Below are 135,765 nucleotides of genomic sequence, written 5' to 3'. Positions count from 1 at the left end.
TCCCCCTCCCCCAATCAGATCCCCCTCCCTCGTCAGCCCAAAGAGCCATCAGGGTTCCCTGCCCTGTGGGAAGTCCAAGGACCACCCACCTCCATCCAGGTCTAGTAAGGTGAGCATGCCTAGGCTCCCACTGTTGAAATAGGATGCGGTGGGGCTGCGTCCCCAACACCCCAGCCGCTTGGCTAGCTCATGCCTGAAATAACAACACACAAACTGTATTCATTTAACTGCTTGGCCCATGAACTCTAGCCCTTAAAGGCTAATTCTCGCACCTGGACTAGCTCATTTCTAGTAATGTTTGTAAGCACCCCAAAGTGCGCTTACCAGGAAGATTCTAGCTTATGTCCATCTTCATCGCGTGTGCCTCAGAGAGCAGAGCTATCGCGTCTACCCGGGAGAGCTGAGCATGGCGTCTCTTCTGAAGCAGAGCAGAGTCTGACCTCACTTCCTCTTCCGCCCAGAATTCTATTCTGTTTACTCCTCCCATCTATGTTCCAAGCCATGAGGCCAAGCAGCTGGTTTATTATAACTTAACCAATGAAATCAACAGATTGATATATGACACTCCTACATCATCCCACAAAGCCAATACGTGCAGTAGGATCAAAAACCCATTGCCATTGTTCTTGAGTTCTCAGTAGTCCTCATTGTTGCTACTTCATAACTGTAATTTTGTCACTGTTATTATTGTAATGTAAATATCTATAGGCAGACAGTCTTAGGTGACCCCATCAAAGGATCGTTCAACCCAGAAAGTGGTTGTGACTCACAGGTTGAGAACCACTGGTTTAGACTGACATAGAACCAGGGCCAGTTTTACAGCTTAAATGAGAGGAGAAATAAATGGGAGGTTGAAGCTAATCTGAGCAATAGCAAGATCCACCATCAACACTATGGTGAGTGATTGTAAAGGCTAAGGTACACTTGGATGCTTAAAGTTGGATGTAAACATAGTCAAAAGAAGAAATATACATGATGTGCTAATTTAGATCTAAGAACAAAATGAGTATTTATCTAAAAAAGGCCATAGCATTCAATCTATTACACAACAAACAGTCAAACCTCCACCTCACATCTAGGAAAGAAAAACATCTGCATACCTCACGTAAGTAGAGTAGAAATCCTTTCTGTGTTATTTGTTTTTGCTGTTTTCTGTATCAGCAGAAATAATCTCAGCTCACTGGAGAACTTTTTGGGTGAGCACTAATTACAGACATTTAAAGAAAATATAGTCCTGGAGGCTTGTTTTGAAAATGTCGCAGAGTGTTCCTGAAAAGAGTTGGGCCTTGACCCACTGTAAACTAGTCACTATGGTTAGGTGGCAACGAGTTTGCAGGGAGTGTGTGCCGGGGGAGACATGTGTGCATGTGTGTGTGTATGTGTGTGTATGTCTGTGACGTTTCAAGTTAACTATTCAGTACCAGAATTAATAAAAATCAAACTCACCTACCTATTTAGCCTTTAAAAACTTAACATTGAATAACATCTCTGACTGACACTACATCTTTGTGGTTTCCATGTTTATTGGTTAACTTTTAACCAATGGAAATCTTTTTTTTTTAATTTTTTATTTATTTGTTAAAGATTTCTGACTCTTCCCCGCCACCGCCTCCCATTTCCCTCCCCCTCCCCCAATTAAGTCCCCCTCTCTCTTTAGCCCAAAGAGCAATCAAGTTTCCCTGCCCTGTGGGAAGTCCAAGGACCACCCACCTCCATCCAGGTCTAGTAAGGTGAGCATCCAAACTGCCCTAGGCTCCCACAAAGCCAGTTCATACAGTAGGATCAAAAACGCATTGCCAATGTTCTTGAGTTCTCAGTAGTCCTCATTGTCCACTATGTTCAGCGAGTCCGGTTTTATCCCAGGCTTTTTCAGACCCAGGCCAGCTGGCCTTGGTGAGTTCCTGATAGAACATCCCCATTGTCTCAGTGTGTGGGTGCACCCTTCGCGGTCCTGAGTTCCTTGCTCGTGCTCTCTCTCCTTCTGCTCCTGATTTGGACCTGAGATTACCAATGGAAATCTTAAGAAAGGATGATGTGGGGAGCTGGAAGTCACAGCTTTGGTAAAGGTCAATGACCTTGAACAGTTGTTGCGTCTCTTTCAAAGCACTGACATCAAGAAACTTAATACACTGAACTGTCTCCAAGGAGAATTTTTCTGCTTCTTGGAAAATTCTTTTTCATTTTCCTTTCATACAAAATAAAGAGTTTGATTATTATACTTTCATACACATTCTGTTCTTTTTCTACAATAAAGAGCTAGTTTAATAAAGAATTCCATCAACTGTTTTTCATTAAGTGATATTGATGGCCCAAAATAAAATTCTTTTCTTTGAAAATATCCTAAGGTTCTAAGTGAAAATTAGCTCAAGCACAAAGGGTTAAAACAAAGGGTTAGAGTTTATTAATCAGTCCTTACTGTGCACATGTGTGAACGAACACACAGTGTACCCAGCATCCTTTAGGACAAGGTGGTATCACCAAAGCACATCCTTGCTTAGTGAGTCTGCTGCACGCTTGCTCAATGGGTCTTAGCAACAGGACGTCTAGGTTGCGTGTTTGCTGACATTTGAAGATTCCCGCTGCTGCCTATAGTTCATCCACTTGTCTAAATCATTGCTTGATTTCCTGTTATACTCCCTTGAGCTGTCTAAGTATGTCCTAAGACATTTTAGGTATAAACATGTATGCAAACATGTTACAGTAATTGGAGTTACATAGTATTGAAACATTTGTCATCTTATTGGCTAGTATATATCCCGGGGCTAATGCCACATTCCCAAATTCTTTCAGCAGTGATTCTCAAAAGGAGTGGCTTAGGACAGTGCTTCTCAAATGATGATGTATATGCAAACCACTCGGGAGGTCTGGTTAAAATGCACTGATCACTGGGACTTGGAGGTGAAACATTTTTGTTTTTTCTTTTTACATTTTAACAAGCTCCCAGGAGGTATCCTACTTGTTTGAGGAGCATGCATTGTGCAGCAAGGAGTTACACACCCTGGTGATTCCCTACATTAAACTGAAGTTAAATCTTCAACATTCACACAAAGATTCCATTTTTACAAATATTATCTCCATTACTGACCAGAGTGATATGTATTTATGAAGGACTTGACTTAACGTAGATAATATGACAAGCCCTGTACATGTAGTTAAGTAATTTTTTAAGTAGTGTGATAAATATCATGGTTTCCAATTTATCAACAAGGAAATTCAGCTAGAGAGATTCTAAATGCCTTGGTCTGAGGATAATGAATCTTTCTGTTTAAATGACATGTTGGTAGGTAGCTTTTATTTTGCAAACATTCATGGGTGATATAGCAATCTACCATGGTTGGAAAATGAAGAATAATCTGGAAATCAATCCTTTTAAAATTATTTATTTTGTATTTTTTGAGAAAAGAGCTCATGTGTCTCATGCTAGTTTCCTCAGTATAGCTAAGACAACCTTGAACTTCTGATCCTGGTCGTCACATGCTAAGTGACTGAATTACAGGTATGGATGTTTATGTGGTGCCAAGGACTGAAACCATCATGGAAACACTAGAAGAAAACGTAAGAAAAACCCTTCAGGACCTTGGAATGTACAGAACATTTTAGACGAGACTCCAACAGAGAGCAAAACTTGACAATTCAGTTTTCAGAAACCTGAAGATTTTGCAAAGGAATCAGTAAATGAAGTGACAAGACAATGCCCAGAGTTGGAGAAAATATCAACAAACTGTACCAGCGACAATGGGTTAATCCCAGAGTATATAAGGAACTGTAAAAGCTCAATTGTGAAACAAAACAAAATACAACAATTACTTGGTTAGGAGAGAGCAACAACCCAGGCAGACATTTCTCTAAGGAAGAACACAGATGGGCAATGAGGGCAAGGAAGAAATGCGCCACAGTGGTGATCATCATGGAAGTTCAAATGAACCTCAAGCCGCTGAGTTCTTCTCCTGTCACTGAGGTGTGGAGAAGGGGAACGCTTGGACAGTGGTGATGGGGATGCAAATTAGTGAAGTTGTCATGTAAAATAGCACGGTATTTTTTTCAAACACAGGAAAATAGAACCCTTCCATCACCCCAAAATCTCTCTTCTGAGTATATCTTTAAAGGAAATGTAATTAATGTGTTGAAGAAGCATCTACATTCATGTTTATTGCAGCATTAATGACTAAGAAACAACCTAAGTGCCCGCTAAATGATGAACAGATTAAAAAAAAGCTACATATGTGCATAATGACTCAGTCATAAACACACTGAAGTTCTGTCACTATGCTAAATAAACAAGCCATGGAAACCAAGAGAAATTATCTAATTCATATGTGAACTCTAAGAATGTTGGTTTCACAAAATTCAAAGAGGGTAGAGACTGAAGAGACTATGGGGGAGGGAAGAATGGAGAGTTTGGTTAATGACTACTAAGCTATAGTTATGAGAAAAATGTTCTTGTGTTCTATTGTATGGTAGGATAACCACAAATAAAAGGAATATTGTCCATTTCAAGCACCTATAAGAAAGTATTTATAAGATAGAATAAATATTTAAAGACATATCTTTAATTTGATCTGAATATTTTATAATTATGTATATATCTATAAATATATTACATATTACTGTAGCATATAATTTTTAAAGTTTTTATATATTTTCTAAAATAAGCTTAATAAAACAGCATAAAAGAAAATAAAGTTCTGTTGTATACTCTCAATTATGGCTAACACAAAAGTATCGTTATGGGGGGCTGGAGAGATGGCTCAGTGCTTAAGAGCATTGCCTGCTCTTCCAAAGGTCCTGAGTTCAATTCCCGGCAACCACATGGTGGCTCACAACTATCTGTAATGAGGTCTGGTGCCCTTTTCTGGCCTGCAGGCATGCACACAGACAGAATATTGTATACATAATAAATAAATATTAAAAAATGTATCATTATGTAAATTATTTCTATCTGATATGTGATTATTTGCCGTGGAGTTATGAATATGCTTATGTAGAAAAACAAATGAGCTCCAAAAGAACATGAAGGGCAGACTACACAAAGGTGCAGACTGGAGTAACTGGCTTTGTAGTAAGAATAATCTCATTGACAGAAAGGATCACCACACATAAGTGTATTAAAACAAATGTAAGAACTTAGACATAATATATTAGCCAGAAAACCCAAGGACCCTCACAAATCCAAAAAAAATCTTTGTTTCTGATGGACAGAATCTAGGCAAGCTTTTCTTTCATCCAAAACTGAGTGAACTCTAGTACAGTTTCAGGGCAAACTGTGGCATGATATCATCACTGAGGCCAAGAATAGCTTTAGAGACAGAAGACTGCGATCCAAAGAGGGATGAACCTATAATTAATTGATGTAATAAGAGGATAATCAGTCTGTGTGTGTGTGTGTGTGTGTGTGTGTGTGTGTGTGAGAGAGTGTGTGTGTGTGTGTGTGTGTGTGTGTGTGTGAGAGAGAGAGAGAGAGAGAGAGAGAGAGAGAGATTGAGAGAGAGATTGAGAGAGAGAGAGAGAGAGAGAGAGAGAGAGAGAGAAAGAGAGAGAGACAGGGAGACAGACAGAAATACAGTGATAGAAGGAGGCAGAGAGACAGACAGATAGGCAGAGGAAGACACACACACAGAGAGAAATGGAGAGACAAAGAGAGATAGACGGACACAGAGAAAACACAAATAACAATAAAATGAAGGTTTTGAGAGAAGAAAATATTGGTCTGTGTTATCTGAAGAAAGAGGCTAGAGTTCTCGAAATAAGAATAGAATAGCCCAAGCAGCTGCACATCACTCCTTAAGGGATGTCCTCCAGAGCAGCTGAAAATCCCCATGGAATCATGTTGGGCGTAGACATCCACAGAGGTCTGAGTCATCTTCATAAATATGTTGCATTCTATTCTCAGGGACGACAGAAGAGAAAATAATTCAGAACTGGAGCACATGGACTGACATAGGTAGGAAAAGTCTTATTTGTTATGTCTTCTACATAGTCAAATTGTATAGAAGATACTTTGGGGGTATTTTAAAAATAGAATCCTCAGAGGATTAAGACTGAAGAGAATAGTATAGAGAGTCATGCTATGATGTAATGCTAAAGGGAAATAAGATATGTAACATAAATGCTTTTATTAGGAATAAAAGAAGCATATGGAATGAAAGGAAATAGTTCATGGAGAAGTTAAAGACAAAATTGAGGAGGTAGGCTGCTGGGTAAATGAACAGGAACTACAGAGGCAGGCATAACAAACAGAATATAAGAGATGGAAGAAAGAATCTCAGGTGTTGAAGATATAATAGAAGAAACAGATTTATTGGTCAAAGAAAACAATAAATCCAACAAATTCTTAACCCAAAACATCCAGGAAATCTGGGACGTCATGAAAAGACTAAACCTAAGAATAATAGCGATAGAAGAAGGAGAATTCCAGCTCAAAGGCACAGAAAATATATTCAACAAAATCATAGAAGAAAACTTTCTCAACGTAAAGAAGGATATTACCATGATGGCACAAGAACTTACAGAACACCAAATAGACTGAAACAACAACAAACAGTCCCCTCACCATATAATAATCAAAACACAAAGCATTCAGAATGATGCTGCAAAGAAAAAAGGTCAAGTAACATATAAAGGCAGACCCATCAGAATTATACCTGACTTCTCATTGGAAACAATGAAAGCCAGAAGGTCTTGGAAAGATATGCTGTTAACACTAAAAGATCACGGACACAAGTCCAGACTACTATATCCAGCAAAGCTTTCAATCACCATTGATGGAGAAAACAAGATATTCCATGACAAAACCAGATTTAAACATTACCTATCCACAAATCCAACCTTGTAGAAAGTACTAGAAGGAAAACTCCAACACAAGAAAGCTAACTGCACCCACAAAAATAGAGGCAACAGATAACCTCACACCAGCAAGTTCCAAAGAAAGGAAACACATAAACACTACCATCTAAAATAACAGGAATTAACAATCATTATTTGGTCATGAATATCTCTCAATATCAACAGACTCAATTCGTCCATAAAAAGACACAGGCTAAGAGAATGGATATGAAAGGAGGATCCATCCTTCTATTGTATACAAGAAACGTGCCTCAACCTCAAAGACAGACATTACCTCAGAGTAAAGGGTTGCGAAAAGATTTCCCAGTCAAATGGACATAAGAAACAAGCAGGTGTAGCTATCATAATATCTAAAAAAATTAGACTTCAAACCAAAATCAGTCAGAAGAGATGGAAAAAAAAACTTTATACTCATTACAGGAACCATCCATCAAGATGAAGTCTCTATCCTGAACATCTATGGCCAAAATAAAGGGCACTCTCATATGTAAAAGAAATATTACTAAAGCTTAAATCACACACTAATAGTAGAAGACTTCAACACCCCCCTCTCCACAATGGACAGGTCAATCAGACAGAAACTTAAGAAAGAACTAAGAGAACTAACAGATGTCATGACTGAAATGGACTTAACAGACATCTACAGAACATTTCACCCAAACACAAAAGAATATACTTTCTTCTGAGCACCTCATGGAACCTTCTCTAAAACTGACCTTATACTTGGGAACAAAGAAAACCTCAACAGATTACAGAAAAATTGGAACAACCCCCTGTATCTTATTGGATCACCATGTTAGAATTTAACTGACAGCACTAATTGCAGAAAGCTTACAAACTTGTGGAAATTGAACAGTGCTCAATCGAATCTTCCCTGGGTCAAGGATGAAATAAAGAAAGAAATTAACGACTTCCTAAAATTCAATGAAAATGAAGGCACAATCTACCCAAACCTATGGAACACTAAGAAAGCAGTGCTAAGAGATGCTCCTCTGATAATTAAGGGGGCGTCCGAATTGCCTGGAAGGAGGGACCAACAGCCTCCGAGAAGTGAAGGACCGCTATAGATCACGTGAAGTCTCACAGAGCCCCATGCTCAGAATATAGGACTAAGACAGACACTATAAGGTTCTTCCGTAGAGGTCACCATCGACTTGGAGAGAAGCCTGGGATCTGGTTACAAGGCAGCACGGTTTTGTAATGGACATGGACTCTACCTTTCAAGGATTCCAAGAGATCCCAGTCTGAAAACTAGCTTATTTGTGATCATGGATCCCATGTAACAATTACTCATCCCCTAACAGAAACGGGACAGAAGGAGCAAGGGCACCACCCCTCCTCCACTAGATTTCACAGAGCAGCTCTTTGGATTGCATTTTTCTCTCTGACTCTCTCTCAAATATGTATGTGAGCAAAGTTCACTATTCCTTACCTCAAAAGTGTCCCATGCATTTTCTGTGACCTTGAGAAGAAACTCCCCCTCCTTGGTTGACAATTTCAATCCACAGAAAGAAGATAATGGAGGTATTTGATAGTTTTCAAAAATCCTTGAGATAGCCTAATATGTAATCATCTACTTTCATTCATTTGTTGTTTTCTTCCTTCACTGAACAATATGAAAATGCTTGTATATTCTTCATGTATGCTTTATGAAGTAATGAATAATGAAACATTTTCTCCTTCATGTTTAACTTTCAATACTTATGCAATGTTTAATTAACTCATGCATATATAAAAAATGATTGCAGCATGTGAAAGGAGTTTGCCAAAGAGTTTTAAACTCCTGCTGGCATTTGGAAAAGGGTTGGTTGAGATGGATAGACTGCCAGACAAAGAGAAGCAGATGTGGGGGAGACAAGATAAGGAAATTGGAAAAGGCATTTTCTAGAAACTTGGTCTCAGGAAGTATTTTAATGAGACCCAGGGATGCAAATTTAGCTGAAGGAACCAAATGAAAGAGTAACTGGTGTAAGTTGCTAGAGATGTAAGTGTAGGTAGGTGTTGTATCCTACTGTGAGGGTTCTGACAGTGGAAGTTATGACTCTCCTCTAAGTACATCAAAGTCCGTAAAGAAAATTTTGTTTGTGATTGGTAACTCAGATTTCTAGAACAAATTTTATCCTACCTTCAGAATGAAAAAATGTGCTGAAAGAGGTGTGGATGTGATGAAAACAACCTAGGGAGCCTGAAATAAGAGAGCCACACTATTTATTAGCTATAAAACTAGCGAGAAAGGAAGCTGAACATGGTGGTACATGTGCATTCATGAGGCCAAGGCAGGGCCACAAGTTCAAGACCAAACCCAGATACATAGTGAGACTTTGTTTCAAATCTTTTCCTCCACCAAAAAAGAATGGGAAGGAATGATAAACTTTTCTTATATTTTAGAGGTAAATTTGAAAAGGAGTTAAATGTTGCTTGAATAAATAGAGTTTCCAATATTGGTTCCTAGATGTCTGGTGTGTTAAGAGAATCTGAAAATAAACAGCATAAATTTTTATATATCTTATTTTTTGTTTTTTGCTTCCTTAAAGTTAAAATGATAAAAATTATATATTTTTGACATTTGTGAGCATTAAATACTAAATGATGTATATGTAGTGAACAAGAGTATCCACAAACATGTCTATCATGACATATAGTTCATGGTTCATTATAAACACAGTGGGTTAAGGGCATAGTAAAGTATATATATATATAGATACACACATATGCATACGTAAGTATATATGTATATATGCATACATACATACATACTTAAGAACACAAGGTACCTAGGTACTATTTGCTAACCTGATTCTTTTCTCTGTTCTTGTCTATTATTTATAAAACTATTTGTTTATCTCATGTAAAACTATATTTTTAGTTTAGGAGCTGTGAGCTAAGTTGGAGAGACCAGCTTTATCCACTGGTGATATCACCAAGATGAACTCAAATGCTTCCCATAAATATCATTTTGCCAGAGGTTTCTGTTCCTCCAGGTCCTGCAGCCATTAGTCCCAAAGAAATACACAGAGGTCTACATTAATTATAAACTGGTTGGCCTATTAGATCAGGCTTCTTATTAACTCGTACGTCCTACATTAAACCATAATTCTTGTCTGATTTAGCCACATGTCTTGCTACCTTTTATCAGTGAGGCATTCTCATTTTGCTTCCTCTGTGTCTGGGTGATGACTGTAGACTTAGCCTTTCTTATTCCCAGAATTCCCCTGTTCTTGTTGCCCCACCTATACTTCCTGCTTGGTTACTGGCCAGTGTTTTATTAAAATGATACAAGCAACAAATCTTTATAAAGTACAAGACCATTGTCCCACAGCAAATCACCATAGTTTCATTCTGACAGGCATCCCAGGGATGTCAGACAAGAACCCACGGATGGCCTTTCCCCTATGATTTCTCTACATACCATCCTGGTAAATGGCACCATCCTAGTGGTTGTCAAGGGGGAGCAGAGTCTCCATGAGCCTATGTAGTACTTCCTCTGTATCTTTGCTCTGACTGATGTTAGTCTCTCCGTATCTACTTTGCCCTCTATGATCAGCATCTTCTGGTTCAAAGCCCCTGAGATTTTCTTTGATGCATGTGTAACACAGATGTTCTTCATTCATGGATTTGGAGTGGTAGGATCTGGAGTCCTAGTGTTCATGGCCTTCGGCAGATTTGTGGACATCTGAGAACCTCTGCATTATGTGTCAATCCTCACTCATGGTGTTATTGGAAAGATTGGACTAGTTGTCTTTGCCCGGGCAGTCTGTGTGGTCTTCCTGTGCCTTTTCTTACAAAGAGGCTATCATTCTGTCATTCCAATGTCTTATCATTCATACTGTTTGCACCAAGATATGATGCGCCTAGCCTGTGCCAGCACCATGTCCACAGCCTCTATGGCTTCATTGTTGTCATCCTCATGTTAGGGCTCGATGTTCCCATCATTCTCTTCTCCTACATACTCGTCCTGAAGACAGTGCTGGGCATTGCCTCAGAGCCCAGAGGCTCAAAGCCCTCAACACCAGTCTCTCTCGCATCTGTGCTGAGCTTCTCTTTTATATTCCTCTCATCAGTGCCACCATGATCTACAGATTTGGGAAACACTTACCATCAATTGTGCACATGCTCATGGCCAATATCTACCTTCTCCCCACTGTGCTAAACCCCATTGTCTACAGTGTGAAGAACAAGCAGATACATAGACAGATCATCCAAGTGTTTCAGGGGAAAAAGACCAGTGCCTAGTGGGGCAGAGTCAAATCCCGGATACAGAATAAGTAGACAGTGGAAAAACTGTGAGCTTCGCATTTAGCAGTTATGGTGAAATCAGTTATTCATATACATTAAAATAAAAGATCAAGAAAGATTTTTGCAGATAAAATATGGTGATTCTTGTTCTTTACTATATTTTGGAAAATAGGTATTTGATATGTGGTATCATAAAATCCAATTTGATTAAGTAACATACTTTTTCTTCTTTGAAAGTGAAGATGAATATAAGCTATGGCAAATTGTTTAGCTACAAAATATAAACATTCATTCATATAACGTTAAGAATTATTTTAATTGTGCAGTTGTCTATCAGTTGTCAGTATTCTTGAAAGTAAACTTTATTAAACTGATTGGTTCTCTAACTAATTCAAAATTATTTAATTTAGTTATCAATTAACTAATAATTACATCAATGAAGATCCATTAAGTCCTATAGTAATTCTGAAGAATTGGGCATGTAAAATACTCTTTTGTCCTGGGACCAGCCCCCAAGAAAAGGCTAGCCAATTTCAAGTTGTCAGCCCTAAACACATAGAAGAGAATCACCTCAGCATCCTGTATTTATAAATGTATATATATATACGCATTTAATAATTGCAATTAAAGAATAAGAGGCTATACATGTTGGAAGAAGTGGGATGAACACAACAGGAATTAGGGGGAGAAGAGGAACAAGGAAAATGATGTAAATACAGTGATCATATATGAATTACCCCCAAACAAAGTAAACAAAATTTAAAAATGCTTTTAAGTAGAGAAAAGAAAAACTGTTATATGATCAAACTACATTTCTCTCTGTCCAGGTGTCTATGATATAACTAAACCAGATACAGGTATTGTTCTTTATATATGCCTTCTTCTACTGTTATCACTTCCTTTTATATTTAATATATTTCTAGATTCTCTTTCACACAATTAGGGCAGTAATAAATGTCCCACCATTTCTCTCTTGACCAAATGAAAATGGACAATTTTTTTCTGTATACTGGGTGATCCCTGGTCTTTGTATGGGGCAAGCAATTCTCAGTGGAAGTTTTTTTATTTTCTAAGAATTTCATACATGCATATAATATGTTTTGAAAAAGATCTTTACTTCATCTTCTTCCTTAAAATATTCCCTCTACCCATTACCACTTTTCCCTCCCAATTTCGTGTGGTCATTTTTAAAACCACTGAATCTGCTTAATATTGCTAGCATATACATTGGTGTAGGGACATATACTGGAGCATGTGTATCCAATAAGAGGCTGTATCTCTGAAGAAAACCAACTCTCTCTCTCTTATAGCCACAAGATTGCCAAGGTTCTTCAGCTAAGGAGAAAGGGACGCTATGCGCTCTTCTCCCATCCATGCTTGAATTATGCTAGTTTGCTCTTGTGTAGATCTTATGCATGCAGTCACGACAACTGCAAGTTGTAGTCAGTAGTCCTGTCTTATCTGGAAAACACTGTGTTGAAGCAGTCATCCAATGCTTTCGGCTCTTATAGGCTTTCTGTCACTTCTGAGATAGTCCCGAGTCTTGAGGGGAATGGGGATGATATGTGTGTCCCATTTATGACCAACCACTCCACGACTCTTGTTCCCTGCACACTGAGCAGTTGTGAGTCTCTGCATTAAACACCATCCACTATAAAAAGAAACTTCTTTGATGAGGGTTGAGAGATGCACCAATCTATTGGCATAAAGATAAGTACATAGGAATGTAGCACTATGTCCACTTAGCAGAATAATAATAATTTATTCTCCCATAGAGCCTATGAACTATTCTGTCACTGGTTTTTGGCCTGTTTAACAGTACTAGAAACGAGTTCTGTTTTGTGGAGCAGGCCTTCTAAACCAATCAGAAAGTGGTTTGTTACTCCTATAACATTTGTGCCACTACTACACCAGAGGATCTGCCTTGCCAGGTCTGTTGTTATTACAGCTTGTATTCGCATCTGAGTCAGGTTGTTGATCACTGTTCTCCAAGAGTTTCCAGTACCATGAAAGTCAGCCGGTAGGGAAAAGCTTCTGGGTCAGTGTCAGTCTGATTTTCTGTGTCCTATAATTCAAGTATGTAGTATCTCCAACAATAGGGTCTAACTCTCAAGCTCTGGAAGGTAACCAAGAACAATAGCAATACTTTGTAATGTTCTGGATATCTGTGGGGCTCCAACAACTCAAAAGCAAGATAAGCACTAGTTGGTACTAGGCTTTTAGTTTGATAGTCTCTGGTGTCTGGGAAAGGCATCACTCCTTCAATTCATTATAAGATAATTCCATTCAAATTATTGTTATATTAATACACATTTTATGAAGTTTCTGATATTAATAAACATTTTATGAAGTTTCTAAAGTACTAGGTTTCTCTGTGGTTTTTTCAAGGGTCTTCAATGTTAGTTATCCCTTCTTAGTCCCTTCCTCTATCTTGCCTTCTTATCCCTCACCCCCTTAACTTATCTGGCTCAATTATTATTCCTTCTCACCTAATACCATTTGTGATGCATCTCTTTCCTCCCTTTTAATCACTTTCTTAGACTTTTACTTGGTCCCTGATGTTTATGGGCATTCCAGTTAAAACATACAAATCTAAAGGTTCAGTGCTTAGATACATGAGAGATACCATGTAGCATTTATATTTCTGAGTCTGTGTTACCTCAGTATAATGCTCCGTCTACATACAAATTTCAAAATTTAATTTTTCTTTATAACTGAATGAATTTCCATTATACATATTGTTATTCCTTGGAAACTACAGCTCCCAGACTTCTCCTGGATTACCGTCACCTGTGCGCGCTGGCGCGCCCAGGTGAAGACCATTACTCCCAGATAACCTTGCGCCCCCAGTTAAAAGCGAGCGCTCCACGAGGTTTCGCTCTCTTGCTCCCTTGGTCCTTTCCCCCCCCCCCCCCTTGTGTGTCTTGCACGTCCCACCCCTTACCGTGTTTCCCTCTCCCCATTAAAGCGCACCCACGTGGGAGCAGCGTGTCCGTCTCTTCCTTTGCGTCCGTCTATCCTGTGTTTGTCCACACACCCACGCCGCCCCGCCGCCGTTTTAAAAGGAATAATACATATGTATCACATTTCCATCATCCATTCATCAATTGGCGAACATCTAGGCTGCTCCATTTTCTGGCGTTGGGTGAGCTAGCTGAGGCAGTACTGGAGAGCTCATCTGGGTAGTAATGACGAGGGAAGTCTAGCAAGCTGACCAACCCTGGTACCACCCAGGCTCAGAACTAGGGCTGTGAGTTAGCTCACCCCAGCACTCACTGAATCTATCAACTGATGGAGCTTTCGAAGGGGACAAACCTACAAATACCAAACAGCAGGATCTCCACGACACAGGACAACAGGATATCCAAGAGGAGCACCAGTGAGAGCCAGTATTGGTGGTGTAGTAGAAGCCAGAGGCCTTGAGCCAAACCAATGACTCATAGCATTGATCACTTATAAGTAAACACGCACAGACTAAAGGGCAATCTGTGTGGCTCACCAGGCCACACAACAGATCCCACGCCAAGATTTCTTTTTTGTTTTTGTTTTTATTTTTGTTTTGGTTCTTTGTTAGTGAAAGGCCCTACAGACCACCCCCCCTCATAACCCACAGCTAGCCGGCTCTCATGAGAACATCCTGTTTGCTTGAGACCCTCAGGACCCTCTCAGGACCTGCAGCTAGCTGGCTCTCATGAGAACATCCTGTTTGCTTGAGACCCTCAGGACCCTCTCAGGACCTGCAGCTAGCCACTCTCATGAGAACATCCCGTGCTGGCCTAGGGAAACAGGATACATGTGCCAAACCTAAAATACCAGCAGTTTACAAAAGAAACAATTCCCCCTATATAGGACCCCAGCTTAACTGCTGTAACATCATTTTACAAGGCTCTTGACAAACAAATGTAAGTGCAGAGTGAGGTCAGGGCCTCTGGCTGCAAAGCAGGATATTTATGACAGGATGTCTGTCGCCATACCATTTATGCCCCCTGCCCCATTCTAATCAGACCAATAACCATGCATCTACTTCTGTAATTTCTTGGCCGCCCTCTTTCCTATAAAAAGACCTTCCCCCAGTCTGCAGGCGCACAAGTCCTCCGAAAGACTTTGTCGCCCCCAGGTACCTGTGTTTACCCAATAAACCTCTTGCTATTGGCTTCGAGGGAAGTCCTCTCCGAGGGTCTTTCAGTTAGGTTTTTGGTTTTTCTTTTATATTAGGTTTTGTTTTGGGGGAGGTTGCAAGGGCAGAGGGCGGTTGCGAGGGGACAGGGAGATGAGTAGGACAGGAGTGCGTGATGTGAAATCCACAAAGAATCAATGAGGTAAAACAAGTCAGCTAGCTTTCTCATTTTTCACAATTTATTAGACTGCACGCTAAGCAGGTGCTGCAGCTCTCGGCTAGGTGGTCAGACTGTCACATAACACTTCTTTGATTGTGAGAGAGTGTCTACACAGTGAACTCACTTCTTGGATTGTGAGAGGGTGTCTACACTGTGAACTCACTTCTTCGATTGTGAGAGAGTGTCTACACGGTGAACTCACTTCTTTGATTGTGAGAGAGTGTCTACACGGTGAACTCACTTCTTGGATTGTGAGAGGGTGTCTACACAGTGAACTCACTTCTTCGATTGTGAGAGAGTGTCTACACGGTGAACTCACTTCTTCGATTGTGAGAGAGTGTCTACACAGTGAACTCACAGATCCTCTTCTGTTTAAAGATAACTTTACAATGTCATGAGAAATACTTAACGGATAAAGGCCACCATGAATCTCTCGGAGAAACTGAGAGACACTGCAGTGAATTTGAGAGATCAGGTATACCATTAGTCTGGATAAATGTTGAGCAATGCTAGAAGCACTGATGTCTAGACTTTAAATTTGGATTCTCTGGCTTCCTAGCTCTACGATTTCTGTCATACGTCATCTACAACATGCAGACATCATGATGCCAGCAAAATCAGAGGATTGAGAACGCAATGAGAAAACACCTTGAAAAGAATCTCCCTGGAAAAAAAAAATTAAAAAAAAAAAAAAAGAATCTCCCTGGGAGCCAGGCTCATACAGGCTTTCCGTGGAAAGCTTCTTTTCTTTCAGGATGAACTTGATTTTATTGAATTGGTATTTAGGTATTCCCTGAGACCTGAAGAAACAAAGCCAGTTAACTCACTAGGCATCAGACTCATCCTGCCGTCTGGGGAGCTCCAAATGGAACACAGAGAAAAGCCAGTACTCTGGAGGAATTACCGTGTTTAGCTGCTGGGCAGAGGCCAAGGGACCCTGGGTATCCAGGGAAAAGGCAGGCAGAAGGAGCACTGGGGAGGAGGGATCCCAGTGGGAGGTCTTTGACAAGGACAATTCTCATCTTGACTTTCCATTGTTTCCTTTGGTCCCCTGTGGTGCTCACTGCTTCTGGGAAGGGTCATGAATAAATCTTATTTCTTTTCGGTGAAAAAATGTGTATCATCACACATAGATAATTAGAGAAAGGTAAATAAACAAAACTCAGGCACATAGGCAACTGAAACAGGAAGTTGGGCTGATGCAGTCTCTAGGGCAAGGCCACCCTAGAAAGGAGGAACCAAGTCCTCTGCCAAAGTGTAGAGGTTGGCCAGGTTTGCAAGCTGCCTCTAACACCAAGGGCTTCTGCAGCAAGGGAGAGTGGAGGAAAAGGGAGCATGAACAGGAATGGAAACCTACTTGTATTTAGCAGAAAGAAGGGAGAGGTCCAGCTCTGGGGAAATGGAGGGATAGTTTCAGGACAAAGAGGAACTATGTGAAAAGTCTATGCCATCTAGGCCTAGAGACAGCGCGTCTGGTGCTGGGGAGCGGCCATGCGGCAGGCACACGGTTAACGCTGGCAGCTCAGCTACATTCAGATGAGAATCGCAGTTTACTTTCACCCTCGGTGAAATTTAAAATCTAAAACTCAAGGAGTTACTGATGCCAAAAGGAGCCACAAGGGTGGCAACCGATCTCCGATGGAGCCTATTGTTGATCTTCACGAGAAAAAAAACCTTCATAAATGAGATTAAAATTTTGAAAAAAAAATGACCAAAACAAATGTTTGTAAAACATGCAACCCTCTGTGAGTCCTGACTAATAGGAAAGTAAGTAACTTTAGAAGGTCATAGTGTGATGAGGTGAGGTTGTCAGGGCTGGAGAGAGAACGGTAGGGCATAAGTACATAAGCCCTCTGCTAAAGGCGGGTTTCTGTCAGGCAGCCATGAGAGGAAGTGGGAATTCTGGATCTTTGGGCTTTTCCTCAAATTTCTAGGCAGTGACGCTGAGCCCTGACTCTGTGGCACTCAGGGCAGATACAGCAGCTAGCGTATCCTGAGCTGTTTTCACTTTTCAAGCCGTTCTGCTTTCTGTGTCCACCTGCCCTCACCTGTTCTTTACTGAGGTTGTCACACACAGCCAGGTTCCTGTGCTCCATCATGTGGAGCTTATCATGACCTCAGTCCCTGTCATTAGACAGCCTTTTCCCCTTTGTGATTTGTTTGTTTCAAAGTTTTGTAATTTGAACTGAGATTTCACACATTTGGTTTTGCAGATAATTCCTGAAAACTCTGCTCAAGGTGGCTGCAGACACCTGGATGTCATGTCAATTAGTGCTTGGCTGTCCGGGACTGACAGTGGAATGGCAGGTGTATGTCCTACAGTTGGCATGAGAACGGGTGAGTGCTCTCCTAGTCGTTAGATAACAGAGAAGATGTCTAATGTAGCAATGGGATTCGGAGAGATGCCCATAGGTCTCAGCTATACAGTTACCCAGGGAGGTAATTGACACACAGACACACAGAAGAGAAGCTGAGGAGGGCATGGATAGTCAAGACATTATCCAAGGGTAAGAACTTGTCAGCTTAGCCTGGAAGCCCATTACTGACTAGAGGTCACAGGATTTAGTGGCTAGTCAGCCTGCTCTCAAAGCTTGTCAAATAACTCTTCATTTGAAGATTGTTGGAAACGTAAGGAATTAGCTCCTTGGGCGTATTTGTCTATTGTTAAGTGAGCACAGGCAATTGATGTGGTAACCTACTAGGTTGAGCCTAAGCTGCCTGTCCATTTCCCCTGGGTGCGGAGTGCTCTTGAGAGCAACAGGATAAACTGTGGAAGCCCCAATCTGCCTGCTGTGCAGAGTCTCATCACACCCACTCCAAACATCCTTTCATCCCGGAAGGACTTTTAGACAGCAGCAGCCCCCAATAACAGTTCTTACACTTTGTTATCAGAAAAGAGTTGTTAGTAGTTGGACAAGTACTCTTGCCATGATTAAATGATTAAACAGACCCCACCCCTGAGGGAAAAAAAAACAGAGCAAATTTCAGGTCATTAGAAGCTCACTGCTCACTGTGCATCTCTGGGGGGATATCTTGTACTGGCAGATGGGAGTGTGTACGGGTGATAGGAGGAACGTGTCAGGCATTGTGTGCTTTTTAAAAAATTTGGTCTCCAAGTTATACTTACCCATTTGAGTATGTGATTTAGAGCAACTTCTTGGATTAACCCATGAAAACAGTCTTTTCAAAATTAGTTACTTTATTGAGCACACCGAGTACCAAGCACCCTGTTGTACACCAAACATCTTCCGTTATAGAGGCCTGTGCAGTACGGTCAGTGAAGGGCAAGGAGGAAGCCTCAGAAATACTTGTTTTGCTGATTGGGTTTTGGTTGTTATTTTGCCTTTAATTCAATTATACTCATTTAAGTATGCTAGCTAGAGTAATCTGGACACACTGGATTAGGCAGGATAAACAAAGCCGACTTTTACTTTCTATACTTTACAGAACATATTGTAGAATCAGCATAGTAAGCTCTTTGTTTAGCTTTTAATTTAAGTTCAAAATAGCTCTTTGATACAGGGGCGGCAATTTTCTTTCCTACCAGTGTGGAAGTTAGGGTTGGAAGGGGTACAGGATGTGATCAAGGAAAAAGGGCTAGCAAGCGACAAACTGGGGTTTTTATTCTGTGCAACATGATTTTAGAGCCACTGCTGTTCGCCACTGTTTTTCTGTCTCTAAATGACATAACTCTAACGACACATTTTGCATGAGACAACAGAAAGGATTTTAGTTTGTGCTTCTGAAAGATCCATCAGCATTTCCAGGTCTGAGAGAAATCACCAAATCAAAGGGGGCTTGTGTGATGTGTTCTCAGAGTATTCTGGGGCTGTACACACATTCAAGTACCATGTAAAACCACAGGAAATGAGAAATTAAAGGGCAGGGAAGCAAAGGCTCACAGCACAGGACACTGGGAAAGTCACTGCACACCCAGTGACCTTGAAATACCTGAACGAGGGCAAAGCAAGCCCTGCCAAGGTTGACACGCGGCTCCCAGACTGGCAGAGGAGAACTGTCAAGGCAAATCTGTAAGACTCTCTAGGGTGAGTGTCCATAGCTGTTCTCTTGACTTCAGTGCTGTGTTAAATCTACTGCTAGGAGTCAGTGCTGGGAAGATCTAGTTGGGAACCCAAAACTGACTACATGGCGTTGCACGATGTTGGATGAAGTATTCTCTCACTTAAGTCAATTGTTTTACATGAATCCCTGCTGTGGATTATCAATGTAGAAATCCTCTTGTTATAAATAATGTTTCTTCTCTTATATGACCATATGTTTTGTTTAAAACATGCTTCACTTTCACAAAGATAAAGTTTCCTTGGTCTCTGGAGTACCTTGGTAGATATCATGAGAAGGGGTAAACCATATTGAAGACGCAGAAAAGCTACGGGAAGGTTCATCTTGATGTGCATCTGAAGGGTTAATGTGCAAGTATTTAGTGTAGTAATTAAAACTACAAGGAAATTGAGCGCCAAAGTGAGAAATTAAAAGTATTTAAAAACCATTTGTTTATATGGAAAGCGATTATGTCATTTTCTAAAGGCCTTATTTCCTGAACCTACACTTTCTATATAATGCATTTCTGACCGACAAGAACGTTTTTTCATTTCTCTAGGTACGATCTTAAGCAGCTATGATACGATGTTTGATCTCAATAAGTTTGTATAATTTAGCAGTCATGAGAAAAAAGGCAAATTCTGTGATTATTCTTCATGTTGAAGTAGCTGTCTATAAGGAATATATGAAATGTATCTCCTAATTTTGTTCCATAGGCTAGGGTTACACAAAGTTACAAATAAATGATACATACTTGACTGTATATCATCATCCATAGACAGACCATTTGAATCATCAATTTGAAATCATTAAGGATCAACATGAAAGATTTCATGAGCTCCTGAAATAAAAATAAACATGCAATATCTACATGGAAATAGGTATGGAGAGAGAGAGAGAGCGTGAGAGAGAGAGAGAGAGAGAGAGAGAGAGAGAGAGAGAGNAGAGAGAGAGAGAGAGAGAGAGAGAGAGAGAGAGAGAGAGAGAGAGAGAGAGAGAGAGAGACTGAGACCGAGAAAGAGAGAACACTGCCTGTAGAAAAACTAAGAATTGATCCTTGAGATGTGAATAGAAATTGGCTAGGTGCAAAATTTTTATAGGATGAAAGGTTACTTTTAAAATATGTTAATTATTTTAGGTCATGCAAATACCACCAAGAAGAAAATACCCCAACAATTTGTGACCATCACACAGAAGAATCAACTTTGTAAGAAAATTACCTCTCTCATAGTACCTTATAAATGAACAGGAAAGCAGTCTGACCAGTGATGCTGGCTACATCCTACAATCACTCAATGGAGTCCCCTGCCACCTTCTTCCTCGTTGGCATTCCAGGCTTGCAGTCTTCCTATCTTTGGCTGGCCATCTCATTGAGCTCCATGTACAGCATAGCCCTCCTAGGAAACACCCTCATTATCACTGTGATCTGCATGGACTCCACTCTTCAAGAGCCCATGTGCTTCTTTCTCTGTGTTCTGGCTGCTGTGGACATTGTTATGGCTTCCTCTGTGGTACCTAAGATGCTGAGCATCTTCAGCTTAGGAGGCAGCTCCATCAGCTTTAATGCCTGTTTCACTCAGATGTACTTTGTCCACGCAGCCACAGCGGTGGAGACAGAGCTGCTACTGGCCATGGCTTTTGATCGCTATGTGGCCATCTGCAAGCCCCTACATTATATGAGAATCCTCACTCCTAACGTGATGCTGGGGATTAGTGTGACCATCACCACTAGAGCTGTGATGTTTATGACTCCATTGAGTTGGATGTTGAGTCATTTGCCTTTCTGTGGCTCCAATGTAGTTCCACATTCCTACTGTGAACACATGGCTGTGGCCAAGTTAGCATGTGCTGACCCCATGCCCACCAGTCTCTACAGTTTGGTTTTTTCCTCCATCATTGTGGGCTCAGATGTGGCCTTCATTTCTGCCTCCTATACTTTGATCCTCAGGGCAGTGTTTGGTTTGTCATCAAAGCATGCCCAGCGGAAGGCGCTGAGTACATGCGGCTCTCATGTTGCGGTTATGGCTCTGTACTATCTCCCTGGGATGGCGTCCATCTATGTAGCCTGGCTAGGGCAGGACAAAGTTCCGCTGCACACCCAAGTGTTGCTGGCTGACTTGTACCTGATCATTCCGCCCACCCTGAACCCTGTCATTTATGGTATCAGGACCAAGCAGATCCGGGAGCGGATATGGAGTCTGCTGATACAGGGCTTCTCTCACCAGGCCACTCACGGTTCATGAGCACAAAGCTTCCCAAACCTTAAGTTCCAGCCAACGGCTGTGAAAACTCTGAGATTTATGGACATGGACTGGTTTACAGATGCAGAGCCTCCTTGAATAACACTTCAACTTCTCACTAGAGTTTGACAGAAGTGATTATATTTCCTGGTGTCTTTATTTAGCATGCTACTATATTGAAATTTGGGCAGAGCATGAGTTTGTTATTTTGTTTCTTTATTTTATTTTAAATCTCTATTCCTATCTAAAATCATTCCCTCTGTTGATGAAAGTTAGTTTGTCCCCTTTCCCCTTGCTACAACTTTCTTGTTCTGTCCCCTGTGTGATGTTGTGCTACAAACTAGCTATTCCTCTCTGGCTCACCAGTGAATCCATTTTATTTGATGCCTGTGTTTATTCTTGGAGCACAAACCTCCTTCACCTAAAATAGATTTTAGTTTATCTTATGTAAACTTAAGGTCAATGGTGTTGGCCCCTTTCTAATGAATGAGCTGGAAAAAGAAACACAGTAATAAAAAAAAAAATCCCGAATCTGGGAGGAAATTCCCTTCTGATAGCCACACAATTTAATAGGACAGAGACACATATATTTGATTCTTAATGAAATTGAAAATCTTAATAAGACTAATTATCTGATACTAAAAATCAAAGTGCTAGGAAAAACTGCAGTAGCAGGTTGGCTAACTGTTCCCTTGATTAGAATGAACTGTCTTCCACTTCTTCCGATTAGTTTTAAGTCTATTGGAAATATAATCAGTATAGTACTGACGTAAGGATGGAAAAATAATTACTAGGGAGCTCAGACCTGAACTTAGAGGTATATTTGGTTAACACATCTGACATTGCTCATGGTTTTATCACTACTGGACTTTCAAATGTAAAACTGTTAGATGAGACTGTAAAGGACATGTACAAGTGACCAGCTAACATATGCAAAGATGCTCTTTGTCACTAATAATTACAGAGATTAAAAATAAAACTACAGTGAGATAATCCATTTGACCCTAGGCGTAAGCACAGAAACTCAAACTAGCCCACCCCCTGCCATGTAAAAACCAACTTTGGGTGAAAGTGCGAACAAACTGAAATCTCTTTGTACTGTTAGTGGAGACTGTAACAATAAAACTATGTTAGTGGGATGGGTAATCTATGAAATATGAAACGCAGGTATAACCTGAGGTAGCAAGCCCACTTCAGGTAATTCATAAACAATGGAATCGGGGTCTCCAAGCTTAGTTCTTGGCCCTCACGCTCATGGCATCACACAGATGTGCAAAGCGTATGAGACCAGTGAAGCATGTTCTGATTTAGAATCTGCAACTTCATCCTTGGTCTTAGAAGCTTTGCACATCTTTCTGTATCTCAAGTTCAGAGATGAAATGTGGGTATAATGACAGCAGGTCCTTCAGAGGACTGAGAAACCAAATGTGGAAATCTTAAGAAAACACCTACTAGAGCAGTGTTTCTCAATCTCTCGGTCACATCCTCTATGGGGTTCAATGACCCATTCACAGGGGTCACCTAAGGCCATTGGAAATATGAGCTATTTATACTATGTTTCATAAAAGTAACAAAATTATAATTATGAAGTAGCAATAAAAATGACGTTGTGTTTGGGGGTCATCACAACATGGGGAACTGTATAAAGGATTGCAGCATTAGGAAGGTTGAGAACCACTGACTTAGAGGTTCTGGAGTATTGAAGAATTAAAAAAGTAACCAGGGCTAGTATAACACCAGGGCTGGTACAATGGATCAGTGGGTACAGGCACTTGCTGCTGCGCCTGACAACCTGAGTTCAGTTCCCAGGAGCTACATGACAGAAGAAGAGGAATGACTAGTTCGAGCTGCTATCTGACCTTCCTATGTATACCGTGGTATGGGCATCCCCACATACATATGCACAATAAATAAATAGATAAGTAAACAAATACATGAATGAAAAAAATGTACTAAGAGAAAAAATGAAACTTGGACCATTTGATTTTTTTTTTTTAGATGTATACTGCATCATTAGTCGAATGTTTAGGTCTCCTCTGGAGACGAGAAGACACAAACACTTCGCTCTCCAGGCTCCTGACTCCTCTCAGTCTGAAATGCCCAAGAGACTGCAGAGAAGAGAGGCAGTCTCTGGAGGAGTCGCAGTGTTTGGCTGCTGGGCAGAGGCCAAGAGCAGTGGTGTTCTGGGAAGACAGACGCCAGAGTATCTCATGGGAAAGGGAGTCTCCCAGTGGGAGGTGTTTGGAAAGGACCACACTCAAAGTAACCCCATTGTCTTTGATCTCCTGTGGTTCCTGTGATGTTACTGCTTCTCGTGAATCTACATATTATTTGGTGTGAGACATGTGTAATAGGAGGCATTCTTAACCAGAGAACGAATGACACAAGAGGAAATCTATTATGTGATAACTGAATTAGGAAAGCATTTGAACTTAAAAAGTCTTGAGGTTAGGGTTACGTCAGAACTGAGGATTCTAGTTCCCTATCCAAGTATATAAGTATAATGTGGCCGGCCAGGTCTGGAGGCATTATGGACACCTGCACTTCCTCTGGAAAGGATGAGAGGGATGGCAGATGTATATTATATACCTATATAATAGGTATATAGGGTTACTTGTGTCCAAAGCAGAGAAATGAAAAGGTAAGTGCAACCCTGGACTGGTAAATATGTATTTTTAGGGGTCAAGATTTGCTTTGAGAAAACAGATGCCCTAGGGCAGAGTGAGATTGTTTTTGGGTGTCGACGGAGGCCCTTAGGTAGGGCCATGAGGTTGTCACAGGCTGCAATGCTGTATTCAAGTGAATATGCATGCAGTACTGCTTTCATCCGGACAGCAAGTTAATTCTGCATCCCTCCATCCTTTTATTTGGAATAAAATATCCTTTCACATCCCGTGATTTACTTATTGATGTTAAATGACTTGCCTAGGTCACTTTTCAGGGATGAACCCTGCAGACACGTGCACCTTCAGGGATTAAGGACCAGTGTGAGGCTGGAAAGGTGTCTCAGGAGATTTGGGCATAGGCTTTCTGAAAGAATTCACCCCAACAAGCAGCATGTTCCCGTGTGTGGAGAGTGTAACCTCTACACCTAAGATTTCTGTATCTTACAGCATGCGCTTTGGGTGGCCCAACAAGCTAATCGTAAAATAAGCATACAGGAAATGATGCTTAAGAAGTTACTGTATTCACAACAGATCTTTAATGGAAGTCATTATTGATATTCTCAAGAAAATATTTAAATATTTTAAAGAAGAAGCAATTAAAACAAATGCTCTTTATTTTGAAAAGACTAAACACACACACACACAACACCAACTAAGAAGAAAAGCAAATAAAACCAAGTAAAAAATGTTTAAAAGAAATGAGGACTATCACTAACTCCAAACCACTGTGAGAATCTGGGAGGAGATGAGGTTTCCAGTGCTGCAGACAGGAAGGTGGAGCAGGGCATAAGGACACCCTCAGGTGAAAGGTGAGTTTATAGAGAGCAGCTTCTGGGTCAGAGGTGAATGGGTGTGGGCATTCTGAATCTTTCAATTTTCTTCAAATCCATAGACACCAAAGCTCAGCCCCAAATCTGTAGCATCCAAAACACAGACTGCGGCTGCAGGGATACCCAGGCTTCATTTTCACGATTCTTCTCAATTCCACTGTGAAGTCCTCAGTGTGACCTCATCTGTCAGCGATGTGATTATATACAACATGGATTTTATTTGACCGTGACATGGAACTTGTTCTGTAGTTCAGCCAGTCTCAGTATACAGCCTTTACTATTCTGAAGGTTTGTCTTTCATTTTTTTTCCTCAAAAAGACCATATTTGAATATCAAGTCCTAGAAAACTGGGTCTTTAGAAAACTCTGGAAGATTCTGCACCAGTGTGGAGTCAGTCATCTCTCTAGGAGTCAAGTGGACACCATGTGGTGAGGATGGAGACCCAGCTTATCTTATGTTTGGGTAACACAGAAGATGTCTTTTCCTGCACATGGGACCCTAACACCGACTTTCACCATCTGATCTACTCAATCATTCAGGAGATTTGAGAGCTAAGAAGAGTCAGGACTCAATGATAAGGATGAGACAACTTCTTAGGCTGCAAAACCTTTATTAATCAGGGGTTACGGGACTTGAGAGCTTACGCAAACTAACCAGTCTCAAGGCTTGGCAAATAAGCTCTTTTCCTGGAGGGCTGAAAGAAAATATTAGAAACACTTCTTGGGCTGCATCTGAATATTAAGTCAATACCTTTCTTGTCGGGTGATATGGCCACGCCAGGCTAAGACCTCCGATGATGCAATGTTAAGGCTCTGTGGGCTTAAGGAAAGGGTGGGGGACTTAACGTGGTCTACTCCATAGTTTCCTAGGTCAAATTATCTGTGCACATCCCAAGAGAGAGGAATGGTCTGGTAGTGGTCAGAAAATGTGCTGAGGCAGGAATGGCATCTACTCAGAGTGCACTTGTCATATCCACTCTGATCCCTAATCCAATTACATTTTGGTGTCAATATTTTGTATGACATCAGAGCCATAGACACACACTCTAAGGCTTCATAATTAGAAGCAGAGTTTTACATAGTACAAGAAAGGCTCTTTTGTTCAGAATGGATGATAACAGAAAAATATTAAATGAACAGACAAAAGGCTTAGTTTTGGAACCACTTTGTAAAAGAACAGAGAGTGAGTTCCTCATTGTATTTTAAAACTATCTTGGCATTAATGCCAACTCTATGGGCAAAACCTCAGTGTCTGATCATGGTAGGACAACTGAAACCCTTAAGAGAATGGGTGTTGTGTTGGTGGATTTATGATTTTTGTTGTTGTTTTGCTTTGTTCTTTTTTGAGACAGGGTTTTCCTGTGTAGCTCTGGCTAACTTGGAAGTTTCGTCTTTCCATCCGTGTCTGTGGTGCCAAGACTGTAATTAGCACTGATCTTTTTGGTGTAAGGTTCATGTGGGATGGAGGACACTCATGTGTGGGAACACACACACTCTGGAAATGACTTGGTATGACCATTTACTGGGTGCCACGGAGGCAAAGACTAACGACCCAATCTTCCTCTCTTCCTTACGCCTCATAGTCTCAAGGGCTTGGTTTTTGTACTTTGCACAGGTAGAGTATTTTCTTACATATAATGTGTGGGACCAGAGTATTTCAGACTTAGCATTTTCCTGGACTTGTGACTATATATACATAAAAAGACATTTTGGCAGTGAGATCTAAGTCTGAGCATGAATTTCATTTATGTTTCCCATATATCTTGTACAGATAGCCTGAAGGTAATTTCATAAAATAATTTTAGTGTTATTGCATTCTGAATGTGACCAATCATTATGCGAACTTTCTTCCACTTTTTACTATGTTGATTATAAGACATTTTGAATTTTGAAGCATTTTGCATTTCACACTTTTGAATGAGTGACATTTAATCTGTTCTACTCTTATCAGCCACCATAGGATCTAGTGTACTTCCTTTCTTTTTTCTTGAAACGGGGTTCCAGTATATAGCCCTACTGGACTGCCATTTACTATGTAGACTATGTAGGACTTAAAGTTGTAGCAATTCTCTGCCTCTGCCTCTCAAGGGCATGTCTATAGGCAGGCCCCACCATCCTGGTACAGCATATTATCTTGGTATAATAAGATGTGGACTACCTTCCATTTCAGAATAAGAACTGGAGGTTGTACATCAGTATATTACTAAGTATATTACTAAGGATGTTAACTAGACTGTTGGGTACTTTTTCTTCTTGGTGATGTTTCTATGTTTATTGTATGTTTTTATGTTTATTGTACTGTCTCTTCACCAAAAGTTCGGAGAATTTCATGACTGTTGGTTTCAAATATATTTCAGAAGTAGTTTCCTACTATTTAGGTAACCGAAGTCTTAGCAGCTCTGCCATCACTAGGCAAAGCAAAACAAAAGCTGTTCTCCAGTGCCTGCCTCTCTACAAGCCACACCCCCATGAGCTCATGTGTGTGTGTGTGCGTGCACTGGTCTTTCCCCATACATGGAGATGTGAGACAAGAGGCAAGTGCTACCTCACAACCACAAGCTGGACTTGAGAAGCTATGTAGTGTTGGGTAAAGGGAAAGCCGGAGGCTCGCATTCTGCTTCACAGCTACGAGGAAGCCCCCACCATCAGCTCTGGAGGAGGAGGATGGCGTGAGTCCCTTTCTCAAGCATAACCTGCCTTCCAGCTGGCAGTTCGTTCCTTCTCGTTGGCTTCCAGCTTCCAGAGTTTGTCCTGTTCTTTCCTCAGAAGTTACAGAGTCTCCTGGAGTTTGCACTGCAAGAGACAGGAAGTTCGTGAGTATGACAATGTTCCTCAGACAAAAAGCTGCATAAATGGAAGAGAAAAGGGAGGCACAGAAGGCACAGACTGCCCATGTGACATCCAGGGAAGCTCTTTCGGTTGAGAATCATTTTTTTTTTTTTTAATTTTTCGAGACAGGGTTTCTCCATAGCTTTTTGGTTCCTGTCCTGGAACTAGCTCTTGTAGACCAGGTTGGCCTTGAACTCACAGAGATCTGCCTGCCTCTGCCTCCGCGTGCTGGGATTAAAGGCGTGCGCCACCTTTCTAGCTAGACTTTCTAGGAAACAATAACTTAGGGCTTTCCTGCTCATGGCTATTTTTATTCTCATTACTTTTCTTCCCTGTTGTTTCCCAGAACCTTGCTACTGAGAGTGTGCTCCAAAGCCAGGAGCAACGGCATAGCAGAATCTGGAGTCTTACCCTACACTTAGAAAAAGAGAACCTGAATTTAGGAAGCTCCTTGTGTAGTCCAGACACACAGTAACGGTAAGATGCTTTCCCAGGAGAATAAAGATTCTTACGGGAAAGCCAAAAGCATTTAGTTACTGCCTTCCATTCTGATAACAGCAAGTTTTCTGTGAGGGAATTATAAAGTGATAGGAGGACCAAAGGAACTGAATCGAAGACCCAGATATCAATCCACACACCTATGAACACGTGATTTTTGACAAAAAGTAAAAAAATATAAAATGGAAAAAAGAAAGCATATTCAACAAATGGTGCTGGCATAACTGGATATCGACATGTAGAAGAATGAAAATAGATTCACATCTATCACCATGCACAAAACTCAAGTCCAAATGGATCAAAGACCTCAACATAAAGCCAATCACACTGAACCTTATAAAAGAGAAAGTAGAAAGTACACTTGAACACATTGGCACAGGGAACCACTTCCTAAATATAACCCCAGCAACACAGACACTGAGAGAAACAATTAATAAACGGGACCTCCTGAAACTGAGAAGCTTCTGTAAAGCAAAGGACACGATCAACAAAACAAAACGACAGCCTACAGAATGGGAAAAGATTTTTACCAAATCCACATCAGACAGAGGGCTGATCTCCAAAATATACAAAGAACTCAAGACATTGGTCATCAAAAGAACACATAATCCAATAAAAGAATGGGGTACAGACCTAAACAGAGAGAACTCTCAACAGAGGAATCTAAAATGGCTGAAAGACACTTAAGGAAATGATCAACATCCTTAGCCATCAGAGAAATGCAAATCAAAACAACTCTGAGATTCCATCTTACACCTGTAAGAATGACCAAGATCAAAAACACTGATGACAACTTATGCTGGAGAGGATGTGGGTAACGGGAACACTCCTCCATTGCTGGTGGGAATGCAAGCTGGTACAGCCCCTTTGGATGGCAGTGTGGTGATTTCTCATAAAATTAGGAAACAACTTATCTGAAGACCTAGCAATACCATTTTGAGTATATACCCAAAGGATGCTCAATTGTACCACAACACATGTGCTCAACTGTGTTCAATGTAGCATTATTTGTCATAGCCAGAACCTGATAACAACCTAAATGCCCCATCAACTGAAAAATGAATAAAGAAGATGTGGGACTTTTACACAATGGAGTACTATAAAATGGGAAAAAATAATGACATCTTGAAATTTGTGGGCAAATGGATAGAGCTAGAAAACATCATATTGAGTGAGGTAATCCAGACTCAGAAATACAAATATAATATGTACTCATGCATAAGAGGCTTTTAGACATAAAGCAAAGGAAACCAGCCTACAAATCCCAATCCCAGAGAACCTAGACAAAAAAGAGGAGCCTAAGAGAGACATACTTGGATCTAATCTACATGGGAAGTAGAAAAAGATAAGATCTCCTTAGTAAATTGGGAGTGTGGGGATCATGGGAGAGGGCAGAAGGGCAACGGGGAGGAAGAGAGGAGAGCAGAGGAAAATATATGACTCAATAAAAGCAATAAAAATAAAACCATGAAAAATAAAATTAAAAAAATTATAAAGTACAGACACGGTTCAAGCATTTGTAACACAGTAATACTGCTGGGATCTGGATGTGAAGCACCCTCCAAAGGCCATGTGTTTGAAGCCCTGATTCTTGGCTGGGGATGGCTGTGGGAAGCTGTAGGGAACGTTAGGAGGTCTAGCCTGCATGGAAAAAGCAGATCAGTGTGGGGCAGCCCTTGAGGGCTTATGGCCCAGTCTCACTTCCTGTTTATTCTTCCTAACTACAGATGTCATGTGACCAGATATCATGTGCTCCTGTCACTGTGATTTTCCCACTGCAATGCCCTGTATCCCTTTGAACGCTAAATCAAAATGAACCTCTTCTCCCTTACTGTGGCTTCTTGTCTGGGATTTGATGACAACAACAAGAAAAACGACTAATAAAAGTACAGTCCCCAGATGTTGGTGTCATCACCATTTTATAAATAAAACTGAGGCTCAGAAAGTGACCTATCCAGAGTTAGTAAATGACAGGGCTGGGAACTAGCCAAGATCTTAGCCTCTGTGCCAGAATGTTAAATTATTCCCTTGTCCTAAAACTCTCAAAATGAAACGAAATAGCCACACTTTTAATGTTTTACATATTTGTCCCATAGAGAAAAATGTTTATTCAGAGGATTTGCCATAATGTCCTTACATTTTAATCTTAACTTGAAGAAAGAGAATTAAAATAGAACAAGATTATTTCTCATGTACATCTGAGAAAGAGCACGGTGGGGCCTATAATCTGATCACAGAGGTTAGGACAAACCAGCAAGGCATGTGACAGAGAGCTTATCCCCAAGTGTGGGAAACGGAGCCCTCGACAAAGAACAAGCTCTCTAGTCTAGCCTTTCATCTGTCTTTAATTTAAACTGAAGTCAGAAAGACCTGATAATATGGATCCTGTGAGTATTATATGCATGTTTAGCACATCAGCATGTCTGGCAATTGGAGAATCAATCCTAAAGGATTCATCTACAGTCCTTTCCAGTTCCAAAATAATGTGTCATGATCCAAAATTACTAAGTCTGAGTTGAATTTATAAAATAAGGCGGTTAAAATGGTTCAGCTAATGTCAAGTAACTCATGTGGCCCTAGTAGGGGGAAGTTAGCAAGTTCTTAACTACTAAATAGCTGTCATTATGTAAATTCATTCAAGTCACGTAGAAACCAACGGAAACCAAAGATTTGCTTCAAGTTCTCAACACTAAACTCATCCTCTGGTTAGACATCCCCAAGTTAAGGCTTGAGATGGGATGCAGAGGAAACGGGAGAGAAGAAAATCAAAGATGGTCATGAATGAAGGAAAAGACGTAGCTCAGAATATTAGATGCAATGATTTGTAGCCACCAGGGGCAAGGGGATCAGCTCTCCAAGACAGACTTCTGATATAGAGAAGACCAGATGAAGGGCAGAGAAAAGACTGGTGTAGCCAGCTTCTATTCTACCTCATATTCCCAGGCAACATCCTCTATGGGCATGACACTGTGTGCTTAATGCTCTGGGGACTGATGACAGGCCTTGCAGGTTACCGCATCAGCCTCTTTGCAGAACACATCAGAGGTTTCTAATGGAGATCACACACATCAGTCTTTAGTCCCATTTCCATTCAGAACCTTAGTAGACGGACCTCATCTACAACACTGGCCAGTTGCCAATTGGGACATAGTGTCCTTGGCTGCACAGGAGCTTGACAAAGGGGACAGGTGTGGTCCAAGTCCTGGGACTCTCCAGAGAGCTTCCAGAGAGATAGCTGTGGCAGAAAGTGTGGCCACAGTTGATGCCCACTGGCTCCCTGAGGAAGGGCATACAGATAGGATAGCTCATTTCTTCCACCAATGTTGCAGGACCTACGGTTCCATCTAACAACAGTCCCAGAACAGGAATGAAGACTGCAAAGAATAAAAGAAAAAAGAGAAAATAAGAGGAAAAAGTAACAACAGTAATCTCTGCCCCCCATAACAAAACTAGTGATTGATAAAAATGCACTTGTTTTAGAACCTTCATTGGCTGCCATTTATAATGAACACTGGCCACCACTGAAACTATCATTGGGCACAACAGAAGACACAAGAAGGGTAGGGATGGCTAAGAAAGTGGATTTAGAGAATTATTTTTTATTTGTTTGTTCAATTCTGATTCTTCTGAGTTTATTCTACCCTACCATTCCTATCATGTTATAGAAACCAACATATTCTCACTTGGACTATGACAAGTTAGTTCAAAATGTGATATTCCTGCATCCAGAAGAAGGACACAAAATATTGTCCGCTTCTCTCTGTGACACCTTTTGTGTACAGTTATGTTCTTCAAGGTGAAAAACCACAGGAGCTCTGTCTGTCTGCTCAGGTTTTCAGGGCTTGTACACTCAAGTGTAAAATGTCATTTCACTGTGTCCTGTTGTCACTAACGGCCTCTCCTGCGTCTCGTCATTCACCAAGAGAACGAGACACTCTCCTCAGCAGGTAGTGAGGCATGTTAGAAGCTGAGGGAAAAAGCACCCCTTGGAAAACAAGAATCACCTCAGGATATAGATGTATACAGATGACTTTGCGCAGGCCACACGTGTATGGAGTGTGAATGGTCAGTGGCAGGCTTTCTTGGTATATTTGTTAACTTACATTGTAAGTTGTGCTCCTGAACAGGCCATGTAAAGGAAGGCTTCATATTGGCTTTAAATACTGCTATATCTCCAGGATCTAATAGTGTCTACCAGGCAAAGAACTGCTGAATACATGCCTGTCAAGTGATTACATCAGGGTTAGGGAACACTTCCTAGACCCAAATGCTCTTACCAGTTTATTAGGAAATATAAGAAATTATAGGGACCACTCTTGAATATCTACCATGTGCCAGGTATGGCTCTCTGTACTTTTCACGGATAATGTTTGTTTATCTCACCATCATTTCTAGGATAGAAACCATTGTTCTCATTTTGCAGGTGCTTGTGCCAGGTTCCTAGTATTCTACTTTGGGAAAAGTCTTCTTCAGCCCAGGATATGAGACAAATTCAAAATCAGAGAGGAAGAACTCACTGTTGATTCTTGCAGAAGGGCATTTTGGAGGAACCAGGACAGAAAATCTGTGGGGCTTGGATCCAGGCCACCAGCCGGTCTTTCCTTCTCACCGTTTCCCTGCTCCACTCTCACCACCAGACCGCGGGATCTGGAATCCTAAGATCCAGTCTGCAAATACCGAAGTCCCACATGGTTCATTGCAAGCCCCGTTGGAGGGATCCTCGACCCACGTCTACTCATTTGACCCCCTTTGGGGTCGTGCTGTTCTAACTGGGACTGTTCCCAGGATCCTACTGTTGACATCACTTACCACAAGTTTGTTTGCCTTAATTCTCACACCAAAGATTGACCAAGCATATTTTGTTTTTATCATAATATTCCTAATGCCACAATAAATTTAAATTACCAGAGATGGTTTATTTTAGTTACATTGTTTTCTCAGTGCCAAGAACAATTCCTCAGTATTTGTTAAATTTATGAGAATTAAATATAAATGTAGATGGTAGCTGATAGTGGAGTTGTTAATATTTTCATCTAAGGTAGTATGTGTGCATGCACACTTTGATATAATATATTCATCTAAGGTAGTTGTGTGTGTGCACACTTTGATATCAAAAACATAAAGAGAAACATTAGAACCAAAACCAGCAGTTGAAAATTTGGAAGATACTGGCTGTAGCAAACTGAGGCAAAGAAACAGAAATGATAAATCATGAAAAGTGGTGGAAGCATGTTATTTTTACATATGGCCTCAAAAAGATGTAGCCATGGGGAGCTGTCAAAGATCTGGGGATAAGCCGGGCGGTGGTGGCGCACGCCTTTAATCCCAGCACTCGGGAGGCAGAGGCAGGCGGATCTCTGTGAGTTCGAGACCAGCCTGGTCTACAGAGCTAGTGCCAGGACAGGCTCCAAAGCCACAGAGAAACCCTGTCTCGAAAAAAACCAAANNNNAAAAAAAAAAAAAAAAAAAAAAAAAAAAGATCTGGGGATAAATAGAAGTAGTTCTCAAACAGAAAATCTGCTTTAATGCTCTTTCTCACACATAAATTACTTGATCAAGTCTTAAAATTATTAACCTTTGTAGTGATAGGAGCGGTGGGGCTGTGTCCCGGCACCCGGCTTCCCGCATGGCTAGCTTATGCCCCAAAACAATTACACGGAAACTGTATTCTTTTAAACACTGCCTGGCCCATTATCTATAGCCTCTTATTGGCTAGCTCTTACATATTAATCTAACCCATTTCTAATAATCTGTGTAGCCCACGAGCTGGCTTACCAGGAAGATCTTAACCTGTGTCTGCCTGGAGTGGGAGAATCATGGCCACTCCCTGACTCAGCTTCTTTCTCCCAGCATTCTGTTCTGTTTACTCCACCTACCTAAGGGTTGGCCTATCAAATGGGCCTAGACAGTTTCTTTATTAATAAGAAATCACTCCCACATCAAACCTTTCATGCGTGCTCAATTTGTAGCCGAGAACAGCTATATTCAGCTACATGGCCCAACACAAAACTGTAAACTTAATTTTCTTTATGAAACTCTTCTGGTTAGCCCGGTTCTCCAGCATGGTCTTTGTAGATGACAAGTCATCTGACGACTTTAGAATGTAGCACCCAGCCCGACGCTTCCACAGTGCCTTCAGGAGAGCGAGAGAGGGAGGGCGGAACCTGGTGGTAACCTGAACCCGAAGGCCGAGGAAGACCGCACCTTCCTGACCTTCAACTCTAAGCACGTCCACCTGGAGGTGGGCTAGTGGGTTGGGTAAGGAGGGCAGGACCAGTGTCTTCCAAAGATCCCCGGCTGCTGCCTCCCTTCTCTATGTTCAGCATAACCCGAAGTGGCAATGCAGGGTTCCAGCGGCTCAGTCTGCAGCATTAGAAGCGGCAGGGATCTTAACCTGTCACCCAGGTCCGGAAAGCCCCGGACCACAAGCCGGACGGCCACGGCACTGGCAGAACCCGGTGGCTTCCGCAGAGCTCCAGGACCCTTCCTCAGCTTCGGAACCCACGAACCTCAGGCCCGGGTCTGGTCCAGTCCACTTCTGCACTATGAGTGGCCTGATTGGCTGTTAACCTGTCATTTTTCCTTGTTGACATCAGCAGTCTGGGTCCCAGCTTGAGTGTGTGGTGGCACATTTACACGCAGGAATCGCGTTTTCCTGGAAGATGTGCAGCTAGTCATGACTCCAGATTTCAAACAATTAAAGTTATCAATAAATGTTTCTGTTTTTCCTGGCTTACTCGACACTTCCATACTTCCCCTGCAACAACCTAGTTTCAAAGTTAGAAACGATATTGAATGGATGAAGCAGAAGAATCTTGATCATAAGCAGTCGTCAAAACCATTCTTTTCTTTTTTAAAACAATAATTTACTTATTTTACATCTCTGCTACAGCTTTCCCTCCCTCCTCTCCTTCCAGTGCTCCCCCCCCCAGTTCGCATCCTCTCCTCTCAGTGCTCCCCCCCACAGTTCCCATCCTCCTATCCACTCCTCCATTTTTGCTTAGGAAGGGGTCGGTCTCCCATGAATGTCAACAAAACATGGCATGCCAAGTTTCTTTAAGACCAAGTACCTCCCCATGTATTAAGGGTAGGCAAGGAGTATGAGGAGTTGGGTCCCAAAGGTCAGTAAAGGAGTCAGAGACAGCCCCTGTTACCACTGTTAGGCGTCCCATAAGAGGACGCAGCTGTAATATGTATGCAGAGTGCCTAGCTCAGCCCCTGTGCAGGCTCCCTGGTTGTTGGTTCAGTCTGTGAGTCCCTATGAGCCCAGGTTTGATGGAGGAAGGACATTGGTTAATTATAATAAAGAAACTGCCTTGGCCCATTTTATTGGTTAGAACATAGGTGGGTGGAGTAAACAGAGAGAATGCTGGGAGAAAGAAGCTGAGTCAGGAAGTCGCCATGGTTCTCCCACTCCAGACAGACGCAGGTTAAGATCCTCCCTGGTAAGCCACCTCATGGGCTACACAGAATATTAGAAATGGGTTAGAACAATATGTAATAGCTAACCAATAAGAGGCTGGAACTAGCTGGGCCAGGCAGTGTTTAAAAGAATACAGTTTCCGTGTAATTATTTCGGGCATAAGCTAGCCATGCAGGCGGCTGGGTGCCGGGGACGCAGCCCCGCCGCTCCTATTAATGCAACACAGGTTAGTTGATTCTGTGAGTTTTCTTGTGTCCTTGACCACTCTGGTTCTTTCAGTCCTTTGTCCTTCTGTTCTGTAGGATTCCCCAAGCTCTGCCTATGGCTGTGGGTCCACATCTGTTTGCATCAATTGCCAGATGAAGCCACTCTGATGATAACTGGACAAGGCACCAAGCTACGAAGATAGCAAACTATTGTTAGGTATCATTACACTGGCATTTCTTTCCCTCTCCAGTCGTGTTTAGGACTATCTGGGTCATCCAGCCTGTGGGTTCTGGTGCTCCAGACAGCAACAGGGGTGGGCTTACTCTCTTGGCATGGGTTTTAGGCTAGTCGGGTCATTGGTTGACCACTCCCTCAATCTCTAGGAAACTTTTACTCCAGCACATCTCATAGGACAGGCAGATTATAGGTCGAAGGTTGGCTTCCCACTCCATCCACTTGACGTCTTGCCTGGTCACAATTCATTTAAAAATGGGGTACAGATCTAAACATAGAATTCTCAACAAAAGAATCTCAAATGGCCAAGAAATACTTCAGTAAATGTTTAATGTCCTTAGCCATCAGGGAAATACAAATCAAAATGTCTCTGAGATTCCATCTTACATCTGTCAGAACGGCTAAGATAAAAAATACAAATGACAGATCAAGCTGGAGAGGATGCGGAGCAAGGGAAGTACTCCTCCATTGCTGGTGGGACTGCAAACTTGTACAGCCACTTTGGAAATCAGTGTGGTAGTTTCTCAGAAAACGGGGAATCAGTTTAGCACAAGACCCAGCTACACCACTCTTGAGCATAAGCCCAAATGATGCTCAACCATGCCATAAGGACACTTGCTCAACTATGTCCATAGCAGCTTTATTTGTAATATCCAGAACCTGGAAGCAACCTAGATGTCCCTCAACTGAGGAATGGATAAGCATGGAGTGTGGTACATTTACAGAAAATTCCATCGTCCAGGCTGAGTTTTCCTTTGTACCCATAGGGCCTTGCTCTTTTTCTAATACTTGGTCTTTTACTGAGTAAGCAAGAGATGGCACTCATTGACTGCATGGGAAGTAACTGAAAATCGTCAATGAATCCAAGTTCCAGTGACATATTTATTTTCAGGGCTCTTTGGATTCCACACCAATGTCAGAACCTAGGTTTTGGTTGAAATTCTTCTGTGTGGTCTAGAAAAGTCCTGAAGAAGTTGGACCGTCTGAAAAGTGGGAAGTGAAGCAGGTACCGAGATCTGAATGGAACCTGTGCTCTTTGGTAGAGCAGTGACTCTCAGCCCTCCTAACACTGTGACCCTTTCGTACAGTTCCTTATGTGGTGGCGACCTCCAACCATAAAATCACTTTGTTGCTACTTCATAATGGTAGTTTTGCTACTGTTATGAACTGTAAAAGTAAATATCTTATATGTAATCTCAAAGGGGTAGTGGCTCACCTCTTGAGAGTCATTTCGGTAGAGAGCAACGGCTGTCTTTATATCACAGTTGAACAGATTAGTTCAAATTAGACTTTTTTTTTTTTTGGTTTTTCAAGATAGGATTTCTCTGTAGCTTTTTTTTTGATCTTTTTTTTCTTTTTTTTAATTTTTATTTATTTAATAAAGATTTCTGATTCTTCCCCGCCACTGCCTCCCATTTCCCTCCCCCCCCCCCAATCAAGTCCCCCTCCCTCATCAGCCCAAACAACAATCAAGTTTCCCTGCCCTGTGGGAAGTCCAAGGACCACCCACCTCCATCCAGGTCTAGTAAGGTGAGCATCCAAACTGCCTAGGCTCCCACAAAGCCAGTTCGTTCAGTAGGAACAAAAACCCATTGCCATTGTTCTTGAGTTCTCAGTAGTCCTCAGTGTCCACTATGTTCAGCGAGTCCGGTTTGGAACCTGTCCTGGAACTCACAGAGATCCGCCTGCCTCTGTCTCTGGAGTGCTGGGATTAAAGGTGTGCGCCACCACCTGCCTGGCTCAAATTAGACATTTTTAACATCAATGAGCATGAATACAAAGAGATGTGGTTTGCAAGTATGGGTCATATATTCTCTGTCTTTAAGTCACTCAAGTTCAGGGGAATTTAACACAGTTAATGGCAACACCTTTTCTATGTGCAGCTTGAATGTGTCTGTAACTATGGTTGACTCTCAAAGGCCTGATAACAGAAATGCCATGGAGATGCTGGGGGAAGAGGCTTGTGTTTTTGAGGGGCAGGCTAGACTTAAAGCTTTTTGAAGACAAGACCGAATCACCTTATTGGTTGATGAACTTGTACAGAATAAAATTGAACAAAGGGTTTTCTACATTATTTACATTTGTAGGGTTTCTCTCAGCTTGGATGTGTTCAAGGATCTGAAAAGAACCAAATTTACAAAGACTTTCCCATAAAACTTACACTTATGTGATGCTTTAGGTAGAAGAACAGAATGAGAAGAATGTATATGCAGACACATATGCACAAGAACACATGCAAGCACGCACACACACATGCATGCACCTGCACACACATGCACATATGTGCACACACACACAGAGGATTTATTTGGACTGGCTTGTATGAGTTGTATGATAGGCACATAGATGCTGGGTATTAATAAACAGCCATCAGTAACCTTCGAAGGCAAAGAACTCAATGGCTACTCAGTCCATGAAGTTGGATGTCTCAGCACTGAAGACACAGGACTTCCCTCAGTCTCCCCCCCAAGAGTCTCTGGTCTTTCTATTGAGACCATATTGGAAGGCTGAGGATGCTGGAGTCTAATGTAGGTGGAGCATGACAAAGGAATGACAGATGCACCCAGGAAGAAGGGAAGGCGGGTTTTCCTGGAACCTTCTTCATAGGGCCACCTGTTAGAAGGGGCCGCCCAATTTGAGGGTGGATGTTCATCCCTTAGCTCATCTTCTCTGGAAGCATTCTCATAAACACAATCAGAGGCATGTCTCTTACGTCACTCTAAATCCCATCAAGTGGCTATTCAAGACCAACCATCACATTTCATCCTTTTAAATCTGGTATCTTTTCAATAAAGGCAATCAAAGTGTAGAGTGCTTGTCCAGCATGTATGAACATGGGTTTGAGTTCCAACCTCACAGAAGTTGAACATGACAGTACATGGATGTAATCATTGAATCTGGGATGTTTGTAAGATCAGAAGGTCAAGGTCATTCTGAGCTACATAGCCATTGATCCCTGTCTTAAATAAAGTAAAATAGATATTTATGAGAACATGTCTTAAAACAAAAAGACACTGATATCATAGCTTCACCTAATATGATGTAACTATCCTCATACAACTCAAAGCACACTAATTATTCTCAAAGACTAGACAGTGAAGTCCCTTGTGGGATATTTATCATTTAAAATATGCTGCTTCACTCTAGAGGGGCTCACAGGTGTCCAGGGAGATGTCCCAAGTTAGTTCCTTGGGCAACTGAGGAGAGGGAACCTGAAATGGCCCTATCCTATAGCCATACTGATGAATATCTTGCATATCACCATAGAACCTTCATCTGGCGATGGATGGAGATAGAGACAGAGACCCACATTGGAGCACCGGACTGAGCTCCCAAGGTCCCAATGAGGAGCAGAAGGAGGGAGAACATAAGCAAGGAAGTCAGGACCGCGAGGGGTGCACCCACCCACTGTGACAGTGGGGCTGATCTAGTGGGAGTTCACCAAGGCCAGCTGGACTGTGACTGAAAAAGCATGAGATAAAACCGGACTCTCTGAACATGGCAGACAATGAGGGCTGATGAGAAGCCAAGGACAATGGCACTGGGTTTTGATCCTACTGCATCAATGGCTTTGTGGGAGCCTAGTCTGTTTGGATGCTCACCTTCCTAGACCTGGATGGAGCGGGGAGGATCTTGAACTTCCCACAGGGCAGGGAACCCTGTCTGCTCTTCAGATTGGAGAGGGAGGGGGAAAGGAGTGGGGGGAGGGGAAGGGAAATGGGAGGTGGGGAGGAGGCAGAAATTTTTTTCAATAAAAAAATATGCTGCTGGCCTCTGCCTCCGTGGCCAGGTGACAGCTGGGCCCGGCCTCCGCGTGCCGCCGCCCCCCCTGGCCCTGCGGGTGCCGCCTGCGGGGCTCGATGCCAGTTTTTGAGTCCCCGGCCCGGACCGCGACTGTCCCTTCCTGCCCCATCGCTGCTCCAGCTCCAGGATGCAGAGATGTGATCAACACGGTGAAGGGAAAGGCTCTGTAAGTGGCCTAGTACCTGACACCGGTCCTCAAGGAATCAAAATTTAAGGAGACAGGTGTACTCACCCCAGAAGAGTTTGTGGCAGCTGGAGATCACTTAGTCCACCACTGTCCGACGTGGCAATGGGCTCCAGGGGAAGAATGGAAAGTGAAGGCATATCTACCAACAGGGAAACAATTTTTGGTAACCAAAAATGTTCCATGCTACAAACGGTGTAAACAGATGGAGTATTCAGGTGAATTGGAGGCTATCATTGAAGAGGATGATGGCGATGGGGGATGGGTAGACACATATCACAACACAGGCATTACAGGAGTTAATGAAGCAGTTAAGGAGATTACTCTGGAAAGCAAGGACAGTATAAAACTCCAAGACTGCTTAGCACTATGCGGTGAGGAAGAAGAGGAAGATGAAGGGGAAGCTGCAGACATGGAAGCATATGAAGAGAGTGGATTGTTGGAAACAGATGAGGCTACCCTGGACACAAGGAAAGTAGTGGAAGCTTGTAAAGCCAAAGCTGATGCTGGAGGGGAAGATGCTATTCTGCAAACGAGAATTTATGACCTGTACATCACTTATGACAAATATTACCAGACACCACGGCTATGGTTGTTCGGCTATGATGAGCAATGGCAGCCTTTAACAGTTGAGCACATGTATGAAGACATCAGTCAAGATCATGTGAAGAAAACAGTGACCACTGAAAACCATCCTTATCTTCCACCACCTCCTGTGTGTTCAGTTCACCCGTGCAGGCATGCTGAAGTGATGAAGAAAATTATTGAGACAGTTGCAGAAGGTGGGGGAGAGCTTGGTGTTTATATGTATCTTCTAATTTTTTTGTAATTTGTACAAGCTGTCATTCCAACAATAGAATATGACTACACGAGACACTTCACGATGTAGTGAAGAGGACATAGGGTGTGTCCTAATTACTGCTTCTAATTTTTAAAGAATTAATACATAGATGTGACCATTGACCATATTTGCCAATAGGTATAATTTCTCTAATAAAGGGACTTATATGTTTATGCATTAAATAAAAACTGTTCCACTACCAGCCTTATTTGTTTAATAAAAATGAGTGTGAAAAAAAGATGCTGCTTCAAAACTTAAGTACTGATAATCAATTCACTGCTATTACATAATAAAAGAATAGGAGAGGAAGGAAAACTTGGTTTTCATATATATATGTATATATACACATATATACGCACACACACATATACCTGTATACACATGTATCATGTAAACATGTAAAAACATAGCCTTAACAAAATAGGGCTAAAACATGCAATTGCACTCCTCATTTCTGTAACTGATCATGTGACACAGTTGGTATTATCTACCAGTCAATCATCTCTCTGTCTTTTTGTGAATGTGTATGGGGCAGAGACACACATGTGTCATGACACACATGGTAGACAGAGGACAACCTTGGGTGTCCATCTCATCTTCTGCTTTGTTTCTTGTCATTGCTGCTGTGTGTGCCAGGCCAGCTGCCCATAAACTTTCAGGGACTCTTCCGTCTCTGCCCTGCTGGAGTTGCAGATGTTGACGACCACATCCAAGGAGTGGGTTTTGGGGATCGGAGCTCAAGTCCTCATGTTTGTATCCAGTCCCCTTCCCTCTCATTCATTTCCTCATTCCTTTCATCTCTCATCTATTTGCACCAACTCCACTGCTTTGCAATGGTCCACTCGTTTGTGTCCTTTTTGCAAATCTGAACAGTCCCTTAGATTATGCTTAGGTGTGACTTAGACACTGTTGACTTTCCTATAACAGTCCCTTATTTCCGTGATAATCTGGACTTAATCTGCAGATGATCAAAGTGCCTGGAACTGAGAACAGCCATAGTTTTAAGTGTTGAACCTGAGGTGTTTGAGGGACTTCTACATCCAATAGACAGTGCCGAGTTTTAAATGTAGGAGAAAAACCTAGCCTGTTTAGGCGACGGAAGCTATAGGGGTGAGTAAAAGTATCCAGGTTAACGCAGAGAGAGAGAGAAGACAGAGGAACCTGGGCCCCAGCAGCACGAGAAACTCAGGACAGGAAGCCCCTTTACTGTTCCATCCTGTTAGCACTTGTTTATGTCCAACCTTTGCTTGCTCTGAAATTCAGATTAAATAAACTCTGGGAGCTACCAATTCATTCTACCCTGTTCACGTGTGAGCATTTTAAGAGCTGTGACTAGCCACTTGCCCAATTTTTCTGTGCCTTCTCCACCACCTCTCAAAATAACCCAGTCCTTGTACCTTTAGCCTTTACAAATTTAGTTTTCAATTTATATTCTTTCTCTGATAGTTGCGATGCGGTCTAAATAAGGTTTCTTCTTGTTTAGTTGATGCTTTCAGTTGTTTAGAAACAAACACTCCTGGGAGGATTGTTAGTGTATTATTTATTTTTCACTACACGCAAAAGGAGCCCCAGTCTGTTTCATTGAAAGCTCACTCTACACTGAGTAAGAGTTATAACTGACCACACAAGGAGGAAAGAGGACAGCAAGAGAACTGACCGGAAGTGATATGCTGTGGAAAGACATCAGAAGAAACCCAGAATTAACGTTTTGGTCTTTGAGGTATCTTTCTAGAAGCTACTAGGTTACAACTCTTCCATATGGCCACAAGGGAGCAGCATCAAAAAGCAGAAACAGCTCCTTGACCACTGTTAGTACAAGTGTGCTTCCTTGCCTTGTGTTTTCTGGTGTTGGTCTATCCCTGTGGTCCAGGATTTACAATTTTCCACTCGTCCATTTCTTTTCTCTCTTCCACAGCAAGAATTCCCCTGCACAACTCTGCTAAAAAGCTCTCAGGAGAATTGGGTAGGAGTCAGGGCTCAGTTTTCCTTGGAGGTTTGAGTGGACTTTGGGTCCCAGATCACAGATCCCTGCTGGCACTTCAAAAGGCCACCAGACGATCTATATTTAGGTAGCAGAACTGATGATGTATGTGCTCTGGCTCAGACCTGAGAGAGGCAGTGCAGGGGAGGTTTGTCTTGGCTTTAGGAAATCCACAGAGATTGTGCAGGGCACGTAGGGCACATTTGGACAGCCTGGCTGCTTCGAGACCTCTGTCCTTAAGCAGCCCTTCCAATTACAGTAGCCTGGATGGGAGGCTATGGTCAGTGACTGGTTCAGAGAGGAATTTCTTTCAGCCTCTGTGAGGCCTGTTCCAATTATTACCAACCTCTTCAAGAGGACTCTCCAGCTCTAGCCTTCTGGCCTTAAGAAGCAAGGCAAGGGAAATTAATTTATCAGGAAAACTGTAAAATGGAAAGTGTGTGTGTGTGTGTGTGTGTGTGTGTGTGTGGTGTGTTGGTGGTACACGTAGTGCCTGGTTTTGACAAGGAAACAGGATGGAAGCTGAGCTTGAAAGCAAAGTTTGAGCCTCACTGTGAAATGTTGGCTTAACAGTAGATGGGGTCTGACTTTAAAGGCTAGGGAGATCACCCCTAACTCTGTAATCAGAAGCCATGTGTGCACGGGGATGGACATAGGTTTGGGAGGGATCTTATTTGGGGCAAGGCAAGCCCAAGCTCAGGGCAGAGGGATACAGCAGAGTGATGTGTGTATAGAGTTGAGTCAGGAATGATATCAGCTTACCAGGAGAGGCAGAAGAGGCTCACCCATGGCCACCTGATTGTGGCAGCAGCTGCACTCACCGTGTCCCCACTGCATGTGGTTTCAGTAACACACCCCAGCAAAGTGCAGTTTGGGATCAACTCTCACACTGAGCTGGAGATATCCTGATGGGTGATTCCACTCTGTTTTTTGTTGGTCACTTGGAATGATAGTTTTTCTTCAGCCTCATCTCCCCACTCCCTAGAACACCAGAACAGGTTTCCATAGTTCTCGCAGATGAAAAAGACCAATCACTTTGGGGGAAAGGAATAATTTTTAAAAACAGCCTGACTTGGAAATCCTGGCTGTCTGTGTGTGGTTGAACAGGTTCTGGTGGACGCTGTTTGCATCCAACTCAGATAATCAAGGAATTACTTTATTTGGGAATGTCATACAAGGGTACAATGCATTTTGATCATATTCATCCTCCTTCTTCTCTTCAACTTCTTCAAAGCCTCTTCATCCCAGCTTCATATCAGATAATTTTACTAAGGGAGTTTAGTAAATACTGTATAAACTTAGAAAAAGAAATCTGTCTTGCAAATAGATTCTGGGATGAGTTCCCATTTCTTACCATAAACCAGATTATGATAGGCCAGAGGCAGTCAGATAGCAAGCCTCTGGTTCTAGACCTAACCCCGCCCAAGCCCAGATTACACCTGAAGTGGCCGAGTCAGAATGGAAGGTCTGTGAAGACCTGCAGGGTTGTAGCTAAGAGTCATAGCCAGGCCAGCACTATCAGCTCTGAAAAGAAAGAAAGATTGTTCTGAGTGTTTGAGGAGGAGGCAATCACTCATCAAGATTAATAGAATGTTTTCTTATGTAGTTCTGGGACCTCAGAGGGTCAGGATGAAGACTGGCATGTTCAGAGGAGGTGTATAAAACATGACTTTGAATCTGGTTAACTTTGGTGTGTGATGTTTTCATTTATTTACATTTTTAATAATAAAGTTTATAAATTAAAAATAGGAAGAATGAGAACAGAAAGCGGTGGGGGCTCAAGATACTTGATGACTTTTTAAATTAAATCCTTTTTTTACTATTACTACTCCAACATCTTTTCCTTGTTAGTTCTTTCTCTTCTCTGGACCGTAACCGAATACTGTTTGTCCTTTTCTCTTTCCCAGTCTCTGGATCTGGCATGCAGACACTACAGCCCCTGGTCACTCTCACCACCACTTCAAATGGAAGTTTGGCCCATCCAGCCCATTTCCTACTGGTAGGCATCCCTGGCCTGGGACCTAATGTCCACTTTTGGCTGGCTTTCCCCTTATGCTTCATGTATGCAGTGGCCACACTGGGCAACCTGGCCATCATCCTCATCATTCGTGTGGAGAGACGCTTGCATGAACCCATGTACCTCTTCCTGGCCATGCTTTCTACCATTGACCTGGTCCTTTCCTCTGTCACCATGCCCAAAATGGCCAGCTTGTTTCTGACAGGCATTCAGGAGATCAAGTTCAACATTTGCTTGACCCAAATGTTTCTTATTCATGCTCTATCAGCCATGGAGTCTGCTGTCCTGCTGGCCATGGCTTTTGACCGCTTCGTGGCCATCTGCTACCCATTACACCATGCTTCTGTGCTCACAGGGCATATGGTGGCCAAGATAGGGCTAGCTTCCCTGACCAGAGGATTTGTTTTCTTCTTCCCACTGCCCTTCCTTTTGAAGCGGTTGTCATACTGCCGAACACATACGGTCACACACTCCTTCTGTCTTCATCAAGATATTATGAAGCTATCCTGTACCGACACCAAAGTCAATGTAGTTTATGGACTCTTCATCATCCTCTCAGTTATGGGTGTGGACTCCCTCTTCATTGGCTTCTCCTATATCCTCATCCTGAGGGCTGTGTTGGAGTTGTCAACTCGAGGGGCAGCACTCAAGGCTTTCAACACCTGTATCTCCCATCTCTGTGCTGTCCTGGTCTTCTATGTGCCCCTCATCGGGCTATCAGTGGTACACAGGCTGGGTGGTCCCACATCCCTGGTCCATGTGGTTATGGCTAATATCTACCTCCTGCTACCACCTGTGGTCAACCCCATTGTCTATGGAGTGAAGACCAAGGAGATCCGTTCAAGAATTACCCATATTTTCTCACAAGATGGCAGGTGAGGATATGCAGAACGACTTGATTATTACAGCATGCAGCTCACTGGGCTGTCTGCTTCTAGTTACGGCAACAGATAGAGTTTGCATCCTTGTTTCCTGGAATATACGTCAATACAGAGCTTATGAGAGGTCTGGACAGACCATTATGGATAACAGCTGTGTTATGGTCTCTGGTGTAATAGCTGTGCCATCTCCCTTTCTCTTAACTAGGAAATATACGTAGTTTTGAAATGGGAAGGCTGTACACAGCACATCTCATGATTCTTTAGTTTTGATATATAATTTTTTATGGTGCTTTCTCCCCTGTGTACAGTCAGTGAATCTGTGTTGATTATATAACATATTACTCATACCTCAAAGTAGTTGCGTAATTATAATTGAAGGTTAGTGAAGGCATTTGGAGGAGATGTAACTGGAGAGGAGGCGATTGATATGAAATGTTGAAGTTTCTCTATACATTTGCATGCATTTATGTGGAATCTGTAAGTGTCCACCTGGGGACTTCATGACTGTTACTCCTATAAGGATGTTTTCTATTTTGGTTTTGGATATTTGTGAATATGTTTATATAGAAAAGGAAAGGGAGTGAAAGAGGGAGAGAGAAACACGAATGTGTGCTAGCTATGTCCTGGTGAATGTGTTAGTTATGTCCTGATGTGTGTACGTTATGACTGATGTCGTTGGCTGTACCTTTACCTTGTTCAGGAGATATGCGTCAGCTGCTGTGTTGATTTGTATCTGTGTAAGGCTGCTGTTTTGTGCACCTCTACGGTGGGAAGTATATTTGTGGATGCCTGGTGCCTGTCTTCCTTTGCTCGTATCTGTAGAATGCGATACAGCTATCTCTGGGTGTGTAGTCCTGGGATGACTTGTTCTTCAGCACGTGTGCTCTTTGTCTTCTGGCATATGTCTATAGTGCATTGCATTTTTGATACGAGTGTGATTATCAACATGTGCGTGTATGTGTATGTATCTGTCCTTTGCTGTGATAATTAATTTTGGGATATATTCCCAGCACATATGTCTTAGATACATTTTCCTTTTGTGTCAAGTATGGTTTATGTGACTCAAGACTCAGTGCAGACTTGGAAGTTCTGGATTGGTAAGTGCTTTCAGTGTGGAGCTGTAGGTAGAAGTAGAAGGTTGAGGAAGCCTGGTTATGAGCAGCAGGAATAATTTTCAATCTTGAGACACAAATCTCTAAGATATCTGGGTCCTCTGTCAAGCTCCGGCTTTGGTTATGACTCTGGGAGCATAAATAATCATGCTGCTTTTTCCTTATCTCTCAAGGCCAGTTTATACCTTTTCTATCTTTCTCACGGCATCTTTTCGTCTTCCTGCCTTTTCATATGGGCACTGGCTTCTTGAAGTCCTTATCTCAGCCTTCCTTCCTCAGTGGTAGGTATAGCTTCCTTATCTCTCCCTTTCATTCACTGGTGGTTTACCAAGCATGTTCAAAAGTCCTTGACTGTAGATCTGTTAATCTTGCTGGGGGAGCAAGGAGCAGAAGAAGATGTACGTGTGTGATGTCTGTGAGCGTATGGTACACCTTACTGATGGCACACTCTATCTGCTTACAGATCTTGACATTAGGTACAAAAAGATTTACATGGGAAGAAGTATAGATAGAAACTAATGAAGATTATGACAGAGGAAAAAATACTGAAATACAATGTAAAAGGTAAAAATTTGGAAATCCCATGACAAGGTATATTTTATAATCTCTCTTTATCTAATTTCTTCATGAGTACAATGACCAACTACAAAGTCAGCAATGAAATAGATACTTTTGACATCTTTTTAAAGTGTTAATTAAGTGTTATCAGCATTCAGTAGATGATCATATATATCCTGTTTTATGATATGAGTTTAGAAAGCACCATTTATGTTATGGTCTATGTGAACAGCCCTCTGGAATTTTTGTAAAATTGCAGAATTGTGTCAGTGGTTGTTATTCTGATATATTGTTATGCCCAATTTAAAAACCAATCAATCAACCCCCTTTATCATAAAAGATTATTTTGCAAATTTTAAGAGAAGTTGAAATTTATATTTTTGTGTTGTGATATGATGTAGAAATGGAATGCAAAAATGCACAACTCTCTTCCCGCAGATGTGGCCTTTGTCATCATCAGAAAGGGACGCATTGTGGGGCTGGAATCATATGGGGTTCAGATTAAGATTAATGACTTTTATTTGGAGACTAGTTCTTTAACCTGTGGAAACAGCAATTTTACAGACTATTACCACTATGAAATGTAAATGCAACATAGGACTTATTGAATGACTGTGGGATTAAGTGAGATAATGAATATGAACATAGGAAAAATCAAAAGCGATTAATAAATATTGATGATAATGGTTTTAAATAATAAAAATGACAACCATATATGTTATACTTCTGGAATATAGGTTTCTAAGAACATCAATTCCCAGTTTTAATAACTGAGTTCCATGCCAGGTCTGAAAGCTGCTCCCTTGCCTAGATTATTGCTTGACTGTCTTCTCAGGAGGGTTTGGGAATCTCTGAATTCTCTGAATCTCCTTGGTTGCATGACTGGTGATGACTAGGGTCACTGTGACTCTGCTGGGGAATCTGGTGAGACAAAGTTCTTCCCTTAAACTCCCATAGTCTCTGTGCTCCCTCTGTCATGGAGCACCAGCCTCTATAATTCATCTGGATGCGTCTTCCTCTGTTATGGATCATGGAGTTTATACAGCAACTTTCTGCTTGTTCTCTACAATGAAATTTAAATACCCTATGATACTTTCCTGTCCCCTTGTCAATCTCCATACTTCTACACCTGGCAATAAGGAGCTCTGTGCTTATGTGACTCTGTTGCTTAGCAATATGAAGAAGGAGAGCACGTTTTATTTTATCTTAAAAATTTACTCTTGTTCCCTTATCCAACCTCACCTCTTACTTCTTCCTCTTAACTGTGTTTCTTGACTATTCTTGCAGTATCCTATGAAGTCCCCCAAATGCTTTCTCAACTATTATGGTCAGGCTATATAAAACTATAATATAGCAGCATTATATTTTAGGTATTGTTTTCCCCCATTTCATAGATGAGGAAATCAAGGCTCTGGCAGGTTTATGACTGTTCTAAGGTCATGTAACTGTGGCTCAACTCTACCTCCCTCCTTCCAATGTTACAAACTTGCACTTCAGATCTGACTGTGAGATTAATACACAGTAAAGGGTCCAAAAGAAGAGTAATGAATGATCAAGGAATGATCTCAAGTGTGTGTTGCATGCTGGAGGAATCATTGGATAGTTATTCCATGCCAACAATCTCTTGTGTGGAAGACAAGCAATATATTTCTTGATAAGCCCCTTTATCTACTGAACCATCTCAGCAGCCACGCTAAGAGTTTCAAACATGCTTTGTGTACAAATCCTTTATCAGTATGCACTTTGCATCTTTCCCCACCGTGTGACTAACCTTGAACTTGCTGTCTTTCATGTGTTGTAAAAGTTAGACTTTTAATTTGATGAAGTTTGATTTGTCAAGTTTATACTTTTGTTGGTTGCATCTAAAAACTCATTTGCAAACTGGAAGTCACAGAAGACACTTTTCTGTAGAAGATTTGCAGTTTTAGGTCTATGATCCATTTTGAGTTGTTTGAGTGTAAAATGCAGATCAAAGTTAACTTGTTCCCACAGTGACATCTGCTCATCTTAGTAACACTGGCTTATCTATGCATAACTATATATAGCTAGTAACATTGTATTACTATGTTTGATTATGCTGCCTATGCACAAATTGATTATATTGGGTTTTATGGTCTTAATTGATGAGGATGGCTGACCAGGTCTCCTCCTCAAGAGGGCGCCAGATCTCATTACAGATGATGGTGAGCCATCATGTGGTTGCTGGGAATTGAACTCAGGACGTTTGGAAGAGAAGGCAGTGCTCTTAACTGCTGAGCCATCTGAAGGAGCATAGTCTCAATTCAGCACTTAAAGTATTTTTTCCAGAGTTATCTCTAAATATTTTTACAGTTTTGATGCTGATATAAGTGATACTGTCTATTCAGTTAAAATGAAAACTTACATATTTTTTTTTTGTTTTTTGTTTTTTTTCAAGACCAGGTTTCTCTGTGGTTTTGGAGCCTGTCCTGGAACTAGCTCTTGTAGACCAGGCTGGTCTCGAACTCACAGAGATCCGCCTGCCTCTGCCTCCCGAGTGTTGGGATTAAAGGCGTGCGCCACCACCGCCCGGCTATTTCCAAAACTTACATATTGTTAGTACAGAGAACTAGGACTTCTCTTTATTCATCCTGAATCGTAAACGTTACCACACTCAAATGTTATTTCTAGGATTTCTTGACAAATGTTCATGTTGTCTAGGAATGAAGACAGTTTTACTTTTTGCTTTCCAAAATGGAGTCATTTGTAACAAAAGGACAGGATGAACTTGCTATACCATCTTAAAGGGATAAGACCCAGTCTTTCATTATTAAGTATGTTTTAATCGATTCATTTAAAACTTTTTTATTGAATTTTTGGGAATTTTACATCATACTCCTCAATCCAACTATTTCCCCGTCCCTCTGTATCTGTCCTTTACCCTTATAGCATCCTCCCCAACGAAAAACTTAAAAATCAATAATAAAAATGAAATAGATAAAAGTAAATAAACACATAAAAGTTCACATAAGAATAATTAAAAAGACATAAACACCCCCTCAATCCAAAAACAAATAAAAAAGGAAACGAAAGAAACACGTTGCTCCTCTATCTTTCCTGCCTTCCCGCCACATCTCCACTCACTTTGCTCCTCCATCTTTCCTTCCTCTTGTCGCATCCCTACTTCTCACAGCGGCACTGGGAGCTCCTGCGTGTTATGCAGTAGACCCTTTTGTCCACACAACTTTATTTGCAAACTTTCATTGTGTAGTTTGTGACTGGTTAGGTTTCAGATCTCGGGCTTCTGGTACAACATCAATGCTGGACACTTAATGAATCCCCTCTTGGATATCCTGCTATTGCCCGGAGTCATGGAGATCCTGACTGTGGTTCTGCAGGGACAGTCTCTTCACCTGTTCTAGCAGGCTATAGATGGGGTACATGTTGGGGAGTACCAACTGAAAGTCCTAGATGTGTTCCTGGAAGGTAGCTAAGAGTTGGTCAGTCCAGGACTCGGGGACCACCCCTGTCAGGTGATGGGTGAAGCCAGCTTTCCCAAGTGCTGGGCCAGCTCTCCTATAAGGAGCAGGGCCAGTTCTCCCATGCTGGGGTAATGGATTCCAGAATCCTGGGGCCACTGAGGGGGTCAGCTCTCTGGTGAGGGCATTGGGTGCTTCTCCGAGGCCAGTGAGAGGCAGGGCCAGATCAGCATGGCCCTTGTACTTAACTCATGGACATCAACACAGACCCTGGCTATGGTAGGGTCAGGACCCAGATATGGCCTTCAGCAGCAGTCTGGGCCTAGATGTCACCATGGCCCTGCAAGTCACTCAGATTGTCATCACCCCAGCTGCAGGTGGCCTTCAGACAGTAACATGGCTCTAGGTGGTGGCCCAGACCCCAGGCATCCCCATGGCCTTCAGTGGTAACAGCAGCCATGGATATCAACACAGACCCTGGCTGTGGCAGGCCATGTTCATCAATTCTTGGGACATTTGACCACAATTCTAGATACCTTTTTTTTCTGTATTTTTATCACTTTTCTGTGTTTACAGAAATTTGTTTTGCTATGAAATGTGTGTTTTCTAATAGGAGTAGAGCTACTTTATTATTCTTATGATTAACGTAATCATGAAACATTGCTTTTTGTTATTGGCTTTCTCTTTTGTCAATTTTGTACATGTGTGTACAACACATTGTGGTGATGTTCATCCCCATGACCTTCTCTTAGCTCCTTCCACTTCCACAGCTTCTTCTTCCCAACTACTTCTCCTTCTACATTCATTGTTTTTCATTATTTTATTTGTGCAAAGCTGTTGTGACTAGTCATAACTGCTGTCTATCTGCTGTAACAGCCAGAAGACAGTTGTTCACAGGACCCCTATTCCTCCAGTTTGTCCAGCCTTTCTGCCTCCTCTCCTACGATGTCGCCTCACCAGAGAAATTCTTATGCTTCATTCCCAGGAGGCATTGCAATAACTCAGAACTAGTCTCATCATTTGTTTGGGTTATGCTTTGAAGTTAACTTGCTTAGGGGTGGACTTCTGCACCACCATAAAGAGGTGAACTGTGAAAGCCTTCCGTCTGATTGTCTGGAAGCCACCAGTCTTTGTCCTGCGTGGTCACTGCAGAGTGTTATTTCTAACATAGTTTTAGTTAGCTTGCTCACATAATTAGCATTCTTAGGAAGAATCTTCACCCTCAAGGGCTGTCTTTATGCATCTCCAATTCTTTGCCTTTGCATTTTGACTGACTTGGTCATTCTGAACCCTCAGTCCAACTCCACAACCAAGGGAAGCCTCTAGACTCTGCCTGGATTCTCTTTCCCATGATGCAGCATGGGAAAGGGGATGGTGAGGCACAAGCTGGAAGCTGCAGATATTTCCCAGTTCATTTAGTCTCACGCTGTTCTGCCCTCCATCGCCTGAAGTCAGTGCTGCACAAATCGTTGCTTTATGGCCTTTGCTCATGTCCTCACTGTTCCACGTGGTTATTGCTTCATGCTACCACCCTAGATGGAAATAATTGCGTGTGTGTGAATAGTCTTTGTGTCATGCATGCCTATGGGCCAATGGAGGCAGTCACAGTGTCTCTAGGGTGGTGACAGAGCATCAGGCTGAAAGTTCTGCAGATACCAGAAGCTTTTTTATTTAGTAGTTTTGATGTGAGTTATAATAATACAGCTTGCATTGTCTATTTCTGCACAGCTTGGGTTAATGTGCCCTGCGTTTTGACATAAGACTTCTAACTGTAATAATGAATAGTGAAACAAAGTGAGTTAATTAAAAACCATATTTGTTCAAATACAAATGTAGTTTTTAACTTATTTTGAAAGTTAGGTCACTTAGTTTCACATGGAAATTATTCTCTCTCTTTATAAATGTTCTCTTACTCTTTTATCCTTAACAGGAGCCAGATGACAGATCTCATGTGGCTGGTCAGGGGTATAGAGAGGGTTAAAGAAACCGCATAGCATGCTCTTTCCTTGGCCTAGATTTCAGTTCACCATGGAGTAGCGGGCAGATTATCCCCGGGGATCCGTGTTTTGTGTTAGCTAGCCATAGCAGCCAGAGCTGAGAGAGAAGGAGGTCCTTAGGGCTTTAGAGGACGGGACCACTGGGTTCTAGGCTCAGCAAGGACCTAACAGCACCCACAAAAGGAAAGTTGGGGGATAAAGATCATGTCAGGCTAGAGATAGGAGTCTCTGAAAATTAACTCTGCCTTCCCCTGGCTGTTTGACAGCTTCCTGAAGAGACTGTGAAAGAATCTCACATGACCACAGGTACAAAACCGAGTTTTATCTGGCTCTTTCTTACTCTAGCTTCACGTTTGGGATTGGTCTAACTATCCCAGCATGCAGCGGTCCATTTTCAAAGGACTCTGGAGACCATCTACCCAATGCCTTCCTGCCTACTTTCCCACAGCCAGGCTCATCCTTTTAGGGTGTGGAAACTTAGAAGGGAACCAGAACCACAGGAGGCTTGTGGGCATATCTGCTGATGGACCCCCTGGACACAGACTGCCTTCCCAAAGAGGAGGGGAGAAAAGAGGGAGGTGGGAAGTCCAAGAGTAAAGAGCCCTAAGAAGACCCATAGGGAGGTGGAGATTGAAGGGGCTGGGCTTCTTTGCAGCCTGTCAGATCTCCTTCAGAAAGAGTGCAGCGGAGAAGGGACACAGGATCCTCCAGGACAGCTGGGGTGAGTATAGGAGAAGGCATGTATTGTGCTGGGGTCATTTGTAGCTGAGGACCTTCCATGATACCTCTTTGGAGGATGAGTAGCCTGGCTGTGGAAACCTAGGTGTATTGGTCAGTGTTGGTGGTGTGGAGAAGCCACTCACCTAAAAAGAACAGGAAACCTTAGTACAATGTGGGAAAAGGAGTAAGGATGTTAAATGTTGCCTAGAAGGAGGTTTTAGTATCTGTTTTCCAGTGGCTGGTTTACTGGGGACTATGGAGTGATTGGCAGGAGATCTGAGCCGGTATGAATGGAGAGAGAACAGACTGGGTTGGAGTTGAACTGGGGTAGATTGGGATTGGACTGGGTTTCAGTGTACGGACAGAGATGGCCTGGGTAACAACTGTGACTGAAGCCCTGACTGAGATGGGGTGCTCTGGGTGGGGTCAGGGCTCAATTAAGTCTCTATCAAGAGTCCAATTGGTCCTCTTGCCAAGGCTGCAGTTCTGAGTTGACTCAGATCTCGACTCAATCCTAGGATTTAGGTTCAGTCTTTAGCTCATTTAAAAATTGGCTTAATGTCCATGCTGTCGATTCCTTTGTCTATAGATGCACCAAAGCCATTGTAGCTTTCCAAATGAGGTCTTTTTTCTCTCATTTTGGGTCTCTACCTTTTCCAGAATGCACTTGACACACACACACACACACACACACACACACACACACACACACCCGTCTATTGTTATGACAAAGCTCTCAGGCATAGTCAAAATGGTGCTACACGGCCTGGCCCTTAGCCCCACCTGATTTTCTCTCTAAGCCTCCCTTGCTTTCAGTTTTGGTACTTTGAGATCATGAACTCATAGTTTCATTCCTGCCTTAAGATCTTTTCCTCTTGTGGTCTCCCAGGGTTGAAGTGCTCTTCCTCTAGGTCTCAGACCAGCTGGTCTGTTCTCACCGCAGGCTGCTGAGCTTGCTTGCCATCTCCTCTGACCCCTTTGTGGACTGGATCTACATCTTATGACTCCAACTATTTTCAGTGCTCTTATATTTACCTGCAATTTTCTTGTCATTGCCAACTGAATGTATGGGCTGCAAGAAAGTCGCAATATTGTCTGTTAACCCACTGCTGATATCCAGTGTGTCTACCTGTCTAATTAAATATTTCTGTCTCTACCTCACTGAATCCCCTGATTAACAGCACTGGTCCTGCAAGCCTTAACTTGATAACAGCATTGCAGAGAACCCTCTGAGCCCAAAGAATGTGGGGAGCTAGTGTTACCTTTGCTTCTGAAGGCTGCAGCTAGGCCTTGCCCTTGCGCTCATCACAGCACACAGTGATGGCTGCATGCGTGTCTCCGGCTCTCCGCACACCAGATGGTCTGAGCTGTGCCTTGCTTACTCTGCATGTCAGTATCTCTGCTGCTTAGTTCAGAGCTCAGCAGGCCGGAGCCAGCCAGGCAGTAACTGTTGGGTTAAAGTGAGCGCCTGAACAAAGTCCCCTCAGGCATTTATGGCCTCCACACTTGCAGGCAGCAGTCACATGCCAGGCTAGCCTCTCAGGCTACCCATAACCACTTCCAGCACTGCCAGTTCGTGAGTTCTGACCTGGCCCTTTGCAGGAAGTGGAGGGGTAGGGACCTAAGCCCTACCAAGGTAATCTTTCTGGGGTGACTTTAAGGGACCAGACTGACATGAGTGAGTGGGATAGGATGAGAAACTTCACTATACTTCTTGAAAAATTCCATCTTTCAAGTATTATCTTGTGCATTAAAGTCAAGAATGACCGACATCCTTCAAGGTTCACCTGCTTCTCCAAATCTCAGCAGATTTTAAGGCACAATGGGTGTTGATGATTTGGGTAAATGTAGTTCTGAGGATACTCCTCATATGAAGCACTAAGAAAAGTTCAGCTTCCTCAAGGATCGAGCTCCTCCTGGCTGCAGCCAGAGTGTTGCCCACGAAGTCACCCTCCCTCTCTGGACCTGGAATTAGAAAACAGAGGCTCCCAGCTTCATTTGGGTTCTACTTTAAGACATTCTCTTCCAAATATTCTAACAAAGGCCAGAAGTACATCAGAGGCTCTCATCACTGCTCTGGGCATGAGACACTCCATTTTTACCTGGATAAGGACAAAGACCACAAATTCCCAGCCTCATTTCCTCTTGCCCTGCCCTTCAGAGACGCTTAGGTGTCCTGGTCCCTAAAGAGGTCTCTGGACTCAGCCCCTTTACTTTGCATCCCTTAGATGTAACATGGAAATTGCTCCTATAAAGCATCCATTACTCAGGGGATTGTGAGAAGGACAGGATAGGTTTGACATATTGGAAACATAGATTGGTCACTCAGAGCTTTTTACTCTTAACATTGTTACCTGTCAAAAGGTATCACTACCTGTCTAACAAGTTGGTGAAGGCTTCCATTAGACTAGGAGTGAGTAGGTGGAGAACAGAACCCTTCTCCACGTCTCTACCTTGGGACCCGACCATGGCACAACCAGGAGATTTGACCTAAAAGAAAAGAGTGGCCCAGAGCCTCATCTAGGAGAAACCTCTTTATTATTCTGTTACTTTCTTATCTAGGTTTATACCCGGGCAAGTGTCCCGTTTGTCAGACCCTCATCTTGCCTTACCTCCGGCCAGACTTTGTCAGTTTCTAGAAGGTGTAGCACAACCAAAGGCATCCTAAGGTAAGCGGACAGGTGGTGACCTTGGCTGTTTCTACTGTACTCATTGATTGTTAAGTCCCAGAAATGTCATTTAACCTCTCGAAGTCCTAGTTTTCTCATCTGTCACGAGGAAAGGTTTCAGAGAACTCCATCTATCCTGCAGAGTTGTTCTCAGCTGAGAGATAATATTTATGTCTGGTGTTTTGTAGGCATCCAGTAAGCTCTATTAATATCACAAAACAGCAGTCGGGGTTGGGAGATTGTTTTGTTGTTCTCGGGTCAGAAGAGCGGGCACTTAGCCGTTGTTTTCCTTTCTGCCAACTTTCCCATGGGACTACACGGATGGCAGCAGTTCTGGCAAGGAATGTGGGGTGGGCTGGTGAGAACTGAGCTGGTATCAGAGGGAGCACTTTAAAGGCTGAGACCCCAGAGTGGACTTAGACTGCATAGTGGGGTCCGCTGCTCTCTGAGTCCTGAGAAAAGGTAAGATGCCCAAATAGTTCCCTGACAAACATCCCCATGACTCACTAAGCTAATTTGATATTAGCTTGAGAGAGAGAGAGAGAGAGAGAGAGAGAGAGAGAGAGAGAGAGAGAGAATCTTTGTTTATTTTTCCTTAGTTTTATTCCATTTTCTAAATTTGTTCTAACTTGCTTGGAAGCTCCTGAGTGGGTGTAATGTGGACCAGTGCTGGGTCCACAGGGCTTCCTGAATTGCCCCTTCTGTTCTTCTTTGGAGAACTGTGGGGATAGGCAGGACTGTGCAGTCTGAAGGGTCCCCTGGACTGCCAGGGTCCCTTTCCATTCCTTCGTTTCTCATCTCCACAGATTCTGAGGTCCAGATTTTATTTTGAGCTGCCTCCCTTCCAGGCCAACTGACTCTTTCCTCTTTTGATTTCTGGCATCTCTCTATCAGGATCCACTCTTACCCCTGTGAGAAATTGAGTATATTCATACATGTGTGTATGGGTATATGCTATGCATAGAATGAGCACATAAATATATTGAGTGAAGATTAAAGCAAGCTGGTAAAAAGAAAATTTTATTTGGTATATTTTCAATGTTATAAGCTCTTTGATAGTTTTATAAGGCACAGCTGATCTCACATAAATTCACATTAGTGCAAGGAAGTTATTATTATTCTTATCTGAGATAATAATCATAATAATAATTTAATAATTTACTACTCTAAGAGTTGAACTTGAGACCCCTGTTTCTCCCCCAAAGGAGCCTACTCACAGTGTCAGCCTGCTTGCAGAGGCCGTAACGTTTCCCATGTGGACACATGGCTTTTCCCCGATTTGCTTCCAAATGCAGTATATTTTAATCTTGGCAGCCTGCCACCTTTCCCATGTCTGTTCATGTGAATTGCTGGGTGGCATGGATAGCTAGCTGGCCCTCTGGAGTACTGCAGTCTCTTCTGGTTAGTGCCTCCAGGTGAGGAATCCTAGGTAATGCCTGTCCTCAGGCACAGACGGTGCTGCATCCTCTTTGTACTTCTCAGAGCTGAGACATCGCAGATGCTTTGAAAGCTTTTGCTTCTTTCTCTTACTTCCTTTCTTCCCCACCCCCTTATTCTATTTTTTTCTTATTTTCTCACATGACCTTTGAATCCCTGTGGGTTTTGTTTGTTCCTAAAGATTTCTGTTCTTCCCTTTAAGACTACCTGGAACTGACATTGTGTATGTTCTTTCCTGCCTCTCCAATCTCTGAAGTGCAGGTATCTGACAGTCCTACCTATCCCTTGCCTGTGTGATCTTCATCAGATGTTCTCCAAGGGATGCTGCTATTACCAAAACTCATTTAATTATGAATGAGTATAATTGGATGCTAATTAATAAATGTAGTAATATTCTTGATATTAAGGGATTTAGGATTGGGGAGAAATGTGGTTCTTATTACCAGGAGAGTCAGTGCATAAAAAGAGACCCAAGCGAAGTTATTTGGGAATGCAGACAGGAAATGGTTGATTATCCAGGGAGAGAAGCTTAGGGAAAGTAACATAGAAAAAATAAGCAAGGGCTTGAAGAATAAACGTGGGACCAAACCCGGGTTTCCTGCATGCTAGGCAAGCACGCTGTCAGTGGAGCCATGCCTCCAGCCCTTCCCTGAGTATTTTACTACAGGCAGTATTATCTGGTCAGGACTGGTGTTGTGCAGATGAGCAAGCTTAGAGCACAGCAGCTAGCATCATGGGATCTAGCTTGTGTGACCCGTGATCAACATCAAGGAATAAAGGAGCAACATTGTAATTATTGTACCCACTATACGAGAGTATCATCTAAACACTTAACATCCACCATCTCATTTCATCCTCACGGTGTTCTCATTGGACAGGAGCTGGTACTGATATGATTTCAGTGATAAGGAGACTGAGGCATGGGAGTAGCAGATGACTTTCCCTAGTTGACACTGCTCACAACTTTTTTTATTTATTTATGCAGGACCGATTCTGAAGCTCAGTGCCTTCACAATGATACGGTATTGACTCTGAGATTTTAGTTATTGTCAAGAAGAATTTATGTGCTTGAGAGACAACCAGGTAGTCTCTTTTAGATTATATATGGGCTCTGAAAGGAACTCAGACATCAATATACGTGGGGTCATGAGTTTATAGAGAGAAAAGTAGATTTACTATTAAAGAGATTGATGTAGTCTGGAAAGAAAGTATAGACAAAGAACACCGAAGGAAAATTTTTGTATAGGATTGCCATTTTAAGGTATTGCTAAGAGTCAAGCAGAGGAAGGTGGAGGTGGAGGAGGGATAACAGGAACTGGTGAACAGAGAGATGAGGAGCAACAGGCAGGAGAGGAGCAGGATTAAGAAGCAGGGAGCTGTGCCACTACAAATACAATTCAGAGGAGTGAGAGGTACTAATGGCTTTGTCTCTTTGCCTGTAGCAGATTGACGGCGGTTCTCTGCTTGAACTACTTTTCTCCTAACAGATTGAATCATCTCTCTCATAACCCCCTCCCATTTCTCATAGGTCAAGCAGGTGTTGTACCACTGTTGCATTTGTATGATAATCACCTTAGAATGGACTGATGAAATTGCTCGTAATTACAGTGATTTATTTAATGTTCCTCCATCCATAGTTTCATTTCCTAGTGTCTGACAATGGCTTATATGAGTAATATGATCAATATTAAGCATGGGTAGTATGAGTATAAGATACTACAGAGGATGTAATTTTTTTTTTTAGTTTGAGGATTAAATGATTAATAATATCAGAAGGTTGTCTTATTATTTCACTATATTATATATAGGGAGGATTAACAAGTAGAATTAAGTGATTTTCATCTTGGACTTGATTCATGGTTAGATGAAATTTAGTGTAGCTTCAGAGTTTGGAAAGGCAATGGGATTAGGGTTTTGTGAGAGAATAGGACACTAGGATCAAGGACTGTATGGCACTGAGAGTCTAGAGAACCTGACAATGACTGTCTTTGTCTTTCAGCTTCAACCTGCAGGGTGCTGGCTACACCTCAGTTCCTTCAGTATGGTGGCCATCAACAGCAGTGAACCCAGTGCCACGTATTTCATCTTAATAGGACTCCCAGGATTAGAAGAGGCTCAGTTCTGGTTGGCTTTCCCACTGTGCTCCCTCTACCTTATTGCTGTGCTAGGTAACTTGACAATCATCTACATTGTGAGGACAGAGCACAGCCTCCATGAGCCCATGTATGTCTTTCTCTGCATGCTTTCTGGCCTAGACATCCTCATTTCCACCTCATCTATGCCAAAAATGATGGCCATTTTCTGGTTCAATTCCACTACCATCCAGTTTGATGCTTGTCTGGTACAGATGTTTGCCATCCATTCCCTGTCTGGCATGGAGTCCACGGTGCTGCTGGCCATGGCCTTTGATCGCTATGTGGCCATCTGCCACCCTCTACGTCATGCCACTGTGCTTACATTGCCTCGTGTTGCCAAGATCGGCATGGCTGCTGTGGTCAGGGGTGCTGCATTAATGGCACCCTTACCTGTCTTCATCAAAAGATTGCCTTTCTGCCGTTCCAATATCCTTTCTCACTCCTACTGCCTACACCAAGATGTCATGAAGTTGGCCTGCGCTGACATCCGTGTCAATGTCATCTATGGGCTCATTGTTATTATCTCTGCCATTGGCTTGGACTCACTTCTCATCTCCTTATCGTATTTGCTCATCCTTAAGACTGTGCTGGGCTTGACACGTGAAGCCCAGGCAAAAGCGTTTGGTACTTGTGTCTCTCATGTGTGCGCTGTTTTCATATTCTATGTGCCTTTCATTGGTCTGTCAATGGTGCACCGTTTTAGCAAGAGGCGTGACTCTCTCCTTCCTGTCATTATGGCTAATGTCTATTTGCTCATTCCTCCTGTGCTCAACCCCATCGTCTATGGAGTGAAGACAAAGGAGATCCGGCAGCGCATCCTGCGTCTTTTTCTCACAACCACACACTCTTCAGATCACTAGGAATCCGTGAGGAAACCCACTCCATCCAAACTTCTCTAATCCATACTTTAATATCAGCATCTTGGAAGACAGTATTAAGAAAACAAATCTTTCTTAATCAAAGCACAACTCAGATCTTTAAGAGATGAAACTGGCTGTGGAATTTCCATGGGAAACCTGAAATCTCCATACTCCAACATCAAATTCCATTTTGGTTTTTCTTGATATGATTATTGAGATCAAGGCTTGTGATTTGAAGGTTATTGCCTCCCATTTTATCACCACTTACTCAGTTCATTTTACTGGTGATGGTTCATAGCATTCGGAGATGGGGCAACACATCTAAAACGCTCATCACAGGCATGACAAAAGGAAAAGAAACACAAGACTATAATAAAATTATATAAGTTAGATTAAACCTCTGATTTCCTCATCAGAATTCACAATGACTTAGGATTTTTAAGAAGTTATAACTGGATTTCTTCTTTAAAACAATTTCCAAAGAAGTTATTGTTTTTCTTCTGTGTCCCAGGCCAGAGAAAAAAAATCTACATTTGCCTACATCATGAAATGACACACTTCGTTATGACAATTGTCACAGCCGTGATAACATTTTTTATCTATTTAAGTTTATCAACTTTTTATTTGTACCTGATAGCACCAATAGAAAAACTGATACTTCCTGGGAACCAGTGGGTTACATAGAATTGTGGAAGCTCAAAAACAGAAGAAAACAATGAACTTTTTATGTCCAATTCTATGTTATGTCGAAGAATTGTTAGACAGCCTTGCGGGATGTTGAGTTGGGAATCTCCAGAGCTTACACTGCTTTGGGAGGGGGCATTTGGTCCTTTATTTTCCCTTGCCTAGTGCTGCTCTGAGGAACTTTCTGTCAATAGAGCCCAAGGCTCTAATCATCCCAGTAGAGCTGCTCTGCATCCTTGCCCAATAAAACTGTGCCTGTGAGTGTTCGCAGATGGGTTTATCTGAGAAACAGTCTGATTAGCTACAGATTCCCTGGGTCTTTTTTTGGTGGGGGCAGTTTTGAGACAGGTTTTTTTTTTTTTTTTTTTTTTTTTTTTTGTAGCTTTGGAGCCTGTCCTGGAACTAGCTCTTGTAGACCAGGCTGGCCTCAAACTCAGAGAGATCCGCCTGCCTCTGCCTCCCAAGTGCTGGGATTAAAGGTGTGTGCCACCACCACCAGGTTTACCTGAGTGTCTTATGGATGTTTTAGGAGAAGCAGTTGAGAATACCCAGCAGCTTGTGATATAAAGAGAGGAGGGATGGTCACCACAGAAGTTAAGAACAAGAGACATAATACTGAGTAGGGTCATAAGCTCACATGGCTGACCGGGAAGTAAGACTAGGGGAAGCGTGGGTCTATAGAAAAAGAGGAGCACATAATAAGCAAACACCACATACAGGAAATAAGGACGGCATTTCTACCAGTGGTACATAGCACAGATATAGCCTTGAGGCACACCTAGGAATCCTACAGCCTAGTCAGAGGATTTCCAGGAGTGGGCTGCCTGCTGTAGGAATTGTAGTAGTGGGGGTGGAGTGGGCAGATCAAGGACTGGGAACATCACACACAGAAAAGCCATAGTCAGATCTATTGTGTAGTTGGTGAATATGAGAGGCAGGCAGCAAAGTAGGAGCAGGGTAGAACTTCCTGCCATGGTTAGCAGCACAGAGACCCACTTGCACATAGAACTTTTGAACTATACTCCAGAATATAAGAACCGTGTGTGATAGAACCGGCTAGGCAAAGGGAAGTGGAGGTCAAAGGAAACAGCATGAAATGTACTCAGTGCAAGATCTGGTCACTCTGAACGGAGGGGTGGAAAATTGTCCATTGCCCAGAGGAGCTCTGACATGGCCGTCGAGAGTGAGACAATGAAGAGGATTAGAAAGACACGAGTTCCTTACCTGAAAAGTGAATGTGATCACTAAAAGCAAAAACCACAGACATTCTGAAAATGTAAAAGAAATTAAAGCATAATAAAAATATTCAATCTGTTATTCAAAAGAATTTTTAAAAATTGCTATTTATTCTTCCAGGGTTTTAGTATGTACTTCCATGTATGCTTTTTTGGACATATGATAAGTTTGTGTGTGTGTATGTCCATGTGAACACATGTTTGTGGTTATGGTTAGAGGACATTTGTGTATGAGTGTGTGTGTGTGTGTGTGTGTGTATGCTTTAACTTTGGTGATTTTTTTTTTGAGACAGAATCTCACATACCCAAAGTGGCCTCAAAGTCACTGTGTAGCTAGGATGACCTTGAATCGATGATTCTCTTGTGTTCAGCTCTCCAGTGCTGGAACTCCAGGTGCATGCCTCCATTCAATCCCATTGCATGTCTGCTTTCTGTTTGCAGTCCCCTTGGAGGCACTCATATTCAATGCTTGATGAATGGTTAGTTACACAGCCCAATTAAGTTTTTCTTATGGAGACAGAGTTAGTGCCTTAGATTTCAGAAAGTTTTGAGTTTCCTCCAGTCTGGCACATGTACCCAGCTCAACTCCTATCTGTAGCTCATACTGGTAGCTACTGGAAAGACATCATGAAATTAGCAGGCAAATGGATGACCTAGAAAAACTCATCCTGAGGGAGGTAACTGAGATCCAGGAAGACAGAGTAAGTACTCACGTATGAGTGATATTAGCTATAAAGGAAAAGTATATCATGCTATGGTCCACAGGCCAGGGAGGCTATGTGAGGAGGATGTAAGGTGAGTGCAAGGATCTCCCCGGGAAGGGGAATTAGAATAGAAAATGTTTTGCGTATTTATCAGTCTTTAATCCTCATCATTGCATCTTTACAATGTAAACAATGAGCAGCTTTGTCACAGGAATAAGGCAGATGATCTTCTCCTAACTCAGCATAGCTATAGATTTCCAGTGCTTAATATGGCTTTCCTTTATTTTACCCAGTTGTAATGTATTTTAAGTTCATTAGCCTTGGCACTTCCCACTTAACACCCTGAACATGGCCCCTCTGATGGGCTTGGACTTGACACTGTAGATGATGGGATTGAGCACAGGAGGCACCACAAGGTACACATAGGCAACAAGGGCATGAACAATGTGGGGCAGGTGCTTACCAAATCGATGAATCATGGACACACCTACGACTGGAATGTAAAAGACCAGGACAGCAAAGATATGGGAAACACATGTGTTGAGGGTCCGAACACGCTCCCTGGGGGAGGCTAGACCCATCACTGTGTGAAGAATCAAGGAATAAGACATAACAATAAACAAGGAATCTATACCCACTGTGGACAGAACCACAAAGAGTCCATATAGGATGTTGACAGTAATGTCAGCACAGGCCAGTTTCATGACATCAGCATGGAAGCAGAAAGAGTGAGAGAGGAGAATCTTGCCAGGGCAATAGTTCAGTCGCTTCAACAAGAAAGGCAATGGTAAGAGGGACAGCGTAGCTCGGGTCATAATGGCCACACCAATCCTGGTGATGACATTATTACTGAGGACAGATGCATAGCGCAGGGGACTGGAGATAGCCACAAAGCGGTCAAATGACATGGCCAAGAGTACTGAAGACTCTACCACGGAGAAGAAATGCAGAAAGAACATCTGGAGCAGACAGGCATGAAAGTCAATGAAACGGTAGTCAAACCAGAGCACAGCCAGGGTAGAAGGCAGTGTGGACAAACTGAGGCCCACATCACTTAGGGCCAGCATGGACAGGAAGTAGTACATGGGCTGGTGTAGGGTGTGGGTCCTCTTCACAGCCAGGAGGATGAGGCAGTTTCCAGTGAGAGCCACAGCATACATGGAGGAGAAGGGGATGGAGATCCAGCCATGGGCAGCCTCTAGTCCTGGGATGCCAGTCATGAGGAAAAACTGTGGCTGGAAGAAGGAGATGTTGATGAAGGCCTGGGAAGGGAGCATGGTTCCACAGAGATGTGATGTCCTTAATCTTGACAAACACTGAACGTGTCTAGGATGAGAGGAGATAGTGAGGTAGTGTTGATCTGAAAGTTTCGATCAAGTTTCATTAGTTAACCATTTACTTCTAGGTATAAAGGAATGATATTGATGATAATATCAATGCAGACTATGTGGGTAATATTCTAATTAACATCATAGTATATCTTGCCTATAATTTTCAAGAAAACTACAGGTACTTTTGAAGATCTGGCTTTTTTTTTAAATACAGGGTTGGGCAGTTGGAGTTATGAATTCTACACAAGTTGTTGAAAAGTGTCTTATCTCTAATGCTGACACCTGGTCCACCTGGTGGTCTAAATTCCAAATGCTGGGGAACAGCTTACTGGTCATACCACTATCTACATTTTGTACACATCGAGGACATGCTATATCTCCATGCCTAGGCAGAAGTGCGAAGTCGCGTTTGGTAAGAGACAATGAAACTAATCCAGGCATATGGAACAAAGGAAGTTTACTTTTATAGAGTTCAATGAACTCTCCAAGAGTTTAATTGCATGAGAAATTTGTGTTTCCCCACAATTTTGCACTTTTAACTGAGTTTCCCCAATGCCCATCTGTTTATGTTGCCTTTGGCTTTTCTATGAAATATTTTTGACATATGTAAAAACTGACAATTCATATTTAACATTTTAGGCTGAATTTATTCATACATAGAATCAAGAAACTTTTTGAAAAGGCCAAATTTTTCTCACCCATTGTACAGAAGAGAAACCCAAGGGTGGAGAGCTCAATGGCCAGCCCATGCATCGTTGTCTTGGAGTTTGAATTCTTGTACATCTCTCGATTCCGTGCATGGTAGATTACAAATTTCATGGATAGGTCAATCATAAGGTTTTGTCTGTTAGCAGATAACTCTTACCTAGTGCAGTTCCTCGTACAGAATAAAGTCACAGTCAACATTTATTTAAATGAATCAATAACCAAATGATAACCAAGTTTTACACAAAAGAGACAAAAACAGGTAAAAGACAAGCCGTGTTCCTCCAGGCATCAGGTAGAACTGATGGTAAGTTTTGAAGTAAAAGGAATCGAAGCCCTCCCTATCTCAAGAAATCATGCCTTGAACCCATGGCATGGACATAATATGTAAGATTTATAGTTGATTGCACAGAGAAGAAATCTTTGGCTAATTTTCTGAAAGGTGATGGCTATCCTAAAGTCTCAAATATTTTGTCTGTGTTCTATTTTAAGAAGCACAGCGGGGTTACCAACAGATATACATGGCATTATAGTATGTCCCCAGCTTTAGGTTTGTTGGACATCTCATTTTCCTAGCTCATTTCACATTCCATCTGTGATTCCCTTTTCATCATTCAACCCAGAGGAAATTGTTCATAATCTTATTTTTCTTACTTTTGTTTTAGGGAAACTGGTGGTCCTGCTCTTTCCGTTGGCTCCGTCCTCCACCTCTCTTTCCCTCTAACTTTCCTTACAGATTTCTCAAAGTCTCAACCAACAGGTCCTTATATGTCACCACCTTTAAACTGGTCCTCTTCTGGTAAACCGAGTTTCATTATCATCAGTGCTTTAGCTGGAGTACAGCATTGACCTTTGTGTACAAACCTCTGGGATTGGAATATGTCGGATAACTTCAACTGCATATGTTTTCCACTTGTTGAAATAACAACAACTCACAGGTTTAAGTATGTGAGAGTAATTTTAACATATTTTTTTAAATGGAGAGAATTAGACAAAAGTTTTTGGGTTTCAGCCATTCTGCTGGGTATATATATATATATAGGGCACGTTAGGAGTTTGGTTAGCTTTGAGTGAAAAATTAATTCAAAGTGCTACCATTATTTGCAGAATCAAATACCTATTGAGTTGAAAGAAATACTCAGTTGCAGTGCTGTTTAGCATCAAATCCTCTCCTTCCCCCCTTTCCTGTCCTACTTCATAGATTGCATTAGATCCCAGACTCATTATCTCCCCCTTGTCTCCAGTCTTCAGCATAAACCAGATTGTTTGTAGTTTGAACTCTGGCATTCGGTGATTGCTAATCTACTGTTCTTGAAATTCAATCATTCAATAAACTAATCAAGCTTTTTACTTTCTCATCTCTTTACATCTCATTTTATTCCTCTGAATTTCCTTCCTTATGATTTCCTTGTTTCAATTTTTTTATCTGTACTAACTCATAAGTATTTCTCTTTCAATTACTAATTCATGCCTATAAAATTGCCACACACCCATTTACACAGCAGTTTCTGATATCAGCCAGTTTGACTGGTTACCAAAACTGGAAGTCTTTCCACAGTGTGTGGTACACATGTTGGTTAATTCTTTGGGCTTACTTGTAGTCCCAGTTTTTGATCAACCAGTGTTCTATATATTTCTATGCATAATTTTTTATGTGAACAACTAGCTTTTGAATTTTTAAACTTTGAAGAAAGACCATCACTCTCTATTCTTTGTATGGCTTCATTTAATCAGAAGAAAGGGTAAACTGAGGTCTTCCTAAGAAATGGATTCTGTTCCAAAAGGCATTGAGGTTCAGAGTGTATATTAACTCTTCTTTGGGTTTCCAGCCTGCCCTGGATAAGTCATACCTAAGTACTCACAACTGCAAGAGCCAATTTCTTATTCCTGTTCCAGTTCTGTTTATCTTCTGAACTTAGATATATATCATACACACACACACACACACACACACACACACACACACACACTAGAAATTTAGTCACTTTGATGAATGAGTGAATGAAAAATTCAAATTCACTGGAGGAGTCTGGAGACCATGTTTGTATGCTCCCAAGCATAAATATTTACATTTTTAAAAATATTTCATTATAGACAGGACTTCAGTGGTTCATTTGAGCATCACTTGTTTAAGGGCTCAGATAGAATTTCTGGGCTCTTCTTAAACCCAATTACCAGGTCTCCTTCTGACCTTTACCTTTTGGTAATGGGGAAGAGAGGGAAGCCCAGTTGTGAGCCTTGATTACTCACCTTGGCTTTGGTGCTGGTCAAATCTGCTCTACCACATCCCACACAGAACTTCTTCACAGAAGAACACAGAAGCTTCTTCAGTTAAGATAGTCTTTTTTTTTTTTAATTATTATTTTGAGTCAGGAAAATGCAGCCAGACTCAGGGGAAAATGCAATTTGAGTCACAGAGAAACTTCTCTGTTTTCAGTTCCACCTCTGGGAGACGAATATTTGTTGAGAGATTCAGTTGGTTGGTTGAGGGAATCTCAGAGAGATTAGAGACGTGACCAATCAGATTATACCTCTATTCCAAGTGTCTCGAAGTCCTGCTTACCTCAAGTTCTAATGCATCAGTGGCCCAATACCTCTGATCCCCGAAGAAAAGACTCAGTCGATGCCGAGGTTAGAGGCTTAAATTTCTTTCTTGTTGTCATATCATTCATCCAGACCACAGTTCCTTTCCCCAACTCCTCCAGTCCCCCATAATCTCCCTCAGATCTACGCCTCCTCTGACTCCTTTCAGAAAAGAGGAGGCCTCTAGGGAATAACAGCTGAATACAGGATAAGAAAGGCAATAAAACTAGGCATAAACCCTTATATCAAGGATGGGCAAGGCAACCCAGTAGGAGGACAAGTGTCCCGAGATCAACTGCAAGAGTCAGAGACACCCTCCAATACTCCCACTATTAGGAGTCCCACAAAACACCAAGCTAATACACATAACATATTTGCAGAGGACCTAGCTCTGACCCACTCAGGCTCCGTGATTGCTGCTTCAGTCTCTGTGAACCCCTATGAGCCCCACTTAGTTGATTCTGTGGACTGTGTTCTCCTGGTGTCCTCGACACCCCTGAATTCTTCCTCCACCTCTTCTGTGGGGTTCCTCAAGTGCCAAGGGGACTTGAAATTAACAGGTCAATAAATCCATAGTGACTGAGTAAAGGAGAGTAGATATGTTTTAGAAAGAAAACTTGTACCAAGATAGGTCCAAGAACTGAAGAAACATGAAACTTAAAGATGAACATTGTGACTGCTCACCAACATGTTGGAAATAAGAAAAAGGCCATGTTCTGAATTATACTGAGAGTTATGGTGGTTGAATGCTTAAAAGAAATCCCACACTTCCTACAGCACTGAATTCCCCAATGTAACACATTTTGATGAACTCACAAATTCAGCAACCTGCCTCCTAAGTGATATTCTCAGCCTTTCAACACTTTTTGTTCTATCTCCACTTTCTGAAAAGTAAACGCAGCGTATTGGATCCTGCACCCATGCCATCACAAAATTGCTCTAGCACTTGTCAGTCTTCCTTGGCCTTCAGATATAGCACATAATGCCTGTAAGGAAAATTATTTAATCCATTCACTGTGTAATGTGGCAGAGTACCAGCTAGGGGAGGACACGGGGCCAGGAGAAAGACTTGCCTCTGAGTCAGTGTGCCCTATAGCATTTTTGCATGTGTGCCATATAACATGTAAAACTTTTGATGCCAATTGCAACAGGAATGTGTGGAGCCTCTATCGAGCCCTACCATAATACCTGCTAGGTACATAGACACAAATGAGGAAAATCAATATTGTTGACTTAGAATTGGTTAGAGAGTGATCACCAGCAGAATATAAAGCAGAAAATACAAAATTCTGCATCAATGGGCCAAGATATTTTTAGAATAGATCTTGACCTGGGGGCAGGCCACAGTTCATGCTTAAACACTGGTAGACACTCTTGAGACAGACTGAAAAAAGTTCTACTTTTATGAGTCCTGCCTTCCTGCTCTTCCATCACTTGACTCTTTTCTAGTCCTATTTAACTCCTTGTTCTACTCTGTAGGCAGAGGACTTTACCCTTAAGACTTCTCCCACTTCTAGTTCTGTATTTATCCATGTCAATTCAAATTCCATCATCTACCAAACATACCCTTATTTTTTCAGGAGTCCAGTAAAAACTCAGAAAATTCCTAAAGTTCAAAGATGTATTTCCCTCCTACCCAACCTTAGTGTCAGTAACCTTTGCTCACCACTACATTTCCTTGCTCATTCTCCACTCTACTCCAATGGACTATCATAGTCTCAAAGGCAAAAATAAGCTTCCCTCCCCCATGAGAACTTAAGAACTTAAAAATATGCATAAATAAAACATTTGCTTTAAGCCTAACTTTTTAGTATGTGGGTCAGAACCCTATTTGAGTTGACATAACCAAGAGTTGGGGATGTGTTAAATTTAGTGACTGAATTATCAGTGAACAAAAACTTCAAAATGAAACAAAAAACAAATTTGAGGAATTTCTAAAGGCAACAGACCATGCTGCACCACATGACTTCAGGGCTGGCGTGGCTGTGAACACACTGCATGAGTACCTTACATTCCCTTACTGCCATACAGCATATCCTAACCAACACGGCCTGAAACAATTTAGCTCAGTTTTGAGTTTACTGTGTTTTTTTTTCTGTACATACAAAATATTCTTCTCTCTCTCTCTCTCTCTCTCTCTCTCTCTCTCTCTCTCTCTCTCTCTTTCTTTCTCTTTCTCTCTCGGTTTTTCAAGATAGGGTTTTGCTGTAGCTATCAAGCCTGTCTTGGAACTAGCTCTGTAGACCAGGTTGGCCTCAAACTCACAGAGATCCACCTGCCTATGCCTCCTGAGTGCTGGGCTTAAAGGTGCGTGCCACCACTGCTTGGTAATTTTCTTTTCTTTTAAAAACATAATGCTTCTATTACAGAAAAGAAATATTTTAACTGTTTTTCTACCATAATTATTCTTCATGAAAATTAGCATATCATTGGATTATATTATAATATAGTAGATATTATATCTACATTATTAATGCTAGCATTATTTAAAATACTTCTGTGTTACTGACTTCAGTTTAGTGAAAAGTATATAATGTTGTCTTGGAGTGAGGCCCAAATCTTCAAAAGTTTCTGAGATGAACCTAGGTTTACTTGCTGCCATTTTATTCTGTGTATTTATAAAGCAAATTTTCTCAGCAGTGGTCATTAGAAAATAGAGATGTCATCAATTCTGAAAAAATTTCAAGATACTTTATAGCTTGCAGCATGAAATACTCTGATGATGGAAATTACAAAATAATTCTACACTAGTCAGAATTGTGTATAATAAAGGGTTATTTATTTAGGGGTAGACTCACAGATCACAGTCCTAGGTCATAGTCCTCTACGCAAATGGGAAATAAAAACTGAGTCTAGCAGCCAGAAGTGAGAGCCGGAAGTGAGAAAGTGAGTGTGTGCTTTACATACTTTGTGCTTTAAATGCTTTGCATTTATAGTATAAGAGACTATGCCCAAGTAGGCTGGTATCTTAAAGACTATTAGATAAGGCACTCCCACAGCACCTCCCCTTTTGTTTAAATAAGAGAGTTCCAAACACAATACAAAACTACGTACATTAGGAACAGATCAAGTATAAAGTTAGCATTACAACCAGCATAAACAATATTAAGCAAGAAACATATCCTAATGTTTTAATAAACTTCTATCCCAAGGAGTCTAAGTCTTGTATTGGAAATGGCTTGGGTAGATCATAAGAGAATGGTAACTATGAATATCTAATCTTCAACTCCATTGAAGGCCTGAGAAGGGAGATAATATTACTTGAGTAGGCAGGAAGTGCCATCAAGCAGCTTCCAAAATGTGCAGTAAATGAAAGAAACAAGTGGCTCCCTAAGCAATCACCCAAAGTCTCATTTGCAATGTTGAAGCAACCAACTTTGGCTAAGGCCTAGAGAAACTGACAGAGCATTTTCAGAGGATGGAAAATTTTCAGAACTGTCTTGCCCTGTCTTGGAAAGGTTTGGCTGTCTTTTTCTTGTATCCTGCTTGTCCAGTCCAGACTTTGTACACTTTGTCAGTGGTCAAGGCATGGGCAATTCCTTTCCCATAGTCAGTTGTACCAAGAAGAAGACAAACTCCAAATGGTGTCTTTGGTGCACAACACTCTCTAGAGAGTAGACTGGTGCTGCCAGGAGCAATTGTGTCTCATGTCCACAGAATCCTAAGTTATTTAAATGCCATGTTCTACAGATCTTTGAAGTGTTTAAAGATTACCTATCTATGTTGAATACAATCTCTGTGTATCTAAAGAACTGAATTAGTCTGACTTAAAGTATAATAAACATGAATGACTATTGAACTATAATACTTATACCTTTATAACTTAATGATTAAGACTTTATATCAGAATATTAAATAACATTTAAACTACTGTGCAGTAAAGGAGGACAATGACCTCAAAATGTAAACAATGTATACATATCTTTTTTTGATTTTTTGACTTTGTTTTTTTTAATTGATTTTTATTGAGCTCTACATTTTTCTTTGCTCCCCTCCTGCCTCTCCCCTCTCCCTTCAACCCCCCAAGGTCCTTATGTTCACATTTTACTCAGGATATCTTGTCTTTTTCACTTCCCATGTAGATTAGATCTATGTAAGTCTCTCTTAATGTCTTCATTGTTGTCTAAATTCTCTGCGATTGTGGTTTGTAGGATGACTTTCTACACTTTATGTTTAAAAATCACCTATGAGTGAGTACATGTGATAATTGTCTTTCTGTGTCTGGGTTACTTCCCTCAAAATAATGCTTTCTAGCCCCTCCCATTTTCCTGCATAATTCAAGATGTCATTATTTTTTTCTTCTGTGTAGTACTCCATTGATGTGGGAGTGTCATATATCAATCTGTTGATTTCATTGGTTAAGTTATAATAAACCAGCTGCTTGGCTTCATGGCTTGTAACATAGATGGGAGGAGTAAACAGAATAGAATTCTGGGCGGAAGAGGAAGTGAGGTCAGACTCTGCTCTGCTCCCAAAGAGACGCCATGCTCAGCTCTCCCAGGCAGATGCACGCAATGAAGCTCCTCCAATCCCAGATGGACTTAGGCTAGACTCTTCCCGGTAAGCGCACCTTGGGGTGCTTACATACATTATTAGAAATGGGCTAGACCAGGTGCGAGAATTAGCCTGTAAGGGCTAGAGTTCATGGGCCAAGCAGTTCTTTAAATGAATACAGTTTGTGTGTTGTTATTTCGGGCATAAGCTAGCCAAGCAGCTGGGGTGTTGGGGATGCAGCCCCGCCGCTTCCTTATTTCAACACTCCATTGTGTAAATATACCACATTTTTCCTATCCATTCTTTGGTCGAGGGGCATTTAGGTTGTTTCCAGGTTTTGGCTATGACAAAAAATGCTGCTATGAATATAGTTGAGCACAAGTCCTTGTGGCATGATAGAGCATCCTTTAGTATATACCCAAAAGTGGTATTACTGGGTCTTGAGGAAGATTGTTTCCTAATTTTCTTAGAAATTGCCACACTGATATCTAAAAGGGTTGTACCAGCTTGCATTCCCACCAGCAATGCAGAAGTGTTCCCTTTCCCCCACAACCTCTCCAGCATAAGTTGTCATCAGTGTTTTTGATCTTGGCCATTCTTACAGGTGTAGGATGAAATCTCAGAGTTGTTTTGATTTGCATTTTTCTGATAACTTAGGAAGTTGAACATTTCCTTAAGTGTCTTTCAGCCATTTTAGATTCCTCTGTTGAGAGTTCTCTGTTTAGGTCCGTACTGATTTTTTTTTATTGGATTATGTGATTTTTTTCATGACCAATCTTGAGTTCTTTATATATTTTGGAGATCAGACCTCTGTCTGATGTGGGGTTAGTGAAATTTTTTTCCCATTCTGTAGGCTGTCATTTTGTTGACTGTGTTCTTTGCTTTTCAGAAGCTTGCAGATGATAAAAGGACTTGAAAAGAAACCAGAGAAACAACACCCTCCACAATAGCCACAAATAGCATAAAATATCTTGGAGTAACCCTAACCAAACAAGTAGAAGACTTGTATGACAAGAACTTTAAATCTTTAAAGAAAGAAATTAAAGAAGACATCAGAAAATGGAAAGATCTTCCTTGTTCTTGGGTAGGCAGAATTAACATAGGAAAAATGGCAATCTTAGTAAAAGCATTCTACATATTCAGTGCAATGCCCATCAGAATCCCAGAAAATTCTTCACAGACCTCGAAAGAATAGTTCCCAACTTCATATGAGAAAGCAGAAAACCTAGGGTAGCCAAAACAATCCTGTACAATAAAAGAACTTCTGGAGGCATCACAGTCCCTGACTTCAAACTCTACTGCAGATCTACAGTACTGAAAACAGCCTGGTATTGTTATAAGAACAGATAGGAGGACCAATGGAAATGAATAGAAGACCTGGATATTAATCCACATTCCTTTGAACACCTGATTTTTGACAAAGAAGCAAAAAATATTAAATGGAAAAAAGAAAGCATATTTAACAAATGGTACTGGCATAACTGTATATCAACATGTAGAAGAATCAAAGTAGACCCATATCTATCACCATGTATAAAACTCAAGTCCAAATGGATCAAAGACCTCAACATAAAGCCAGCTACACTGAACCTTATAGAAGAGAAAGTTGGAAGTACACTTGAATGCATTGGCACAGGAGACCGCTTCCTAAATATAACTCCAACAGCATAGGCACTGAGAGAAACAGTTAACAAATGGGACCTCCAGAAACTGAAAAGCTTCTGTATAAATATTTTGATTAGATGTAGAAATATATAATGCAATATGATAAATATATCCTAAAATTGTATCAATATACAAAATGTCTAAAACAGAGGTAGAAACGTGCATGCATACAATCTGACAAAGTAGCTGTGTATAGGTGTCCAAATATTACAAACAGAAATAGGAGCATATGCAATATAACAAACATAATTTGAACTTGCATCAACATATGAGAATGTATACCAATGTAAATTGTTCATAAATAATAGCTTACAAGTATTCACTCTATTACTCACTATTATTATTATTAGTGTAAGTTCACACTAATCTACCTATTGTCCCTTTTAGTTTTTCCCTTTTTTTGATCTCTGGGCATACATATTTCTACCCTAACCCCCAACCATATACAAGTAATAATCAACCCCTAAATGGTGTCCCTAACCATAAGGACAAACTTTGTTGTGAGAGGGGACGTCGTCTTCTAGAATTGCTTCCTGCTGTCATGGGGGAGATGTTCTTTTTATGGGATACTATAAAAGTTAAATGATATTTAAGTTTCAAGATTGCAGTTTTGCATAATTGCAAATGGTCTTTGAGTAGTTGATAGGGTTTTTCTGTCGTTCTTATTTTCATTCTGGCCAGAACATTATAAGAAGGTACATCAAAAACTGGTCTCATGGTAGCTCTAACAGCATCATGACATCATATCAAACAGGTGGAGTTGTTGTTGTGGGACCCCATCTCCTTCCTGAAAGCTTCAAAGATTACTGCAGGAAAATCTACTGTTCATTGTTGAAAACTTAAACATCATTCACATAGACAGATATTCAATGAAAGATATGATACAGACAAAATGGTCATGGAGAAAGTAAAATATTTCCTTAAAATCCATCTTCTTTCTGTCCTATACCAGATTGCTCCTGACATGAGACAGAAATTCTGAATTTTTCTTTTAATGACATGCTTGGATTTAGAGAAGGATGGCTATAATCCAACTCTAAATCCAGCTCTGATTTTTAAGTACAGATGTATACATGTCCAGATAATCATATTTTATCATGCAGATGATAGATACAGCATCATAAGTCAGATTTCTCTTTGCTTGGTGATCCTTTTGTAATTTTTCTTCAACAACAGTCAATTCTTATTCCATTTCATCTGTTAATTCCATGGGACTATTTAAGTCTTTGTCATAATCTAAGGTTTAGTTTAAATGAATTATTAGATCAGGTGTTATCCCAACAGCCGGTCATAGAAATGTCTTCTAACAATCTTTGAAAGTCATTAAGAGTAATATTTCTCTCCTAATTTGTGCCTTTTGGGTTCTAATTTTCTGTAAACCTATTTTGTAACCTAGGTAATTTACAGAATCTCCTCTTTGTATTTTTCAGGAGCAATTTGTAATCCCCATCTAGGTAAAACTTTCTTTACTTCTTCTAACATTCTTTCTAAAGTATACACATTTGAGTCAGACAACAAAATGTCATCCATGTAATGGCAAATTATAGGTTTAGGAAATTGTTTGCATATTATTTCCGCTGGCTGACTTACTGGGTAGGGCTATTGAACATTCCCTGTGGGAGGACGGTTCACTGGTATCTCCTAGTAGGCTGAGAATTATTATAAGTAGGCACTGTGAAAGCAAATTTTTCTCTCTTCATTTCTTGTAAAGATAGAGTGAAGAAATAATCTTTTAAATCATTAACTATGAGAGGCCATTCTTTTGGTAATAGAGAATGCAGAGGAATTCCAGATTGTAGTGGGCCCATAGGTTGAATAACCTTGTTGACAACTCTTAGATCTGTCACCATTCTCCATTTTCCAGATTTCTTTTTAACAACAAATACAGGAGAATTCCAAGGGCTGGCAGATTCATCAATATGGTGATCATCTAGTTGCTCCTGTACCAGCTGTTCTAAAGCCTGAAACTTATCTTCTATTAAAGGCTATTGTTTAACCCATATGAATTTCTCAGTTAACCATTTTAAAGGCAAGGCTGTTAGAACCCCTGAAGCTTTGCTAGTTGCTTTGTGTTCTTAGACAGCCTGAATGGATGGTGACCTTTGCTTATAATACTTTATAATATCCTTCCCAGAAACATGAGATTTTGGGACTGCAGGAATGTTAACCTGGGCATTCTATTGCTGCAATAGGTCATAACCCCATAAATTCACTTTGGTTTTGGATCATTTATAGGATTCTGCCAAAATATATGTTCTTTATTTTCTACTGGAATTCTTGATTCATCTTCCATGTCTATTCCATCATCCAGGACAGTATGGTTTTTTACAGTAGGCACTGAATTGTTTAATTTTCCTTGTGAGACATGTTCTCAGCAGTGACTGGGAATGAAAGATCTTGATTGATATGGGGGCCTGCGAGAGGCCCGCCAAGGAGTTTCCCAATGGTATTGGGTTGCCTTGTCCATGTTTTGTTGACCTACATTCATTGATCCAATTTGTCTGTGCCACAACTCCTACATATACCAGAAGGCTGAGTACTCCTATTCTTGCCATTCTTAAAGGAGACATTATTCCTATGAATTCCTTGTCTACAGTCCTTTCTTAGAGGTCCATTCTATCACAATTAAAACATTTGGCACTTTGGTGTATCTTCATACCATTGGAAATCGCTTCTCCTACCCAAGCCTCAGTACTATAGTCAAACGTTTCAATATTAATTGTATGCAAGATCCATTTATCTATTGGTGCTGATCTGACCTGTAAAGGCTCAAGGATTTTCTTGCATTCTAATTTGGCATTTTCAAAAGCTAAAGATTCAATAAGTATATATCTTGCTTGTGGGTATGTTACTCTTACTTGTTCAGTCTTAGTATGTCTTTGTAAAAAGCCACTAAAGGGTTCTCTCTTTCCTAGTTCCTGAATCCTGTCCCAAGCATTTAAAGCTGCTGCATTTTACATGGACAAGGTGCAATTATTATAGCAAGCCTGTTCCTGAGGATCAGAGTAATGACCCTTGCCAAGAATTTGATCTTGAGAATTCTTAAATCCCTGTTCTCAAATTTTTGTCTCTTCTCTCCAATAACACTTCTAAAGCAGTTCCGAGGTCCATCGTCTAGGACTGCTGAGATTAATTGTAGCCAATCGTATGGCATAGCCTTCTTGCTTGAAGCCTACATTTTCACCATTTTCCAGACAAAAGGTGAATGTAGTCCATAAAAAACTATTGGTTCTTTTAGATCATTCATATATATTGGTTCCCATGTATATTCTTTGACAAGGGTACTTTGTGACAGATGGTCTTTCTATGGAAGTTACTGGATATGCAGTCAAAACACTGGGTATGTCATCCCAGGGTCTGGCATGTCCTTGTACCTTCTGTCCCTGCTCATCAGTTTCAACACATTCTTTAATCTTTTCACTTCTTTTTACAACTGCCTTTTGTTAAGTCTGAAAATCCTGTTTAGTGTTCGATTCCAGTTCTCCCATGGAGGATTTCAACATATGAAACTTGTCTAGTAAAGATAACATCTCATCCTTAGATATAATTTTGATAGTGTACATATTACCTTCCTGGAGAGACATCTTATCTGTCAACCTATCATAATTTTCAACATATTCCAAGTGTTAAATTCTACAACACAAATTCTTTGTGATAATTCTGTCAAATTGATGCTATCCCTCTCCATAGTATTGATCTTCTCAACTGACTGTCCATTATTAGCCTGTAAAGACTATATTATTTCTCACATTGCCTCATTCTTGGCCCTGTTATCAAACCATTGTTTTATTGAGATAATATGAAAAACAAAACTAATTCCTAGAATCAAATAAAGGGATGTAGAAGGAAAATTACTTAACCTTTGTAGAATACCATCAATAGCATAAGCAAAATAATTATTGAACTCCTGGATAGTTATGGTATAAGTCATTTTTGTAGTTTTTTTTGGATCTTACCTATTGCAAGGTAATTATTATGAATTGGAGTAGTTGTAATAATCTTTGTTTGCCAGCAGGTGATGCAGTTACAGCCATGTGGTTGAGAGATACAGTAGCATCAGCAAATAGCACGTGTTGCTTACTTGGGTACTGAAAAAAAATGCTTTGCTTAACAAATTAAGAGCAGTTATTAAGGCAATTAAATGATTAAGAGAGTTGTAGCCCAGGATAAAGAGAAAACCCAATGTTTTCTGTTAGTTCAAGTTGTAGATCATAGGCAGCAGTGTGTGGGCTGGCATGTAACTTGCTAAGTGGCAGCATATGGGTGGAGTGCTGAGCAGCAGCGTGCTGCATCTGAGTGTTGGATAGAGCCTCCAGTGTAAGAGTCCGTGCCCAATGTGCCATGAAGCTGGGGAACCAATCTACACATTTGGGCACCAGATGATGACGGAAATAATCTCACACTAGTCCAGAATTACATATAATTATTTATCTTTTATTTATTTAAAGGTAGACTAACAGATCACTGTCCTAGATCACAGCCTTCTGCACAAATGGGGAACAGGAAAAGAATCTGGCAGCTGGAAGTGAGAGAGTGAGTGCATACTTTACAGCTTCATTTATAATATAAGAGGCCATGACCACATAAGTTGGTATCTTAAAGGCTATTGGCAGAAGGAACTCCCACAGCGATACTTAGTTGAGACTTACTTAAGTGAAAAATATTAGTATGCAAATTTGCTGTCATGTTTAATAATTGATAAAATTTTATGCCTAACACAGAATGTTTTAAAACAAAATTTTCATGATTTCTTACCAATAAATATTTAGTTTCAATACTTTTTTTGTATACATGCATGCCCAGGATTGTGTACATATCTCTCAGGTGAGAAAGAGTCAGAATAGAATAAATTTAGGAAAACTTGTTGGGATAAATAAATCAATAGTTATTTCAACTATTAGAATGGACAATCTTTATTGGCATTTATAACATATTGTGACATGTATTATTTAGTGTATAATGATCCTAGCAATATTTTATAACAGAATTATTCACATTTAATTATAGAAAGGACACAATAATAAACAGATGCTTGTTTGTCTGCTTCCCCAGAACTTTGTACCTAATTTAAATAATGTACCTATTACATCACATATAATAAACTGTTTTTCTATTTAGACATTTTGGATATGCACTGAAATTTAAGGTCTACAAAGCAAGACAACATGTAAACTATTTTTCTGTTGCTGGAATCTAAAGTAGTGTTAGAAAACATTGGCAATGGAGTATTTACTCATCTGTAAAAAAAATGACATCATGAAATTTGTAGGCAAATAGATGGAACTAGAAAACATCATCCTGAGTGAGGTTACCCAAAGTCAGAATGACAAGCACAGTGTGTACTCACTCATAAGTAGACACTATGTGTAAAACAAAGAATAACCAGACTACAGGCCACAGCAATAGATAAACTAAACAAAGAAGATCCCATGAGGAATGTATGGGTCACCCTGGGAAGGGGAAATAGATGAGATCTCCTGGGTACACTGGAGGCATAGGTGGGAAGTATAAGAAAGGATATGGGGGGAGTTAAAACATGAGGGAATGGGATGGTCAAGCTTGGGAAAAGATGGATGGGGGGAAGCAATGAAAGATACCTTGATCAAGGGAACCATTATGAGATTAGGAAGAAACCTGGTACTGGGAAAACTCCAAGGAACCCACAAAGGAGAGCTCAGCTAAGACTTCTAGCAATAGTGTAAAGGGTGCCTGAACTGTCCTTCCCCTGTAATTGGAGTGGTGATACCCTAACTGTTATCATAGAGCCGCCTTCATCCTGCTGAAGATAGAGCTGACGGGAGCATATGTTCTGGTCCACAGCCAAGCACTAGGCTGAGTTCTGGGAGTCCAGTTGAAGAGAGGAAGGAGGGATGATATGAGCAAAGGGAATCAAGATCAAGAAGAAGAAATCTACAGAGAACTGAACCAAGCTCATGATCCCTAGAGGAACAGCTGTGCAGCCTGAATGGGAACGAGCTGGGCCATCTGCATGTGGGAGAGATTTGTATAGCTTGGTCTGTTTGAGGCGCCCTTGGCAGTGAGATTGGGATCTATCGCTGGTGCATGAACTGGCTTTTTGGAGCACATTCTCTACGGTGGGATACTTTTCTCAGCCTTGATGCAAGAAGGAGTGACCTGGTCCTGCCTCAGCTGAATGTACCAGGCTTTGTAGACTCCTCCTGGGAGGAGTGGATGGGAGTTGGTTGGGGGAAAGTGCAGGGGGAGCAAGAGGAGGGATGGTAGGGAGAATTGTGGCTGGTATGTAAAATGAATTAAAAAATTAATAAAGAAAATATGTGTGACATAAATGAGGTGATAAATGAACAAAACACATTTTCAGACAGGAGAATGTAGCTCAGTGGTAGAGGGACTCCATAGAGTGTTACAGGCTTTAGAAATGATCCCTAGCATCATAGAAACAATTATAGAAATAACTTCACCACATTCTTACACTTCTTATTGTTGGTGTCCATAAGAAAGCCATTTGTATGACTTGACCCACTTTGCTGTTTCTGTTTCCCAATCACTTCACCGGCTTCAAGTCCCATGAACATCCAGTATCATCAGCTCTGATCTTTTCCTCTTAGTACCCTGAACATGGCCCCTCTGATGGGCTTGGATTTGACACTGTAGATGATGGGGTTGAGCACAGGAGGCACCACAAGGTACACATAGGCAACAAGGGCATGAACAATGTGGGGCAGGTGCCTCCCAAAACGATGAATCATGGACACACCTATTACTGGAATGTAAAACACCAGGACAGCCAAGATATGGGAAACACAAGTGTTGAGGGCACGGACACGCTCCTTGGGAGAGGCTAGACCCATCACTGTGTGAAGAATCAAGGAATAAGACATAACAATAAGCAAGGAATCTATACCCACTGTGGACAGAACCACATAGAGTCCATATAGGATGTTGACAGTAATGTCAGCACAGGCCAGTTTCATGACATCAGCATGGAAGCAGAAAGAGTGAGAGAGGAGAATCTTGCCAGGGCAATAGTTCAGTCGCTTCATCAAGAATGGCATTGGTAATAGTGACAGTGTTGCTCGTGTTATAATGTCTACTCCAATCCTGTTGATGACATTATTATTGAGGACAGATGCTTAGCGCAGGGGTCTGGAGATAGCCACAAAGCGGTCAAATGACATGGCCAAGAGTACTGAAGACTCTACCACGGAGAAGTATTGTAGTAAGAACATTTGTATTAGTCAGGTTTGTAATTTTATTATACGTTAGTTAAACCAGAGCACAGCCAGGGTGGAAGGCAGTGTGGACAAACTGAGGCCCACATCACTTAGGGCCAGCATGGACAGGAAGTAGTACATGGGCTGGTGTAGGGTGTGGGTCCTCTTCACAGCCAGGAGGATGAGGCAGTTTCCAGTGAGTGCCACAGCATACATGGAGGAGAAGGGGATGGAGATCCAGCCATGGGCAGCCTCTAGTCCTGGGATGCCAGTCATGAGGAAAAACTGTGGCTGGAAGAAGGAGATGTTGATGAAGGCCTGGGAAGGGAGCATTGTTGGAGACAGTGAAGGGATCTAGGAAGATGTGGTCTGTTCAATCTCTGAAGGACATAAAATGATGAAGTTAGTGCAAAAACGTTGCTGTAAAATCTATTGACACGGTTCCAAGCATGAACACAACAGATGTGAAGCATATTTAGAAATTCAGTGTCTCTAAAAGAAATAAAAATTCTAAAGGAGGAAATAGGACTGGTCAGCTGGCTCAGTGAATAAAGGTGCTGGCTGCCACGCCTGATGACCTTGTCCCCAGATGCAATTTGGCGGAAGTAGAGACCAAAACCATCAATCTGACCTCTGATCTCTCATCTACTCTATGGTATACCTCCCTCACATTAAGTAAATAATAAATGTCAAACAAAAGGAAACTCTAAATTCAACCCAGTGAGTACCAAAGTAATAGTTAAGCATGAGAAACAGTATTCTCTTCACAACTGAACCCAGCAATGAGAATTTTAAGAGCTAGAATTTCAGGAAGTCTACTGCTACAGTCTCTCTTAGAAATGGTTGCATAAACAGGACTGAAGTTATGGCAACACCAATGAACATGTTCATGTGGAAGGGGAAATAGCATGGGGTCCCATCTCCAGGCCAACAACTCCAGGTAACTGGTGACTGCTAGGAGAGGAAGAATTATCACCTCTAGGGCTGAGCCCCTCACTGCTTGTTCAATATGAAGTGGACAACCTTGAAACAACATGCTCACAAATAACAAAAATGGACTGAGTCAGTTGCTTTTTCATATATTTTTTTGCAAACTTATACAGACATATATACCAGGAATAATCAAAGAAAAGGCTACCAGAGCATTGTGGGGCATTGATGGGATTCAAGGGATGGTACTTGGTAGGGATGGAGGGAAGAAAGTGAAGGACAGAAGAGATGCAACAATATTGTCATTAAAAATCTATAAAAATTAAAAAGAAAAAGCCATACTCATAGGAAGTCCAATGATGAAAACAGAAATGAAAAAGAATTCTATACCAAAGTTTTCTAAATAGTTTGAAAATAAAAGAATGGATTGATCAGACAGAGTGAAAATAATTTGATAAAAAAGAAATTTAAAATCAAAATGGCAGATCAAAAAAGAATAATATAAATTGCAAAGTAGTATGAGGTTGAAAATCTTCCTGTTACCAAAGGCATACAGTTAGAAGAATTAATGAAAAAGAATAATCAAAGTTAAGTAGAAATATGAACCTGAAGCACATATGATGCTTTTAACAGTGGAATTGTAAGCACAATCTTTGAACAGAATTAAGTAAACATGGAAAACAGACATATATTTCAGTGTGTGATAAAATATTTTATGAAAAATTTAAAAGATTATGTGAAAATAGTTATGTTGCCAGAAATAAATACTAGTGAGAAGGCAGATGTCGCTTATACTAGGTGTTATAGTTTATATTGCAAGAATGAAAGAAAACCTAGAGATACCTCCCCGTAGCAGTAATGCTCCAAATAGGAAAATGTTATATTTAATTTGAGCCTCCCAGGACTACTAGACCACAAGCAATAACAGCACCTTACAGAGAGCTGTAGAAAAGAAAGGCCATCTGTCAGTGCATGCACAGTGCTGTGCAGGAAGGAGAGGGAAGGAGACATGTTGGAATCAAGACAGTTTTGTTGTTTCTAATATGAACTAAAATTATAGGATACATATTTTCATTTTTTTCCAGGCCTTTGGGAGTCAAGATTTTAGAAGTAAGAAAAAAAAGATATCTAAAATAAAACAACTTATTCCAAGTAGTGCCTTTGGGAAGCTGAAGCAGGGATGACAGAATTCATTCCTGAACATAAAACAAAGGCTGTCAAGACTGACCCCATAGTGAGGAGTGTCCTGATGACTGGATGTGGACTCCAGATACCATGGACACCTGGAAGGAGTCACATATGCTTGGAACAGTGGTGGGTTGAGGAACTTACAGTGAAAGTATAACAAATGAATCTAGACATTGCTCAGTTCTAGACAACATGGAACCAGTAAAAGCACAACTGGGTCATTTAATAATAACAAAAGCAAATCAGTCATTTGCCACATGGGGTGAATGGGGCTTAAGTGAGACTGAGAACTGTAATGTATTGATCGTGTTATGTGTGTTTTCTAGGCCCCTCATTAATGCTGCTGCTGCTGCTATTTCTGTACCTTGTGTCCTAAAAGAAAACAATGATTTTTCTTCATAGATCCTCACAACTATGTTCATAGCAGCATTGTTTGTCATAGCCAGAACCTGGAAACAACGTAAATGCCTCTTGACCAAAGAATGGATAAGGAAAATGTGGTACATTTACACAGCAGAAAAAAATGACATTTTGAAACTTGCAGGCAAATGAATGGATCTAGAAAACATCATATTAAGTGAGGTAACCCAGACCCAGAAAGACAAATATCATATATACTCACTCATAAGTGATTTTTAAACATAAAGGAAAGAAAATCAGCCTACAGATCATAATACCATAGAACCTAGAAACAATGAGGACCCTAAGAGAGACATACATGGATCTAATCTACGTGGGATGCAGAAAGAGACAAGACCTCCTGAGTAAATTGTAAGCATGGGGACCATGAGAGAGGGTTGAATGGGAGGGGAGAGAAAGTGAGGGGAGCAGAGAAAAATGTAGAGCTCAATAAAATCAATAAAAACAGAAGGTTCAGAAGACCCAGAGGGCACAGAGAAACAAGAGGACAGCACTGAAAAGCAGCAACCTGAGCAGAGCTGAGCCTGCCTAGCTCTCTTCCCCATCTTAAACCAGAGAGACCCTGGTTAGTTAGTTTGATTCTGTGCCAACGGCTAGGCACGCTGGGGCCTTCCCAGCTGGAAGAGTAGAAGCAGGATTGAATGTCTATGGAAAAATCCAAAGTTCACAAGGACAGTGGGGAGGATGGACAAGTACTCAGATGGGAAAAGAACCAGACACACTTCTCAACCACTCCCTCTCTTCAGATAATACTGCAAATACAGTGTGAGTTTCCAATTCATATCTGAGCTATAAACTCCAGGACTTTGGCTAATCAGTCTGCCAGTTTCTACTGTTTCTAGTTCCAGAAGGTTTCTCTTTCCTTGGCACCAGCCCCACTCCCACTCATACCACCATCTGAGGCTGAGATACAGCAGCCATCAATGTGGGAAGTGAAGAAAACACCATTCTGGGGCATAGGTACTCACCCTGGCTCTTCTCTCTGCATTGGAGGGACTGAGATTTATCTCCCTGCACAGGGAGTTGTGGCAGCAGCATCTGTCTCCAGGGAAGATGGGGTCACAGAGGAATCATTCCACTCAGCTCCTTGGAGCTTGGTCTGACATCCAGAGAAAGGCCGTTCAGGATCATAGACTTCAGAGCAACCCATCAAGTTTGAGTTGTGTTCAGAGACTGGTAGCATCCATGGCCCATTTGAATTTGAAACCCTTCCAGGAGAAAATTCCTGAAGTACCCTTTGGGCCAGTGCACCGGATGAGTCCTGTAGGATTCCCTGACTTCGCATAGAGTAGGGATAAGGAACAATGGGGTGGTGCCCAGTGGTATCCAAACCTAGTGTAGGGGAGTCTGGAAAAGCTTTAGAAGAAGTAGGTGTGGACAGACTTCTAAACACTGTGCAGAACTCTCAGCTCTCATTCTAAAAAGCCAGGAGTGAGATTTTGAATCTCCTCGGTGGTTCTGCTGACACTCCTGTCTTAGGACTAACCTACTCAAGAAGAAAGTGCAATAATGACAAAAGTTGGGCATGGCAGTCAGACTTGGATTTAAATCCTTCTATCTCTCACCACGTATAGCCTCTCCCCCAGGTCTGTCTCAGCTGTTAGAGAACTCTATGTATGTCAGCATTATCCTAAGGCCCTCTGTAAATCATATGGGGCTATGAACTACTTCATATAGGAATATTAGACTTGTTCAGTCTTTACAAAATCCTCACAAACCATAACAAAACTAGTCAAAAAAAAAAAAACTGGATAAGAATCTTGACTAGACATTTCCCAGAATACCTTCAATGGGCCATGAGAACATGAGAAGATGCTCAGTGTTACTGACCATCGGGGAAATTTAAAACACAGTGAGATGATACCTCCCACCTGTTAGTTATTATAAAACAATAAAAAGATTAAGAGATGGCAAGTGTCAGCGAAGATTCAGAAAGAACAGGATTGTTGTATGTATGGGTGCGAATGTAAAAAGATGTTATCATTACCGAAAGCAGCATGGAGTCTTCTCCAAAAATTAAAGAAACACAACTTTTGTATGATCCATCAATCCCACTATTGGGCATCCAGCCAAAGGGAATGAGTTCAGGTCCTAAAGAGTCATCCGCAGGGCTATGTTCTCCACAGGGTTCCTTATAACAGGCATGACACTGTGTGTGTGTCTACCTACACAGGAGTGGATTATAAATGTAACATTCTCTCTCTGGAATATTATTCAGCCTTATAGTGACACAATGTAGCCAATGGCAACAGATGGGTGATCATTGAATCTGATGCTAAGAAAAATAAGCAGGACACAGAAAAAACAGATACTGAGAGATCTCATTTATTTGTGTGCTATAAAGTTGTTAAATTCGTAGAATGAATGAAACCGACAACAAAATAGCAAGTTCACCCCTCCCAGACAGGGAATGATAGAAGACTTAGGCTATGTGTTTTTTTTCTGTAAATGTCATGGACTATATGCTGATAATAGTTAATTGTTATTGTACACTTGAAATTGCTGGAGAGGAGACCTTAAATATTTAAATTCTCTTAAATATTAGAGAAATGGCAGGTATGTGAGATGATGCATGTATTGATTGACTTCTGCCAACGGTTTCATAACAGATTCACAGATCAGAACATGAAGTTTCACCTTCTTTCTCTCACTCTCATGCACGCACACAGGCACTCACATGCATGCACACACACATGCTCACACAGCCTCACTCACACACACATACGTTTTTGTCAGCCATTTCTCACTAAAGCTGGAAAATATTGTTTTGTCAGCCTTTTCACCTTATTTATTTATTTATTTATTTATTTATTTATTTATTTATTTTTTATGTACAAACGGTGCCTTTATTGGTACAGTCCGAGGGGCAGGCAGGCACCATCACATGAGCCCACTTCCCTTGGCTCCTAGCTTCAGCAAATCCAGCTCATTCCCTCCACAGCGGGGTTGGATAGGACTCAAGACTCAGGCCTCTACATCCTCGGTGCACTGATTACAGTGTTCCAGGAAAGTCCTGAGCGAGGCCACCTGCCCGTTTCCAGGCTGGCTGCCAACACAGTGGAAGACGCAGTTGGTGCAGAGGGACAGCGGGGTTCAAGGTAACACCAGCGGTCCTCAGGGGTAGCACTTCAAGCTGCCCTGGCAGGCCTGCCTAAGGCACAGTGGCTGTGCAGTGACATGAGATGTGCTGGGATGCTGAGATCTGACTATCAGGACAAGTGGCTGACGGCACATCAAGCTGTTTTTTCCTCCGGGAGGCCCCAGCGTCACTACAGTTGCTGTTGGGGCTACAGCAGCCCTCTCAGAGGCAGCTCTGGAATTTTTTTTTTGGAAGTTTGCTTACATTTTTTCCTCTCTAGACAGTTATGAGGACAGGAGTGGGCAGGGGCAAGCAGGGGCTGTACAGTTCTGACAGTCACCACAGCCCCCAGAAGCCCCCATAGCAGGATGGGAGGCTCCAGAGGAGACAGCTGCGTGTGCACCCAGTTCACTGTCTGAGCTAGAGCGTTGCCTGACCCGGAATGGACTCTTATCCTTAAGTCCAAACTGTTGCAGCAACATTTCCAGATACAGGTGGGAAGAATTCTTCTACCCACTGGCAGTGCCACCATTGGCTCTGCTCCCTGGGCTTTGAGAACCAGTACTTATAGCCCTGGGCCCGCAGGTAGATGGATGGCTGCTCAGGAAAGGGGTACTTGGCAACGTGGTTTCGCACCAGGCAAATTACTGGCTCTTTGTCCTGCAGAAGATGTAGCACCAAGCTGGTGAACCAAGGGCTGTGTGTTTGTGGGCCAAGGGTGGCAAACCACATCTGCCAATTAAGGTGTGGCTGGTGGGCATATCACGATAGGGGTGGATGGCTCATATTTCCAGGTTTGTACATGAATTCTATCTCTGTCCATTGCTGTCCATCATAGCTGCCCTCCAGCACCACTTCAGGCCGCGCACCCAGACCAGTCATCCGATGGAAGAGGCCATATGAGCTGGCCAGCTGTAGATGCTCCACAGACTGAACAGGTGATGAGCCCCAGTCCAGAGCCGCCCGCGGATCCCAGGCTCCATATAGGAGTAAGGTACTAGGCTTATCAAGTACAGATAGGGATAGCATGGTCAGCAGGGCCCTAGGCCAAGAGGTAGGCATCGTCTTGTGGCATCTGAGGCCTGGCAGGTGACAGTCATCCAGGAGGGAAGTAGTAAGCACCAAGGTTAGCAGGTTGAAGAGATTGTAGTTACCAGTAATGATAATCAAGACTTGTAATAATGCCTGAGCACAGAAAGTGGTCAACCGTAGGCGGTGAATAGGAGCAAAAACAGAGGGGGTACTGGGATCTTGTTGAGGAAGGTGGCCACCACACTGAACTTGTACAGCCAGACTGGCAGGTAGGTGGTGGGCAAACCAGGCAGCTGGTGTGGGCAGGCCCAGTAAGTCCCCACCATGTCGGGCAGTGGCAGCGGCTGGTCAGCTTGACCACACCAGAGGCAGACATGAGTCAAAACAGCAGCCAGAACACAAGCCAGAATGGGAGGTTTTCATGGGGTAAGGCCCCTGCTAGTCCACCCTGGTGGGCCTTCTGGTTGGAAGGCTTCTTCAGTGGGGCTACTAGGATAGCCAGGAAGCCCTTCTCCAGGAGCAGGGAATCCCATTGGAAATAAAGGAAGGCTTGACCCACCTGGCAGGTTGAGAAGTAGGCAACCCAGAGCAGCGGGTAGGTAAAGGGGTGTTGTAGAGAGTTCAGGAGCTACGATGGTGCCCAACAGGGTCAGTAGATCCAGACCCTGGGCAGTATCCAGCCCCAGTCTTAGTGCTTCCCAGAGCAGTGTTGGCATTTCCTACAGCTGCTGCCACCGACCCATGCCTTGGAGCCGCAGTGTTCTTTGAGCAGGAAGGATGCCCTCTAGGCTATAGAGGCCTGAGATCTGGGTGTAGAGGGACACAAAGGCAAACAGACAGCGGCCACACCCGCCAACTGGTCCATAAACTTAGTATCACTTGGTCCTTCAGGTCCCGCCCCAGATGCCTAACCACGCCTTCGGTATAGGCCCCGCCCCTTTAGGTCCGCCTCTTTCCCCAGGCGCCTTCCACTTTTTCATCACCTGATTTATTTTTAAACCATTTAAAATCTTGGCAATTTTCTTTCTTATTCCAGCCATTGCTGTGGGTACCTTTTCTGAGTCAAGTTCTGGTCACCTTAATTCGCTCTCACTAAGGCCCTATGCCCCATGCTTCATACTGTCTTCTCCTTTGATGATACAGGGTGAACAGTCCATGGTCCATGGAGATTTGCTGAATACTCAGGCATAGACTACTTTCCAGTGCTTGGAACTAATGCTGAGTAGGATCCGAAAGGGAAGACTATCCTCTTCCATCTAAGTCACATTTGAGGGAGTCCTGCAAGACCTAGCAATTCTTATCTATGGAGTCAACAACCCCACACTGCATTTTCTTTAGTTCTTTCTTTCCTCTGTTTCAGTCTCGCTGTAGTTCAGCCTTGGCCACTGGGATAGACCGATGCTTCGGGGAAACAGCCCGTGCTCTGGCAATGAGGCCTCTGTCAGTGCCGGAATTATGTCAATGTTTCATGGCTCTCTAGTCTCCTATGGTTTTCTCTATTTGCTTTCCCTTACTTTAATCTGATCCCAGTTTAACCATCACTTGTTCACAAATGTCTCTCCACCCTCCAAACTGCTTTCTCTTTTCTTGGTGTGGCCAAAAGCTCATTTTAGACTATTATATTATGGTGTAGGAGTTCCTTCTGTTTGTGTGTTGCTTTCATTGGTTGAGGAATAAAGAAACTGCCTTGGCCTAGTTGAAAGGGCAGAACTTAGGTATGCAGAGAAGACAGACTGAATGCTGGGAGGAAGAAAGCAGAGTCAGAGAGAGCCAGAGTCAGACATGCTGAATCTTTCCTGGTAAGCCACTGTTATGTGGCGATGCACAGATTAATAGAAATGGGTTATATCAAGATGTGAGAGTTAGCCAATAAGAGGCTAGAGCTAATGGGCCAAGCAGTAATTTAATTAACATAGTTTCTGTGTGGTTATTTTGGGGCTAAGCTAGATGGGCAGCTGGGACAAACAAGCAGGCCTCCATGCAACAATATTATGGGCTCAATGTTCATAACTTTCATTTTATACCTGAAATTTACATGGTTCATTTTCATATTTTATCCTTCATGCCACGTATAAACAATTTCTGAATATTTATCTTTGAATGACCTTCAAGATGTATACAAAATGTATTATATATGCTTTAAATGTTTAAGTGAAATGTATTATGTATACAGAGTATACATGATTTTCAAAAAAAGAAAAAAGAGAAGCGAGTACTGGGTATAAACTAGACATTGGCTGCAAGAGTGGGTGATATTGTCAAAAAGAATTCCAGTGTGATAGGAGGCTGGTAAAATCTGGCTGTATGTGCATGCTAAGTGTGAATCTTCTTCAGTGGAAACAAAAATATCCTAGGGAAGACTCTATTCCCGATAAAAAACACATTATCTTTTCTCATTTCTAACCAAGCCCATCTAGGATAAATGATACAGCTCAGAAATGGGGATTACTTAAAATCATGAAGGAATGTGAGCTTTTCTCTTCTAAGGCAACCTTGTGTTATGGCTCTCAAGGGGGACTGACTACCTAAATGAGTGCCCTCACTATCAGGCCAATATAAACATGTCTGGGAATAGGGCAGCGCTTTTATGGTTATCTGTCCCTGGAGACCCTGTTTTCTGGGAAAGACACTGTTACTACAGTGACTGCTTGCTTGAGAGTCCCAGTTTCAGTGGCCTCTCACAGAAGGAACAGCCTGGGGTCACATGCCAGCTGACTAGCCTCCCCAGATGCAGAAGCCTTTCCAGGTAATGGGAATAGAAAGACAAACACTCTCCCAAGACCCTGATGTGTGTAGCTAAGCTGTAGCCATGGTCATTGCCCCTCCCTTTAATTGACCATTTTTGAAAAGTAACCACATTTCCTGGGGCAGCTTTGGAAGTTGGCCTGCCATCCCTTCTCCAGGAAACATGTCAATCACTTCAAAACCTTCTCTATCTCATTGAAACCTCATCTCTCTCACCCACTGTGCTCTCTTCCATTCCCCTGCCTCCACCTAGTGTTTGTATGGTAGGGGATGGAACTGGCAAAAGAAGGGGGAGTCAAGAGAGGAGCGAGAATCAGAAGGGAGATGGAGAACTTGCGAGTCTAATTTTTAAAAATTGTTTTATAATTTGTGTGTATGAGTGTTTTGCCTATGTACTACATGTGTACTGAGGAGTACAGAAAAGAACATTAGCTCCCTTGGTACTGAAATAAAGGACAGGTTTGAGCTTCTGTGGAGGTGCCAGAATTGAACCAACCTGGGTCCTCTGGAATAGCAGCTAGTGCTCTTAACTGCTCAGGCATCTCACAACAAGTACTCAACAAGTCCTGTTTTTAAATTTCAAGCTTTCGGAGTAATATCAGCAAGTGAGTAGCACTCTGGGGCTGAGACAGGAGGTTGGTTACACACATAGAACTTGCCTTGCTGTGGCTCCATTGTGCATTCTTATTCCTTTACCTCATTGTTATGCAACAAAATTTTTACCTGTCCCCCTCCTATTATAATATGACAAGTCTTTGTTGAGAGCACACTAAGTACTGCACTCTGTGTTAGGTGTTGACCAAGGGTTACTGCATCGAATTCTCACAAAAGCACTGCAAAGTGAGTGTGAACATCCACGCTGGGAAGAGGCAAGGAGCCAGCTCAGAGACGGACTTGACCTGTGAGTGCACAGCAGCTGCCCTTCCTATTGGGCTCACCTTCCATTTAGAGAGCCTTTGAATGTTTCCTGTGGGGGAAAATTTCTGTCTCTGAGAGCGTTTTTGATTTTCTAGAGAGAGCCATAATTGGGTAGGAACAGAGTGTAGGAGATTAAGTTAAAAAGTACCATGTTTGGGCAAAGAACAGGTGCGGATATAGGGAAGAGGCCAGCCTTTCATGTAGGCCAGAGTGCAGCTCCCACGGAGCACCCTGCGTTGGTATTCTCTAAGGCTTGTTAAGGATATTTGCAGAACAGCATGTTTGAAATGTGGCAGGAATTTAGAGATTATCTTATTTACTGGAGAGAGTGCATGAATTAGGGAAAATCGCCCATCTGGTGTCAGAATGGAAAACACAGCTCAGAGCCTCCATTCCAACCCAGGGCTCTACCGTCTCTTTGGGTTAGTACGGACCACGCTTGTGCCTTTCAGCACATCCTTCTTGGCCATCCCCTGAGGGAACACAGTGTGGGATAGATGAATATGAAGCTCCTTTTCTCTGGTCTGTCTTGTCTCTTGCTGTCATACAGTGTCCCCTATAACCTGTGCATTCACACTCACTGAGAGATTGAGGATGACAGTGATCTTCCTCCACCTCCAAAGCACTGGGATTGCAGGGTGTACCACGGTGCCCACCTGAGCACAGCTGTTCAAAATACCCAAAGCCTGTGATTGACAGCACCACAGTGCATGTTTTCAAGTGTTGCAGTGGTAGATCTTATGTTCAATGCTCCCCCCACATTAGGAAATAACAAGATGGGGAGCAGGGAGAAAACTCTCCGAGATGATGTACTGATTGTGATAACAATGTCTAGAGTGTGGACTGACAGCAAATTGTGTGCAACACTGTAGCTCTTTGTGTTTTAATCTACATAAATGAATTGGGTTAGCTCACTGAGAGGGATGCTCAGCACTCCTGGAAAACAGATGAGGGAAAGGAACCTCCCAGAGAGGGAGCTGGCCCAGTAGCCTCAGGCTGGCATCACCTCTGCTCTCCCTTTCCCTTCCAGAAAAGACACAGAATCTTTGAGAAGCAATGAACCTGCCCTTGTGTCTGAATCCTCACTGCTTACAGGTTTCAGATGGAAAAGCAGGGGTCTGAAGGGGAAATGGTTTAGCTAAAACACTCTGGAGGAAGTCGTCTCTCGGGACCCGCTATCACATATGCAGGTCAGTTTATGCCTGCCTGGTCGGGCTACAGATCTCAAGTGCAGTGCCGGCAGGTGTAGCAGGGGAGACAGGGACCTCAGAGTGATCTTACTTCAAGTCTGAAATCTACCTTTAATTACTATGTGACTTGAAGAAGTTTATTTAACTAACCCCTTATTTTCTATTTGGGAATTTTTTTTTCTTCCAATTCAGAGTTTCTCTGTGTAGCTTTGGAGCCTGTCCTGGAACTAGTTCTTGTAGACCAGGCTGGCCTCAAACTCACAGAGATCCGCCTTCCTCTGCCTCCCGAGTGTTGGGATTAAAGGCGTGCGCCACCACCACCTGGCCTTAAATGGTTCTTTTAATTGCTCATGGATTATATAAATAAGGTGCTATTAATATAATTATATATATTATATATATTGTAGTAGAGGATTATAGTAAGTCCCCAGTAAGTGCTACTTCTGAATATAGTGTAGAAATCCCAACTCATAGACTTCTCAAACCTTCACCTTCTTTCCTTGACTTAGTCCCATGTGTCCTGCATCATACCTTGGTCCACCTCTTGCTTCACCTTAGGTATGACAGATACTTTCATTCATTTTTCAATTTCTATCTCAACTAGGCATTTTTGGTGCTTTTCTACTTTAGGGATTCCCTCAAAGCACACAATGAAAATACCAGGGTCAGCTTTTAATAAAATAGGAGTTCTTGGTGAGGCAATTTCCTAGGGCATATTTTAAGAGAGAGCCAAATACCCCTTTGCTGGGAGCCGATTTGAGTGGCTGCCATTACAAGATGGCATTTGACCCCGGCCTCACTTGATACCATAATAAAGGTTGCAGTTCTTCCACCAGAAAACAGGATGAGTTGTTGTGATCTAGCTGCCCACACTCCCCCTGACCGGCAGGGGAACTTCCTTGTGGTCTGTAATTGACAAGGAGGTTTGTTTTCTTTCTGGCCGGTGGGTCTCCAGAGAAGCAGTTAAAGTATCGAAGGTTGCTAGGCAGACTCCCTATATAAGCAGCTACAGCTCAGAGCTCGTTCCCCTTGCTTCCTGCTCTCCCTTTAACCAAGAGGCTCCAATAAAGCGTGATTTGGGAAGAATCCTCGTCTGGTGGCTGTTCTTTCTTGCTGGTCAGGGAGTTCGCCACACCCCTTATCCATAGTAGTGACGTCAGTAATAGCTAGATGGAATATTCTGCCTCCAGGATCACTCTGTTTGCTCTCTCTTCTTGTTTTCTAGAACAGTATCTGATTCTACTTTGCTGGAGTCTGTGTTTCAAATTGTTCTTTGCATTCCCAGCTCAATACATCAAGTATTTCTTCTGTAAGACACTGCCTCCTGTTTATGTGATTTTCATAGACTTGTAGATTTTGCTGAAGACCACAGCTATAGACGACCAGAGCACGCCTGTAGTCATACAAAGCCAGATTTATTCGCTTGTGGTAGGTAGCTAAGGGGAACATATCAGTGTTCCAAAAGGAGAGAAGTGATTGTGTTTACAGTGTGTGGGTTCTTATGTGTTACTCATATGGAGCTTTTAAAGGCAGAGGTTGTTTGGTGGTCTCATCCTTAGACTATGCTAGTCCATGCACTTAAAGTCTGGTAACACACGAATGGAAGGAACTGGATTTACAAAATTTTGAGCTTAGATCAAGATGCCTATTAAAAATTAGGCAGAGACAGTTAATTTCCTTTATATTTCACATGCTAACATTTTTTTTTAATGGTTTTGCTTTCAATTTATGGCTTTCCCTTCACAGTTTAACTGTCCGCAGGAACAGTTTCCCTCTGTATAAGCTTTACAGGTCTCTGTCAGGTAAGATTCTCTAGATGGGGCTGGAGGGACGGTTCAGCAGTCAAGTGCACTGGGTCCTTTTCCAGAGGACTGGGATTTAATAACTCATATCCACACGTGTCTTAGCTGTAACTCCTCTCCTGGGGGATCAGACTTCTTCTGGTCTCCAAGGACATTGAATATACTTGATACATAGACATATATGAAGGCAAAATATCCACACACATAAAGGAAAAAACCTTCAGAGATTATAATGGGTGAATAAATAAGGAGAGACTCACAGACATAGACATAATGAAAAGACAGAATGGGATTTATATGAGGGAACTGACTTGTGTGATTATGGGGCTTGTCGACCCAAAATCTGCAGGGTGGGCTTCTAGATTGGAAGTCTGAGGAGACAACGTCACAGTTCAGGCCCTAAGCTACCTATGCTGCAGAGTTCTTTCTCGCCCAGGGGAGGTCAGTCTTTGCTCTATTCAGCCCTTATCTAATTGAGTCAGGCTTCTCCACATTGCAGAGGGCAGCCCTTTTCTTTTTTCAGAGTCCACTGATTTGAATGTCAATATCACTCAGAAACACACCATCGTGAAGATACCCAGAAAAATGTATGTCCAAATATCTGGAGGTCCCTTCCCAGTCAAGTGGATGGAAAATGTTCGTCCCCACAGTGTCAAATGACTTCCCCTTCTCCACAAATCACCATTTTATTATTCTAATCAGGAAGGCCTTGCTAAACTAACACACGATATTCATAGAAATAACAACAAAGTTCTCTTGGAAGTTTTTGTTTCTGCCTTTTGGCCTTAGAAATGAAACTAATTACAAAGTTATAGGCAGGAAACAATTGTAAAGACAGTACATAACTTACCAAGGGTGTGCTGCCCTGCTGTTGGCTCCTCTCTAGGGTATCTGACAGCTATGAGCACAGCTATCAGCCTTTGAGAGTTCTGAAAGGCTGTAACATGGGTCTGTTGTAAACACAGCAAACTGTTGAGTTGTGGTCTTTTGGTATTTCAGATCCAATATCCTCTCTTTGCAGCTATTTTTAAAAATAATATATTTCCTTTAACCTAACATACCCAAACACTTTTTTACTACTTTAATGATATATAATTGACAATAAAATATTTTGCAGCAATTTAAATGATTTTTTTTATTGCGGCAGATGCCTATTACAGAAATTTCACCATTTTAAACATTAAGTGTACTCTGAATATATTAATATTATTCTGTAGGTATCATTACTATTTCTATAACCTTTTCATCATTCCATTCTCTGTGAAGGGAATATTGTACATGAAATAAGTTCATTCAACATCTTTACAGTTGTGCAAGCCATACCTGGCAGGCCCTTTGCGCTGATGACAAAGAAGACTAGGGGATCTCTCATATCTCCCAACATTACTTTATAGGGTTATATAAACATAAAAACAGTAGAAATAACACTGAACATTTTAATATAAATTATTATGTCATTTGACACCTAAGTCAAGACTCAGACACTAACACATATTACCCATTCAAAAGATCTGACAGATGCAGAACATAATACAAAGAAGACAAAAATCAAAGGTATGTAAGAGACTAAACGATTGAAAGTTCCTTTCATCTGAGGAGAAGCAGGCTACTCTGCCACAAAGAGCCGTTTGTTGTTCTCAAATAGGGCAGGACTAATGACTCAGCTCAAACACAAGGACATCCATGTTAGCGCACAGCAGAGAGAAAACAGGACTTGTAATGGGCAGAGGAAATGGATGGCAGATGTTAAACAGGAAGCAATATAACATGGTAGTAAAACAAATGTATTCAGTTATCAAATTTAATTTAAGATCTTGGCACAGCACATACAAGAAAGTTTTTTGCTCATTAAAGCCTCTATCATATGTTGTGATGGGCAAGAATGGTACCTGCTTTGGAAAAAGGATGAGATTAAAGACAGGCTGAAAACCACGTATCATGGGGCCTGGAACATGTTAAACTGTCATGACACAGTTATAAGCATTGCTCTTTGGGACTTGGCTGTGTTCCTGCGTAGTGAATAACAAGCTTGAAGTGAATGAGGCAAGCCTTGCTTACCATACTGTCGGCTTCATGGTCTACATTCTAGCCAATACACATAACAACTAAGCAATAGCTTCATGACAAATAGAGGAGGAAGCAAACAAACTCATTAGTAATTTGAACATATTTCATCCAAGTCACAAGCCTGATCAGTTAGTTTTAAATCACAAATCCTAGTTGCCTTATTTAATATTACCCACACTTCTCATTTTAGAGCAGAGTTCTTGAACCACATAATGTTCATTGATAGAGATTATTTCACGTTATATCCACGATGAAGATAAACCATACTTAGTTCACTATCCCATCCAGGGAAAAGCACTAATGTGCTTATGGGTGACTGGAATTAAGCAGGTATGATGAAATCACTATATTAAGCTATCGAGGACAAGGGTGATAAAATGGTAAGGGTCACGTGTTTCCTCCAGCTTCAATGTCCTTGTCACAGCTGATCTTAAACATAGCCAGCACTCGAGTTCTGATCTGCTTGGTCTTAGCACCGTAGATGATGGGATTAATCACAGGAGGCAGCAACAGGTAGACATCCCCCATGAGAACATGCACAATGGGGTCTAGGCTGTTTCCAAAACGGTGTATCACTGATAGGCCAATGAGTGGTACATAGAAAGCCAGAACCACACCAATGTGTGATACACAGGTCCCAAATGCCTTAGCTCGCTCCGACTTGGAAGGCAGTTGCAGAACTGTTCGTATAATCAGAAAGTAAGACAAGGAGATGAACATGACGTCTACACCCATGACGAGCAGAATGGCAGTTAGACCATAGACTACATTGGGCAGTGTGTCTGTATAGGCCAACTTCATCACATCCTGATGGACACAATAGGAATGCGAGAGCACATTGGAGTGACAGAAGGCCAGCCGCTTGATCAGCAGTGGGAGCGGGAAGAAGAATAGAGATCCCCGGACCAGTGCCACCATGCCGATTTGAACTGTCACTGTATTGTTGAGCACAGCAGCATGACGCAGTGGGTGGCAGATGGCCACGTAGCGGTCAAAGGCCATGGCCAGCAGAATGGTAGATTCAACTGCCGAGAGAGCATGAATGAAGAACATCTGGGCAAGACAGGCATCAAAAGTAATCTCCCGGGAGTCAAACCAAAAGAGGGCGAGGATCTTGGGCATGGTGGATGTGGACAGAGCCAGATCGATAGCGGCCAGCATGCAGAGAAAAAGGTACATGGGTGCATGCAGACTCCGCTCCGTCCTCACGATGAACACCACGATGCAGTTTCCAAACAGTGCCACGGCATACATGGAAAGCAGGGGGAAGCCAAACCAAAAGTGAGCTCCCTCCAGTCCTGGGATTCCTATTAGCACGAAGGTGGCATGTGTGAAGTTGCAGGAGCTCATCGCTGACACCAAGTGGGGAGGTCACAGTGACAGCCTGCAAGGGCAGGGAGCAGAGTCAGGGAGTTCCCTGGAACGTAGTGCATGCTAGCCCTCTCTCCCTTCTCCCTCTACCTCCAACCACACCCCAGCTCTCTTCCAAAGGAGGACATGTGAACACTCAAAATTCACTTGTTCCTCACTATCCCTAAGGCACACTTAAAATTTCCAAATAAAGCTTTGGTAGAAAAATATTTTCCCCCATAATGTGACTAGGCACCCCCATTTCATAAAATTACCGTAGTAACTCTCTTTTCCGCTCTCTCTTCCTGTCTCTTCCCTGCTGCCCACCCTCCTTTGCTTTCCTCCATCTTTATTTCTACTTTCTCCCTTCACCATTTTCCTTCTCTCTCCCCTTCTCTCTTTACATTTATTGATTCAGATTTCAGAAATATTTACTTGAATGATCTGTTAAGCACAATGCCATTAGTGAGACACATATCTGAGAGTCATCCCTTTTGATCTCCACAAGGCTTGCTTGGGATAGGAGACGGATAAGTAATAAATCCATTAGAGCATTGTGATAAAGCTAGTGTAAGAGATTCATGGACGGCAGGGATGAGAAAGACAGAGCAATCTTCCTCGAAATGATGCTCTCTAAATTTCAGTCCTAAAGCGTGAGCAGAATTAAGTAGTCAGAAGAGACAATAAAGGCTCTTCCAAGGTAGGGTGAATCGAAAATATTCTTCAAATAAAAAGGAAAAAGAAAAGAAAAAGAAACATATTTGGATTTATAAAACAAAGATACTAGCTCCCTGTAACCATCTCTGTGCAGATGGAGGTGCTGGCAAGATCTATCACCTCCAGCGGATCCTAGCTACTAGACATGTTCCCGGCCAGCAGCCAGGATCTGTATGCCTGGAAGTCACCACCAAGGGTATTTTCTTTTGTCCCAAAGAGAACTTGGGGGGTAAGCCCTGATTTGGGGAGCAGTATTACTGATTTTTTATGATATTCTGAGGAATTTTCTTGGGATCTGTGCCAATAAGCCATTCATGTCAAGGGAGGACTTTCTTCTCTTCTCTCTTCTCTCTCTCTCTCTCTCTCTCTCTCTCTCTCTCTCTCTCTCTCTCTCTCTCTCTCTCTCTCTCTCTTTTTTCCTGGAGCTCGGTGTTGCTTTGTTTCAACCCCATACCCCACCCAATCAGCTAAGCACTCACATCAATCTCTTTCTCTGTCAAGCTCCCTAATGTTCTGTATTTAGAGCTGGTTAACTTCAGCAGTTGGGGGCTTGGCTATGGGAGTCGGGGCCTTTGATGCTTAGAAGTAAATGATGCAGGTGTCTTTGTTGACAGTGTCCAGGGTACCCTGATTAATTTGTTTATCTCTCCCAGGATTCTTTCTCCTTTCTGACTAAGGTCTTTAATACAGTTTGGCTTTTCTTCTCTTTATTCAACTTCTCCTTAATGGAGAGAGCTTAGAGAGAACTGATGCTTTAATCATAATTAAACAAGAACCAAGACATTTTAAGCTGGAATCTCCCTGTCTTGAAAGAGCAAAGAAAACAGATTAAGGATTCAAAGGTTATAAAACCCATATCGCTGATTTTGATTTTCTCCATTCTTAGTGTTTGTGCAAGTAAAGGAACAGCTTCTCAATATCGAATTCTAAACCCTGCTACTTAATACTGTCAAAGACAATCTCACTCTTCAGCGAGATGCAAAATAAGATCAAAAGAGTAAGATGAATGTCCCAACAAGAGCTGTGAGCCCAGCCTGAGCTCAACACACACCAGTAATCCCTCACAGGGCTACAAAGTAGTACATATGCCACTCTGCCTGGGGAGTTGCACCCCAAGTGGCCTCTCTGGCTTATCAAAGTCTCAGACTGTGACCTCTGACAATTTCCCTGTCCTGATTCACCTAGATCTCTGTCAAAACACCCACCCCGTTGCCACACCCCCCTTCTGGTGTGGAACAGTCCTGTGTGTTTTTATTTCTATCTTGGATCCAACCATCTGTTTTTGTATTTATCGCAAACAGCTTGTGGGAGAGAATGCAAGTGTCCCAACAAACGACTCTGTGTGGTGGAGGGCAAAACAAAACAACCTTCCCTGGAGGGAGACCGTTTTACTTGACCATTGTACCCAAGAGAAATGGGACAAATGAGAAAAGAAGGTAGGTTGGAGGTGTACCAAGAGGCAAAAGTCACGTTTCACATTCTCAATGGCTTCTGCTTATTTAAAGATCTCTCTCATCCAGAGGTGCCTACTTTCCTAATCCACTCCTCTGTATAGCATCTGTCCAGCCATGTGGTGCTTAAAGCCCAGAAGTAGTGCCTGTCCCATTTTGTGTTATTTTAAAGGAGGTAACACTATTTTTCTAGGCTACATAACCTTAAAAAGTCTACAAAGCACTAATATAAACAGTAAAATCGCAAGGTTATAGCATTAATAGCAGTCTACAAAGCTCAATATTTCCATACAATATATTGAAGTATCAGAAATTGATCTTCCAAAAACCTTTTATTCACAACAGCATCAACAATAATGAATTTAACCAAAACTAGTAGAAAATTTAAATACTGCGATTTACAAACTATTCCTGAGATAATTTAAACATAGTATCTAACACACGGAAAGACTGTTCATGGATTAGAACACAAAACTGTATTGAGTACAGCTTTTCTCTAGGATGATACGCAGATTTATTCTAATCGCTATTGAGGTTTCTCTAGGCTGTTTGAACAACGGTTTTTAAAGTTAGCATGCAAAGTGAAAGGTTTACCATGGCATTTTCATGGAAATGTGGGATTGTACATTGTTCTTATTCAGTTCCTCTCCACCCTCTTCCTTGTCCCCATTACACCCTCAAATATTTCCCCCCTCTGCTTCGTGCTACATGGACTGCATAACCCTCTTCCCTCCTTCTTATCCCTCCTTATTTTAAATCTCCTTCCTCTCCTCTGACAGTTTCTTTCTATTCTCTACATACACAGACACACACAAACACAGACACACACACACAGACACTGAGAGAAAGAGAGAGAGAGAGAGAGAGAGAGAGAGAGAGAGAGAGAGAGAGAGAGAGGAGAGATTCTGCCTATGACAGCAAAAGTATTTGTCATTCTGAGTCTAGTTTAATTTGCTTGACAGAATGATCTCCAGTTCTATCCATTTTTCTACAAATGTCATTACTTCATTCCTTATGGTTGAGCATGATTCTGTTATATGTCACCTGCTTTCCAGGAGAACATCAGCTAAGGCACTGGGCTTGTCTTGTGATGAAGTATGAGGGGTCTTCAAGGTGTCTCAAAGCGGCTGGATCCTCGGGCGGCCACTCCCGGCAAGCCAGCACTCACCTGAGAATGGGACAGTTCTACTCAAGGAGGCAGCTGGATCTGGCTCTCTCTTTCAGGAGCATGTCTCTTTAAGTGCTACTCGGTAGTCAGGGAGCAGGCTGTGGGAATACCAGCTGATGCTCTAGGGGTCTGGCAGACGGTGGAGTACAAGGCTCAAGTCCACTCATCTCGTGTGCTGCTCTCACAGGCTTCCCACTTGTCCTGTCTAGGGAAATAATCTCAAAGGGCCAAGGTCTCTGTCACCATTCCCACAATGACATATGTGAGTCTCTTGACAACAAACACGTGTTCCCACTCCTCCGAGATGATCTAATTTCCACAGTCAGTCACAAGGTTAGAGTTTCCTCATTATCTGATTTGCTAGACACAGCAGGCAAAGTGTAGGAATAGTCACGATCCTTAACTGTTGGAGTGCACGTTGGCCTTAAAAACCATGCAGGTACATTAAAATGTAGTTCTATAACTCAAAGTAGGAAAACTCTCGTCTGCGTCTCTTGCAGTTTAATCATAGCCCCTGATATAATGAAGTCACTTCTTTTTATACCTGTGCTGTGGGCAAAGATGGCTCATTGGTCTATATCATATACTGATAACGTTAGATGGAGAATCTCATGTATTATTTATTTATTCACATTAAACCAGTGTTTGCCAAGAGCCTGTAATTTCATAAGCAAAATTGAGAAAATTTCCAGGGTTATGAAGTACATTTTTTGATTAGATTGGCTGAAATTAAATTAAATTAACATATAAACTAAATAGAATGCTAGATGATCATAAGGAGAAAAAAATGAAGAGGATAAAGAACATGTTAATATCAGGAGGAGGGCTTTAAACCTCTGGTGAAGCTGCTGGATGGAAGAGGTACTTAGAGAAGTGAGGGATACACGCATGAAAATATCTGGGGAAGATTGTTTCAGACAAAGGATCAGAGATGGTAAATAAATTTCCCAAGGAATAAGTATGCCCAGCACCTAAGAACAGACAGGCAGTGTACTCCAGTGGAGAGAAGGGGGGAGGGCAGCATGAAGGGAGAGTCACAGAACTGCCCATAGAGGGAATTGTAGCACCCAACAGTCAATTTATGTTCTTCCCTTGGATCTCAGTGAGTTGAGGGTTCTTACACAAAGTCAGACATAACCCTACAAACTAGTCCTCTCTACTTGTCTCCTCTACATGAATTTGTTTTTATTGATCCATTAGTGTTCATTCTGGCCTTTCTTTCACTGTTTCTTTTCAGTGACTTCATACTTCAGGCCTTTTAAATTTAGCTAAAGCAACACATTCATCAAGAAGCTGCATCTCTGGGTTTAATGACCTTGGTTTATGGCTAGACTCCACAAACGAGTGAGTACATACAATGTTCATCTTTTTGGTTCTGGGTTATCACACTCAGGATAGTGTTTTCTATTTCCATCCATTTGCATGCAAAATTCAAGATGTCATTTTTTTTTTACCGCTGAGTAGTACTCTAATATGTATATATTCCACACTTTCTTCATCCATTCTTCCATTGAAGGACATCTAGGTTGTTTCCAGGTTCTGGCTATTACAAATAATGCTGCTATGAACGTAGTTGAACAAATGCTTTTGTAGTATGATTGGGCATCTCTTGGGTATATTACCAAGAGTGGTATCGCTGGATCCTGAGGTAGGTTGATTTCCAATTTCTTGAGAAACCGCCACACTGATTTCCAAAGTGGTTGCACAAGTTTGCATTCCCACCAGCAATGGATGAGTGTACCCCTTTCTCCACAACCTCTCCAGCAAAGGCTATCATTGGTGTTTTTGATTTTAGCCATTCTGACAGGTGTAAGATGGTATCTCAAAGTTGTTTTGATTTGCATTTCCCTGATCGCTAAAGAAGTTGAACATGACCTTAAGTGTCTCTTGGCCATTTGGACTTCTGTTGAGAATTCTCTGTTCAGTTCAGTGCCCCATTTTTTAAGCCCATAGTTCACAAGCCCAGCGAAGCCAAATAACAAGGTGAACCCAAGGAAAATCATATATAGATCCTTCTGGAAATTGGAAGCAAACAAGATTGCAGGGCAAAAGCTGTGAGCATGGGGGTGGGGGAAGGGGTGGGAGTGAGTTTGGGGGAAGAGGAGGGGGAAAAGGGAAGGGAGAAGGGAAGGACTGGCAAGAGCTTGGGGGAGTGAGAAAGTGGAGATGAGGGAAGGACAGATATAGGAGCAGGGAAGAAGATACCTACAATAAGGGAGCCATTTTAGGGTTGGCAAGAGCCTTGGATCTAGAGGGGATCCCAGGTGTCCACAGGATGTCCCTAGCTAGGTCCTTGGGCAGCAGAGGAGAGGGTGCCTGAACTGTCCTTGTCCCACTATTACACTGATGATTATCTTGAATATGATTATCACCATAGAATCTTTGTCCAGTGACAGATGGAGACCCTCATCAGAGCAACGGACTGAGCTCCCAAGGTCCAGTTGAAAGGCAGAAGGAGGGAGAAGATGAACAATGAAGTCAGGACCACGAGGGGTTGGTCCACCAATCGAGGCAGTGTGCCTGTTCTAATGGGAGCTCACCACATCCAGCTGGACCGGATCTGAATGAACATGTGATCAAACTGGTCTCTGTGATTGTGGCTGAAAATAGGGGCTAACTGAGAAGCCATTGATAAAGGCACTGGGACTTGTGTTTATGGCATGTTCTGGCTTTTTGGGACCCTAGTCTATATGGATGTACAGCTCCCTAGGCCTGGATGTAGGGAGGAAGGCCTTCGACTTCCCACAGGGCAGGGTTCCCGACCCTCTCTCAAGCAGGCTGGAGAGGGAGGAGGAGGTGTGGGTGAGCGGGAGCGAATTTGGAGGAGGGAAGGAAGTGTAAATAATTGAATGGAAAAAAAGGCGGCATCTCTAAGCACTCTGGTATTTCTTCTCTGGTGCCATGTGCCCTCTTTCATATCCATATGGTATGTCTCTGATTGATGTTTATCTTGCCCTGTCTCCTATTCCTTCTAGGTTTGCCTTAGATCAGTCTTATCTTGTATGTCACTCTAAAAACAGAAACATAATTATTGTCTTTAAGTCTCAAGGCTTATTATACCCCTATATCCATGAATGTGGTCATTCTCTTATTGTGTAAAAGCATGTTCTCTCAATACTGGTTTTATGTAGACTCTATATTGAGCTTTAAGGAAAAGAGATAAATATGATCATGTCACTGCCCTAAAATGCTAAAATAATATCTACACATTCTTGACATAATATAGAATAATAGTAAATATCAGTGATTTTTCATGAGGACTTGAATCGGGACATTCATTAATCAAGGTGTGTCCAAGAAAGAGCTTTTTTAAAAATTCAATTTAATGTGTATGGGTATTTGTCTGCATGTGTGTCTTTGTGCCTTGTGTCTGCAGACCACAGAAGAAAATATCAGGTCTCTCTGGAACGAGAGTTACAGATGGTTGTAAGCTGCCATGTGGGTGCTGGGAATTACACACTAATCCTTTGGAGGACATCCAGTGCTCTTACCTGTTGGGCCACCTCTCCATCCCCCAGAGGTAAAGCATAGAAGGACACAGAATTCGCTAAGTAGAATGGTGTTTATGGAGCAATATAAAAAGAAAATAAATTGAGAGGGTAAATAGATGTGAGTTAATGTAAGCTGTGAACTCAAGGCTTCATTTTTATGGTTCATATCAAGGACATCTTAATTACATATGTGTATTAAATTGCACTTATAGAAGTTGTTTGAAGGATGCATTTCAGGAAGATAAGATTAGATGTGTGTATGAACTTAAACTTAAGATGTATACTTTTTCTTCATTGCCCGTAGTTAATTCCCCAACCCATCTTGTTCAGTTTTTCTTCTAAATATAATACCCATATCACTGTTTTAGGAAATGTCTCTGACTCACAATGGAGAACCAACTTGGCCAGAGCATAACATTTGCTCTGTGAATTTCCTATGCTCAGTGTCAAGTTGCCCATTTATAATCATAGACGCTTAGAGTTTTTAGGGTTGTCTACAGGTTAGTGTGTAGATGTAAGCTGAGAGGAGTATCTTCAGAAGTGTCATAAAAATCCTAGCATCTGACTCTTAAAATTGAGATTCCTTCTTATTTATCCCCATAAAAAGTTAGTTAAATAGAATAAACAGACTTGGATGGAGTTGGGAGAAGGACTGGAATAGAGGCTCAAACAGGGAGGTGGTCATGGGAGGGAATACAGGGAAAGATGGCTAGAATTATGGGGCATTTGTGGAAACCTAACATGGCAGAAACTTCCTAAAATATATACATATATGAAGGTGATCTAAATGAAATTGCCAAATAATCGGGAAGACAAAGTCACATCTGGCCACAATTAATAAAATAATAAAGGAAAAATATTTAATTTTTTGAGATTAAAATGTAATTACATAATTTCTCTCTTATTTCTCTCTTCAAACTATCCCATGCACCCCTTCTGGCTCTCTTTCAAATGCATAGCCCCCTTTTTATTATTTGTTACATATTTATATGCATATTATATATATATATGTTATATTCCTAAATGCATAAATCCAAACAGCTCAGTCTCTACTCTGTTACTTGTTATGTATATTTTCAGGGCTTATTATTTGGCATTGGCTAACCAATTGGTGTGTTCTTCTCCAATTCTCTCTCTTTCTCTCTCTTTCTCTCTCTTTCTCTCTCTCTCTCTCTCTCTCTCTCTCTCTCTCTCTCTCTCTCTATCTCAGACGGGGTTTCTCTGTGTAGCCCTGGCTGTCCTGGAACTTGCTCTGTAGACCAGGTTGATCTTGAACTGAGAGATCCATCTGTCTCTGCCTCCTGAGTGCTGGGATTAAAGGCCTGTGCCATCTTTGTTTCTTTTTCAATTTTAAGACTGAATATTGCCCTCTTTCACTCCCAGCTAAAGTCACTCCTACCCTGTCTGTCATTGCTCTCCAAGTATCACACCTTATGCAGTGAAGTAAGCAAAATCCAACATTTAAACCAAAACACCTTTCTGGATTTTTCTGTAGTTATTTTGAACTTTTATCTTGGCTTCATTATAGGTTAGGACCTATGAGGAGCATGATCCATGAGGTTCAGAGAACAGAATAAGATGGGAACAAACAGAAATTGTTTGTTTATTAAAAATATTAATCATCCATGTAAACGTCTCCTTAATTTTATTTTTTTGCTTTTAACTCATGTTAATTGAGGAATATACAAAGGAAGTTTTATGTTGGAGAGAGAGAGAAATAAGGCTGATGGAAATTAGGGCAAGGTGATGCTAAGCCAAATGATCAAAGGAGACTTCTTGCATAGCATCCTTCAAAAGAGAAGTTTCATGAATAAATATTATGGGAACTATGAGAAGACTGTTATGATCTTGTATGCTACCCAAATTCTTATACTTCTTTTAAGATCTTATGCATTTGTTCATCAGTTCAACTGAGGTTAAAAGGCAGTATGGAACCAGGCATGGTGGCACACACCTATAATTATAGTTGTAGTGTAGTGTCACCATGGGAATTTTGTGAAACTATTTTAAAACCAAACCAAACCAAAACAACCATCAAGAAAGAAAATCTAAAGATACAAGGAGCCAGACACTATTAATAGAAGTGTAAAAACAGAACAGCAGTAGATAAAATGCGGTTCCTGGTCTTGAGAAGGGTTCCTGATGTGGAAAGAACAATTACAATAGAATCTAAAGAGGCTCACCACGAGAAATAAGCAGAAGGTGGTGATGGTGCATCTGGGTGGAATGCAAGGGGTCTGGGATCCTCCAAATAAGTGACCTCTATTCTAAGAGGGAGAGTGATGGTAGTGAATACTACTGTAGGTGGAGATAGCAGCTTGTGCAAAGGCTTGAAGTGACAGAGGAAAATAAGAATAGAGGAAATGTAACTTTCTTGTGGGCTTGGAGTACTGTACAGTAGATAAAGGGTTTTTAAGAGATAAAGGGAGACAGGACGCTCAGAGAGAAACAAATTCTTTATCCTCAAAAACCTTATCTTGTGATGGGGAAACAAGCAAAACAAAACAAAACAAAACACCTCCCCTCTCTAGTATATAATAGGTTGGGTGTTGAAAGTGCCAGGAATTTAAAAAAGGCAGGTACTAGGCGTGGTGGTGCATGTCTTTAATCTTAGCACTTAGGAGGCACAGGCAGAGACAGGCAGATCTCTGTGAGTTCGAGGCCAGCTTGGTCTACAAGTGATGTGGAATTCCCCTCCATATGCTGTGAATACCATTGGTTAATAGGGAAGCTGGCTTGACCTGATAGGGTAGAGCAGAGCTAGGCAGGGAAAACTAAACTGAATGCTAGGTGAAAGAAAGGCAAAGTCAGAAAGAAGCCATGTAGCCCCACCGGAGACAGATGCTGGAACTTTACCCAGTAAGCCACAGCCTTGTGGTGATACACAGATAAATGGAGATGGGTTAATTTAAGATATGAGTTAGCCAGGAATGATTAAGCTCTTGGCCAAACAGTATTGCAAATAATATGGTTTCCTGTGTGATTATTTCAGGGCTGAGCAGCCAGAAACAAATAATTGGCTTCTAACAACAAATTGGTGCACCAACGTGGCCAACTAAAATACACTTAAAACCTGAGAGAGCTTCGAAAGGAATTGTAGACACAAAAGAACAGAGTTTATCACAGTTTCTTGGTAGCCACATTTTTTTTTCTAGATGGGTTTGAGGTGAGCAAGGGCTCCATGGCTACTTTAGGAGAGGTGCACTAAAAACTGCATGGCTTCTTTAAAAAACAAAAACTGTGGCTTCCTGGTTTGCCAGCACAGATGGCTCTGACTCCTTTTTGGGACATCTGGCTACAGAGCATTTAAATAGGCTTTGTAAGCAATGTGTTACAAACTGCTTGATGGCTCAATATACAGCTGCTGCATATTTGAAACTGGGGCAGTGTGCATGGCTTGCAGAGTCAGTGAACAGACTTCCACCATGTTGGACTGTCTGGAGCAAGCAGGGAGGACTGTATATACCCTAGCAACATAGCAGTTTAGATTCTTAAGAAGCACTTAGCATTTTAAGAAGCCTTCTGGTCAGAAAATAATTACAGATATGCAATAAAGACAAATCCAGATGGAAAAGACCTCTAAATGAGTCACAGTGTTGAATAACTGTACATAGGCTTGGAAGAAAAAAGAAAAAAGTATAGATAGTTATAAAAGAAAGTAAATAAACAAAGTCTTTAAAAGATAGAGTACAGACAATCATAAATTAAAGGAGTGAAGATAATAAATATTAAGAAGTAATAGAGTAAAAAAAGCCATGTAAAGGTGAGATATACACAGAGAGTCTGGTTTATGTATACTATTGTGTTTTCTTTGAATTTTTTGACTATAAAGGAGCTAAATAACCAGCATATATACTTTAAAGGTATCTTGACTTTAGAATTTAAGTCTAAGGATATGTTGCTTTGAAAAAGAGGTTCTTCTTTTGTTTCCACAGAGGATGAGAACCAGTGGAATCCTTCCAGACTAATGTGGTTTGATAGTCCAAGACCCTCTGAGAGGTTACTTTGAACACCACCCCCCCAAAAGAAAATACTTTGCCTAACAAAAAGCGAAAAGTTTGGTGAGAACTATGCCCATATTCCCAAATATTGTCTATAAATGTTTGTTTATATTTAAAGGGGGATATGATATAGAGATTTGCATTGGTATGGATCTTCATTTATTGATACAAATTTAAGGTCAATTTTTTAATATTCTGTATATGTATTTCTGATCTTGATTAAGGTATGGTGTTTGTCCAACTCATTAAACAATGTAATGTATATTTAAGAAGTATAGGTTAATAGATAATCATTTATAATAGTCAAGCTTGTAGTCATGTTACTTAGATTTTCTAGATGTATAGATATATATTTCAGTTAGATAGATATTCTTCAAATCTTTCAGAGGTTTTCAGAATATGGAATTTAAAATGTTTTAATAACTTAGGACTTTTCATGACAATGAGACACATTTGCTCCTGGCAGCACCAGGAGCTTCAAGAGGAAGATGGTCATCGAATATGCTCCTCATGGAGTTTGTTAGTCATTTGGGCAAGAAACTGCTCTTGCCTGGACTGCTTGATGGTATGCTGTGTGAAGTGAACATGCAGGACCCACAGAGAAATGACTGATGAACTTGCCTAAAGGTGAGACTGTCCTTCAGGCTTCCTGCTTCATGAAAGAGTCTGTCAGACATTCTGCAGGATACAAAAGAAAGTGACTGACAAACTGCCAATACAGGTGGAACTGTCTTTGAAATTTCCTGCTTCATGGAAAAGTCTGCTGGACACTATGGGCCTGTAGGCTAAAGATGGATGCCCCAATGTCACAGAAGAACTTTGGGTGACTGTCCAGGCAGCCAGATGTCTCTATCAATTTTAGAGTTTTGGAAGCTGCTTACAATGAACTTCAGGTTTATTTAGGTAATATTATATCCTTCTAGAGTCTTTGATGGAGTTGAAGAATTTATAGTTGTAGTTATAGTTTTCCTTAGTTATAATAAAGCCTCACTTCCCTTCTTCCTAGCATTCTGTTCTGTCTTCCCTGCATACCTATGTTCTGACCTATCAGGCCAAGCAGTTTTCTTTATTAATTAACCAATGAAAGCAACAGATAGATAGAAGATCCACCTATATCAAGATAAAGTAGATATAAATGTTGCAACTGTAATTCTAGCTTGATACCTGTTTTGTTATATGTAATTTGTGGTAAAGATAAAGCCTTCCTTTTTATTTAAACAGAAAAGAGGAGGTGATGTGTGATTCTCCTTGTATGCTGTGAATGCCATTAGTTAATAAAAAAAAAACTGGTTTGGCCTGATAGGGTAGAACAGAGCTAGGCAGGGAAAGCTAAACTGAATGCTGGGAGAAAGAAAGGCAAAATCAGAAAAAGACAGATGCCGAAACTTTACCCAGTAAGCCACAGCCTTGTAGAGATACACAGATTAATGGAAATGTGTTAATTTAAGATATGAGTTAGCCAGGAACACACTTAAGCTATTGGCCAAACCACATTGCAAATAATATGGTTTCTGTGTGATTATTTCAGGGCAGAGCAGCTGGAAACAAACAAGCAGCCTTTGACAACATACAAGGGCTAGTTCCAGGACAGACTACACAAGCCAAAAACCAAAACCAAACCAAATCAAACCAAACCAAACAAACAAACAAAAAACAACAGAAAAAAAAAGAAAAAGAAAAACCAGGCAGGTGAGGATGGAGGTTAATGCTGTCAGGAAATGAGGGAAAGAAGTATTACTGTTATGATTATTATCCTTATAATGTTTGGAGTCCTGAAGTAGGGCATACTGGGTAGGGTCCTGCATGAAGAGAGGATGTAAGTCAGCAATTGATCTCTGAGAGAAGAACACTACAGGCAGAAAGTGGTGAGTATGAATTATAATGCTGGAGTGTGCCTGATGATATAAGAAACTATCTGGAGGCTAATACAGGATTGCTAGGTGAATCAAAGGGCATTTGGGGATGGAGCTGGAATAGTGGTGGAGACTCAGCACAAGTAGAGGTCTTTCCACACCACTGCAATCACTCACCCCCATAGGTCAGACAGGAGCCCATGAGACTGTGCTAAACAGGAACTCGTAAGATCTGCCATGAGTCCTAGAATAAGTACTCTTAACTGTAAAATGCATGAAGGAAGATTCTCCAGAAAGCCATTTCCAGATGAATTCAGGTTCAAGTTGATAGCTGGAATCCTCAGGATAGCTGTGGAAACAAAGTCAAGTGGTTGGATTCTGAATTTGTTGACAAACAATTAAGTGTGGAACAGGAGTAACAGCAAGGCAGGAGAGTTCATGGAAAGGGTTTCATCTTAGAGATCTGGGAAACAGAGTTTCTGGTTATGGAAGCCTGTAGACAGGCCTGCATTTTTATTGATGGGACTAGTAGGGCTACTTAAGATGATTGTGAGACAAATTAAATGATTGTGCTGCAAACATTGATACATTTAATGTCATAAGAGGATATGAAATGACGAGAAAAAGAAGCACAATAGGAAGAAGATGCCTGAGAACAAAGTTCTGGGATATTTCAACACATTTAAGTCAAGACTAAATTGAGAGAAAGGGAGTAGTAGGCTGTAAAGTCTCAGTGCTAGGTGTAGTATTTCTCGTCTAGTTGTTGGCATGGGGCCTCCCAGAAAACTCAGACACTGCAGACTGCTTTCATTGCTCCTAGTTGCCCACCAGAACAATGGTGGGACACTATTTCGGAAGACACCACATGCTTTAGTGGCAGGACTTGGAGAAATAAAGCTGGTGTTGACCTGGAAGCTCCCCCTGCTGTCTGGCTCTCATAGTGCCAGAACGTACTATCAAGGATACTAGAAAGCAAAAGTCATTGATAGTCTTACCCTGCTACGAACACCACAAGTTCCAATTATGATAGAATTGGGAAGGTATATTCATGGATGAAACTGTGGTAAAATATTTTGGGGGTGACTAACTGCTTAATGATCTGGTTTAAAGTTCGATCTACAAGATTTATTTGTCTGGTGTAAATCTGGCCAAGACCTCATAGTTTGAGAGATCATAGACCCTAGGATCAACTTACGACTATTAGCTTGTAAATGGACATCGTGTTAAACTACCTTCTAAATACACATCTCTATACACATAGGCAGTCTCAATCTTCACCAGAGAAGTTTCTCTGAACAGTGGACGGCAGATAGTTAGAAAATACTACCTACTTTTCTACAAGGGGATGATTTAATATGAAATTAATAACAAATTTTAACTGCTACAATAAAATAAGAATAAAAGTGCTGTTGATAAAGGGGCAAGGAAAAACTTGAGATATAGGCTATCTATTGTTCTTGCTTCCTATTTATAAATCAGTATCTTGTCATCTGTGAAATAAGGGGTTAAAGTAGCTGACGCTCTAGATGTATTCTAGCATTGACTGACAATGTGGCCTGAAACAAGCCATCTAGCTCTAGTCTTTTGTGATTCTATATTCCTTTAGAGTGGAGAACTTTTATCAAAGCTTTACGTATCTGCTTGGTCCTCACACTGTAGATGATGGGGTTCATGACAGGAGGGATCAGCAGGTAGGTGTTAGCAATCATGGTATGAACATAGGGTGGGGCTCATTTTGCAAATCTGTGGACAAAGGACAAATTGATCAGTGGAATATAGAATAGAGCTACGGCTCCAATATGGGAGATACACGTGCTGAAGGCTTTCTTCCTCTCCTCTGGGGAAGCAATGCTGAGGACAGTTCTAATGATCAGGACATAGGAAAGGAGGATGAAGACAGAGTCCACTCCAGCAGTGGAGATCAGGGCAGTGAGCCCAAGTGCACTGTTGACCCTGGTGTCTGTGCATGAGAGCTTCATGACATCGGGGTGGAAGCAGTAGGAGTGGCGGAGCACATGGCTGCTGCAGAAGGTTAGTCTCTTAAGAAGTGCAACCATTGGTGTCAGCATCACTGTTCCTCTGATGACAATTGCCACCCCAATTTGAGCTATTCTGAAATCAGTTAAGACAGTGGCATACCTAAGGGGGTTGGAGATGGCCACATAGCGATCAAAAGCCATGGCCAGCAGCACTGAGGACTCCATGACAGTGAAGAACTTAATGAAGAACATCTGTGACAAGCAGGCTTTGAAGCTGATCTCCCTGGCATTGAACCAGAATATCCCCAGCATGGTGGCCAGAGTGGATATGGACAGTCCGAGGTCAGCGGTGGACAACATAGAGAGGAAATAATACATGGGCTCGTGGAGGCTGGGCTGAGTGATAATGGCAAAGAGAATCAGGCTGTTCCCTGAGAGGGCAGTTGTGTAGAGAAAGCAGAAGGGGATGGAGATCCAGGTGTGGTAGGCTTCCAGCCCAGGCACACCAGTGAGCAGGAAAATGATGGAAGAAGATGAGGTGTTCTGGAGAGTTGACATGCTAGGTTGAAAGTACAGACAGGTCTGAAGCAGGTCTTTGTGTGTTCTATTCATAAATAATTTTTTCCAACATTTATTTGACCAAGCGTGAACATCTATACAATATATGAAAACAGGGATGACACCTTTAAATTGATAAAAATTTGTATGATTTCAACTATTACAGCCACATTTTTCTATTTTTGGAAAAATTGTCTCAGTCCACAGGTCATTTTCTGCTAGCTGCATTTGGACTGTGTGATCTATCTTCCAGCTGGAGACAACACAGGTCACGTGTACCCACTTAGTATAACACCTTACCATATTCAGCTACTTCTGATCTAAATGTTTTAAATGACTAATTCTCCACATTAAATTCTCTGCATTTGTGGAAACATACTGCTTGGGAGATATAATGAAATGTTTCTGTCTCGTTTTGTAGAGGAAGATGAATCTTTATTGAAAATATCATATTTTCTTCTTCCTCAGAGTAGAAAACTTAGACAGGAAGGTGGGCATGCATGAACTGAGAATGGGGTTTAAGGAAAAACATTAAGGCTATGGTTGGATATGGCTCAAGGGAAGTAGTCAGTTTTGGGCAGGGTCCTTGGTGGAAAAGAAAGTCACTAGGTGACAGACAGCAAGCATAGGATGCGAAAGGGCACAGAAGGATGACTAAATGTGTCCAGAACACACACACACACACACACACACACACACACACACACACACACACACACGTTCTACTTTTAGGGTCATCCTAGGGAACCTTACTAAAATAAATTGCAAAAATAATTGAAATTACTGGAATATTAGGGAGAAAGGAAAAAAAGTTAATTGAACTGAATTGAGTATATCTTGAGACTCTAACATTTTAGTCATGAATGCCCTTATGGGAGTGATGAAATTATTATCAGAAATGTATGATCATCATAATGAAAAGACTTAAGAGTTGACGCTGATGTACTATATACTTCTAAATAGATGCAAAAAGATATTTTAACTATTGTAACCACCCCTAAATGATAGCAACTTGAGGTGGTAGATATACTAATTAATTTGATTTGATTAGTCTTGAATGTATACATTTAGGAAAACACTACATTGTATTCTATAAATATCCACAACCATTGTTTGTCTTTTAAAAGAGAATCGTTCAAGAATCCAAACAAGAATTTTAAACATCAAAGAGAGGTAAGAAAGGCAGAAGAGGATTATCAGAATGTGATAATGCAGTTGGTTTGTAGAACAGAAGAAAGACTAAGGAAAAAGCAGTGACAATTTCCTGCGTATTGTCTACATTTAGACAAAGAGTGCTAAGATTGTTAGAATGCATAGGGATATGTTTTCAAGTGAGACTTTTTTCCAGAGTTCTGTGTTAAAAGCTGAAGAATACCACAGCATCTTCCCTTTAATAGTTTGCAGCGAGTGAGGGAGAAACATCCTCCAGGTTTACAGTAACTCCAATATCTAGCTGCACAACACTGAACAACAGGAATGGCTTTGGAAGGTGGAGGGTCGCCATGGGTACCTGATGAATCTGGCAACCATGCCTTGTGTAATGACTGATTGATTTGTTGTTGCCGTCACTGAGTTCCAGAAAGTTTTACAAATGATGTCTTAAAAAATAAACTACTATAAGAACAATTTGCTGAATTCTTAACTTGTTCATTAATAATTTAACTTATTCATGGTGAATTTTCATACTTCGTGATAATTTCTTTCTTCTCTTTGTTGATGAAAGATGATAAAACAAAACAAACTCTACAGTATAGTTTGGCCTGATCCATATTTTCTCTGGCAGCAGAGAACTCAAATTCCCTGCTTTCAGCTGGGCTTTTGACACTCTCAAACCAGAATTTCTTATCATTTCTTTTCATCCAAGCTAGACCCAGACAGGACCTCACATTCCTTTTTAGAGCCATGAATTCTTTATAAGCAGTTGACTGTCTACCATAAATCTTTAGGTCAGCTCAACAGTAGACAGATATAGGGTACTCACAGAGTCTTGTTAGTTACTAAGACATTAAGTGAGTCTGAAATGATTTTATGTCTGAAGAAATCAAAGGAAGTTGTCATAGACTTTAGACTCCACTCTTAAAGTTTGAAGACATCCTCTTTAATAAGAGTCCAGTGACTCTCATCAACAATAAAAATGCAATGATTTTGAGTATGAATGATATATCAGATTCTGTATAGGCGTATAGGTATGGTGAGAACCACAGAGCCATAGACAAAGATATGGGCTCTACTAACTGCAGAGTGCCCTAAGGTAGGGGAGGCTTAAGAGATAAAGCTGAGAAAGCTCAGGGTGGCAGCCCCCAGTATCTGTGTTGGCATGTGCGAATGCACCTGTGTTAAGTGTTGAGAAATTAATTCTAGGGAATATCAACCAAGTAGATGAATTGCACCTAAACTTTTCATGAGTAGATGTGAGTTTACAAGAGTGAAAACAGGGTAAGTGTGCTCTTGCCAGAGAGAACATATGAGAAGTGATAAAAGTCATAGATAGTTATAAGAAAAATCACACAAAAGGGCTCTTAGCGTGAGTCTGGGCACAGAGGAGGAAAAGGAGTGGACGAGAGCATAAGAATCTGAGTTTCTTGGAAAGGATGAAGTGTTAGATTTTGTGTCACAAAGCATCAAGAGCCAGGCATTTCCAAATATTTTATGAATAAGCAAACAAGCTGTTCTCCATCTCTTCTAATTCAAATCCAACAGGATTCCTTTCCTTCTTTAGCATTTTGCTGGACATCATTGATTCCTTTTCACAAGTTCCACCCAAGTCAATAACGAAAGCTTTGCACGCTTTCGTGCTGGTGTTTCCGGAATACACGTCTCCACTAGGACCCTTTCCCACCTGCCATTCTAGCCCGCAGTGCTTAGATGGGAGAGGGATCAGTCACAAACCCCGATTTCTTTCAGTTTCCTGTTGTACAGTTTATAACAAGCAAAGAAAAAGAGTCTGAAGAACAATCTGCTTTTGTTTATTTTTCCTTCACCCTTGGTAACAAGCATGATATTCACCCCACTGAGAACTCCCAGAAAAGCCTTCCTCTCTAACTGGTGAATTTCTAAATATTCTGTATAAATTCCAGACAAGCTTTTCTCCTTAACTCAAAATTTGATTATCTCTTCCTTTATGCTTTCTCTTTCAATTGTTTCATTGATAGTTACTCTGAATAATTACCCCCTCCACCATCAATCAGAAAATATTGTTCTCTGCCTTATTAACTGTGGTGTTATAGAAAGCTCGACTTTCCCTATCCTCTCTTGCAGTCCATATCCTCCTCTTGAGATGATCTAGTTATGACCATGGTTTTGAACAACACACATCGATCTGACTCATAAATCTGCTCTCTGATGATAGCATCTCCTAACTCTGTATTCCAGAAGTTAACAGAATCATGGAAGGGTTGATCATGAAGGCAACAGTGAAATGTGAAACAGAGGAGGAGGGCAGTCTGTGTTTTAAAGGAACCCAAGCCACAGTTGGAGAACAAACAAAAGCTCTCTGCTTCCAGTGATAATAAAAAGTGAATAAAATACAGGTTTCTGAGCGATATCATCTCATTCCTCAGACACTACAACAGAACTCATTTCCTTCCCCATTCCAGACCTGGCTCTTCCCAGTTTCTTTCATTATCTGCAAGTGGTATTAGGGTATAGTAATCCTCTTATTAAATTTACCACCGCTCACCCTTGTCTTGTATCTCTGTCTTGTTCTATTAAAATATTCATTGGTTGTTTTTTTCATTATTGACTCTAGTTCTCCAATGCCTGGGATGATAGACAACCGTACTTGAGGTTATATTTTAACGCATATTTTTGTTACATTAAAAATCCACCTACCTCACATTAGAGAATAACAAGCCACTAAATGTTCCTGACATTATTCTTTAACTTTATTTTTTTCTCTCACCAAGAGAAGATTTTACCATGTAACCCATAGCTAGCCTCTAATTCAAGATGCTACTGCCTTGGCCTCTTAAGCAATGAGATTACAAGTATTCATCCTCATTTCGGTGCCCCATCCTGCTCAGATCTGTCAGACTCACCTTCTCCAATCACACAGCTTCATTCATTCCCGCGTGAACTTTCCTATTTAGACAAAGTTCTTTTTTGCTGCGGTATTGAGAGCTGTAGCCTGTCTGCCTCTAGCTGCTGATTTAGACCGTGTGGCACCATCCGTGTTCTCCAGGCTGTTGCTGATGGTTTATAACGTGTGGTGGGCCAGGGCTGGATCTCTGCTAAGAAATACTAGTTTGGAAGTCTTGTACAGCAATGCAAATTATTCATGCTGATATGTCATATGTATTAGGTCAGCAAGTATTATTGTGCTCTAGCCAACAGTTCTTATTGTATCAACATGTAACAGGTATGAATGGATTTATTTTAAAGACACTTTTCTTGATGAAAATAATAAAAACAATTATGAGAGAGGTTATGAAACATTTTCAGACTCACATACACTTGGTGAGTAGCATAGGCAGTATTCTGAACCCAGTTATCTTTAATTCCAATATTCATACTCTCAAAAAAAGCTTATTTCACTGAAACCTAAAAGCTACGTAAACTTCCTTTAATACAGTTTACTCGTCTCTAGAGATGGGTAAGTAATGGAGCTCTGGTGTGCAAAAACTGCTCACAACAGGTATTTCACTTTTATTTTAAATTACATTAGATTTATTCATTTACATTTTTGAGACAGGCTTTCATGTATCACAGGCTGACTCTGAGATTAGTATGCATCTCAGAGCTTCCATCCTCTTATCTCCACCTCCCAAGTGCTTGTATTGCAGACATTTATCACTATGATCAGCTACACACTTTTACTTTTTCATGAGTCATTGGACTTAGAAGTGAGTTTAACTGATCATGACAAATGCCTCAGAACAATAATTAAGGCTTTTGACTAAAGCCAGGTCATCCAGGCCCCTAGAAGGCAGAACAAAGCGCTCATTCTCTGCAGGCTTCCTGGGAGCCTGTAATTCAAAATAATTCTGTCCTCTACAGTCCTCTCTCCCATGATCTTATCTCTTCTGAACACCACAGTGCAACTGTTCCCCACTGCTAAGACAGCACAGCAGACCCAGAGGCAGGAGCGTCACTGAACAAAGTTTTACTTACAGAGCCCATCCAACAGCGATGATTCCTTCTCAGGGTAACTCAGAAGGTGGAGGGAGCCTCAGATTCCAGGGCAGGGCTGAGCTTCTGTTGAGTGTCACCCAGCTCCTTTGGAGATGAGCACAGAGTGCAGGAACCAGTTCCCTGTGGCAGAGCTAATTTACTGTGCCTCCAGGGTGTGGATGCTCCCAGAGGACTTCAGTAGCCTGCCACAAGCTTTTTATATCTCGTCCAGAATGTGATTATGGCTGCATGCTTTACGGGCTGATGTGAAGTTTTGTACTTGTGATATTTCATTGAGAGTTTTTTAAAAGCAGCTTTCTCAAGATATAGTACATATACTATAAAATTGACCCATTTATAGTGTATTATTCAATTGTTCTTAGAACAATCACAGAATTATGCAGTAAACATCATCACAATCCAATATAGGAAAATTTCAACACCTCAAAAATGCTATAACCATTAGCAAGCCTTGATTAAAAAATACAATATGATATGCTTAAAAACATCTCTTGTTATGAGTATAAGTTATAGTTCCCTGTATAATGTCTGAACCCCTTAGGATCTGACCATATTCACAGCAGCACGGGTTTATTAGCTTCCTGGGAATGCACTGGTATAGTAGCATCCTGACGTCACTTATACATCCATCCATGTATGAGGTAACTCTTTCCTAATGACACCCTATATTCTAGCTGTCCTGTAAGTGTTAGAGGTTAATAAAAAGAACACAACATAGGCCTCACTGCCCGGAATTTTAGTTTAGAAGGGAGACAGGCTAACCGACATTCATATGCTAGTCAATGACAAAGTTATGTTAGAAGCATAAGGCAGATGCTTGGTAAACACAGTGGTAGAATGTTTCAGCCCGGAATTTAGATATACAGGAAACAAATACTATGTTGTTTATTTTCCCTTAATTTTATCTTCTTCGTTTTTCGACATCTAAACTGACAAGGTAGGAGACAGCTAGAATAATTCTGATGTATCCATACTGTGTTCAAGTTATCAGACTATTATGTTGAGGAATATGGGCAGCTGATGTCTTTAGCTGGTGATGTTATATAAGGTGGGCCAACTACTGCCTGCTTCAGTCTTTGTAAGCGTTACCCATAGATTGGTTATATACATGGCCTTTTTCAATTGCTCCTGTAGCCAAAACATCGCAGGACCACTTTTGGCTATATAGATCTTTGAGTTAGCCTTGATTTCTGTCTCTTATATCTTGTTTACAGATCGTATCTATATTTGAAAATATCTATAGAATTTGTTTCTTATCATTTTTTTGGTCTTATATGTCAAACACACTGCGACACGTTTTCTTTTAATTCAGTATATCTAGACATTTCTTAATGTCTAGAATCTAAATGTAGTAATTTGCATTTCAAAGGGAATTTGAACTTTGCTGATGTGATGAAAGTTAAAGCTTTGTGATGAGGTTGTTTAGGTTGACCTGTTCTTCATACAATCCTTCAAAATAGATAACTAAAGAGATGGCTGTGTGCCAAATGCTCATCACCCTCTTCAGTGCTTTTGGAGATCACAGAAGAAGTCATTAGGCCAAGATCCATGGACAGACTTGAGGAGTAGACAAAGTGATTTTGAAATTTCCTTACCCAAGTCCCCCCTTTCCCTCTCCTGTCTCTGATACATGGCCTTATCACATAGCTCTGACTAGATTGGAACTTTCTATGTTGACCATACTAACTTTAAACTCATAGAGATTCACCCTTCTTTGCTTCCTGAGTGCTGACATTAAAAGTGTGTGCCAGTATGCATGGCTGAGTAGTAGGTGTTGAAATAAGAGCGGCGGGGCTGCGTCCCCAGCACCCCGGCCACCTGCTAGCTTATGCCCAAAATAACAACACACAAACTGTATTCATTTAAACACTGCTTGACCCATTTCTATCTAAACCGCCACAAATTCTCACATATTAATTTAACCCATTTCTAATCATCTGTGTAAGCACCCCAAGGTGCGCTTACTGGGTAGATTCTAGCCTATACATTCATCCTGGGTCGGAGGAGCTTCATTGCGTGCATCTGCCTGGGAGAGCAGAGCATGCCTCTCTGTCTGAGGCATCTGGCTCTGAGAGGAGCTGCATTACTTCTGACCTCACTTCCTCTTCCTCCCAGCATTCTCTTCTGTTTACTCCACCCACCTATGTTCTAACCAATAAAATGGGCCAAGCCCGTTTCTTTATTAGCCAATGACCTTCCTCCATCAAGTAGGTTTCTTTATGACTTTCATACATACTTAGTCTTTGCTTATTGCAATCTTCCTTCCCTCTCCTGTTCCCTGTCTTTCAGCTCCAATAGCTCTTTAGATGCTTTCAATTTAGTCCCTCTTACTTTTTCTTTTTTGTCACTTGTGTTTTATTACCTTTGCCACTACTTTCCCTTAAAGACAATCCCCCCTCCCCTCGCATCTTTTCATGGGTTTCCTTTGCAGTTTCCCAAGTTTTATACACTCTTGTGGCCATTTTAATAAAAAATGCATAAAATTAGAAGCTAACACCCACAAGTGAAACAGTGCAGTTTTTTATTTGCCTTTCTTAGTCAAGGTACTCTCACTTAAATTTCTTTATTTAATTTTTTGAATAAAATCACTCTATTATTCTATCACTATATCTATCATTCTATCTTTCTATCTCTCTAACTATTATCTATCATATCTATCTATCTATCTATCTATCTATCTATCTATCTATCTATCTATCATCTATCTATCTATCTAGCATTTATCTATTTATCTGTCATGAATCACATATCCCTCAATTTTATTTCCTTGCTATCATGAATGAAGCAGCAATAAGCATGGGTGTGAAATATTCATAGTAGGATATAAAGTTCTTTGGGAATATGTTTAGGAGTGATACAGCTGAATCACATGGTAATTACAGTTTTAGTCTTTTGAGAATCCTCCATGCTTAATTCTGTAGTGTTTCATCCTATACCTTTTGTGAAAAAAATGATTCTTTCTGAATCTTTGACTTTAGTTCACTGAGACCCACCCATATTAACCTATGCCCTACACACAAATGATAGTAAATTTGGTGGAAAAATCTAATATCAGTTTGAATTATACAGTTTCTAATAATTAAACCATTAAAGGAACCTATTCAGTCTTCTCATGTAGATATCACATTCTCTCTCTCTCTCTCTCTCTCTCTCTCTCTCTCTCTCTCTCTCTCTCTGTGTGTGTGTGTGTTCATGTGCATCCTTACGGAGAGCTTCTTGGGGCCTTTGAAGGTGTTTTTCATACCAGATTGGGCAGACTCTAGAGCACAGACTATCTTCCCAAGAGTTTCAGAAAGTAATTGGAAAAAAAAAATCATGTTTGTGTTTTCTAAGACTGAAATTGCTTTCCCAGAACAGCAGACTTACAACAATGGTAGCATGTGATAGATGCATGTTACAACAGTGTGCATATTGGCAAAGGATTTGTACATATCTTGTACACAAACTTTAAATAGGGCTCCTCTGCCTTATTTGCCAGTTTAACAGAACTGTTAATGGTAATATTAAGATTTCTGAAAAATGGATCACAAAGTTCATCAATAACATGACCAAAGAATATTTTATCAATATACTAGCATCAGTGCTTTGATCCTGGGAAGCATGTCAGTCTGTAACATCTTTGAACTATATTTTGTATTTCTTAAGTTTTGTAACTCAAACTGGAAATGTCAGAATTCAACATGAGTAAAATGTTCTGTCTGGACCTGAGATAAATCCTATTTAGTTAATGTCAACATTTTACTGCAGCAAACAGTAAAATATTCTTGCCTATGAAATCAGAGAATTTTTTTGAACTTACAAAGCATGATATTTTGTTGCTGTGCTACAGTGTGCTAACCATTGTTTTATAGGTGTTTGCATAAACTTTAAGAGAGTGGGTTTTCCAGCTTTTATTATGTTTTTAAATTTCCTATATATTCCATTTCTAAAAATTTATTGAAAGGAAAACACAAAAAAATGCAGGCTGAATTTTATGCACAGTATTGTCTACAGTAGTCAGAATACAAGGAAAGTTTTTAGCATAGCGAATATATGAACTATTTATAGTCAGGCCTCCTTTGCCTTTATACTTCATGCACAACTGACCATATGGACGGCTGTGACAGAACAGGAAGTAAGGGTCATATTCCAAAGCTCCCAAGGCAAATTGTGCAATATAGATTTAATGTATCTAAATTGTAGAAATAAAATGACGGTAGCAATGAAAACTGGTTACTGCAGCAAAAGTGTCTTCATTTAGCCCACCATTTACAAAGACATAAGGTCTGTGTCATTCCTGGCTCCACTGTCTGAGAGCAGCACCGTCCATCTCTTTTCCTGGATCTGGCCATGTTGGATGAGTAGAGGATTTCCTATGCTCTTGTTCTAGCCAGCAGTGACCATGCAATTCTAGTGTGTATAGAGACAAAACTCACACTCCCCTCTTCCTGTGAGCCTCTGGTGGCTGTTACAAATATTTCCATCTATCTCCTCTCTTCTGTGTTCAAGGAGCAAAGTTTATTTCTTGTTACAGAATTGGCTTAGCCTCCGGTAGGCCCTCAGTTCCATCCCTAGCTATGTACAATATCATCTGGTTACACCTCATATTTTATACTGAAGAGATGTTGAGGTCGTAAGAGTGAACAAAGCAGATCCCACTCCAGTGTTTCTAAGGAGATATTGAGAGTTCCCAAGGCCAGGGTCATGAGGACCATAGGGTGACAAAGAATTGAAAACAGATTTGCCTTTTATATGATGATGGTTTTATCTCTTCTTCAGAGTACAACTGTGTACTTCAAATGTCAGGAACACAGTGTCTGGCACATAATTGGCAATGAATAATAGCTCACTAAATTGGTGTATTGAGGGCTTTACGCACAAAATGATAGCAACCAGTAAGAGTCATTAGTAGCATGTTTTGAGTCTATTGTGTAGGCTATGTGTCATGGATGCATATTAGAATATACTTATTTTACAAAATAAATTTATAAAACAGATACAATTATTTCCCTATATCAATATATAAAAATTGTGATGCAGATCTCCTGTTAGCCCACAGTAACATGGTAGGTGATAGAGCTAAGTGTTAGATAAAGACTGTCTGGTCCGAAATAATTTTATTAACTTAATAAACAAAATACTTAATAACTTAAAACAGTATTGCCAACTTAATGCAGTGTTCATTACTTGCAAATTTTATCATGTTTCTTCCTTGACATTTTTTTTGGTTCAAGAGTATTAATACTTTGACCATATTAACTTATTTCCTCTTCTGCTGTCATCTTGCATGGATTACCTTAGTTAGCAATATAAACATCATTTCCATCATTTTCCAACAAATGAAATTATTTTATTTTTCTTTAGGGCAGAGTTAAGATTCATTGTGCACACACACACACACACACACACACACACACATATATATACATATGTGTGTGTGACATTTTTTTGTTTCCATTTTTCTGTTAATGGATGCCCAAGTCAAATTTATAACTTGGATTTTGTGCTTAGGTAACCATGAACGAAGTTTTCTCTGCAGTATGTGTACTTAGATTCCTTTGAGTGTGCCCAGAAATGCTGTAGCTAGCTGGACTATGTTAACTGTATTTTTAGCTTTTTTTGAACTTCCATACTGATTTTCATAGTTGACTGTACCTTACATCACCACTGCCAGTGAACAAAATTTTATTTTCCTCTGCATCCTTGCCACACTTAATGTTGTTTGATTTCAAGTGACAGCTATTCTGACAGTAAGGTAGAATTTCAGTGCAGTTCTGATTTACTCTTTCCTATGATTAAAGGTGCTGGGGAATTTGCTATGTACTGGCCATATTCAAAATACTCAGGTTTGAGACAGGCTGTTTAGATAGAGGCTTATCTTGTGAAACTGTGTCCTTTGAATGTCTGCTCGTCTTTTTCTTCAGCTACTCAATTCTTTCAATCTTTGTGGTTTGCTAGAAATAGATCTTGACATTGTGATAACTGTGTCCCCTATCTTACAACTGTGCATATAGGATTCGTGTCTTCAGCAGGGCAGTAAGATTTCTCACGTTTATGTCCTCTAACTACAAGGCATCTTTTTTGGCTTCAGTATCTTGGAAGCAACTATTTGAACTGTGCATTTTTCCCATGCAGTGTCATGCATTTCTTGGCAAATTAAAAAAAAAATCTGGGAAAATGCCTTACCATCTGTTGAAGTGCTGTCTAGGCAAGAACTGTTTCTGTTAGTCAAGATGATGCTCAAAAGGAAAGCATATTTTCTTAGGTTCACGATGAACTAGATAAATAAAAAACATGTTTTCCAAGTCTTTCCTTTTCCCAGAGATCTAGACAAAAGGGGGACTTTAAGCAGGACATTTAAGAATCTGTTTTTCATCTGTGTTACTAGAATTTTTGAATATTAGGTATATTTCCAAAGTAATATTCTTTGTTTATGAAGTTACTAGATTCCCAAGCTGACATTCAATATCAAAACTTTATTATTAACACAGAAAATCCAAAAGCCATTTTTAAAGAAAAGGTACCTGTTTTCATATAGGGCATTCTCCATTAGCATATGTGATAAATATACTAATATCCTGTTTAGGGAAAGTTATCAGATCATCTTTTATAACATGGCAAGTAATGCACAGGGACCGACAGACTTTGCTGTCTTTGTTTAGTTATTTCCATTTAGGTTGCTAGTTTCTGTGGTTCTGTGCACATTGTTTGTAATTCCCAAGGATTATAGAGTATGCAGGGGAAGACTTGATTTCCAAATCATGTAAATGTACTTGGCTTCAGTGACCATAGTTATTCAGCACATCCTCTATCATATGGGTTCTGTGTCTCGTGATGGAGGCGAAACAGGCTCATAATCACTGTAGGTGGAGGCTGCTTGTTTGTGCCCAGCTGTTCAGACCCAAAATAATCACACAGAAACCGTATGAATTAAAACACTGCTTGGCCAGTCACTTGGGAGTACTGCTAGCTTGCTCTTCTGTCTTAAATTAATCCATCTCTATTAATCTGTGTATCACCATGAGATCATGGCCTACTGGCCAGGTTCTAGCACACTCTCGCAGGCATCTTTCTCCTTTGGCGGCTACATGGTGTCCCTCTTTGACGCTGCCTGTTCTCTCTCTCTATCTTTTCCAGCCTGGCTACATTATGTTAAGCCATTGGCTAAAAGCAGTTTATTTATTAACCAATTGAAATAAAACATATTTATAGCATACAGTGGGGGGAATCCCACATCACCTCTCCTTTTTGGTCTAAATAAAAAGAAAGGTTTGAACTTTCACATAGTAAAATTACATATAACAAAACAGGTATCAAGCAAGAATTACAGTTAAAATATTTATATCTACCTTATCTTTTATCATGACTAAGGAAAACTATAACTATCCATTCTTCAGCTCCATCAAAGACCACAGAAGGATATAATATTACCTAAGTTAACAGGAAGTGCATTGTAAGCAAATCCCAAAACTCTAGAATTGACAGAGACATCTCACTGCCTGCACAGTCACCCAAAATTCCTCTGATACATTGGGGCATCCACCTTTAGCCTACAGGCCCACAGTATCTGGCAGACTTTTTCATGAAGCAGGAAATTTTAAAGATAGTTCCACCTATACTGGCAGTTTGTCAGTCACTTTCTTCTGTATCCTGCAGAATGTCTCGCAGACTCTTTCATGAGGCAGGAACCCCAAAGGACTGTCTCACCTTCTTTTGGCAAGTTCAGAAGTCATTTTCCTGTGGGTCCTGCATGTCCAGTTCATACAGCATACCATCAAGAAGTTCAGGGATGAGCAGTTTTTGCCCAAATGACTAGCAAACTCCATGAGGAGCATCTTCAATGTCCATCATCCTCTTGAAGTAGTTTAGTGCTGCCAGGAGCAGATGGGTCTCATTGTCATGAAAAGTCCCAAGTTCTTAAACATTTTAAATGCCATACTTTATTAGTCTTTGAAAGGTTTGAAGAATAACTCCCCATCTGAAATATATCTCTGTACATCTAGAAAACCTGACTGATATGAGTACGAGCTTGACTATTACAGATTACTATCTAGTAACCTATAATATACATATAACAAAATTGACCTTAAATTTGTAGAACTAGAACAACACCAATAGAACAAGATCCATACCAATGCAAAGTATCCATCTCTATAGCATATCCCCTTAAATATAAACAAACATTATAAACAGTATTTGGGATTTTTGTCCATTGAACCCTCTCTCCTAGGCTTTGGTCCTAAGCAGAGCTCTGTCCTACAGCTCCTTGGGGCTGACCCTGCTCCTGAATGAGCTTGGAAATTGTAACTCATCTATATGGTATCTGAAGGAGTAAGAGTAAAATTAGAATAACAGCAAATATAATTATGAATCTGTCACCTGGAGCACAAAGGGTTAGCAGGATGTAGCTCTGAAGAGTTTTCTCCTAGGAATTCATGTTTTTTTTTTTTTTTTCTGGGCAAAAGGCTCTCATCAGACAGCTTCTGCACTCCTCATAAAACCTCCCCTTCTCATGTCTTAGAGTATTCCCATTGCAAGATTTTTCCTCTTTTGGGTTCTTCAAGAAAAACGGGACCATTTTGGAGCCTGAATTCGGAAGGCAGGGCTGGGATTGTTGATCCTCTACCTTAATGTAGAAGAACATTTTGGCTGTAAGTTTTGGTGGTTAATCTCCTCTTCTCTCTTTCCTTATCCTCTTCTCTTCTCTCCTCTCTTGTCCTCTGATCTCCTTTTCTCTCCACTATGATGAGCCTCTAAAGACCAGCCAGCATGATCAATGTTTCCCTTCTAGACTCAATCTAAATTCTGTATGTATGTCACAGTTTGAGAACAATGAAGACTTTAGGAACCCAACAGGCAATGCATATTCTTCAGACTTATTACAATAGTATGTAGTTAAAAGGAATTGGTTAATATAAACCCAGCAGTACTTAGCTGGTTAGGTTTTATCAACTTAAAATGTAACATTCAAAATGGTTACTATAAATGTATATTATAATTGTAAATATATAATTCATTCTATAATTAGAACCTTAAAGAAAAACAAAATTGTGAATTTTCAGGAAAATGTGCTACCAAGCGAAGTAAGCACAACTCACAAGGACAAACACCATATGTTCTCCCTCAGGCGTGTGTCTGGCTGTTAACATTTAAACATGCAATCCAGGTGGAAGTAAATATGGGTAACAGAGAGGAAACTTGAAGGATCCTGTGTGACTGGACCAAAAAGAGACTTTAAGGGATGGAGTGGAGAAGACAACAGAACAAAGCAGAAAGGGGCACACTCTGGACAAAAGGGTGTAAGGAAGGAAGGACATGGGACAGTGAGGGAAGAGGGTATTAACTGAATGAAAATAAATCTAAAAGAAGTGAGTCTGAGAGCAGAGCACCAGGGAGATTTAGGGTTAAAGAAAAAGCAAAACAAATACTTTCTAAGGTAAAAATGCAGAGTATGGCTACAAGCTGCAAATGACTCGGGGACACACAGAGAATTACCCTTTTCCTCAGGCCTAAATTTAGAAGTCATAGAAGAAGCTTGACAAGACATCTAATATAATCTATCAAACACATAAATGGTTTTCTGAAAAATAGGAGTAGAGCCCAATTACTTACTACTCAACTATGCTGTGATTCCTCAGAGAGACAGAGAGATTTGTATTTTGACCTGGATTATTCTGTAGGGGTCTCAGCTTGAGGTTCATGAGGTGGTGGGTACTTTAAGGGGTGGACTGTATCAGGAGAAATTTGTTTCTTAGTGGCATGCCCTTAAGACTGATCATGGAATATTCTCCCCATATTTTTTCTTTTCAATTCTTGATTATTTTTTTATGAAATGCTCCTACCATGTTGATCTGCCATGGAACTGAAACAACACTGGTGCTTAGCCATGGACTGAAACCTTGTAAACAGCCTAGAGAAACTTTGCTTCTCCATAGGCCTCATTGGAAGGCAATATCACAATACTCAAATGTCTTCAGTTTTGATCACTCCCTATTTTCTTCTACTCCAATACAACAGGACTGTCACACCTTTACCTGACTCTTCTGCTTATGTCCAGAGTCACAACTTTTCAATGTTTACTTCCTCAGGGTCATTTGCAGGCTTTATTTATTGTTGAGACACATCTGATTTTAACTCATATCAGTCACATAAGGGGACACTGTAACACATGCATCAATGAATAGAAGATGCAGACATTTACATTATGGTCAAACATGCTGAAGAGGAAAATGTGGCTTAGAAAGCTTCAGATACAATATAAAGTAGCTGCCTCAGTCCTTCTGATTGACACGTTTACAGAGAAAGGAAACTCCATTTCACTCTGACATTAATATTCCTTTGATCAGTAGAAAACCATGGCCTCCGCTAAGGCGATTTCTGCTCCAGGGACTTTCCACAAGTTTCCAGTGAGTTGTTAGTTCCTAGTGAGGTCATCTTCACATCTTTGTTCTGCAGGCATAATTTTCCTTAAACATAATCAGGTTTCCAATTACTACCTGTGTAAGCAGAGCTTCTCCTTCTGTCATCGTGGGTGGATTATTTGTGCAGAGTTATTGGTTCTTTTCTAATATTTAGATGTCTTTACACTGAGAGTTGTTATATATTTATTCAGTCATGATTAGAAAAACTCTAATACTGTCGGTTTTATTCTACTCTTTTCACTGGGTACTAATGGACTGCAGAAACTGAGAAGTTGTGAATAGTGGGGCTGATTAACATTTATTGCCCAGAGATACCTGTCAGCCATGTCCAACGCCATAGAACTGGAAGACACTTTTATTACCTATTAACACTTTATGATCTGTTTGTACTTTGTGTGTATGCATGTGTGTACATGCGTGTGCATACTTGAACATGTACCATAGATGTGGAAGAAGGTCAAATGACAACTTGTTGAAGTAGGTTATCTCCTTCTACCCTGTGGGTTCTTGGGATTGAACACAGGTAACCAGGTTTGACTTCATTGTCCTTTACCTAATGAAATATCTTGCCAGTCCTCACTACCTAATTTAGTCTCCTTTTCAATGCGTGTACACAGACACCCATACATAATACTGCATGGATCTTCTGAAAACCTGGGCCTCCTATCAGATGTTAGTGCTGTTTCTTCCCCCAGTTGACCCGTGTTCAGTTTGACATCTAAAATAATAGCAAATGGCTTGGCCTTTCCATTAAACACAGGAACTTGTTCTTCAGTGCATGGTATGTAGTAGAGATTGGAAGCATTTCTGTTCTTGTTATTATAGGATGTGTACCTGTCCTCCACGAGCACCTGCTTCCTCAAGTCACTATGCCGTACTTCAACCAGAGCACTGCCTACCCAACAGTCTTCTTCCTCACTGGCATTCCTGGTCTTGAGACCTCTCAAGCCTGGATCTCCATCCCTTTCTGCTGCCTATATGCCATTGCCATCTCTGGGAACGGCATGATCCTCTTTGTCATCATCACCGAGTCAAGCCTCCATGAACCCATGTACTATTTTCTGTCCATGCTGTCCTTCACAGACCTGGGTCTGTGCTTTTCCACATTGGTAACTGTGTTGGGCATCTTCTGGTTCAATGTTCGAGAGATTAGCTTTGATGCCTGCATTGGCCAAATGTTCTTTATCCATGGCTTTTCATTCATGGAGTCTTCAGTCCTCCTGGTGATGGCCTTTGACCGCTTTATTGCCATCTGTAACCCACTGAGGTATGCTATGATCTTAACCACCTCACGGATCATTGCGGCGGGTTTTGTAATTGTAATTAGGGGAACCACAGCTCTTGTTCCTTTGCTCCTGCTCCTCAGGCGTCTGTCTTTTTGTCGTAGTCATGTGCTCCATCATTCTTACTGCTTCTATACTGATGTGATGAAGCTTTCATGTTCAGACACCAAGGTTAACAGTGCCTTTGGCCTGACCCTTGTCATCTCTTATGCAGGCTTGGACTCTGTCTTGATCCTTCTCTCTTATGTACTGATCATCCGCTCTGTGCTCTGCATTGCATCCAAGGAGGAGCGAAAAAAGGCGTTTGGCACCTGCGTCTCCCATCTCAGTGCTGTTGCCATCTTCTATATCCCTATGATCAGTGTGTCCTTGGTGCACAGGTTCGCGAGGCATGCTCCTCCATTTGTGCATGCTCTAATTGCCAATGTTTATCTCCTCATCCCTCCTGTAATGAATCCCATAATCTATAGTGTGAAGACCAAACAAATTCGCAAAGCCATGATTAAAGTGTTCTTCATTAAGCCACCTTAGGGTTCCCTTTTTAAAGGTTATGTTCCCTAAATTTCTGTGTTTGATTATTTATTTGTGTGATTTAAGACTTGGGCTTGAAAGATTCTGTTAATAAATATATTTTTTTATTTTGGTAGTCTTGCAATTTCCTCCATACAAAGTTTTACACTTTGGATCCCAAATGACAGAAATACAATGTTTAGTTATTATCTTTTTATTATTGCTCTTCCTGGTACAATATTGTTCAAGTGTGTTTATGTCCATTGACAAATTGAATTTAGTTCTCTAGATTATGTAGTAATTAATGATTCATAAATACAGATCCTAATAAATATATGATTGAATAGTTTAATAATGTACACAATATTTTTTAAATGATATTATTGCTGATCAAACATTCATAGTTGAAGAAAATGAAATAGTAGAGTCACTAAAGAAGCCATGAGAAACAAAAAGTGCTCAAAATGAATATCTTCTAGTTCTTTAAAGAGGCTTTGTGATCTCTCTGTTGAATGAATTATTATTTCATTCTTATAAGCCATGATGATGTATTGTATACAGTTCTGAGTTTTTTGGAGCATTCAGAACTGCCGTCCAAGGTCAGCTGCCACTCCTTCCCTATGTGCCCGCTCCCTCCATTGTCATCTTCCTTTGCCATCATCACACAACTCCTGTACTCCGTTCACTTTCTATCACGCTGATTCTTTACAAGTGCTGCCATTTTTGACCCCCACATACCATCGCTGACCTTCCAAACTTCATAAATGTGGACTGGTATGTACTCATTGGAAAACTTTGTCTAGTTGATGGGGGAAGTTTCATGGGACCTAGGATTGCCCAGAATTCTATAAATTTTGGTGAATCATTAGCCAGAAAGGAGACAACTGAAGGTAGCTCAGCATAGAACCTTTAATACTGTGTCACAGTTTACATGAGATATCCTCATCTTAACGTAAGTAGACCAGCGTCAACAACTGGTTGAGCAGAGAGGAGATTATTATGCGGTAATAAACCAGGGTCATCTGTGAACAATCCCAAATGTCATACACACACAGACACACACAAACACACATACACAGACACGGGGGGGGGGGAGAGAGAGAGAGAGAGAGAGAGGGAGAGAGAGAGAGGTGTGTGGAGTTGGCAGATGGTGTTGGAAACTATGAATAAGGTCCATGAGTCATATTTAACATTTCTGGTACAGGAAATGGGGATATATGTCAGTTGCTAGCATGCACAAAGCCCGGGTTTTGCATACATGAGATGTGGTGGCAAAGCAGTATGAAATGGTGCATTGTTGTAATTCCAGTATTCTAGAGTTGGAGGCAGAAGGATCAGAAATTCAAGGTAATTCTTGGCTACACAGAGAGTTTGAGGCCTTCCTATACATATGAGAATTCGTCCTATTTTGTGGGAGGGAATTAGGGAGATAGCTCAGTGTATCAGAGATGGTGACACAATCTCTTACCAGCAAGAATGGTAAGTGAAGTCTGTAGCTCTGGTACCTGTGTAAAAAGCCAACACCCTGGAAAAATGCATGGTGTTTGTGTTGAGGCTTCCTAACCTCCACCTTTGCCCAGGCTCAGTGAGAGATCTTGTTTGAAGAGAATAAGATGAAGGGTGATAGAGAACACAAAACAGGCAACCTCCACAAGCATGTGAATGCATTAACACAGACACCCAGCCATACACACACCCTTCAAACTTTTCTAAGCTGTGTAACCTGAATAAGAGTGTGTGAGGGCCTGGAGAAGGGGGAGTGCTGAAGGCCATACAGTGAGGTCCTTAGGTAAGTTCATATTCATTGATCAATTATTTTCATTTCCTATGATATAACAGAAAGTTTTAATGAGTAATGACGAGAGCCTGGAGAGATGACTCAGTGGTCCAGAGAACATAAAATTGATTCTGAGAGCCCAAGTGTGGTTTACGGCACCCATGGTGAGGGGACCACAACAGGCTGTGGCATCTGTGGTCTCCTGCACTTGCATGCACAGCCCCACCCCCTACACACTTTCACAAGCCAAGTAAGCAAAAATAAGATGCAACCTTTGAAAAGGGCATAATGATATTGAGCACGTGTTCTCCTATCACCAGCTCATTTTATTTGCAGAAGTATGTTTTCAGAAAACACTATCAAACAAGAGAATAACCATTAGTCTGTGTGGATGAATCTATAAAGCATGTCACTCCAGAGCAAGAAGTGTTTCCTTATGGTTCATTCTAGAGAAAGTGATATCATTGAGTGTTTCCATAAATAGAAACTTATGTTGGATTTATAATAACTCTGGATCAAATAGGGAGTCTAAAGAGCTTAGTTTCTTTCAGAAAAGATAGAGCTATACCATTTAAGTTAGTCACATCAGTGGGAGGGGCCTTGCGATATTGTGTGGCTGGTCAAGTAAGGAAACCCTCAGGTCGAGTTTGTCAGAGTTTCTGTTTGCCAGTTTGTGAAAACTGCTCGTCTGCAGTGCAGAGATGCTGAGTCTGACATCGTGCTGGAGCCAGAGAAGAGAGCTGCAGGGGCAGGAGCAGGCAGGTGTGGTTTGCAGAGCCCCGACCAGCGTCAGTAGAGAGTCTGGGAACTGGGAACACAGGCAAAAAAACTACTTACAACAATATTTCTACAGTTCTTGCAGAACTGCTTCAAGTGTTATATAAAGTGGTGATCTTGAAACTAGAGAAAAAGGATGTTCAGTAAATGAATATACATACACATATATCCACATAAAAACAATTAATGAGAGGCCCTGAATTTGAAAGCGAGCCCGGAGTTGTATGTGGGAGTTTGGAGGGAGGAAAGGAAAAGATGGAATGATGTATTTATGTTATAATCTGAAACATAAAAGAAATAATTAAAAAAAAAGGTTTGGAGAGTTGGTGACTCAGTTAATTGTGATGTGTAGAATTCCTCGAGGGCAGTAAAGTTTGCTATTCTCCCTGGATTATTTGTTCTGTATGAGAACAACCTCTTGGTTCCCTTGGTGTGAGCAAGGCATGCTAATGTAAGGAGTACCCACTGCAGTGGCATGTATATTAGACTAAGTTGAGTTTTCCTCATGCAGAAAGGGTTTTTGGTGAGTTGACATCAAGTCTGTCTAAACACAGTCCTAATCACAGGAGCTTCTGGAGGCAAGGTAAAGCTGTGGGGTGGGGGAGGCCCTTGTTTTGGATTTGAAGAGGTACAGCATCTTGTTGTGAGAGGACCACACACATGAGACTGAAGGTGGGGCTGAGGATGCAGGAGTCTCCTCCTCCAGTCACTAGCCAGCAGGAAACTGGAGACCTCAAATTTGTACCACAAAGATTTAATTTCTCTCCATATCCTGAATAATCTCTGGAGAGGACTCCAGCTCCTGGTGAAGATTTCTGTGATGAGAAGTCATGCTCTGCTCTGTCAGATCCTGAGGTGAGAACCTTGTTTTGCTTCTTTATTCTTATTTTGAATTACAGATTACATTCCTTCACACTTCTGTGAAGCTGCACCCTCATTAGAAGCTCACTGGGGAGACAGACAACAGTGTACCTTGCAAAGTAGCAACGGGGCTTTGATTAATTGTGGAGGCCTGCATACAGAATAGTGGCTTTCATTGTGCTCTTTTCATATGTGATCATCACTGTAGCTTGCTCACATTCACTGGTTCCCTTGGAATTTCTGAGATAGCCTCTTTCTAATATTTTGCTATGTAAATAATCCCAGTATTTAACATAATCCCAGCCTCGAAGGCAGAGGCAGGTGGATCTCTGCGTTGAGGCCAGTCTGGTCTTCGTTTTGAGTTCCAGTGAAGGTTACACAGAGAAACATTGTTTGAAAACCAAAAAAATATTTCATTCCAAAACAAAAACAAAAAACACGTTGTGTATATTTTAAGAGAAAGTATGATATTTGTTTTTCTGAACCTGTCTTAATTTTATCAAATTACAATAATTTCCTAGAAAATTATATAATTATGTTTTTTTTTTACTGAAGACAGCTCCTATGTGAGGTTAGAGAGATGGCATAGCAGTTTTAGGCACACACTATTTTGTAGAGTATTCAGGTTGAGTTTTCAGCACTGATGTGTGGCTCACTGACTTGTTGTTTCAGCTTCTAGGGAATCTGTCACCACAGGCTTCAGGCTTCAGTTACCATCTGTACTCATGTACTGAAATCCCTCCTCTCTCTCTCTCTCTCTCTCTCTCTCTCTCTCTCTCTCTCTCACACACACACACACACACACACACACAGATACACACACACGGACACCTGTAGGCACAGATGTGCACATGTAAGCATGTGTGCACACCTTCCCTAAAAACTCACTAGTTATAAAAAAAAACTCATGTATATATGCTGTAGTAGCAGTGGCTTGTCCTATATGTGTGGAGACCTGCAGAAAAAATCAGAAAAGTGGGTTAAAAAGAACTTAAAGGGGGGAAGAGATTCCTGGGTAAACGTTGCCTAGTCATACTTAGATTATTATTCCTGTCCTTTTCTCAGTTTTCTGACAAAGAAAAGTAGATAAGAAGAGACACATAGGGAATGATGTAGGAGGAGAATTACATAATCTTACACTTTAATTTGTTACCTAGCTGCAAACGAATCCTATCAACAGAACTCTGCTGAGATTTCCACTGACCTTGGCTAGCCTGATCATTACAGAATCCCACGGATCAGGGGTAACTCTGTCCTGTTAGATATGAGGAAACTGAGGCACAGTGCGGTGCAGCCATTTGTCACAGGGCAAATGTCAGAGCATTTGAACCCACTCAACGTTTACAACATTCAATCGGAGGAACTTGGCTTACAATGCAGCATAAAAATTCAAAATACATCGCCTTGGGCTCCTGGGAGCCACTCTAGGTTCAAGTCTCTTGCTAACACTAAGGTGGCTC

General features: G+C 41.2%; 8 protein-coding genes and 3 pseudogenes across 9 annotated transcripts; 6 read left to right on the top strand and 5 right to left on the bottom strand.

Annotated features, from left to right (window-relative positions):
- LOC126488865 (olfactory receptor 51H1-like) overlaps window positions 1-11,076 on the top strand; it is a 20,681-nt pseudogene extending 9,605 nt beyond the window's left edge.
- Window positions 11,077-20,743: 9,667 nt separating this feature from the next.
- On the top strand, window positions 20,744-21,994 carry LOC126488858 (olfactory receptor 52I2-like). Its single transcript, XM_050122629.1, has one exon. The coding sequence runs from the start codon at window positions 20,744-20,746 to the stop codon at window positions 21,716-21,718; it is 975 nt and encodes a 324-aa protein (XP_049978586.1). The 3' UTR covers window positions 21,719-21,994.
- Window positions 21,995-40,311: 18,317 nt separating this feature from the next.
- LOC126488851 (ubiquitin-like-conjugating enzyme ATG3) lies at window positions 40,312-41,434 on the top strand. The gene has a single exon (XM_050122619.1). It carries the CDS (start codon window positions 40,595-40,597, stop codon window positions 41,216-41,218), a length of 624 nt encoding a protein of 207 aa, XP_049978576.1. The 5' UTR covers window positions 40,312-40,594; the 3' UTR covers window positions 41,219-41,434.
- A 3,698-nt stretch (window positions 41,435-45,132) lies between these two features.
- Or51d1 (olfactory receptor family 51 subfamily D member 1) lies at window positions 45,133-46,107 on the top strand. The gene has a single exon (XM_050122643.1). The coding sequence runs from the start codon at window positions 45,133-45,135 to the stop codon at window positions 46,105-46,107; it is 975 nt and encodes a 324-aa protein (XP_049978600.1).
- A 10,387-nt stretch (window positions 46,108-56,494) lies between these two features.
- On the top strand, window positions 56,495-62,061 carry LOC126488853 (olfactory receptor 51E1). The gene is made up of 2 exons (XM_050122621.1): window positions 56,495-56,602; window positions 60,039-62,061. Exon 2 carries the CDS (start codon window positions 60,081-60,083, stop codon window positions 61,032-61,034), a length of 954 nt encoding a protein of 317 aa, XP_049978578.1. The 5' UTR covers window positions 56,495-56,602; window positions 60,039-60,080; the 3' UTR covers window positions 61,035-62,061.
- A 1,910-nt stretch (window positions 62,062-63,971) lies between these two features.
- LOC126488852 (olfactory receptor 51I2-like) lies at window positions 63,972-64,934 on the bottom strand. The gene has a single exon (XM_050122620.1). The coding sequence runs from the start codon at window positions 64,932-64,934 to the stop codon at window positions 63,972-63,974; it is 963 nt and encodes a 320-aa protein (XP_049978577.1).
- Window positions 64,935-80,998: 16,064 nt separating this feature from the next.
- LOC126488876 (olfactory receptor 51I2-like) lies at window positions 80,999-81,961 on the bottom strand (annotated as a pseudogene).
- A 5,356-nt stretch (window positions 81,962-87,317) lies between these two features.
- Window positions 87,318-89,434, bottom strand: LOC126488864 (lipase maturation factor 2-like; annotated as a pseudogene).
- Window positions 89,435-96,197: 6,763 nt separating this feature from the next.
- Window positions 96,198-118,773, bottom strand: LOC126488855 (olfactory receptor 51E2). Of its 2 annotated transcripts, none has more exons than XM_050122623.1 (2): window positions 118,677-118,773; window positions 96,198-98,383 (listed from the first exon to the last, which is right to left on the bottom strand). In XM_050122623.1, exon 2 carries the CDS (start codon window positions 98,347-98,349, stop codon window positions 97,387-97,389), a length of 963 nt encoding a protein of 320 aa, XP_049978580.1. In that variant the 5' UTR covers window positions 98,350-98,383; window positions 118,677-118,773; the 3' UTR covers window positions 96,198-97,386. The 2 variants fall into 2 exon arrangements, with proteins under 2 accessions (XP_049978580.1, XP_049978582.1); XM_050122625.1 differs by lacking the exon at window positions 118,677-118,773 and adding an exon at window positions 111,208-111,300.
- On the bottom strand, window positions 112,623-113,567 carry LOC126488856 (olfactory receptor 51F2-like). The gene is given in 1 exon segment (XM_050122626.1): window positions 112,623-113,567. A coding segment is annotated over 1 exon segment (945 nt).
- Window positions 118,774-129,966: 11,193 nt separating the features above from the next.
- LOC126488863 (olfactory receptor 51F2-like) lies at window positions 129,967-130,911 on the top strand. The gene has a single exon (XM_050122635.1). The coding sequence runs from the start codon at window positions 129,967-129,969 to the stop codon at window positions 130,909-130,911; it is 945 nt and encodes a 314-aa protein (XP_049978592.1).
- Window positions 130,912-135,765: the final 4,854 nt, after the last annotated feature.

This window comes from Alexandromys fortis, unplaced genomic scaffold (assembly GCF_014885135.2).
Source record: "Alexandromys fortis isolate MF-2015 unplaced genomic scaffold, M_Fortis_MF-2015_v1.1 scaffold_209, whole genome shotgun sequence".
In the NCBI taxonomy this organism is placed as follows: domain Eukaryota; kingdom Metazoa; phylum Chordata; class Mammalia; order Rodentia; family Cricetidae; genus Alexandromys; species Alexandromys fortis.
The sequence above is the reverse complement of the archived record's forward strand: the minus strand, read 5'-3'. Positions and strand labels throughout refer to the sequence as shown.

What these genes read in the sequence shown, in the direction of transcription:
- LOC126488858 (XM_050122629.1), top strand. Translation starts at nt 20,744, where the DNA reads ATGCTGGCTACATCCTACAATCACTCAATGGAGTCCCCTGCCACCTTC.
- LOC126488851 (XM_050122619.1), top strand. Translation starts at nt 40,595, where the DNA reads ATGGAGTATTCAGGTGAATTGGAGGCTATCATTGAAGAGGATGATGGC.
- Or51d1 (XM_050122643.1), top strand. Translation starts at nt 45,133, where the DNA reads ATGCAGACACTACAGCCCCTGGTCACTCTCACCACCACTTCAAATGGA.
- LOC126488853 (XM_050122621.1), top strand. Translation starts at nt 60,081, where the DNA reads ATGGTGGCCATCAACAGCAGTGAACCCAGTGCCACGTATTTCATCTTA.
- LOC126488852 (XM_050122620.1), bottom strand. Translation starts at nt 64,934, where the DNA reads ATGCTCCCTTCCCAGGCCTTCATCAACATCTCCTTCTTCCAGCCACAG.
- LOC126488855 (XM_050122623.1), bottom strand. Translation starts at nt 98,349, where the DNA reads ATGAGCTCCTGCAACTTCACACATGCCACCTTCGTGCTAATAGGAATC.
- LOC126488863 (XM_050122635.1), top strand. Translation starts at nt 129,967, where the DNA reads ATGCCGTACTTCAACCAGAGCACTGCCTACCCAACAGTCTTCTTCCTC.